Genomic DNA, 109,780 nt, shown 5'->3' with positions numbered 1-109,780 from the left:
CTGAACTGTGTTGCGCTGAACTTATTTCATAATCTGCTGTGAAAAATACACACGAAAGTAGAGAAAGGTTAGTTAGCCAAACATCAAAATCGTGAAAACGGGTGAAAAAAGAATTATGGTAATCCACCGCAATGCCAAATGGAGCCTAAGTCATTGTGTCCTGCCGTAGATGTGCCTTGGGAGCCCCTAGAGCCTGGATGGATCAAACTGAATGTTGATGGAGCCTATGTCTCGGCCACGAGTGAGAAGTACAGATATGGATGTACACTGTAGTGTGGGAAGATTTGTTCTTTACGCCACATGATGAGGGCATCCCTAGCTCTTATCATCTTTGCCTAATGTTGACCTTGTTGTACAAGATAAACCCAATGATGATCTACGTATTGGACCAATTACACGAGCACGTCCCAAGTTATTAGAACAACAGGTGAACCCACTCCTAGATGCACCTAATGTTTATACTGATGAGAATTTTATATTGTTTAAGTCTTTGCATCTTTGTGTGATCAGGTTTGAGGCTGAGACGAGCATGGTGCGTGGAGGAGACGAGGTCAAGTGCGAGGATCATCAAGTGCTGATATCTAACATCAAGATATGCGCGAGGGAGGAGAGGGAGGCAGGCGCACCACAAATAAAGATGGACGATACAATTAGAACAACAACTTGTGTGCAAGGACAGCCAACGGCAAGAATGACATGCCGAGTTGCACCACAAGTTGAGTCCGAGTTGAGGCGCACTAGGACAGCACATGACGAGTTCTACAAGTTTAAGGCGCGTCCGGAGATGCGAGTCCATATTTAAGCCAAGTCATGTTCGGATTGTTTGTATCAGTTTGAGTCGAACCATGTTTGGGTTCAAGTCCGAGTCCACGTAGGGTTGCTGGCCACCTCTCACCTATATATACAAGGGGTGCGTTTAGGGTTAGGATTAGACCATGTTTTAGCTTATTTTGAGACTCCGTTGAATTGTGAGAAACATTCATCTGGAATCCTATACACCATATTCATTTCGATAGGGTGTTTATTATCTACTGAAATTTTGAGTGTTATCTGTCGTTCCGCGGGGAATTGAGAGATAGCGAAACCACTTGTGGTCAACGGACTACTGCGCAAGTGTGTGGTGTTGCGAATTTCCATCGGGTTGCAAGTTCGTCGTGCAACGACAGATGAACAGCCGGAAGATTTGTTGAATCATACAAATTATCCACATTGCTCTCTGAGAAGATCGGGCTGTCCCTTATCATCTTGGTATCAGAGCAAGGTTTACTCGGTGAGCATATTCTTTATCCATAGTTAGAATTACTTTTCGTCCTATCCAGAAAAAGCCATACAAAAGTTTTTATGTTAGGTTTTGCCATAACCGTAGTTGCATCGTTTACTTGTGTTTAGTTGCTGGTGGTCTTCCTTTGGGTAACCTTTCTTTCTGTCTAGTAGATCTTATAGGTTTCTGTTTCCGAGTACTACACTAAGTCGGCGAGTTTCTTTTATCTTCTTGTTCTAGTCGGAGTCTTTGTGTTTCCGATCGTGGCCGAGTGCTACTCCAAGTCGGCTTTCTTTTCTGCGTTTGGATCATTTTCCTATTTCCAATCCGACTCCTATTTGCAGTCGGCGTGATTTGCTGACTCCGAGTAAGTTCAGATTTCTGATTGATAGCCTTCCGATCTTTGTGTAAACTTACATATTTAAGACGGGCATATCTTTTTGCTCACTGGCTGCTCTATTTAGGGTTTTTGACTGCAAATTTTTGTGCCGTGAGAATTTTCGTCCGCGGTGCGACGTTTAAAAGAAAATAAGTTGTGCATTTCAGAAATCGTGCAACTTTAGGTTTAGAGATGTGTAACCAGGCAGTTTGATGACTGAGCGTTAATGGATCTTATTTTAACTTTACTCCCTATCTGTTTCCTAATATAACAAGAGTATTCATTTTGCTATGGTGGCAGGTTGTATGCACTGTCAGATATTCCATCCCATACTAAACTTTTTTTTTCTTTAGTATGGGCTGTCTGAGGGAACAAAGAATGCACAATTCACCGCGCAACAAATATGGTTGGACGTTCGGTTTTATCTAAAATTTTGGATCAGGGAATCTGGGCTTTTGAAATTTCAGACTTGCAGAACCAACATCCAAAATCTGCATAAAAGCCTGACAATCAAGCTCCCGAAATTTCGGATTCAACTTCCGGTATTCCCCTAAATTATTCCTGATTGCAGACATAACCAACAAAAATGCACTTTTGCCCCTTCCACCATTGACCTTTGTGACCTGTTGATCAGTGCCTATTTTTAAATAAATTTCAAACATATTTGGTGCTGATCATACTTGAATTTGAATCATTTGAATTTGAATTTGAATTAATTCTGTCAAAAAGGGCCAAACTTGTCATTTTACAACACCGCGTGTTCCTTTTGCAGAAAAGGTGCGAAAAGGCACAAAAAATACTACTTCCTACTACATCATGAAGAAAAGGTGCAGAGAAGCATGGAGTAGAAAAGCAAAAGCAAAGAAAGGAAAGAGGAGAAGGGGTGATCAAGCTAAAAGCTGGCCAGAAAAGGGATCTTCTTCGGTGTCAAGTTTGCTAAAGCAAGGTGCTGGATGCATAATTCAAAATATGATGTTGACAGCTTAGGAAGAGAAGAGAAGGGAGAGCAAAAAAAGGCAGAAGCTTCTCTGCGTCACTCACACACACAAGGAAGGAGGGAATGGTTGAGATCGAGAAACTGGGGAAAAGAGGAAGAAGGGAGAAGAAGATGGCGAGATCCATGGATGTTCATGAAGATTAAGAAGCTTCATCTGCGAATTCATAGTATAGCTAGGCATAGCAGTCTTTCCCTTGTCCTTAGCACCTCAATTGCAGCAAAAATTCTCCTGTAAACTCTGTCCCTGACCCCCTTTCTCTTCTTGTTCATTGTCTGTTCTTGCTTGATCTTGCTGTTATTGTTGAGATCCTGTAACTTGTTGTTGAATTCACATGCTTAACCTTGTCTACAATTCAATTCTGTCGTAAGAAAAACCTTTATTTTCTTGTGTTTGATCTGTGATCAGTTTTCCCGTCATGTTATGTTCTAGTACTTTAATTAGCTGTTGTTGTTTGATCTAGTAGTGACTTGCTGTGTTATTTCTTCATGATCTGAAACCCTTCCCTTGTCTCGAACCCATTGTTGTCAATCTACTCTAAGTCCTCTCTTATTTTGTTTCCTTTTCCAAAACCCCATGCTTGTTTAAACCCTATCTCTGTCACTGCTAAATCATCTTTGCTAGTATCGTCTTTCTTCAGTTAATATGTCTGTTTCTTCAATTAGTTTAGATTTATGTGCCGGATTTGTTACAGTTAACTGAAAATCCCAAAAACATTATATCTAGTGGTTTCTTTATTACTTTTCAGTCCAAAACTTGTTAATCTGTGAGTCTAGCTTGAGGTTTGGAAATGAATCATTGCATTAATCCCTGTGAAGAACTTCATTTAAAATTACTGCTAAAACCTGTCTCGTTGGACATGGACAGTGGACTGTTTGAGCTGAGGAGCATGAAGACAGAGAAGCTGGGCCAGAGTCATGTGGTCACTGGCCTCTCGTCGCAGACGATTCCGGGGTGGCGGCCGGTGGCTCAAGGTAGCAGACATAGATGCGTACAAAGTAAACACACAACACAATGGATGGCGCGATATAGATGCGTGCATCATCGATCCAATATTTGGACTACTCCTTCTGATTCTAAATTCTTGACTCAAATTTGTCCAAATATGAATGTATCTATTCTTAAAAAACGTTTAGATACATTAATATTTCGACGATCGGAGGGTTTACATGTCATCCTGAGGTACGGAGTCGGAGCAGCTGTTTTTCCTTAGCTCGTGCCGCTGTGCATCAGTGGACGACGCCGTCGGCAGTGACCGTGATGAGGCAATTAGCAGCCAGATCAAGAGATCATCATCGCTTTGTCCGTTTGTGGTGTCGCATCCGTCTGCTTTCCTCTCTCCTGGTCCTGCGTCTTCTTTTCCACTTCATGAAAAGAAAGTAGCACCTGGAGCGATACGTGGGGCCGCAATGATCGGAGCACGGTTACCAGTCCAACGGTCGAGAATCCACACAGGGACAAATGAAAAAGATCCGAAAAGGAACGGCTTTAAGTTATGTTCATGATTAATTTCCTTCCCGTGTCAGTGTGTCACCGGTCAGCAAAGAGCCAAAGATACCTGAGCTAACTGTGGACTCCAGCGAAGATACTGGGTCAGTCCTCTCTGCATCTTGCCTGAGCAGAGCAGTAGGCAGTAGCAGCAAACGGAGGAGCAGATCGACTTGCCTGGATGGAAGGAGACGGCCCGCGCGGGCAACAGTGCCGTGACGACGCAGAAAGGCGTCGGCTAGCTAGCTCGATCGGGGTACACGTGGAAACGGCGGCGGTCCAAGATCACGTGCGCGAGTCCTTGTCCGGCCGTCGTCGCCATGTCTTGTTCGTTCCCTTGCTTGTCGTTGCTTGCAACCGCTGCTGCTACTACTGTAAACGTCAGGACAGGTTGCATGATCGGTTGCTAGCTGCGTGCATGTACACCACGTGCTGCTTTGACTGCCTTGCACAGCACCACCCAGGAAACTGGATTAATTAAGCAGCAGCAGAAGACGAACGCCGATAGGCGGCTAAGGTAGCTTGGTCGCCGTGTGATCCATCCACGGACCATGCTGGGTGGAATGCACCTGACAAATTCTTATTGCTGGAGTACATATGTTTCGGTTTTGCTATTTTCTCAACGGCTTGACAAATTCTTATTGCTGACCGTCTGATTTCCGTGCTACTAGGCCCGTGTCGTGTGTGCCTCTTATGTATTCCTAGTGGGCTGTTCTGCTTTTGTCGACGGCCCGACCGATCCAAGAAGGTGCGAAAAATTGAAATATCTCCACATGGGCCACCAAACAGTGGGTGATCGTGACCAAACCAAGCCATGGGTTTAGTTGTGTTCATGTCATAGTTTTTTTTTCTTTTTTTTTCATTGCCCCCCATTTCCTTGTTATTGTGTTGTTTTCCATTCTTCACCAATTAATATGGCAAGAAAAACAATAGGCGTCAAGTTCAAGATCAGCCAAACACACTATTAGGCATTGATCGAAATATATTAAACATCTTCTCCATTAGCTCGAATTTCTGGATAAGCTGATCAGGTACATCAACTAAAATCAACTAAAGTCAGAAGATGACAAAATCGTACATGAGTTAAAATCAAAAGAAGACAAAATTGCACCCCGTGTTGGTTTTCTCAATGGAAATCGGCACGATTGTATTTTGTTGCCCGATTAACGAAATATCTTTAAATCGCGAAAAGAAAGAAAGGAAAAAAACATGAATGGAATGATTCGACACATTGGTATCTTAGATTGAAAATGAAATAAAATGAATTAAAAAGAGAAAGAAAACTCAAAAGGAGGCTCGAACCAACCAACGAACTAAGGGCATCTCTAAGGGAAATCCAAAATCCTTCTCATATGTTCAAATCTGTTCATATGGGGGTTCATGAGCAAAATACACGACCCAATGAGACCCCCATTTGTCCAAAAGTGGTCCACAACCCTTATTTCTTCCCAAATTTGGGAAGAGTATGGAGAATCTCATTTATACAAAACTCATCCAAATCTTGTCCACTTGTCTTCTTAACCCACATGTCAAAGACTAATGAAAAGATAAATGAGATGTTACCATTGAACAAATTAATATTTTTCTTACCCCCATTTATCCAAAAGCTTTTCAAATGGACAAATGAAGAGAACAAATGGGACTCACCCTCGGAGATGACACGCTTAAACTGCAAGAACAAACGGCAGATCACGGCCGGGCCACTCGGGCGGAGCGGGAGCACAGACATTGGTGTGGGTTCAGACGTTCAGTATAGTAGCTCCTTGATGATTCCGGATCAACAGAACAACAACTTTTTTTTTACAATAACGTAACAACAACTACGGTGTCATTTTGGGAACAGCGTAATACTGCTGCTCCCTATCATTTTCTTCGGCCCAGCTGCCCAGCCCAAGTCTCTCTGTCGATCAGCCCAAGTGTGCTCAGTTCTCCTCTAAAAAAAGTGTGCTCAGTTCTCCTCAAAGAAAAAAGAGTGCGGAGATATCCTACAAATAACATAATGGCAAGTAACCTGGGCTAGATGTCCATTGGAGAATCATGCTAAGAAAAGAATGGAAATTGATCACCTTCTACATATGTTTCTTCTATTTCCTGAAAAGCTGTTCATTTCGATTGTCGTTACTTTTTCTATGTCCAGAATGTAGGATAGTTTACGTTTCTACTTTTGAAAAGGCTATATGTTTATGTTTTTGTCCGGAACAGACCGGAATGATTTATTTTATTTATGCTTGTAGCCAACCATGTGAGATCAGTAAAAACAACTACACCATATTACCACGTGTAGTTACTCACGCATCACATATATTACCACATGATAATATAGTACATACTATTTTTAATCATTTTTAATATACTCATACATTATTTTTAAAATACTTCAGAGCGAACTATCTATAAAAACTAGATGATGTCCCGCACGTTGTTGCCGAAATTTTTAGTTAACATGGAGTATTCAAAATTCAAAACATATAATAAAATTGTACATTTTTCATTTAGTGGGGATAGCTCGATGGAAGTAACATGCATGCATGCATGCATGTGTAAAAGTACGAGTTTTCCACTAAATAGGTATGAACAGATTAATTATGTGATGATGTGACATGCTTCCATGTTTAGAGAAATCAAGTAGTGGGTTGCTTCTACTTAGATATAGAAGATTGCAACTTGATACGTTCATTAGTATATTTTAAAAAAACACAATAGCGAATATTAAAAACTATACACACTGTCTACAAGGTAGTATATATACTTAGGAGGGACTAATTGGTGGAGGCGCACTGCGCGGTCGAGTTCTGACCGGTGTGAACACGGCCGGTCCGACCAGGCGAATCATGACTGGAAGGAGGAGAACCATTGCCCCGCAACCCTCCGATCGGTCCTAGCACAATGGGCGGTCTCGTGGCCACCTTGCCTTGCCCCAGCCACCGACACCGCCGGTACGCCTTCGCCCTAGCCATCCTGTAAGCTTGGAAACCAACAATCTCATCCCACACCGATCACCCCTAACTCTAAGTTGGCTCACCGAGGGCTTACCTCACCTATGTCGTCATCGTCGCGGCTAGCTGCTGGCTCCCAATGACGAGGGGCTACCTCGGCAGTGCCCAAACTAAAGGGCTTTTGACTTGGGAGAGCACGGGGTGCAACCGCAATCTCGTCGACTAACAATGACCTAGGGGACACGAAGCGCAGATGGGATCTGACGAGTAGGATGAGAATGGCGTGTCCTTCTCGATTTCCCCTTCTAGCCTTATATATGGGGGGCTAGGTCTCGAACGTGATAATCGGATCGGTTACAATTAGATCGATACATTTTGGTATACCTAGATTACATTCCTTAGCTTGAGCCGCAGTTTCAGGTACTCAGGCTTCGTATGCCTCATGGGCTTTCGTATGGGCTTCATGCTGGGCTGTAGCAGGTATACGAAGGATGAGGACCTGAAGGCTCATTCCCTCGTCACCCGGCTCGCTCTTTGCGCCGCTCGCTTCGGTTGTCGTGAGGGGATGAGACACAAAGGGAGGCTGAGAGAGGAAAGAGATATAAGACATGGGAGGTAGGGCCCACAAGGGGATGTGTCAGGCAATTCGAACGTGCTACGCAGACCTCCACCGAAGAGGATTCCGTATTCTATATACCCCAATTATGTTATACTACCACCTCCGTTCCTTAAATTAGGGCGTATATTGTTTTCTTTAACCGAACCTTTGACCAATGATTACTCCATCGACGTGTGACTTATGTGATACAAATCACAACTATAAACAAGTACTTTTGAATACTAATACAATGACATCAATGTTATCTCGCAAAAGTTATGTATTAATAGACTATTTTTTTAATCGTTAATAGACTAATTCTTGGTAAAAGGCTCGGTTAAAAGAAACAATATATGTCTTAATTTAAAAAACGAAGGGAGTATAGTACTAACTATTTTATTCTATTTGACATCAACACATTAAAAAGTCTCCCTGAACTGTATACAACGGAACAACGGAGTACATTGGATTGCACTAAAAAGTCTCTCTGAGTACAAACAGTTAATAAGTTTCAAAGCATTGTACTAAAAAGTCTCCCTGAGTACAAACCGTTAATAAGTTTCAAAGCATTAAAAACCAAGATGATCCAATCATAAAAAAGTGTGGAGAAGAACCACAAAGAGCCATAAGCAACGGCCAATGATCACCTGCCGGCCCAAGACCAAGAACACCACAAACGCACCCAAAACCACGAAAAAAATCATCCAGAAAGAAAGGCAAAATAAGAAAGAAAACACATCAACACAGTATAGACTCACTCTACACTCCAACCCAAACCAACCAAAGCGAAAGCGAACAAAACAACGCCCACACACACACTCCAACACCAACACCAACGCTTTTTCTCTCTTTCTTCACTCCTCCCTCGCTTCTCCATCTCCGCCTCCCTCCCCTGTCTGTCCCTCGCACCAAATTTCCTCCCTTTTACCTCGATACCAATCCTTAACATCCCCTGTCCCTCGCCTGCTGCTAGTACCTCAGCCCAATCCGGGCTACTTGTTGGATGGACTCGGGGCTCTACTAGCTAGGCCCAGCCTCGGCGCCAGGGGCGCGGTAAGGCTGCTAGGGTTCTTGGCCCGGGCTTCTCCAATGGTGCTGCGCCGCTTCGCGTGGCCTTACGGCGGCCAGCGCGCCTCCTTCTGTGGCAGCTTCACCGGGTAAGCCGTAGAGATCGATCTTGGTGGCCGAGAGGCGGGATCTTTTTGTGGTGGTAATGCTGATTTTCCCCACCTTCTTCTTGTGTGCGCGCGCGCAGGTGGAGGGAGTGCCCCATGGGGCTCGTCGGGACCGAGTTCCAGGTGGTGTTCGATCTTCCCCCGGGGGTTTATCAGGTGGGATATGCTCGAATTGCGCTCGTTTCTTCCCTACGATTATGTATTTGTGTGCTGTTGCACTGTTTTACGGGTGTCGGGGTGTGCTAGGCTTGTTACTTATAGTTTGGGATGCTTGTTGGGGCTATTGGTTATTTTTTAGAACACCGGCGTGATCGAATTGTCGTTGGGGAGGGCTGATCAGGTTTTTCTGATCAGGTTGGTTTTATTTCTTGCCCTGGTGTCAGTTGGTAGTTGTGGTGGTGGATGACCTTCTAGAAGTGCTGGCGCAATGCATTCGATCATATATCCACGGAAGAACTAGTGAAGCCGTGGTTGTTGATACACAAGTGAGGATGTGGCCGGTTCTTGGGATGAGCTATTTCATGCACAGCAGCTGTACCCATTTCTCCGGCAGTGCGGCAGGTAGATAACTCACAGACTTATACAACTAGTGAAGTTTGAACTACTGATTTACGTGAAATGCACACAGAGATTATAAAATCTGCATAATGATCATGGGTTGTAGTATACTAATGTCAGGCACTTCTAACTGTCGAGTCTTAATCTGACATTTCGACTGCTTTTAGTGACTGTCTTGCATTGTAGCAAGCAGCACCCAGATGAAAAATCGCTGGTTAGACATCATCAGAAGGACTAGGTCTGGAATCATGTATTATGGTATAACATGCTTGATGTCTTGTTTGACTATAACATCTTAGACTTAAGTGCCAGATGGATATATGACATCTTTTTAGTTTATACCACAAAATTCTGGTAGCTAACAAATGTGTGATAGTACTGCCACTCATTATAGGGTATATAATACCAAAAAGAAAACATAGTTCGCCTTTTGTGGGACAGAAAGGAAATTGGTGCTGTTGTTTCAGCTGCATCATTCATTAGCTTTGGCCTAGTCTTTAGTTCTACCAGTTTCATAGCCATCGATATATTGTGAACTTAGTCCACACAGAAACACTAAATTTTAAGGCTCAAAAGTTCAAAACAAAATCATGTACTCAGTATAATTGTCTTAGGTTTTAGGTTGGAGATGGATATATGCTGTATATGTGAGGGTTTTTATCACAAAACTCTGGTACTTGAATTTTTTTTGATAGTGTTTCCACTCATTTAAAGAGTAGAATACAAAAGGAAAAAAAAATCTTTTTATGGTCAGAAAGAAAGTTGGTTCCGTTGTTTCAGTTGCACCATTCATTAGCTTTTGACCTAGTTTTACACTTTTGCTTGTACAGAGGTTATACGAATTCAAGTTGCCTTATTCATTGTCTGTAGTCCTACCAGTTCCATAGACATGCATTTAATACTGTGAACTTAGTCCATAAAGAAATACTAATCGTTAAAGGCTTACAACAGTGTATAATACTGCAATTAGGGGCATACTTAGCAGTTTGAATAGTGGGACCAAGCTCACTGTTCTCCTATCTCCATAGCTCCAGACAAGAAGCTGCAGGTGTTACATGATGTCTTTGATTATACAGTTGCAGCATCAATGTCGTCCTCTAATGCCATTTATAACGTACAGTGTTTAGTGGCACTTAAGTTGCACATAATAGATTTAGTCTTTCAGGTTTCTGTATTTCCCATTTATTTCACATTTTCTAGTTTTTCTTATTGTCCCTCTTTTTCGCTGGATGCTATTCACATGTGAATTTATACCAAATTTGTCCTCAACTTTCCATGCATTGACTGCCATAACAGTAATTTTTTGTTTAGCATTCCGTAAGATCTTTTGAATCGTCACTTAGCACACCTAGCAATCAATATAACTATCTTTGCATAATAATACTATATTTTGCATTTTGATGTTTTGCTTTAAGATTGGTAGACATATTCTGGGAAGTACGGCCAAGCAAGATGCACCTCTATATCACTACCCTTTGATATTCACTAAAATTATAAAATTGCCGCTATTCTTTCACAACATACTTTAGGTGTGGTTGTTTGAACAATTGCATTCTTGCAGTGGATTCACTCACTTGTTATTGGATATACTACCACTTCTTGCTGGTCATTATGTGGTTGTGTCGTTTGATTCTTAGGGCAAGGTATTCGAACATGATTCTCAGTAGTGAATAATTTGCAAATAGTATATTTCTTCTATGCTTTCTGTACTAGTGCCTTGCTATTTTCGTATCATATTCTCCTGCTTTTGTGCTTTTTTTTTGCTTACATTGATGTGGTATTTTGGTGTAATTCAGTACCGATTTTTGGTTGATGGTGTCTGGAGATGTGATGACACAAAACCTGTCGTACATGATGAATATGGACTGATCAGCAATGAAGTTCTTGTCACACTTGTGGAAAATAACACACACCTGGCAGTGCAGCAAGAGCTATCTTCCCCCAGAAGAATGAATATGGACGAGGGTATTATTTTGACAACAGTACGTGCCAAAGTTCCACATTTTATTTTCTGTCTTACATAATTAGCAGAATTTTCCTAGATACTAATGCTCAATTATGTATGAATGCCATAAACCTCCAAACAGATGCCACCAGAACCATCACCTCAAAACTCTGGCGTACAGATCGCAATTTTCCGCCATCGAGTGTCTGAAATATTATTACATAGTACCATATATGATGTTGTTCCTGTTTCTAGCAAGGTCAGTTCCTTCTTTTGTGGTCAAGACCTTGTTTTAGATATACAAATAATCAATTTTCATAAGCATTTCAGATAGCAATTTTGGATGGCCGGCTTCCTGTCAAGCAAGCATTTAACATTATGCATGATGAGGTATGCTTTTGCAAGAATTGTCAGTGTGCTTTTATATCTTTTTCTTTAAATTCTGGTTTACTCCCATTTGAACTTTCCTGTATTGGATCATCATGACTATTGGCATCATTGTTAGGTGCAATTCCTTTTTTTCCTTGTACGTTTTACGGGTGCATGAACTCTTCGTCTAGAAGCAGAAATTTCTTTTATCTTGACCTTGAATAAAGGAATTATTATCGTCACTTGCCTCCATTCTAGAAAGTCAGATGAGAAAAAATATCAGTAGTTCCATTTTAGGTTTTATTTATCTGACAAATTCTTCTTTGTCCTTGATGTGTTCATGTATCATGTGGTCCACTGACCAACACGTGATTCCTCTTTCAACTAAATGTCACAAGACTAGTAAACAATTTAACTTTTCTTGTTTTAGGGCCTTGCTTTGGTTCCTCTCTGGGATGATGGTCAGGGAACCATAACAGGCATGCTAACTGCATCTGACTTTGTATTAATTTTGAGAAAGGTGAGATCGAAATTACTGTATTTCTCCCTTTTCAGGCACTTCATGTTTTACTAAGCCTTCGTTTTGCAGTTGCAGAGAAACATTCGAGTTCTTGGCCATGAAGAGCTTGAAATGCATTCAGTTTCTGCTTGGAAAGAAGCAAAACTGCAGTATTATGGGGGGGCTGATGTTGCAGCCATGCAGAGAAGGCCATTAGTTCATGTATTGCCCCTTGCATTTTCCAGACTTCTCTCATTTGATTTGTTGTGTAAAAAGTTGTCAAAATCAGCATAGTCAAAGTAGGAAAAGAATTATATGCTCAGGAAATACAATTCTAAGCTTAATGCCATCTTTGGACAGAAGATGTACAAGGTCATGGATATCTTGAAAATTGGATAAATGGACACTAGGAAATGCTGCCACCATTTGTTCAAAAACCTGTCAAAGTATGTGTAGAAAAATGTAGAAGCCAATGATGAATGAACTGCTGTTGTGGATAAGGGACAAGGGTTGCGTGGCTAACCGTCTTCTACTTTTGGAATGTGATAGCATTATGATTATTAGCTGATCTATAATTCCTTATATGGGCCTTGGCTATTCCAAGCCCATCATGCCTTTATGTTAATTCTAAGATTGATGTGAAATAATAATTTTCTTCCTTATAATCCTACATGTCTTTCTTTCTTCAGGTTAAGGATTCAGATAATTTGAGGGAGGTGGCACTAACTATAATACAAAATGAAATATCTTCAGTTCCTATCTTCAAGTCCTCGACAGATACATCAGGGATGCCTTTACTCAATCTGGCAAGCCTTCCAGGGATTTTGAAATGTACGGCATTGTTTATGATACCATGATCATTCTCATAGTTAATTTTACCTGCATCCGAACTTGGGCTCACTTCTATCTTGATGATGTATTTAGTTGTTTGCTCAAAGCTCCAAGAATGGCATGAAGGTTTCCCCATTTTGCAAAATCAGATTGGCAGTATTCCCATTGGTACATGGTCACCACATACTGGCAGGACAAGTAATAGACAGCTTAGAACCTCGCGACTGAGTGCTCCTCTAATTTCCTGCCTGGATTTCCTGCTTGAAGGTAGTACTATATAATTGGCATCTCAAATGTGGCTGTTTATGTTATTTTCCCCACTTGATCCATAAGAACATATTGCCGTGATTGTTGGCTACAGAATCAAATTAACTATGTGGTTAGTTCCTCCTGGAACAATGCAAATAAACAATTTCATTCAACAGGCATGGTCTGAAATAAATGTACGTTGTGACTTGTACAAAAAGGCTCCGAACTTGTAACATCATAGGTTGTAGGTAGGGTCGTGCAGACATCACATTAGTATTCATCTTTTACAGCAAACATTGAATACTTGAAAGCTGCCTTAAGAAACTCCAATTTGGCCTCTCTCTTTCGTGGTGCTAATTCCAATTCCTCGCTGGCTATACCATTTGGTTTTTCCTAACATGTAATCTGATCCCTTTTCTAATTATTCCCTCCGATCCATAATAAGTGTCTTAGAGATCTAGTACAACTTTGTACTAAGTTAGTACAAAATCTGAGACACTTATTATGGATCGGAGGGAGTTATATATAGAGAAATATTATACTCCCTCCGATCCTAAATTGTTGTCGAAATATTACATGTATCTAGACGCCCTTTAAGAGTAGATACATCCATATTTGGGCAAATTTGAGACAAGAATTTAGGATCGGAGGGAGTACTTGTTAGGTGAAAACGTGCCATTAGATTGGGATCCTCGAAACTATTCTAATTGTATAACGATTTTGGATTTTTCTTTTACTAAGATATTTGTATAGACAGTAACGGTCAAAAAGTTGCATACTGAGAATGTGCCCCTGTCTGTGACATCTATTTATGGACAGGGGGGGTACCAAGTACTTTTGAAACACTGAACTTACAGTATTTATGAAATATAATCATGAGATTTTAGCTGTTGGATTCCAGGAAACATTGTCGTGGAGATACAATACTGGCATATGAAGAAATAACCACAAAATTGTACTTGCAAGAACACATATACGCAGTCTTCATTTCCTTACACACGATATGTAAATCCTAAATTTTCTTCTCTAATGCTGAAACATGATACGAAACTGTGGATATCTAACCTGCATCTGCAGATTTGGATATTGTGATAAACTACATAATACTGGCTTTTGTACAGTCTGAGTTAAACATGGAAAACATTGGTCTGGGTGTCAACCCCTGGAGTCGACAATACTAATCAATAACATCGTCTGCATATTTGGATATGTGATTGTTATGTTAGGGAAGTTTGTTGAAATATAAAACTGGTGGTAGCAATATAATACATTGATGTTAGCGACAATTCATGTACTTTCAATGTTATGCTGTTGCATGGCATTTGCAAATTGTAGCACCACAGAAGTTCTAAAAGATTTAAGACTTTATGAGTGAACCTGTCAAAAGGAAAAAGGCAAGGTTTTGAATTGCTGCACTATAGCGTTTTTGGAGTCTAAGCTATATCACCTTTACCGTCATTCTAGCTTTACCTTCGTGCAAAGTTTCCTATGGCGCCTCACATTGGAGAATGTTGCGAGGACTAACACATTTCTGGTTCCTATATAATTTTTTTTGTACTAGCTAAATATGCCCTTGTGGCCTTGTGTTGCTACGGGTAAAATAAATTTGATTGGTTGCTGAAGATAAATTAGATTAAAAACACTATTATATAAGCAATATTATCTCAATTTTGGTTCCAAACATCATTATTAACTTAATCCTTTAATACATTTTATTGTCTGTATCAAGGAGGTGAGAAGTTTTTTACAATAGAAGGATGTACGGTGGTGATGGATCACCGCTACCAATTGGCTCTTTTGTAGGAGTAAAGATACCATGTCTGCTCTACCCGGTTGAAGAATTTAGCGAGGTGGTAACATTTGATATTTGATGGTTATTGTCAACTCTAGGGGTTCACACATAAAACTTAACACTACAAAACTGTGATGTGACCTCACTCGAGTGCATTTGAAATGCTTAAAATACAAAATTGAGGATTATCCCTGTTAGTGAGATAGTTGGATTGTAGTAGGACCTTTGCTATTATTTCCTTTTGTATTCAGATTCCTAACTTATCTCCTCTTCTGTACATAAACCAAACCTCCAATCGGTTGTTCCCTCCTTGTATCGATCTCTCCTCTCCGTGATGCAATGCAGGCCTTTGCCATCCATATTCTGCCGCTGTAGCTGCTTGCCTGCTTCTAACCTGCTGTCCGCTGTTGCCATCTTCTTCCTGGTGGCTGCCGGCTGCTTCCGCCATTGCATCCTCTTCCTTGTGGTTGCCGGCTGAAAGCCAGTTTTCCCACTCTTCCACAGGGTTGCAGCTGCCACGCCCCCTGAGCTTACCTCCGCTGGACCATTGATTCAAGCCGGAGCGAACCCCTCAGGGTTTTCTGCTCCGCTTGACTGCTTCCGGTGACTCGCCTGTCCACTGCCCAGCCACCTCTGGGACCTCCCCTCTGGTCTCTCCCGCTACCTCGTTCTGTTCCGTGCGCCTGTCTGTTCTGTTTCTCCCTAGAGTTGTTTAGGTAGTTAAAAATAATGGGTGCAATGTCCTCATCTTCTGGTTCTTCACCGGGCACTGTCTCTGTTCCTCACTGCCCACTGATCATCGATGGTATCAACAACCACGACTATGTCATACACATACACCTTCAAATGTGTGGTCAGCATCTTTGGGACCGGTGAGGTGCTGTGCCTGCCTCGCTCTGGCTTTTTGAGATGCTTAATGAGGATTAAGTTATCTTTTGAATTTGAGGTTCTCCTTTAAGCCTGATCCTTTTTGAACCATTTCTGCTACTTCTGGACTTGCTGATGTAATAGAATACTATTTTTCATCCTTACAAAGCAATAGGTACTGAATTAACCATTACCTTGTTATATTTTTTGTCCTCCAGATAGAGTAAGCTCAATTCCTATAGTTGATGATAATGGATCCCTTCTTGATGTCTACTCACTCAGGTTTGGATACTCTACATTCTCTTCGTCATGTTGCTATACTGCTATGCTCCTTTGTATTGATATGCTTGAACAGTCTGTTAACCTTTGTAGCATGACATAATGCACCCTAAAATAAGCCTTTCCTCCCCCAAAAGGTCAACACTGCCAAGATCTTTTTGCATATGATAAGATATAATCATTACCTGCTACTTATTTTAATGGGAAGCTAGCTATTCCTTGTTATATTCGTATTTGAGAAATTGTGATGCGACTTGAGAAAAACATAAAAAAGTTTGTGATTTTGTAAAGCTCAGTCTGTGAAATCCTAAAGATCACCCTTTATAGCTATTATTAGTAATGCCTGCGTATTACTATTAACTATTACTGCCTTTTTCATCTTATTCGTGTATCTATTCACTTTCCCACAATATAGACATGACCTACTTACCCATTTTCAGTGGTACTCAGATTATAAAAAGTTGACTTGTGACTTCATATCTCTGGTTAGGTTGGCTCGGTATCTTGTTAGCATTATCAGTTTTTAGAATTTTAGTTGTTAGACTTAGACATATCTTACCAGCACTGCTTCCTGTTTTCTGATCATCATCCTAAGCTGCTAAAGGATAAGGGGCACACTAGTTTTACCATTGTAATGGCCATCTTCTCTGGCTGCTAAATGTGAAGTGCTTTCCTTGTCATCTGCACATCAGTTGTGTGGGTCTCTTTACTAAGATAGAACAACAGTATGGATGTACTGTGGCCGTGTCTTGAAAGTTGAAACATCCTTTAAACTTTTTGATCCATTTTGAAGTCTTGGTTTATTTCTGGTAAATTTGGTGTAACCAAAGAATCTTCGCCTTTCGTGTCCATCTGCTAATTTGTCTCCTTATTTTTCTCATTTGATCCTTGTAATGTTTTCGATATGATGCTCCAGAAAAACTTGGGTTGATGTAAGAGAACAGATTAAGAATTTAAGATAGCTGATGCAATTACGTTGCAACTGAAATATTTGCTGTTCACTTGGAACAATTAAATTTCCAATGTTAACCTGTTTCTACAGTGATATCATGGCTCTGGCAAAAAATGATGTTTACACTCGCATTGAACTTGAGCAGGTGACCGTGGAGCATGTATGTTCCTCCCTCTTTCTTTTGAACTGTAACAATCACCCTTTCCTTGACATGTATACATTATGGGCACCTGCATTATGATGACGTGCATTGTATTAGATAAACAGATGACACATATCTTTCTGTTATGATGTTCAATTCAGAACTGTGAAAAAGATAATAAATAAAACAAGAAAGTTAACTGTCCAGGCTGGTCTCCAATCGCTCATTTAAATATAACATATGTTTCATTAATAATTTAATCAGTGAGGTCAACAGCCTGCTTGGCATGTTGGTACACATCATCAATCATTTGCCCGGTAAACTTCAAACTTTACTGTGGTAGTTGCTAATATGTTCATGCATTGCTTTATTATATACCATATTTGTTCTCATAATTGTATATTCTACTCATCTTTAGGCTTTGGAGCTGCAATATCAGGTGAATGGGCGGAGAGATTGTCATACCTGTTTGAGCACAAGTACCTTGCTTGAGGTGTTGGAGCAATTGTCTGTTCCAGGTATTAGTTTGTGAAATAATGTGCATGGTCATGTAGGGAGCAAGTGAGAATTGCATTTTACATGAGATCAGTCTACAAATTCACAATTTTACAGAAATTGAGCATATTGGTTTAAATTTCTGACTCTAAATATGCCTTATCAGGGGTGCGGCGGCTTGTCGTTATTGAACCAATGACTAGATTTGTGCAAGGGATTATCTCATCTCGAGACGCAATGAAATTTCTCCTTGGATAACATTTGTGTAGAACTGTAGCCATTTTATACATGAAAGCCTGTTGTATTTGATTGGGACAAAATAAAAAAGAAATGTTATTTCAGCAGATGTGTGAGTTCTCCGTATCTTTCCTTTTAACTTTAAAACTCTTAATATCATAAATTATGCACAACTGAATCTTCTTGGAAAGAACAGAGAATGCTTTGGTGACTTGGGAATATGAAGACCGGACGACTGCTGCAACCTTTTTCTCCATGGATGGATGTCGTTGTTGAGAACAGTTGAGTGATAGCTATCCTGGAATTTTGGTACATGATGACTCCTGTTTTGCCTCATAGGAAGGGTACGCTTCGAGGTATCATGAAACTTGATTGTTGTAAAGAACAAAAGGAAACTTGATTGAGATTTGGGAGTTACAGAATCGGTTTGAAGATTGGGGTGGATGAGAATCATGTCGCAGGTTCATTTTTTTTCAGTTCTCGTTGGCATTCAAGAGTTTTGGACTAAGATCTAGCAACTGAACATAGAATCTGAGAATATGCGATATTAATCAGATGCAAACCCAAATCTTCTTTCATATGAAAATCAACCATTGTTCCCTCCGAACGAGCAGGCTGCCTACTCATCCACCTTGTCTGCTCCCCCTGTCTTCTTTCACTCCGGCTTCTCCCCAGGTGCAGAGCAGCTGATCACTCCCGTGGTAGAAACACCTCCAGATCTTGGTAGCTCGAGTCTGGTGACCTTCATCGGCAATTCCCCAGGTGCAAGGCAGCAGCTCACTCCCCGTGTGGCCGTGTTAGCAACACCTCCAGATCTTGGCAGCTCGAGTCTGGTGACTTTCATCGGCAACTCCCCAGGTGCAGAGCAGCTGCTCGCTCCGCGTGAACCTTAAAGGTCTCACTCATCTATCTTACAGGTTCTTGGCTTCTTGCTTGGCTGGGTTTTTTCTCGAATGATAGACACTCAAAACAGTAGTACCTGGTTTACTTGTTGAGATAAAAGAAACTTGGTGTTCAGTTTAATGTAGTCTTGATCGTCAATCTGTTTGTTGCACCATACCTATTCGATCAGATCAGATGGTAACACTCAAAACACGAAACATATTTCCATTATGCTTGTAATTTGGTAGTAGTGCCGGCTCCCTCCTTGGAGTAATGAAATGATCATCGCCGAGATTGGTAAACAGTGTGGGGAAACAGGGCACTGGGCATAAATGAGCTGTCGTTTTGGTGCATTGCAAGCAGCCAAGGCATCAGCAAATTCCCGCACGGTTACAGCCTCAATGTACGGTGTGCCCATTGAACAAACCAGGCAATCTCATCTGCGGTCCCAGATTACAGCACCGGGGCCCAATCTACTCCAAAGCTTAAAATGGAGCTGCATCGACATTAATGAGCAACTTGCCAGTCGGCGGCGGGCATTGAGCAACTGAAGAATCAGACTCACGCCTAGTAACTCAACTAGGTTGGGAACAATGCAGTAGACCATAACAGTGATATTCGCTGTGGACAGTGCTGAATCTTTGAACTGTAAAGAGACACAGAGCAAGAAGCCAACAAATGATTTTTCGTCTCAGCTGGATTACAGAATGCTTGCTTGCTTCCATTACATCCTGTAGATCGATTGATGGTGCGGCAACACCCATAGATCACCTGAACTATAAAAATACCACACCATGAGTATATGTTGTTGTGTCAAATAAAAAACAAATAACACAGAAATGCATGAACTGTAAGCTGCATCAGACTGCCAGCCTTCCTTGCCCTGAAAACACGGTAGGCTGCACCAGCTAGCCATGAGAAAAATGTACCTCCAATGTGGTCTCATTATCGTCCCTCTTCAATAGATTATAGATGTTCCTGCTTTGCCAGCATAAGCACGAGCATTTGTCAGTTGACATGACAAGAAAATCTACTTCCACAGAAGTCCATGAATATGTAATATCATCAAATTCTGCCTAGAACTGCAACATGGATCCTATCACAGTTGACAATTCATCAGTTACTGTTAACACGAGCACTTCGCAACGTACGAAGGTTGAGTCCTGCAGAATAGGGTGCGATTGTTAGCGGTCACAACTCAAAAGGAGTTCAAATCATGTGCGAAATAAATTGAGTTACTGAAATTCTACCACTGAAAAGCCAAGATCTTGTCATTGTCAGTCTTGGCACTGCAACTCCATAGTGGCAGTCCTCTCTTCCTGAGTCAATTTCTACTTCACAGTGATGACCTTCCAGGTAGAATCTACACTCAGACAGTACGACGCCCTGATCACATCAGCAATCAAACAGTCTTAGTGGTCCGTGGTAATAGAACTGCAACCAACATTCCTTGCACCAACCCTTTCATCCATTAATTTCCTAACCCTCGCAACATCCTCCCACCTACCAGCATCTGCATAGATGCCGGTCATGACAGAGTATACCCCACCATCTTCAGGGTTCAGCTCCAGCAAATGTCTTGCTGCCACCTCCGCTTCTTCCACATTCCCATGCTTTCTACAACCAGCCAGTATACCTCCCCAGACGTAAGTATCCCCTTCCATTGGCATCTTCTTCACCATCTCCATTGCTTCCTCAATAAGCCCAGCTCGACCAAGCAGGTCAGCCATGCATCCGTAATGCTTAAGTTCCCGAGACACACCGTACTTCATCTCCATCTCAAAAAATATCCTCTTTGCCATGTCGATAAGGCCGGCATGGCTGCAACCAATCAACACCCCCAAGAAAGTGACCCCATCAGGCCGAAACCCCTCAGCCAGCATCCTGTCGAAGTATTTCAGTGTCACTGTGCCATGACCATGCATTGCCAGACCAACGATGAGTGCATTCCAGGTGAATACGTTCCTCTCAGGACACGTGTCGAACACCTCCCTGGCGATCTCAACACACCCACATTTAGCATAGAGATCAACAAGCCCTGTACACAAGAAGACATTCGGACGGGGTCTGCTTTGCCTTACATACTCATGGACCTCCCGCCCCTTCTCTAGCGCCCCAAGCTGCGCACAGCATGACAGCACGGCAGCCAACACAATGTCATCCGGCCTAAACCCCTCCCACCTCATCCTGTCAAAGAGCAGCACAGCCTCCTCCCACCGCCCAGCCTTCGCACACCCCGCGACAACCGTGCCCCAGGACACGGCGTCCCGCTGCGGCATCCGCATGAACTCCTTCGTCGCCAACCCCAGCCGCCCGGCCTTGATGTACCCGTCCATCAGAGCATTGTACGAGACGACATCCGGGGCGGGCATTTCGTCGAACACCCTGCACGCGGAGTCCGGGAGGGCGTTCTTGGCGTACAGGGAGACGAGGGCGTTGCCGACGTGCGCGAAAGGGAGGAGGTTGCGGGTCACCGCGACGGCGTGGAGGGATAGCGCGAGCGGGAGGTGGAGGCGGGATGAGGCGGCGGCGGAGACGGCGAGAGGGAGGGAGCGGCAGGAAGGGGGCACGGATACGCGGAGAGAGGAGCGGAAGAGGAGGAGGAGGGTGTGGCGAGCGCGGGGGCACGCGAGGCGGGAGTAGGCGAGGAGGAGGAGTGCGTGAGTGTGGGGATCCGGGAGGGATAGGTGGCCGGCGACGGCGGCGAGCGCGTGCGCCGAGAGGAGGCGGCGGATGGGAAGGCGGGATCGGAGGTGGGGGAGGAAGAGTAGATTGGGGATAGAGCGGCAGGGCGGAGTATAGGACGGAGGGAGGGTGGGAGGCGGTGGCGCCATTATTGTTTTCGGAGAGAACGGCGGTGTGCATTTGAATATGATACTGTACCTCTTAACTTAAAAAAACTCGTTTGAATAGGAGTGACTTTTCCAGGTTTCAAATCAAATAGGAGTATCTCTGTGTGTCTGTTACACAGCAATTCTTTTTGAAAGAAAATAATGTTACCCAGATTAATTCCACCACGAGAAAAATGAGCCCATGCAGCAACCTCAAAATGAGCCTGTGCAGCAAAACTCAGATAAAAACGCCATCAGTGGGGAGGTCCTGAGGTAAAATCGAAAAAAAAAAGTCTTTAGGCAAGAGAAATTGATATGGGTCGGGGTGGCCCGATTTTTCGATGAGATTGGTAACTCTCGCTTTGGGTAGGAGGTGACGTTGACGATCCGACTAGGAGGCATCGCCTTAGCAATCGATATACCAACTCTAAAGGGTTATTGATCACGCGGGGGCACGATCAACCTGACCACGAAGGTCTTTGTTCCTGCAAGCAATCGAAAAACAAGAAAAAATAAGATAAATAACGGATGCAATATGAAATTGCGAATATACTGTATCAAACCAATGTCTCAACGAGAAGATAAGTTGGGGTTCCGAAATCGATAAATCAGGTGGTCTAACCGACACACACGATTACACGAAGTAGTAGCAATGGCTAACTCTTAACTAAACAAAACCAAGTCTCCATAGGGGGGCTCATGGGGTATATAAAGGAGGAGGGAGAGAAATTTTCGTCCACTTTGAGTAAGGAGGCCGAAATCCAACTCTATCTCTAATTTTCCTAACAAACTACAACTCTTTAGGAAACTGAAAAACAGATCCGTCAGCTTGTTTTGTCCGCCACAGTCATCATGCGTAGAATCTCCTTGTGGGGCCGGATCCGTTGGAAAGATCTTGTAATTACCTTTCCAACAAGTACTTGTTTGCTTGATTTGGACTCCGGACGCGGCCTGGTTGATTAAAACAAATTCGGCTCACCTGACAGTTCGGACCCGAATTGGATTCAACTTTACTTCGTGATATGTTTCTCTAGCAAGCTCCGAATCATGTGCCGTTTGATTTGTTGGAAAGTAGACTTGATAGGCTTCACCTTGCGTCACCCGCTGCATGCTATTGCACCTCATCTTCACTTTGGACTTGTAGAGTTCAATAAGATGCCTGCATAATAAGATCATACAAAATAGTAGCTCTGCCTCTTTGCAAGTAATATATTGAACAAATTTAAGAATTGATTTCACCTTATTATAATTGTTATTGAATACTCCAACAATTAAGATTCTAATGGTCGTATCCTTGGTGGCCATGTCCATATCATCAATAGAGGTTGGAATACATCTATCTCTTCTGAGCAACCTCTTTTGGATTATGCATACTTCTTCTGGGTTATCTATGGCATACTGTATTCTCGTAAGATGATACACGCTAGCTAAAGATCCACCGGGTGCTACATCATAAGCACATTGGGAGCGTACATAATTGTAACCATATACAAGGACATTACTAAATCATTTACAATTCTTCACTTTTGTTTATTTAGGGTTCCCGGACAAATAGTAAAGCAATCCAAATATGGACACCAAATCCTGCCAATTTGTCCAAAACTATAAACACATTCTATTTTTTCACCAAATTTCACCGTAGAGTCACCTTTTGTCTCCACGTGTCTCATTTTATTGCCCCACCCTTTTCACTCCATTTCTTTTATCTCGCTCTTTCTTTTTTCCCCATCGATATTTACATTAAAATATTAATGGCACTACTACAGAAAAACCCATCCGTGATCCCTCTCCAGTGACGGTTAAAACGGACCAAAACACACACCGCCACTGGAGGCCTCTCGAGGTATCCACGAGCGCCACCAGTGGCGGTGAATAGTCCCGAAACAAGTCACCGCCACTGGCGTTGCCCATGGAAACCCTAACAGCTACCAATGGTGGGCGTCCAAAAGAACCGCCACATACATTGCATCATAGGTGATCACAATATCCAGTCGTCAGTATATTCCGTCAACCGCTGCAGCTCCAATGGAACGGGAAGACACTGACGACTTGGTATCAACGATCAATAAGAGGTGCAGCTGAAGCCTTTTTATGCTGGGAAGGCCGTACGTAAAGAACCGAGGTGGGATTAAACCTCAAAATTACATACCGCAAGAGCACCAGTGGCGGGCGAACAAAAGAACCGCCACTGGTAGACCACCCGATACATGATGGTACTACTAAGTCTCAGTGACCTTCCCTGAACCCCTTAAGCACCGCCAGATCATTAGTTTAGTACTCAACCGCAATGGGGAACGCACTGAGCACTGAGTAGTAACCACCGGTAAGTGGGGTGGCGGAATCCTTTTTATGTTGGTCGGAACTCATGTAAACTAGCGAGGTGGGACTAAAGCGGGAAACAGGTGGGCGATCTCCAGTGGCGGGTCTCAAGTTACCAGCCACTGCTGAGGCCTCCAGTAGCGGTTTATTTTTCCGCCCGCCGCTGGAGATCACCAGTGACGGTTTATCCTAACACCCGCCACTGGTGACCTTCCTATATATAACTACTGTGTGCGAGCCCCAGCTGGTCGAGCTCACGCGTCTGTTTGGACCAGCCGCGGCTCTCTCCACACTGGCGCTGGCGAAGCCCTGCCAAAATTGATGACGGCGGCCGGCAGGTAGCTCTCCCCCGCTTATCCTCCCTCTTCCTCTCCCTTCTTCCTCCTCCTATTCTTCTCCAATTTGGCAAAATCGCCATTAATGGCGCCGTGGCTGCCGACAAGAAAATTCGGCCCCAATCTCTCTATAGCGTCTCCCCCGATCTGCCCCCGCTCTATCCGTGGCTCCCCCGCAGCATAGCTCTGCCCTCCCGCCCCCGCCCCCCCAGATTGCTCTCTCTATGGCTTTAATTTGCTCCCATGAGCTCTCTCTCTCTCTAGCTCTCTCTCTCTCTGTGGAGTCCATGGCCGTTGCTGCTTATGGGGGAGCTTAGCCCCTGGGGGTTAGCCCTAGGGTTAAGCTTAACCTCGGGACCGGTGTACGTGCATGTTTCAAGCATATTAAATGTGTGTTGACACCGGCCTTCGTGTCGTGTATTTCTTATGTGATGTGATGCCGACCGTCGTGCCGATGTGGGTGGGGGTAATTTGTTTTGATGCAGGCATCGAATTTCGTAGTGCAAAATGCTATTTTTTAGCAAAGGTCATGCCGAAAATTTCCATTTTTGTCGATCAAGCTGATTTGTTTATTTTATTTTAATTGTGTTGTAGCTCGATGGGCCGTGCTTGGATGTACGAGGACAGGTTACGTGTTGAGTGGATAGAGTGGCTGAACTTTTGTCGATGCCGGCGTGGAAGATATGCATAGGAAAATGGGTGATAAGATGTGTTGTCCCTGTGTGAGATGTCAGAACAGCAAGCTGTACGAGCTTGGTTATTCAGCATTTGTCGAGATGCACTTGCTCATGTGGGGATTTGTGCCCGGTTATTCATAGTGGACTTCTGACGGGGAGGATGGCATTGAAGTCGATGCCGGCATTGAGATGGAAAACATGGAGTCTGACGACCAGCCTGGTGAAGAAGCATTCTGTGGCGAGGATCCACAGGACGTTCCAACCAGTAGGATGGTTGAAATGCTGGATGATCAGCATCTGTAGAATCAGTTGGATGACCCCGAGGATGAGAGGGTGTCCCGTAAGTTCGAGAAGCTGAGGGAGGATGCTGAGACACCTTATATGAAAATGCCGGCGTGGATAACAGTGTGCTAGAAGTAACACTTGAGCTTTTGCGTATAAAGGCAAAATACAACATCGTGGACTCAGGATTCACAGAGATTCTGAGTTACCTACGTACGGTACTTCCTCCGGGTAACAAGTTGCCTAAGAGCACGTACGAGGTGAAGAAAGTTACATGCCCCCTCGGGTTAGAGGTCATCAGATACCATGCTTGTCCGCTGGACTGCATCATATATAAGGGCGACTACAAAGACATGCCCACCTGTCCAGTATGCAAAACATCCCGATACAGGAAGAAAGACCCCAATCCTGACGGCGGCGAGGAGGAAGAAGTGAAGCGTGGTTCGGCGGCCAAGACGGTCTGGTATCTCCCGTGTGGCACCAGGCTGGAGCGTTGGTTCCAGAACGAGAAGGAGGCCAGGTGGTTCATCTACCACGACGCGACTCAGGCGGATATCGATCCCGAGGGCGTGTACCGCAGCGATGATGGAGTCCTCAGACACCCCGCAGATGCGGCTCAATGGAGGACTCTGGACGACGAATTCCCCGAGTTCGGCACAGAGCCCAGGAACATCAGGTTCGGGATGAGTACGGATGGGATCAATCCGTTCGGAAACTTGAGCAGCAAACACAGCACATGACCGGTGATCCTGTTCATATACAACCTCCCCCCGTGGCTTGTCATGAAGAGGAAGTACATCCAACTATCAATGCTCATACAAGGCCCTAAGCAGCTTGGAGCTGATCTGAACGTGTATCTGGAGCTGCTGAAGGATGAGCTCAAGGAGCTTTGGGAGAAGGGTCGAAAGGTTTGGGACGCTCATAAGAAGGAGAAGTTCACCCTTCAAGCAGCTCTCCTGACATGTGTGCATGACTACCCGGCAAACGGGAACTCATCGTGCCAGTCAACACATGGGTACAAAGCGTGGGACGAGATAGAAGGGATGTTTCTGCTAGAATCAAAAAAGATTGTGTACATGGGACACCGTAAGTGGCTGGAGATGAAGGACCCGTGGAGGGATGATAAGAAAAACTTCAACGGGAGGGAAGAGAGGCGGCACAAACCGAGGGAACAGACTGAACATGAAGTATACGAAATTGTCAGGGACCTCGAAGTCGTGGCCGGGAAAGCACAGCCGGCTGCTGGTCCAGATGGCGGCCTTACGTACAAGAGGAGGTCCGTGTTCTGGGACCTGCCTTACTAGAGGTTCTTACAGAGCCATCACACCATAGACGTCATGCATGTCGAGAAAAATGTGTGCGACAGCCTGTTGGGCTTGATGATGCACCACGCGGACAAGTCAAAAGATGGACCAAAGGCACGGAAGGACCTGCAGTGGATGGGGATAAGGGAGAAGCTGTGGCCGATAGAGGAAGAGGCGCCGCAAGAAAACAAGAATGGTGAACGCACGATATATACGCGATGCATACCTGCGTGTTACAGTCGGAGCAAAGCCGAGCTGCATAGAATGTGCGAGTATCTCCATGGCATCAAAGTTCCATCGAACTACTCATCCAGCATTAAGAAACTCGTTGACATGAAGAGCCACAAGCTGGATGGCATGAAGTCTCATGACTGCCACGTGATTCTCACGCAGTTACTTCCGGTTGCAATAAGAGGCTGCATGGAGCCATGGGTGAGAGAGACGGTCATGAAGCTCTGTGACTTCTTTGACATGATCGGCCAGAAGTCGATCAAGGTGGACCGTTGCATGCAACTGAGGGACGCAATGATACAGATATTGTGCGAATGTGAGATGGTCTTTCCCCCAACGTCCTTCGACATTATGGTCCATCTGATGGTCCACGTCGCCGATGAGATCTTGTTGTTAGGGCCATCGTTCCTGCACAACATGTTTGGGCCCGAACGATACAACGGGGAGCTGAAGCGATATGTTCGTAACAGAGGGCGTCTCAAAGGAAGCATCATGGAAGGCTATCATGCAGAAGAGTGCGTTGAGTTCTGCACTGATTGGTTGGCGGACCGCAAACCCATAGGGGTCCCCGAATCACTACATAAGGGGAAGCTAGAAGTTGAAGGTGGGCGTGGCCGGAAGGATCTTGATGTGCATGCCTGCCAAAGAATGGACGACTTTATAAGAGCACACACAATGGTGCTGCAACTCACGCCAGAGGTCGAGACGTTCATCGACATGCACATCGAAGAACTTCGAAACCTCAACCCTAACAGGAATGATGAATGGATCCAGCGAAAACACAATTCTACATTCGCCATGTGGCTCAAGGATCTTTGGTATCCGAGGGCTGCGGCAAATGAAGATGAGAAGATTGTCCAAAAGTTGTCACGGCTTCCCGACCGCAACGTCGTGACCTACAAGTCGTACACAATGAATGGGTATACGTACTACACCAAGCCTCAAGACCGTAAGAGTACGTACCAAAACAGCGGTATAGTGCTCGTTGCTGAGAAGGCGACCGACAGCGAAGGCCAGACAGAAGCGTACTAGGACGTGGTCGAAGAGATTTGGGAGCTTGACTACACCTTCACCACCATCGCCATGTTTCGCATCAGATGGGCACGCGATGTGAGGCATGAAGATCATAGGTTCACAACAATGGTTCTGCCAAAAGAGGTTCCCCGTCATCAGGTGAACGTCAAAAGAATCTCGGCATTGCTTGAACCATGGCAGTTTCTTTCCAAATGCAAACAAGTCCTCTTCATAGAACACCCGATAGCGAAAAACCGCGTAGTCGTGAGGAGAGGCAAAAGGAGCATTGTTGGGGTCGACGGAGTAACTTCACAACAAGACTATGAGGTTTCCCCGATCCCACGACCAGGCAAGAAGAAGAGGTGGCAAGACGGACGATCCAGACAACAAAGAAGTCAAAATTACCCACACAAGACGGGGCCTACGCCAGAATAAGCCACGATGAGGTCCAAACGTATAAGAGGAAAGAGAAGACAACAAAGAAAAAAGACAAGATTGTCCAATAGTTCACTATTTGTGTAATTTTGATAAATTATGCTCGAATCATGATTTTCATTGTAATTTGAATTCTAATGAGGTTCGAATTTTAACTTCTTCAAATTTGAAAACAAATGTCATAAATTTGTTCGGAATATTTTTCTAGTCAGAATGCATATTTTATTTGCTTTGTTTTGATTTCGGAAACAATTAAGAGATATGGATTTTTTTTAAACTTATTACATGTTATTTTCATTATAAAGGAGGAAAAAAAATGTTTTTAAGCCCGGCCGGGTCAACTGAGCGTTTCGGGTTCTGTCGGAGCACGGGTCTCTAGCACCGGAGATGTCAAGCACCCCTTTTTGGTTCGGTGGAGGGCGAGGCGATCGCTCCGGCGATCGCTGGCGTGACGATAGGCACGAAGTGTGGACGCGTGAATTTACCCAGGTTCGGGCCACCCGGAGGTGTAACACACTACGTCCTGCTTTTTGTTATATTCAAGATTATGTATGTGGCTTACAAGGTGTCCCAGGAGTTCCCGGGGAGCTCTTGGTGATGGCTCTAACTAGGGCTAGAACTAAGACTGATCGGAACCCTTTGACCGGTGGCATCGGTCCTACTTTTATAGACAAGGGGATACCACAGGTGCCAATGCATGCAGCGTGACACGTCTCCTAGACGTGTGTCACAGCCACATGAAATACACTCCCGCTGATCCATGTTGGATGCCATGCAGCGTCCGGTACACTGTACAAGGTAGAAAAAATGGTTTGTAGAGTAGACGCCCTAGCCTTGCTAAGCAAGTCTAGGCCTGCTGATAAGACTCCTGTCGGTGCATTAAATGCACTGTGCCCGCCATCTTGTCCTGTCTTCACTGTTCTGCGGGCTCGGCCCCGCCTGCATGCCCGAGCGTGGGTTGCTGGGTGCCCCTTCCCGGCTAGCGCACCCGGCCAGCTGCCGGGGAGGCGTTTCTTCCACTACCCGGGACCGGGGTTCCCGATAGCTTCTTCTATTCCGGCCCTTAGCTTCGCCTTCACCAAGGACCGTCTCCTTGAGGCAGGCTTCCCGGACTCATCGCTTCCCGGGAGGCCTTCCTGACAGGGCTTCGTCACTAGCGACCCACACGTCCCGTATCAGTGGGACCCCGTGGGCCACTGGTACGACAAGTTCGGGCCCAGCCAGGTGAACCCGGGAGCAGCCTACTACCTACTAGGCCAGAGCAGACCCGGGCCCATGGGGCTGTAATCCGAGCCCACCAGTGCACACATAGGGTACCGGGCCCACAGGTCGGGCGAACGGGAGTGGATGAGAGAGCGGCATTTGATTTTATTCAGAATGTAAAATGGGAGGCGGAGGAAGCTATTTATGTTGGTCGACACGCTTGTAAACTAGCGAGGTGGGACTAAACTCTCACCTCGCCTCGTGCGGCAGCCCGTAGAAGGCCACCAGTGGCGTTGACGTCACAGGAACCCGCCACACCAGTGGCGGTGATTACAGGTAAACCCGCCACCGGAAGGTGGCACCAGTGGTGATTTTACCGAAAACCGCCACTGGTGAGTGTTACAAGGCTCAGGGATTTGCCAAATCTTGTCCCACTCACCAGTGGCGGTGATTTGTGTGAAACCCGCCACTGGTAATGATTTCAGAATGCGCTATTATATTCCTATCATATTCTCTGCGTTTCCAAAAAATATAACAGTTGTACTTTTGGGTGTATAATAATACTGTTTGTCCCCAATACTACTTTTAGACATTAGTTCATAGTATTTCATACAAATTTCTGTGATTATGTGTGGCTTTTCTGCTAATTTAATTCCATAAAATTCAATTTCATCGAAATGAGCTGAAACTTTGCATGGAAACACCTCTCAATCTAATGAAGCCACATGGAAAATATCAAGCTCAAAGTTGTTTAAATGTTACAATTTGGATGTTGGCTTAGAAGGTATCAGAGATATCTATCTAGATGATCCCAAAATAGTATTCTTGCTGGCTTCATTTGGAATTTTGACACCAAACTTCATATGGAGGCATATTGTTGTGTGAGAAGCTTCCATGCGAAATATCAGACCATTCTGAGCAATTTTGTAATTTATAACAATTTTTAACCACGATAAACACAACAAAAGCATACATATTTCATTTTCAGCAATGTATTTAGCATTGAAAACTTTAGTGAGATAAGAAATAATTATTATACACTTGAAAGTACAGGTGCTATAATTTTCAGAGAGACACAAAATATAATAAGAATATAATACTAGAACCAAAATATTAACCAGTGGCGGGGATATACAATATCACCGCCACTAGTGCATGGAACAGGGGTGTGGTGAACCCTCACTCTTGTTCCAATTACCAGTGGTGGGTTTTCATATACCCGCCACTCGTGGGTCACCAATGGCAGGTATCCAGAAATCCCCGTCATCTGTGGTCTCCTATAGCAAAAACGCTAGGAGGGGTCACTAGTGGCGGGTATCCACTAAATACCCCATTGGTGATGTCCCTATATATATATATATATATATATATATATATATGATACCACAAATATGCAATATTAATTAATATTAGATACTAAATATTCAGGTTATATCGACTAATATTAAATTATATGTAATATTAGATACTAAATATTCAGGTTATATCGACTAATATTAAATTATATGTTTGATTAATATTTAATTATTATGATTATCTTTTACAGGATCTTTTAAGGCTGGTGAGGCCGACGGAGCTACCGACGGTTCGTGCTGTGGTGTAAAAATCCTACTCAGTACTCACCGTATTTTTCACTATATTGCTTCAAGAGTAGCTAAGTTTATTTCCCTAGGTGTTCTTAAACAAGTTTATATGAGTGATTTCTTATCGTCTTCCCAGGCAGTTCCACCCGAAGGGAACACTTCTCTACGGTTACAAGGTTCTCATTCAAACGCCATACAAGAGGCTTAACTGAGAACTACACGCAGAGGTTTCTCTTATAGGATCCCTAGCATAAGCACCCACCCGTATAAACACATTTAACAAGACCAAGGGAAATACTAAACTATTTCATTCCACAATATAGCTTACATACGGTTTTCCCTTTCGGGAACCCCCGAAGGGTTTACACAAAGATAAGGTGATTACCTTATTACCTTCCCGTCCTTATGTTACACTGCCTTGATTATATTGGCTTTATTACAGTGGGAAGATAGTTTGCTCGCTAGCTGCTCACTCTCTCTGCTACTGAAGGCTTGTGTTCTCAGCGATGTTGTGTGTCCTCCATCGCAGCAAGAAGGCTCCTTTTATAGGCAAGATATGGCTGGCTTTAATAGTGCTCCCATGCATTATTTACCTCTCCTTTCTTCTTGGTCATGATGCCTCTTCTTTATAGGTCCTAGGCCTTCTTTATAGCCTCTTGAGTGCATGCATGCATGAAGAAGATGAGGTTTTTTGGCTGCCACTTCACTCTTTGGTTGCATACGAATGTGGCTTCCTTCATCCTGAGAGTAGTCTTGTGCTTTAATGATAGTGTTCACGACACACTGCGGCCTTATTGTCTACTTCCTTGGCTATTCTTCGTCTGCACACCATAAATCATAGAATCTCATGCATTTGTGATCTTGGATGCTGATGATGGGTCTTATATGCCTAATACATGCTAACAATGGATCTTAAGATTTAATATTTTTCATAAATTTATTTATTTTTAATATTATTTATGTATTTTTTTTTCAGTTTTCAATCATATTCAAATTATATTCTATCAACTATTCGGGTATAGGTGTATATGTTCGGAGGTGGTGTATATGTCCTCCCCGCCCGAATAATTGATAGTAATATCAATTAAAATTCTGCTTTCTGCCCATGGCCTGCAATATCCATGTGATCATCATCTGAAAGATTGAATTCATATTTTGAAAGAGTCAGGTCATATTTTAGGTCATACTCTTTCTTTATTTCTTCGAATTTTTGCGTAAATTCAAGTCGTAATTCTTTTTAAATTTCTTCTTTTAACTCTTCTTTCCATAACTTTGAAGTGTCTTCTAATGTTTCGTTTATCTTCATGTCTATATATTCATAATCCAGAGGATCCACTCCTTTTACTAAGCAGTCTTTGTATGTGCTATATTTAGGAGATTCTTCTTCCTTTGCTTTTTTTAAAATTAATATTTCTTCCTTTATATTCTTTATATTTGACGAAGAAGGAATATCCTTATCTACTCCTTTGAACTTTTGGATATATTCTTTGGCTTTTGGTTCTATGTAGTAATTTTCTCCTATCATACTTCTTGCTCTATTCAAGGCTTCATTGACATCTAAATATTTCTTCCACGTAATATCCTCTTTCCTTTTCCTTGCGTCTAGCTTTTCTTTTATTATTTCTTCAAAAGTCATATATATTTCAGGTTTGATTCCATCAAATAGTACATATAATGACTTATATTCTTGTACTGCAATATTTGCTGATATTGGTAACTTCTTGTTCATCATATTGAAATATTCAGCTAGACTATTCAGAATTGATAGCATATAGCCTTTTTCTTCTCTTTTATTATTATATTGAAACCATAAATTGTCAAGTATGCATTCTTGAATTTCATTGAGGGCAATATGTCCCTTAGGTTTGAATTTAAATATATTCGGGGGAAATATTTTTAGTGTGTTTTCATTTCCAAAGGTAAATACTTCCACCCCATTGGGAAGCTACCCACGCTTCATTCCTGTAAGATTGGTGAATGGGAGAATATGTCAGGTAAACAATTATCTTTTCCCTTAATATGCTCAAAAACAACTTTATATCCATTTCCAGTTATGATATCTTCAAATAAAACCCATCTTCTAGTAGAACTTTTCTTACTATTGATTTGATTATAGTATCTACATATTGCTTCACAATCAGTGCGTACTGTAAATTCTTTAAATCCCAAGTATAGTCTAAACGCGTTTATTGCATGGACTACCGCAAGGATTTCTCTATCAATATTATTTACTGTTTTTAATTTATAACTTCCTGAGGCATACCTACATATCTTTTCTTCTGCCTTTGGAGAGTACTTATTAGGTTTTTGCTTTAATATAGCACCCCAACCTACTTTACATGCATCTGTTTCGATTATAAAGTAATAATCTTGTAATGGCAATTCTAAAGGTTTCAAATTTTTGACCTTTTCTTTTATGGCCTTGGCTAACTTTATGTCTTCAGAATTAAAATAACTTTGGCCATTCTATCTTAATTTAGCATATAAAGGTCCAGCTAGTTTTGCTAGATTATCTACATAATTTCTTGCATAGTTTACAATCCCTAGGAATTGTTGTAGAACCTTTTTATCATTCATAGAATCAGGAAATTGTAAAATTTTCTTTGCAATATGCTCTTGCAGATGTATTTTTCCTTCTCCTATTTCGTGCCCAAGAAAATTGATTTTCTCTTTACAAATCTCCATTTTCTTTTTAGATAATATTAGCCCATTTTGTTCTACCTTCCTAAAAGACTTCAAGGTGAGCAATATGCTCCTTGTAAGATTTTGAGAAAACCAGTAAATCATCTACATAAACTAATATAAACGATTGATTTTTATTAAAAATATTTTGCATCTTTCTTTGAAATAAAGCGGGAGCATTTTTTAATCCTAAAGGCATAACTAGCCATTCATAATGACCCTGAGGACATGTAAAAGCTGTCCAAGGAATAGATTCCTCGGCCAGTTTTACTTGCCAAAACCCAGCCTTTAGGTTAAACTTAGAAAAACATTTGCTTCCTTGTATTCTATTAATCCATTCTTGCTTATTTGGAATATTGAATGCATCATCTACCGTATTATCATTAAGTCTTTTGTAATTTATAACCATTCTAGATTTTCCGCTGACTTCTTCAGCATGATTTCTAACTATAAAGGCGGCAGATCGATGAGGACTTCTGCTTTCCCTAATAGCTTTTAATTTTAATAACTCTTCGATATGCATTTTAAACTCTTCTACATCCTTAGGAGTAGCTTCTATTGGTCCTAACTTGATTATGTAATTAGGGTTGATAATATTTATCTTGCAGACTATAGAGTTCTTATCCCAATGTTTCATTGGTATTTCTCCAATGATTTGTATGTCTTCTAATTTTTGCACTATTTTGTCTATATCTTTCTTGGTTTTTATATCTCTATACCAATTTGGTGAGAATGATTGTAAACCTATACATTCTGTACATGTATTTTCTATATGGTATTCTTCTATGGCATTACTAAGCTCTTCTTCTTTGCAGATTTCAAGAGAGTCTTCATTGGCACTATATTCTTCATTTATATTAGATATTTCTACATTTTGTATGGATTTTCTCTGTCTTATAATCTCAGATATGTATGGAACGTTATCTTGATATGGGATGAATGTAACTCCTTCATGTATAATAGTGGTTTGTAAGGATTGTTGTATAATAGTGGCCAATTGATTGTGAATCTTTTGTATTCCTGACATGTCTGTGGAGACTTCAGCTTTATCGTTGTCTATAGTTTTAACTATTTCAGGGCATCTCGCAAAATACTTGTCATGAATGATGTTCTTTGTGCACCCTGTGTCTAACAGTGCTAATATTTTATAGGAAATATTTGGTTTTAATATTAGTTTGACTGGAATTCTTATTCCTAACACTTCCTTAAATGGTAAACGTACTATGTATTTGTTTCCAAAGCTAGTAGTAGCATCTTTTAGCTGGATTAACCTGTCCCCTTTTCTTTCTTTTACTGTGATCATTTGGTCTTTTAATTCTGTATTTTTGATAATGTTATCTTCTTGATCTTGATTATTAATAATATTTTTATTTTCTAAATTATATTTTATTTCTTCTAGTTCTGCTTCTAGTTTATTTATTCTGTTCTCTAAGTTTCTAACTCTACTAGATAATATTCGTTCTTCTGGTTCACATTCTATTTCCTGTCTCCAACTTTGATTTCTAGCCTTTAAACAAGATGCACACGCTTGTCTTAAGCATAAGCTGCATGTGCACCTATTTTCTTGGCTTGGATAATATATACAAAAGGCACATTTCATGTTATAATCACCTTTACCTCTAATCCAATCATGTTCACAATCTACTTGATTCATCATTTCAATTTTTAATCCTGCTAAATCGTCTATTAGGTCTAATTCATCTTCGCTCGATTCATCTTCTAAAGTCTCATTTTCTACTTCATCTGTTTCTATGATTGAATATATCGACTCATCATCTTTTATTTTCTTATCACATACTAGGATATTCTCGTTAACGCTATCTATAATTAACACTCTTTTTTGCTCTTCATATTTACTAGAGTACCTTTTCTGATCTTTATTAGGACATGTTTTACTTAGATGATCTGATCTGGTGAATTACATATAAAACATCTACATGTCTTATCATAAGATTTTCTAGGATCGTATCTTCTTACATTTCTCTTATGTAGATAAGGAGCTCTATTATCAGACCTTCTTAAGAAATATCTTTTCTTTGTCCTAAAGTTCCTATTATCTCTCCTCTGTGGTTTGTAATATTTTTTATTCCTATGCCTATTTTCTCCATATGTTAGCGGTATTTGAACAATATTATTGCAGAAATTGTAGTCTGATTTTTTCATAGATCTTTGAGTTTGTATATTCGTACATACCTTTCGTAGTTGTTTAAATACAAATGTTATGGCCTGAGATATATTTGCAACATTTCCATTTGATTCTTTCTTATACTCTTCAAATATTATAGATCCTAAAGGATCAGGTAATTTATTGAAGTATCTTTCAACTACCCCTTTATTATATCATTGCTTAGCAGTGGTAGCATTGTATAAATAATGCTGAGAGAATTCTTTTATACCTTTCCAACTAGTTAGCGTTAATTTTTCTATTTCTTTCAATCTCTCATTCTGCAATGTGGTATGTCCCATAACTGGATCTTCTGCTATGATTATGCTATAATATTGGCAAAATTATGGGGATTACTTCCAGCCCTTTTTAATTCTTCATATTGATTAGGATATGGCTCTACCCATTGTTCCCATAAAACCTTTGCAGATTCTCCTAGAAAAGTTTCAAGGTATGTTATCATATCTTCCACCTTATTACCTATATTATGCAGATTTTGTATATATTTCTAAACTATTAAACCTTTTCATATGCTAATTATATTAGGCCAATCTACCGGGTCATGGGCTGCTAGATTTAATATTGCCCCATCATTCCTAGAATTTTGAAATTGTACGGGCTTTTCAAAATCTCTTCTCCTAGATCCCATATATTTGTATTGTCCGGAAATATAAGTTGGTTGGAAGTCATCTTCTTTTGGGGGCCATTTACCAGCTGCCCTGGTAGGTCTCTCTCTTGCTCCTTCACTCTTTACTGAACTATCACCACATGCTCTTCTTCTTTTACTAGTCATTTCTACTTCCATAGCTTCCATTGAATTTTCTAAATTATGTAAACCCACCTCATCTATGGAGTTTATAAAATCACTATATTCCTCGGACCCATCAAAATTTTCATCTTCTTGAAGCAATTCTTTCATTAATTCTTCTTCTTCTTCTTCATAACTTTCTGTTAATAACTTTTTATTTATGTCCCACTGCTCCTCTTCATCTACATCTTTATTTTTGTTGCTCTGGACCGTATTATTGTTCTTACTATTTCCAACCTTATTTACTTGTGTCGTTATATTGTTATTTAATACGATTGAACTACGATTGAATTCATATTTTGAAAGAGTCAGGTCATATTTTAGGTCATACTCTTTCTTTATTTCTTCGAATTTTTGCGTAAATTCAAGTCGTAATTCTTTTTAAATTTCTTCTTTTAACTCTTCTTTCCATAACTTTGAAGTGTCTTCTAATGTTTCGTTTATCTTCATGTCTATATATTCATAATCCAGAGGATCCACTCCTTTTACTAAGCAGTCTTTGTATGTGCTATATTTAGGAGATTCTTCTTCCTTTGCTTTTTTTAAAATTAATATTTCTTCCTTTATATTCTTTATATTTGACGAAGAAGGAATATCCTTATCTACTCCTTTGAACTTTTGGATATATTCTTTGGCTTTTGGTTCTATGTAGTAATTTTCTCCTATCATACTTCTTGCTCTATTCAAGGCTTCATTGACATCTAAATATTTCTTCCACGTAATATCCTCTTTCCTTTTCCTTGCGTCTAGCTTTTCTTTTATTATTTCTTCAAAAGTCATATATATTTCAGGTTTGATTCCATCAAATAGTACATATAATGACTTATATTCTTGTACTGCAATATTTGCTGATATTGGTAACTTCTTGTTCATCATATTGAAATATTCAGCTAGACTATTCAGAATTGATAGCATATAGCCTTTTTCTTCTCTTTTATTATTATATTGAAACCATAAATTGTCAAGTATGCATTCTTGAATTTCATTGAGGGCAATATGTCCCTTAGGTTTGAATTTAAATATATTCGGGGGAAATATTTTTAGTGTGTTTTCATTTCCAAAGGTAAATACTTCCACCCCATTGGGAAGCTACCCACGCTTCATTCCTGTAAGATTGGTGAATGGGAGAATATGTCAGGTAAACAATTATCTTTTCCCTTAATATGCTCAAAAACAACTTTATATCCATTTCCAGTTATGATATCTTCAAATAAAACCCATCTTCTAGTAGAACTTTTCTTACTATTGATTTGATTATAGTATCTACATATTGCTTCACAATCAGTGCGTACTGTAAATTCTTTAAATCCCAAGTATAGTCTAAACGCGTTTATTGCATGGACTACCGCAAGGATTTCTCTATCAATATTATTTACTGTTTTTAATTTATAACTTCCTGAGGCATACCTACATATCTTTTCTTCTGCCTTTGGAGAGTACTTATTAGGTTTTTGCTTTAATATAGCACCCCAACCTACTTTACATGCATCTGTTTCGATTATAAAGTAATAATCTTGTAATGGCAATTCTAAAGGTTTCAAATTTTTGACCTTTTCTTTTATGGCCTTGGCTAACTTTATGTCTTCAGAATTAAAATAACTTTGGCCATTCTATCTTAATTTAGCATATAAAGGTCCAGCTAGTTTTGCTAGATTATCTACATAATTTCTTGCATAGTTTACAATCCCTAGGAATTGTTGTAGAACCTTTTTATCATTCATAGAATCAGGAAATTGTAAAATTTTCTTTGCAATATGCTCTTGCAGATGTATTTTTCCTTCTCCTATTTCGTGCCCAAGAAAATTGATTTTCTCTTTACAAATCTCCATTTTCTTTTTAGATAATATTAGCCCATTTTGTTCTACCTTCCTAAAAGACTTCAAGGTGAGCAATATGCTCCTTGTAAGATTTTGAGAAAACCAGTAAATCATCTACATAAACTAATATAAACGATTGATTTTTATTAAAAATATTTTGCATCTTTCTTTGAAATAAAGCGGGAGCATTTTTTAATCCTAAAGGCATAACTAGCCATTCATAATGACCCTGAGGACATGTAAAAGCTGTCCAAGGAATAGATTCCTCGGCCAGTTTTACTTGCCAAAACCCAGCCTTTAGGTTAAACTTAGAAAAACATTTGCTTCCTTGTATTCTATTAATCCATTCTTGCTTATTTGGAATATTGAATGCATCATCTACCGTATTATCATTAAGTCTTTTGTAATTTATAACCATTCTAGATTTTCCGCTGACTTCTTCAGCATGATTTCTAACTATAAAGGCGGCAGATCGATGAGGACTTCTGCTTTCCCTAATAGCTTTTAATTTTAATAACTCTTCGATATGCATTTTAAACTCTTCTACATCCTTAGGAGTAGCTTCTATTGGTCCTAACTTGATTATGTAATTAGGGTTGATAATATTTATCTTGCAGACTATAGAGTTCTTATCCCAATGTTTCATTGGTATTTCTCCAATGATTTGTATGTCTTCTAATTTTTGCACTATTTTGTCTATATCTTTCTTGGTTTTTATATCTCTATACCAATTTGGTGAGAATGATTGTAAACCTATACATTCTGTACATGTATTTTCTATATGGTATTCTTCTATGGCATTACTAAGCTCTTCTTCTTTGCAGATTTCAAGAGAGTCTTCATTGGCACTATATTCTTCATTTATATTAGATATTTCTACATTTTGTATGGATTTTCTCTGTCTTATAATCTCAGATATGTATGGAACGTTATCTTGATATGGGATGAATGTAACTCCTTCATGTATAATAGTGGTTTGTAAGGATTGTTGTATAATAGTGGCCAATTGATTGTGAATCTTTTGTATTCCTGACATGTCTGTGGAGACTTCAGCTTTATCGTTGTCTATAGTTTTAACTATTTCAGGGCATCTCGCAAAATACTTGTCATGAATGATGTTCTTTGTGCACCCTGTGTCTAACAGTGCTAATATTTTATAGGAAATATTTGGTTTTAATATTAGTTTGACTGGAATTCTTATTCCTAACACTTCCTTAAATGGTAAACGTACTATGTATTTGTTTCCAAAGCTAGTAATAGCATCTTTTAGCTGGATTAACCTGTCCCCTTTTCTTTCTTTTACTGTGATCATTTGCTCTTTTAATTCTGTATTTTTGATAATGTTATCTTCTTGATCTTGATTATTAATAATATTTTTATTTTCTAAATTATATTTTATTTCTTCTAGTTCTGCTTCTAGTTTATTTATTCTGTTCTCTAAGTTTCTAACTCTACTAGATAATATTCGTTCTTCTGGTTCACATTCTATTTCCTGTCTCCAACTTTGATTTCTAGCCTTTAAACAAGATGCACACGCTTGTCTTAAGCATAAGCTGCATGTGCACCTATTTTCTTGGCTTGGATAATATATACAAAAGGCACATTTCATGTTATAATCACCTTTACCTCTAATCCAATCATGTTCACAATCTACTTGATTCATCATTTCAATTTTTAATCCTGCTAAATCGTCTATTAGGTCTAATTCATCTTCGCTCGATTCATCTTCTAAAGTCTCATTTTCTACTTCATCTGTTTCTATGATTGAATATATCGACTCATCATCTTTTATTTTCTTATCACATACTAGGATATTCTCGTTAACGCTATCTATAATTAACACTCTTTTTTGCTCTTCATATTTACTAGAGTACCTTTTCTGATCTTTATTAGGACATGTTTTACTTAGATGATCTGATCTGGTGAATTACATATAAAACATCTACATGTCTTATCATAAGATTTTCTAGGATCGTATCTTCTTACATTTCTCTTATGTAGATAAGGAGCTCTATTATCAGACCTTCTTAAGAAATATCTTTTCTTTGTCCTAAAGTTCCTATTATCTCTCCTCTGTGGTTTGTAATATTTTTTATTCCTATGCCTATTTTCTCCATATGTTAGCGGTATTTGAACAATATTATTGCAGAAATTGTAGTCTGATTTTTTCATAGATCTTTGAGTTTGTATATTCGTACATACCTTTCGTAGTTGTTTAAATACAAATGTTATGGCCTGAGATATATTTGCAACATTTCCATTTGATTCTTTCTTATACTCTTCAAATATTATAGATCCTAAAGGATCAGGTAATTTATTGAAGTATCTTTCAACTACCCCTTTATTATATCATTGCTTAGCAGTGGTAGCATTGTATAAATAATGCTGAGAGAATTCTTTTATACCTTTCCAACTAGTTAGCGTTAATTTTTCTATTTCTTTCAATCTCTCATTCTGCAATGTGGTATGTCCCATAACTGGATCTTCTGCTATGATTATGCTATAATATTGGCAAAATTATGGGGATTACTTCCAGCCCTTTTTAATTCTTCATATTGATTAGGATATGGCTCTACCCATTGTTCCCATAAAACCTTTGCAGATTCTCCTAGAAAAGTTTCAAGGTATGTTATCATATCTTCCACCTTATTACCTATATTATGCAGATTTTGTATATATTTCTAAACTATTAAACCTTTTCATATGCTAATTATATTAGGCCAATCTACCGGGTCATGGGCTGCTAGATTTAATATTGCCCCATCATTCCTAGAATTTTGAAATTGTACGGGCTTTTCAAAATCTCTTCTCCTAGATCCCATATATTTGTATTGTCCGGAAATATAAGTTGGTTGGAAGTCATCTTCTTTTGGGGGCCATTTACCAGCTGCCCTGGTAGGTCTCTCTCTTGCTCCTTCACTCTTTACTGAACTATCACCACATGCTCTTCTTCTTTTACTAGTCATTTCTACTTCCATAGCTTCCATTGAATTTTCTAAATTATGTAAACCCACCTCATCTATGGAGTTTATAAAATCACTATATTCCTCGGACCCATCAAAATTTTCATCTTCTTGAAGCAATTCTTTCATTAATTCTTCTTCTTCTTCTTCATAACTTTCTGTTAATAACTTTTTATTTATGTCCCACTGCTCCTCTTCATCTACATCTTTATTTTTGTTGCTCTGGACCGTATTATTGTTCTTACTATTTCCAACCTTATTTACTTGTGTCGTTATATTGTTATTTAATACGATTGAACTACTAATGGCATGCTTTTTCTCAATTTTTAATCTTTTAAGTCTTGCAATCTCTCTAATGAAAAACAATTCCTTTTCTCTTATCTTAGGCCAATCTTTTGTCATAGAATTATTATATTCCCATTCTATATGTTTCAATTTTCCTTCATAATGAATTATTTCATCGTCTAAATCTGCCTCTTCCATGTATTCAGATGCACCGCTATTTTTATTTTCACTAAACTCTGATTCAGAAACAAAAGATTCAGTATCATCCATGGTTGCGGTTTTATAATTTGTGTGTCTAATGCTACTAGTTCCTTCACAATTTTGATAGCTTATGTAGTTATTAGGTTGCTTTAATTCTTTCTTCTCTATTAGCTCACTTATTTTCCATTCTTCTCCTGCTCTTTCTTCAGAGCTTATTTTAAGAGGACTCATGAATTTTATACCTTTTGATTGCATGCTTTCAATTACATCATCTACATTTACTCTATATTTAGAGCTGCTTTTGTTAGTTAGTCTTCCTATAAATTCCATACTTACTAATAAATTTGTACTTTTAAATTCTTCATATCCTTTAGTCTGGAACCCAAAACTCATTTTATCAATAAATTCCTTCACGGGCATCATTAAATCTGGGGCTATATAGGTTTTAATTTATTTTCATTCATGTCTCCTTCCATGAAGCCTAATGAAGCTTTATCTACTGATCCCCATCTTTTGTCTAATAGTGTTATTAATACCTTCGCTCCTAATTTCTTTCTTGTCATTCCTTTGACTCATATGATATACATACCTTGATGAATATATTTATACCCACAATATTTTAGTTCATTTTCAATATTCTTGCTCACAATTTTTAATTCAACTGGATGTGTTAACACACTTAACTCTACTTCTCTGGATATTCTATACAATCCACTTCTTCCTTCAAACAATCCCATGTGGTATACCTGTTGTGGCTTTATTTTTCTCAGTGTATCCTTTTGATACCTTTCCAAATCTCTTTCTAAGTCTATAACTTCTTCTAAACTTTCAATGTCGTCAGCCTTGCTGCATGACATTCTATGCATCATTGTTAGAGGCCTTAAATCTTGCCTTATTAACTGGAGGTTTCTGTCTCTTCTAATGAGGCTTTTAGATAAGTCCATCTTTCTGAATTAATATTCCTTGGTGATGCAATTATTCCAGATGATGCTAACACAATATCTTTGTTACTTTGTTCGCTGTTTATTTTATCTAAAATCTGGATTAATAACTGAAGGATTGTATTATTTTGTCTTATTATTATTTTTGAGTCTTCCTTTGGAGAATCATGGTCAGAAAAGCCAACTGGCGGCGTTAAATATTTTGCTACTTCTTCTAATGCTTCGCTATATTCGTTCATGCAAACTACGAGAGGATCAAGGTTTTTATTTCTTGAACTAGTCTTTTAATTTCAGTTATCTCTTGTTTTGTTTCAGCGCTTGATTTATTTTTATTTAAACAGTGCCCTATACTTTTTCCAATGGACAACACTTCTTCTTTAATGTAATCGTTATTCTTACAAACTATATTTTGTTTTGGTTTGGCTTCTTCTAGCTTATGTAGAGCTATATCAATTTTATTATTCAAACTAAAGTATTTTTCTGCAAGTTTTTGGTATTCTTTAAGTATGCTATCAAATTTTTGGTCTAAATTATTTTGCCTTTTTCCCCAAGATATAAAGAAGTTATATATCAGATCAACAATTGTATTTAACTGACTATAAGTCGTATGCCAAATATGTTCTTCGAATGGATTTATTCTGCACCTTATGTCAATATTTTCTTTAGTATTTATAATTTTACCTGCACTAACTTCTAAGTCTAGATACTTTAATCTTTCAATGATTAACCACTATCTCTGATACCACAAATATGCAATATTAATTAATATTAGATACTAAATATTCAGTTATATCGACTAATATTAAATTATATGTAATATTAGATACTAAGTATTCAGGTTATATCAACTAATATTAAATTATATGTTTGATTAATATTTAATTATTATGATTATCTTTTACAGGATCTTTTAAGGCTGGTGAGGCCAACGGAGCTACCCCGCCCCCACCGCCGACCCCGCCTCCACCACCGCACCCGCCGCGGCCGCCGCCGCCGCCATTGCCACTGCCGAGGTAAGTTTAATTTGAATCTTAGGGTTAATCTTAGGTTTAATTTGAATCATAGGGTTAATCTTAGGGTTTGAATCTTAGGTTTAATTTGCTGTTTAGGGTTGTTGTTTAGTATATAACTTATAAGGGTTAATTTGATGTTTAGGGTTGCTGTTAGTTTAGTTAATTTTATGTTTAGGGTTGTTGTTTAGTATATAACTTATAAGGGTTAATTTGATTAATCTTAGGCAAAACAGAAATTTTTTGTTGTTTAGGGTTGCTGTTAGTTTAGTTAAATGATTAATTTGTTGTTATATAACTTATAAGTGCTTATTTCCGTTCACTTATTAGTATATGTTCCTGCTAGTTAGGTTAACTTGCTGGTGCTTAAGATAATTTGATGCTTATTTGATAAATATGTTGTTGTTGGTGCCGTTATTGGTGCATGTGATTCCGACCATCGTGTCGGTTGATATGAGCAATGTGGGCCCGGCCATCGTGCCGGGTCGTTGAGAAGGGTCCGGCCATCGTGCCGAGGGGGTATATGTGGGTGGGAATTTTTTTATGCAGGTATACAATTCTGGCAGACTCATTTGTCGTTTTACAGCAATGGTCATGCCGAAATTTTCTTGTTTTACAGCATAGGTCATGCCGAATTTTTCCTTTTTTTAAATTACTTTTATAAGTGTTGGGTAGGAACCTCACGCTCGCGTTGAAGAGGTGCATGAGCAGCCACCGGTTGTGGAGGGAGAAGTCCAAGAAGAAGCGGGAGTATTTTCCTCGGGCTCGGAAATTGCCATGAGCAATGGCTTCGAGCACGGCGAAGAAGGAGCCGAGGAGCAGCTGCTCCTTGAAGGAGCAGCTAACGAGGAAGAAGCCCAGGGTGCGATGTCTCAGGCTATGGCGTCAACTACTTAGTCGAAGTCCAAGCGGGGGTGGGGGGGGGGGGGTGGGGGCGAACAAGGTGCCGTCGGAGTCGTGGGTCGTCACCAAGCTCAATAAAGAAAGCTACCCGCTGGAACCGGTGGAGGCTGCAGAAAAATTCGCCAACACATGCAACGCCAACGTACGGGGACGCGCTCGGGTCTATCAAAGATGGAGCGACGTCCCTAAAGCTGTGAAGCAGGACTGTTACAAGGCGGCATGGAAGCGGTTCGTGCCTGCCAATGATGAGATCCGCGTACGGTTGGAGTGGCGGATGCACCAAGTCATGAGGAAGGGCTAGAGCACGTGGCAATATAACTGCAGGAAGCTCATCGGCAAAGACTGGAAGATTGTGGTTAACAAGCATTGGAAGGGGATCTCGGAGGAGAACTGGGAGAGGTTCAAGGTGTGGGTCAGGTCCCCCGAATTCAAGGCCAGCCAAAAATGGTACAAGGAGTTTCGTGAGAAAAGGCCCTTCGACCACCGCCTCGGCAGTCGTGGATGCCCCGGAAAGGAGAAGGTGTGGGTGAAGGAGGACGCCGCATTGGGCAAAGTCAGGATACAGCCGAGGGTTCCAACTTTGCTTCGCTGTGAGCGCTCCAGCAAATGGTTGTGGTCGTCCATGACCGCACATCAGTGGGCGGGCCATGAGCCTATGTCAGAGAAGCAAGAGGCTGCACTCGTAAGTCCTCGTCCTGACATCTTCTTTTATCGGTTGGGCTTCTTATACTCACATATAAGATTAACACCGAGCATGTTGTTTTTTGTATACATGGTGCAATGGCAGAGTGGGAGTCGGATGGCTCCCACTCGTCTATCAACCAATAGTGGGATGATGCCATCAGCTACGGTCTGCAACGAAATGAGCACGGGGGCCATATGCGAGGTGTTGGTTCCGGGCCCTTTCGCAGGCAGATGGCGAAAGAGCATGGTTCTCGAAAACGCAGAAGGGCGGCCAGCAAAGAACAGAGCTTAGAGGAATTAGATGAGAAGATCCGGGTGTTGGCGAGGGAGGGGCTTAGGTAGCTCATGCGGCATGCGAGGGACCAGCGTGGCGTCGACAACTTCATTGATCACGGTGTTTTCCTGCCGACGCCCATCCAACCAACCCCACCCACACCGGATCCGTCCCTGCTGGGGAATAAGAGCACCTCATGCTCCGGCACCGAGTTCCAGCTTGACCCACTTGGGCCACCAGACGAGAACCTCAGGGTAAGCGTCTTCGCGCGGTACGAAAAATAGTGAAATACCACTATCATGCTCCAATCTATTAATGATGTTGCCATGTTTGTCATGCGTAGAAGGGCGTCAAATGCCGGTTACACATGCCGACGGTGGAGAATCCTCTGGGCACGCGCAGGTTGCTGATGCCGCGTACGGCCGTGGTGCACGACGTGACCCTGCGAGACCACATGGTCAGGGTGCAGGTGGACTCTGTGCTCAAGGGCTTTGAGGACGAACAGGTCCCTTATCCTCTGCACGAAGAGGCGACGACCCTAAGGGATTGCATCAACTCCTACGTCATCTGGCCTAGGAGGTTGGTGGTCCTCGCTACGGAGCCTTCTCCGTCTCCATCTCCGTCGCCCCGCCTCGGTCCATCTCCACCCGCCCGGTGCCTACGTCTCCGTCACCGCTTGGCGCCTCACCCGGTCCTCTAGACTACGAGCCTGCAGAACGAGACTTCTCACCTGCGGCGGAGTGTAGCGATGACAATGCATGCCAAAATCCACCGTCGCCGCCCAGCCCCGAAGCCATCCATACCAAGACCCGTCCCTTGGAGAGCCGCAGCAGCATCGGCCCCGTTGGAGCCCCGTCCAAGTGCCCCATCTGGGATGCAGGTCCCCCATAAACCGGACAATTCCGATTTCCTGAGACGCAGGAAAAACAAGAGGGGGACAGGCGGCAAGGCAAGCAAGGGCTCCTCCAAGGAGTGGGAAGAGTCGTCTTCTACGAGAAGAAAACCAAACACCGTGCCGCAGATAGAAGGGATTTGGGTAGAGCGACCAGACATTCTGAAGATGCCCACCCACCCCCGTGTTGGAGACATATTGCCTGATGGATCTTATTTCGTGGACAGACGATTCTCCCAATTTTTGTTGTTCCACCCCGGACAACCGATAGTGTCCCATGATGACCTGTATCGCCTGCCACGGGAGATGCAAGAGCTTCATGAAAAATACATGAATGTGGCATCATCACGTGCAGACCTAACAAATCTGGAAATTAGGGTTCGAGTGCCAAAGCATTATGGCTTCTGCGACTCCAATACGGGGGAAATCCAGAGGGAAAACGACATTACCTTCGGCATTGACTTCCTCGACTTGTTTCACCTCTTCAACTGCAAGTGCCTCGACAACGCCATATTAAGACTGTGGTGTGTACACTACACGAGGGAGGCCTATAGGGTGAAGCAACATGGGATGGCCGTCGCCGACCCCCTTCTCTTCAATGCCACTTTGCTTGGTCCAGACCCATTGTTGGCCGAAAGTAGAAGGTTGGCGGTTGAATACCTCACTCAATTCATGTTGAAGCACCAAGACCACCGTTTTATATTGATATTGTACCATCTACAGTAAGTTGTTTTCAATTCGCATGAATACATACATCTTTTTCCGTCGGAAGACTTGCTTGTTATATTATTTGGCTAATACAATGTGCGTCCTTTTGTAAAACAGCGGCCATTGGGTGATAATCTCCATCTGCCTCGATTTTGGAGGGGTCACATATTTTGATCCACTACGACGAAAGGAGAATGAACCACAACATGACTTTGACCCGATAAAAAATGTCATCGACTCAGCCTATCGTGACACGGTGAAATGGTAGGCAATCCTGACGCTCCCCTCAGGCACACTTTCAGGTTCCCCTACGAGCAACAGCCTGAAGGATCCGTCTACTATGGTTACTACTGCACGCACACTATTCAGCAGTTCATCAATGACTTCCAGTCGAAGGGAAAGAAGACCTTCAAAGAAGTGAGGAATTTTTTTCTGGCCCGCATAACTCAGAAATTCTAGTGTACGAGATCCAGAAGGACATCGGCGAAATCCTCAACAAGGAGGTCCTCAAAACGAGCGGGGATTACTACGGCGGCGGGATTGTCGCCAAAAGTGGTTAATTTGTGTGGAACACTTTTATTTGTGGCTCATTATTTCAAACACTTTGTATACATGCATGTGACTTGAATGTTTAACTCATGTGGAACTTTGTAATATATTTGCTGCAATTCTGTTTCTTTGATGCTGTTGTATTCCTGCTATTTTCTGTGCTGTGCTGTATTCCTGCTATTTCTGTGCTACAGAAATATTTATTTTTATACATAATTCATTTGTTTATTTTCGGGAAAAAATAGTACCAGTGGCGGTTATAAACCACCGCCACTAAACATATACCTGTGGCGGTTAGACTCCACCGCCACTGGAAACGGTTCTAGTGGTGGTGGCCAGAGACCGTTGAGGAAGATGTAACTTTGACAATGTCCATATTGATGGACTTGTACCAAGGAAATATTTCGAGTGTGTGTTGGCGAACTTGTCAGCTAACAAGGACACAGGGGACACGATTTACCCAGGTTCAGGGCCCTCGATGAGGTAATACATCTACGTCCTGCTTGTCGGATCTATATTGATGAGTCGATTACAATGGAGTGCCGCAGAGTCTAGATGCACCGAGTCGTCGAGTGCGTCTAGGGGACTTGTATCTAAGTTGGGCGTGTCCTCTTGGCTGCCCCTCCTGGTCCTTTATATATGCAGGAACTCAGGTCTCAGGTAGAGTCCAAGTCGGTTACAATGAGGAGATATACTCTAATTAATCTTCCTTGTCTTGAGTCGCAAGATTTGGCATGTAGACTCTTGAAGTCGAAGTAGGCTTCCTTGTGGGCCCCCAGCTGGGCTGTACCGGGCATACTCGACTCGAGTACGTGGTTATGACTAACCACGTCAGTAGCCCCCAAGTGCCTGGTTGAGTCGAAGACTCGACTAGGGACTTCTCCCATGAAGAATGAGCTTATTCTGCTGTTGAGCCAGTTGCACAATGCTGCAAACTTGGAGTTTCATCGATTTGTACTTCGAATTAGAAGTATTTTCGACTCAAAGAGTGTCTGAGCCGATGCTTTAGTGTTTTGATTGTTAAATGACAGTTTCACAATATGATCTGATAGTGGATGGATATATGCTTAATGCGCCCAGATACTCGACAGGTCGAGTCCAGTTAATCGCTCTAGGGCGAAAACAACATTAGCTTTCATTAGCATTCGAGTCCCCGGGCTCGAACCTGGCGACTGGCGAATTTGACTTAGCCTGCTGGGGTCTTATATAGTCAAATTCTAGTTTTTGAAGTACTTGACTCGTTCGTCAAGATTACTTGTATTGGAAATACACAGCTGGTACGTTTCCAGGTCCTATAGGAAGCCTGCGGGTCTTATATTCATGTAATGAACATGGTTGCAGGGAGCGACCCTTAAGTGAGAATTGTTACTGGAGTGGTGCAGCCGACGCATATCCAGGCCTAATTTTTAGGACTTACCTTCATACAATGAGTATGGATTTGACTGGAAATAACGTAGCCGGTACGATCCCATGCCCGTAAGAGAACTTTCGGGTCTTATCTTCATGCAATGTGCATGGATTTACTGAAATACGCAGCGGGTACGATTTCAGGCTCTATGGAAAGATCCATGAGGCTTATCTTCATGCAATGAGCATGGGTTTTACTAGAGCAACGCAGCTGGTGCGACTCCAGGCTCTTTGGACGAAACCCAAGAGGCTTACTGTTATGCGAATGAGCATAAGCACCTGAGGTGTCGTAGCTGGTGCGACTCAATTGAGTCGATTATATGAAATCAACTTGTCTTGTGTCAGGGCCATTACCCTGTTTTTACTGTTGTAAGTAAAGAATAAACAATAGTCGACTGTATGAAGTCTTTAGTATAAAGCAACAACTGATTAATTCGCGACTCGAATGAGAGTCTTAGTGTTCACAGTCGAGACTCAAGACGAGTTTTCAACATTTAAGATAAACTCCGTCATCCTGTACGAAAGATAATTTCGAGTCATGGTATTTGAGTCAGACTTCGTCATTGAAGAGCCGTTTTGGTCAGCCAATGTGACTGGATGTACAACCTTGCCTGACAGCTAGGCACGCTGTAGGCATGCGTCAGTGGAGAAACGATCACACTTCGCGCAGTAAACAAGACACAATGATGACCTCATTGGTTCTTGCACCCATGAAGTAAGTAGTTACTTTCATCCTCGCTGTTTCGTATTCCGATTGATGCGGAACACGTGGCCACGACCAAGATCGTGCGTCCCGGATTTTCTGCCAGGGCAAGGATAAAAATGGAGGTGGGGTAAATTTAGTTTTAACCCTTCTTCCTCCTAGCACCCATAGCTCAGGCGCCCAAGACTTTAGCTTCCATAGCCAAAAACCCTTTGTATTCCCTGATAATCACGTCCTTCGACCCAGCGAGATGGGGAAGAACAAGAAAAGCGTGGGAGCTTGGCCGCTGTCCTCCGTGGATCGCGAGAGGGTGGCCGGCATGCCAGAGGAAGGGTTGCTGTCCCCACGGCCTGGGCATGTGTGTTTTCCCAGCGATGAGGTAATCCCTCGCCCCATGCGTGGAGAGCGAGTGGTGCATTATGATTTCATCACTCGTGGGTTAGCATTCACAGTCCACAATTTCCTTCATAGCTTGCTTTTGGCTTACGGGCTCCAACTTCATAATCTTCTCCAAACTCCTACCTCCACATCGTGTGCTTCGTGACGCTGTGTGAATGCTTTCTTCGAATAAATCCCCATATGATTCTCTGGAAGAGAATGTTCACCATTGCGCGCCAGGGCAAAGACGCGATTGGATGTGTGGATATTCAAACCTAGGCAGACGCCAAATTCTTCAACCTCCGAGAGAGGTTATCATCTTCTCGATGGAAACCGAGGTGGTTCTATGTCATGGATGTGCCGGGCGAAGGGCGTGGCTTCAGTCTTCCTGAATTCTCCGCGACTGCCTGGAGCCATAAGCTGGGAGGAATAGAGGGCGAAGAAGCCGAGACTCTATTGGCTTGAGTCCTGTCTCTCATGGAGACTCCTCAGTTGAAGGTGACTGGAATTCACCTCATCGCCGCTTTTATCCGGAGAAGAATTCAGCCTTTGCAGGCTCGTGCTCATCCCATGTGGGCATATCGGGGGGTTCGTGACCCGACCCGAATTAGTATCGAGGAATTTCGCTTGACTGAAGTGTGTCGACGAGTTCGGCGGCTTACTGACTTTGGCGAGTCAGAGCCATGCAAGATTGATCCTCTTGTGGCTCCCTATGGACCCGACAGGCCCCAAGAAAAGGTGATCATCGAAGCATCTGACAAACCCTGCCCTTTTTAGCATGAATTATTTCTGACCTGGGCTTTGATTTCAGGGACCTGATAATGATCTAAGCAACGCTTCTCCACCGGCAAAGAAGCGCGGCAGAGATGATAATGACCTGCCGGTACAGATCCAAACAACAGGCTCGAGGGACCCGAATGTCAAGCCGTTGGTGTCTGTACCCGCGTTCAAGAGGACCAAGTCCGACGGGCCAGTCGCGGCTCGTCGCTTTGGCCTTTTTGCATGAAGTGAAATTTGCCAATCTTATTTCATCATCCTAGAGATTTTAACTATCTCTAAAAACTTCTTGCTTAGACATACTGGTGGCTCAGTCGAGGTAAAAAGAGCTCCCGAGACTCAATCGACTGGTCAGGACTCGAAAGGGTCGGACCAGCCGACTAAAGAAAAAGCAGCTCACACCGAAGAGGCCTCAGCGGCCAATCTGAGCGGAAGAAGTCAACCAGATGAGTCGAGCATTCCTCAGGCGACGGCTCCTGCTTCGAGTCAACACGTGAGCAAATTTGTCTTTTGCTATTATTTTGCCTCCCGGTGGGAGTGATGCTCAAGAAATAACTTGAGATTGCTCTTTGTTTTTAGCCGATCATCCGCTCCATGACAACTCTTATTGAAAAGTTTGAGGAGACGAAGGCAGATCGGGAGCGACTTCGAGCAGAGCTGAGTCAATGTCGCCAAGAGCTGTAGGAAGTAGCCGCCGAAAAGAGTCGTCTTCAGCAACGTATAGACTCCCGTACTTCCGCAGAGAAAGAGCGGGAAAAGGTTTGGATCGAGCGACTCGAAAGTGCTGCTCGCTCTGTTGCTGGTGACCGTTTGAATCTGTTACCCAAGTGGCTTTTCCTTCTCGTGTAAAACTTGACCGTTTCTCTGTCCTTTTGCGGGAGTCCTTAATGCTTCTACTGAGGTCCAATTCAAAGAGAGAAGCCAGGGCTTCAATGATGCTCTAGAAAATGTCGAAGTCATCAACGCTGAAGCCAAGGGAAAGCTCCGGCAAGTGACGAAGATTCTGACTACCGTAATCAGGAAGATCTCTCCTGATGGGTCAGTGCCGGAGTCGTTGAATGGCCTCATTGACTTCTTTGCTGCAAGTCAAGACCCGGTAGAGGAGTACTGCCAGCATCGGTCGAAAGACCGATGCTGAGTTATTCTTCACGCTTGCTCTTGCGCATGGCGTTGAGGAAGACACTCTCCGTCGAGTAGCCTCTCCATCGACTCGATCGAGAGCAGGTGACATGGTCCGCTTAGGGCCCCTTATGGGAAAGGGCAAAGAACTGGCTGAGATCTCGTTGCGGCAACCTTGTAGATCAATCGAGGAGATGAACCTAGCTTCATCCGACGGCCCAGAGGTGGGCGATCTTTCACTAGATATATTTCATTCTCTTTCTCCTTTGTGAATCTTCTTCTTCTGTTCTTTTATCTTTGTAAAGAACTGCTATAGCCGAGCCTTTTTTGGAAAGAAATCAAAAGATCTTTATTTCCACCCCTCAAGGGGTTCTTTAGGATAAATGCTGAGGTAACTTGAGTCTTTTCCACGCAGAGGGAAAAGGACAGTCAAGTCACTCGGTTCCAGCTGCAGAGGCAGCCTCTCGCAACGATGCTCCAGCCAATCCTAGCAGAAAGGGTCAGGCCGAGACTACTCTGTCCCTAGAGCAGTTACGAGAAGTTGAGGCTCGACTCGCTAAACTGAAGCGTGACATGCTGCCGTGACGCTCAAAGTAGCAAGTCTAGCCTGAAAGCTGCGACCAACCGGGAAGAGTTTGTCTTTGGAGAGCTTCGCAACCTGAGCGGCCAAATCCAAGGTAAGGATCGCAAAGTAATCTTGTGTTTGTCTGCAAAGTAATCTTGTCGTCTTTTGTGCAGCTGTTCGCTTTGACCCTGACGATAAAAAGGCCAGAGTGAACGCTGCCATTCAAGCTCGCCGAGTGCATGATCCGTCACCCTTTTGGCTAGATCAGTCGAGGAGCTACGACTTGATGCTGTTCATCGAGCGGATCAAGCAAGTCAAAAGGTACTTCACCTCCTGCCGTGACATGCTAGCTTCGACTCATCGGGCCTTATGGCCGCAGGAGAAGGTGCCTCGTAAACTGGGCAGCCTGATGGTGAAGTTTTACGGCGAGGAGAAGATGAAGGAACTGGTTCGACTCCAGCTGGTGAAGGGTGCCCAGATTGCCCTCGCATTTGTTCGAGTCAACTGCCCAGAATTAGATTTCTGGCGAATTGCTACACTGCCAGCTACTCTCACCCAGGGTATAAAGTCGTTCCTAGAGGCTGGGCAGGCGGCGGCGCTGCAGATGATTCGGCAATGGGAAGCAGCCGAGGAGGAGACCATACCTCATCGTAGATAGTCATGTAGTTCTTTTTTTTAACGAATATTCTACCGGGTGCGCGGTCAGCGCTCCCGATGGGAGTAGCCCCCGAGTTCGGTTGTGACTGTGTGTAGTGGCGACCGCACTCAAGGTTGTAATTTGATATCCTTGAACTTCTTGGCGAAGTTGCTCCCATTCTTTTTTGGAAATGGAACGCCCTATCTTGTCAATCAGCGCCGAGTCGAATTCCGCCTTGTGGAAGTGGAATTTGAGTCGGATTTCAAGTACTCCCGGTGGGAGTGCCTCGCAGTCGAATATAAATAACCGAGTGCCGACTCGAACATACTAGCCAGCGCAAGGGATTTGTCTTGCTGATTAGCACTTGGGTCTTGCGGGAAGAGATTGGTTCCTCCGACGCACTCGATGTTATGCATATCTGTTTGGGACATGTTGAATACCAACTTGCGCAAGCACGGGAGGAGATCTCCTTGCTCAAGTCGGAGAATTGGGCCACGTCAGGCCGAGAAGATTTCCTCCTTGGGGAAATCATGAAGCTGAGTTCAGATTTGTGAGGTAACGGCATGAAGCTGAGTTCAGATTTGTGAGGTAACGGCTGAGTCCTCTGGTTGAAATTGTTGGGTTAACTGAATTTCGACCAACTTGGACGCACCATATTTTGCAGATATGATGCCAGAACCATACGTTGAAGATGAACGTGTAAAAAGCCGTCTTGATGCTTTAGCACGATCTGGTTCAGAGACCCCATCCTTCTGGTCGAACCGCGACAAGGGTTATGCCCTTGCACTACTGCAGGATCGAGTTGCAAGAGCAGTGGTCTGCCTGAAGTCCTGCAGTCACTGTTTGACTGAGGTGCACCATAACTTGTTTCCGGAGCTTTCTATTCCTGTTGACCTGAAGGGATTGATCGAGAGATTTTGGGAAGGAGCAGTAGTGAGGGGGGCTACTCACGAACAATTGGTGGAGGGGGTTGTTCTAGCCCTCTCGTTTGTTCGTCTTCGCTACCCCTCATTGAATCTGGACTCCCTGCATTTGACTCCCTCCTATGTTCCAGACGATGCTCAGCTTGGACCAGTTTATGACATGATGGAGAACACGGCACGTCAGCTGGTGACTCTTATGGCCTTGGAGTAGAGTAGACTTTGATATTCGTTAAGGATTTAGGCGTAGTTGCCTGAGTAGTATTTTTACCGGGTGCGCGACCAGCGCTCCCGGTGGGAGTAGCCCCCGGGTCTGTGCATGACTGGTTTGCAGTCATGTGGAGACCCAAATACTTTGAAATCTTTTGTAACTGAAAGCTGCTAGCATATTTGAAGAAGTCGCACCTTCTTGTTCTGTAACTTCTTTGATTTTGTATGAGAAAACATCTTGATCCCAATTTTGCGTAATTGGAAACTGCCGACCGTTGAATGATTTTGCTGATGTTTGTTACGCGATAACTCGTAAATGTCGGGTGCGTACAACGAGAGGTTTTAGAGTCGATTGGACGCAGCCCCCGAGCGTCTGGTGCGTACAACGAGAGGTTTTAGAGTCGATTGGACGCAGCCCCCGAGTGTCGGGTGCGTCCAATGACAAGTTTGGGGTCGATTGGACGCAGCCCCCGAGTGTCGGGTGCGTCCAATGACAAGTGTTGGGTCGAGTGGACGCAGCCTCCGAGTGTCGGGTGCGTCCAATGACAATTTTGGGTCGATTGGACGCAGCTCCCGAGTGTCGGGTGCGTCCAATGACAAGTTTGGATCGATTGGACGCAGCCCCCGAGTGTCGGGTGCGTCCAATGACAAGTTTGGGGTCGATTGGACGCAGCCCCCAAGTGTCGGGTGCGTCCAATGATAGTTTTGGGTCGATTGGACGCAGCCCCCGAGTGTCGGGTGCGTCCAATGACAATTTTGGGGTCGATTGGACGCAGCCCCCGAGTGTTGGTGCGTCCAATGACAAGTTTGGGATCGATCTCTCAGTTCTGAGTGTGATGCGACCGCAACAAGGTAAGTAAAAGGAAAAGACTCTGAGTAGAGGAGCATAAATATATTTATTACGTACCGATGGTACAAGAAGGTACTTAAAAATGCAGAGAAAGATGACAAATAGATGAGAAACTAAAAAAGAAATCAAGTAAAAAATCCCGCAGTCGAGTTGGCTGAATAGCCATGTCGAGGCGTGGATGAGATCGCAGATATGTGTTTGAACTGACTCACTCTTCGGTAGGCGTCTTCTGAGCTACACTGCATGGGCTGCGAAGCCGGCTTGGTGTGCTCGTTGTTTTAGTGCGCCTGCTAGAGGGGGCTCCCGTTGTTGCGATTGGGGGAGCCCTGCGAGCCAGTACCCCTTAGTTGATAGGGCTGCTGGCTGAGCCAACGTTGGCCTCTTTTGATGAAGAGGCATGTGCTTCCTCCGTCTTCAAGTCTACACCGCCTGTGGCCTCAATGGCTCTTTTCTTAAGGACGGAATTTTGGTCGTCGTCTGTTAAGAAGTAGGCCTGGCCAGCTTGGTCCTTCGCGGCAAGTGACTCGGAAATTTTATGGAATTCACGGTTGAAGTGATCGGACCGCAGGAAGTCTCAAGAGATAGTTATCACGCCGTTGGGTCTAGGCATTTTGAGCTTAAGGTAAGCGTAATGCGGGACTGCCATAAAGCGTGCTAGCGTGACGCGACTCAAGACCACGTGGTACTGGGATGGCCAGTCGACCACTTCGAAGTCGAGTCTTTCGCGTCTGAAGTTGTCGGGTGTGCCGAACACCACGTCAAGGCTAACTTTGCCCAGTGGAGGGGTTGCTTTTCCTGGGATGATCCCATGGAAGGTTGTCTCTGTGGGAGCCAGCTTTGTTGTTGAGCGGTTCATATTTCGTAGGGTGTCGGCGTAGATAATGTTTAGTCCACTACCACCGTCGATGAACATTTTGTTCAACATGTAGCCCCCGATCTGTGCGTCGAGCACCAGTGCTGCGTTTCTCGGTTGTGGGATGCAGGGTGGGTGATCTTCTCTGGAGAACATGATCTCTACTTCCGACCAGTCGAGGTACTCCGTTGAAGAGGGAGGTGACTTCACGGCCATATGGACCTGCCGAGTAATAGACTTTTGGACCCGATTCGTGGGTTTCCCTTTTTGAATCATGCAGATGTGACCGACCGGAGTCAGATATGAACTGGCCACTGTTGTCGGCGCTTCTAGTGACGGTGCAAGTGCAATTGGGTGCACTGCGCCAGCAAAACTGGTTGGGCGCGGAGGCGGAGGAGGAGCACCGATGGCTAGAGCTCCTGGTCTGGGAGGCGGCAAAGGTGCATTGACTCCTTCGTTAGGGTATAGAAGCATCCTAGGTAATTGTGAGAAGCCAGCACTGGTTGCCGACTGCTGTGTCCCGGCAAACTCAGCCTGTAGTTCCTTGAAACGCTGGCACTCGGCTAGAGCGTGACTTGGCTTGATGTTTCCTTGCTCATCCCTGTAGACGTGAAACGGGCAAGGGGAAGATAGTTGTTGAGAAAGGATGGGTTGGTTCCCTTTTCTCTACCATTGTTGCTTGCGCTTGTCACCACCACGAAAACCTCAACCGCGATTTCCGTTCTCCCGAGAGCCAAAATCTGACGGAGAGGCTGTTGCGATGAATTCAGGTGGGTGCGATTCTTTGAAGGCTCGGTTTTTGCGCTTCCTCCTTCGATTGTGACCACGATCACCCTCTTCCTCTGGAGATCGGTAGCGTTCATTGCGAACGGAGTCTTCACCGTCAGCCCATCGATTGGCGATTTCCATCAGATAGCTGATGGTTGTGGGCCACACAAGACCCAATTCTTCCTTGAGTTCGACTCGTCGGAGTCCTCGTTTGAAGGTGTCGATGGCGCTTTCATCGGAGACTTCCTTAGAAGCGTGTTTGGTGTTGGTCCAGCGCTGGATGTACGAACTGATGGATTGTCCCTCCTTTTGAATGCAAGCTCGGAGTTGCTCGAGGGAGACGGTTCGTTTGCACGTGGACCTGAAGTTGCGGGTGAAAGCTTGGACGAGCTCTTCCCACGAGTCAATGTCAGTCTCGTGGTTAGCCAGTTAGCCACGTGCGTGCAGGGCCTTTGAGTTGCAGCTACAGGCACTGCATGGCGGTGGTACCAGAACCGCCTTGGCAGCGAATGCCGGTGAGGTAGTCTTCCAGCCAACTCTTGGGCTCTTGAGTGCCGTCATACTTGGCTAGATCGATCGGCGGTTTGAAATTTCTGGGCATCCTAGATTGACGGATGCGACGGCTGAAGCATGACGCTCCGCATGTCTCAGCCTCGTGATCGGAGTCCGGAGAGCGGTCGCGATATCTGTCTCGCCGATCGCAGTTTGCGACCCGGGGAGACCCCAGTGTTTCCCTCGGGTGCGAGTCACGCTCCCTGCGACCTCGTGGAGGCGGGTCGAGGTCATGCTGGATTTCTCCTTCGCGGCGGGATGGCGTCCTGTCCCGCGGCTGCCTTCGGTTGTTGAAGTCTTGGCTGATACAAGAAGTCCCCGCTTTATTCAATCCTTCCAGAATCTGTTTGTGAAGCCGCGAGCGCAGGTCACTGTCTGGTGGCTGGATTGTTTGTAGGTAGGTATTGGCTGCAAGCAAGGCAGCCTTCGAGGTTTCCGGTATCATATCGTTGTGGTCGTCAACCGACATGAAGCTTGGAGCCAGGTTTCGGGTCGTGTGATCACGACGCGAGATGTTTCATCTGGGGACATCTCTGGGAGGTGTGGCTCCATCAGAGTCGCTGAGTGAACCCGGGCGAGTTATTTTGTGTGCCTGGATATCTTCATCTAGTTTCTTCAGCCTCTCCGCTTCAAGCTTTTGCTTCTTGACGAAATCCTCCTTCTCTTTGTTCAAGTCACGCTGAGCCCTGGCAAGTGAGTTGGCATATAATTGCAACTCAGCGATAGTGGGATCCTTCATGAGGACTCCTGACTCAAGTGCTGCCTGGACTCGAGCTTTCTCTGCCGCAGAATATCCAGCTGGTAGACCTGCGGATGCACTCGCGGCCGGAGGAGTCTGCTTTGGGGCAGCGGAATTTGTCATGAAGACTTGAGCGATGGCGCACTCGGGCGCAAGATCGTTGCTGCTATGGGAGCCTTCCCGCTCTGAGGAGTTGCCGGCGTCGCCTGGGACGGGGCTTTCTGTAGACTGGGGTGGATTGCTGCCAGAGTCGGAGTAGGTTCCTAGGGAAACCTGTTCTGTTTCGTCGGGTGAACCCGGCGAGGTGAGGTTGTCATGGCAACTCCCTTGTTCTGAGTGGTCGCCAGCGTCGCTAGGGACGGGGCTGTCCGCACGTGAGGATGGATCGTCTTTAAAATCAGAGCAGGTCCAAGAGGGGACTCGCTCTGCCTCCTTGAGCAGCTCCGACGAGATTGTCGGCGGGTCTTTCTCTGAAGGAGAAAGGAGAAGCAATTCTTCCGGAGTCAAAGGAGTCAGACACGGTAACCGAAGGATACCGGATCGGACGTGGAACTCGCCGAATATGAGATCCAAGTGGTCATCAAGTTTGTCCAAGACTGCGGGATGGACTGAAGGCGAGCGGCAGAAGACTAGAGGATCGTCAACTCCGCCTGAGTCAATGATGGTTCTGCTGGATCTGGAATAGTCGAGGTCGTGTTTCCAACACACGTTGTTCCCACAAACGGCGCCAATGACGAAGATGTAACTTCGACAATGTCCATATTGATGGACTTGTATCAAGGAAAGATTTCGAGTGTGTGTTGGCGAACTCGTCGGCTAACAAGGACAGAGGAGACACGATTTACCCAGGTTCAGGGCCCTCGATGAGGTAATACCCCTATGTCCTGCTTGTCGGATCTGTATTGATGAGTCGATTACAATGGGGTGCCGTAGAGTCTCGATGCACCGAGTCGTCGAGTGCGTCTAGGCGACTTGTATCTAAGTTGGGGGTGTCCTCTTGGCTCCCCCTCCTGGTCCTTTATGTATGCAGGAACTCAGGTCTCAAGTAGAGTCCAAGTCGGTTACAATGAGAAGATATACTTTAATTAATCTTCCTTGTCTTGAGTCGCAAGGTTTGGCATGTAGACTCCTGGAGTCGAAGTGTAGGCTTCCTTGTGGGCCCCCAGCTGGGCTGTACCGGGTATAATCGAGTCGAGTACGTGGTTAGTCATAACCACGTCAACCGCCACTGGAAATATCCAGTGGCGGGTACTGCACCCGTCACTGCTGTACTCCACGCACTTTTCGGGTGGTGCCGGAGGGATTTACAATGGCAGTTTGTAGATCTTCGGTAGCGGGTAGTTTACCCGCCATTGGTGATCTCCGAGCAGGAGTGGCGGGTATTTTACCCGCCACCGGTGCTAAAACCTCCAGTGACGCAGAGTTGGTGGCGGGCGTGATCACCGCCACCAACCCCATTTTTTGACCGCCACTAGAGGGGTTTTCTGGAGTAGTGTGGTGTTTAAATCATATATGTATGTGCAAGATAGAATAAAAAATAGTGAGATGGATAGATGGGTGCTTCATCGACTACCATGGTACATAGTAACTACTATATTCCCATTTGTCAGGTCAACCCCAAATAGACAAATGGGATCTCCCTTGGAGATGCCCTAATCCTAATCTCCCTTTTCGTCTATTTTTTGTGCACCAACTAATCATATGTCGACAACCACAATAAATCAGGCAGTTTTCGTGCCGACTTAACCGTATCTTATAAGACACTACCAATACAAACATAAACGCTTCCCATCAATTCTTCTTCCTAGCCCTATCTCTTTTCTTGGCGCAAACTGCCCCCCTCCCTCCCCCTCACACCCAGCTTCAGGCCGCATAGGGGAGCTGCAGACCGTGTCACAACCTCTTCTACAACTGCGCATAAGGAGTTTGTGTCGTCCATGGGCAGCCACATCATGTGCCTCATTCCCAATATTAGCCCCAACATCATCTCATCTGACCCACTAGGAGATGCAGAGCCGCGTCTTTGTCATCCTTCAAGGGTCATTTCCGTGTGCCACCTCCATTTGATGTAGCGGTAGCCAATGCTGCGGAACTGGAGTGGCGTCATTACAATTTTAGAGGAGGTAAGGGAGAGGAAAGTGAATTTTAGATCTGGGCATAAATCTGTGATAGAGCGCCGCATATATTGGGAAGGTGCAGACCGTGTCGCGGCCTCTTCTACTACCGTGCATAAGGAGTTTCTGTCGTCCGTGGGCAGCCACATCACGCGCCTCATTCCCAAGATCGATTAGCCCCAACATCGTCTCATCTGATGCCCATCAGAAGATGCAGAGCCGCCTCTTTGAAGTCCTTCAAGGTCATTCCCGTGCGCCGCCTCCATTTGGTCGATTGCCAATGCTGCGGAACTGGAGTGACGTCATTTCAATTTTAGAGGAGGTAGGGGAGAGGAAAGTGAATTTTAGGGTAGAAGAAATCAGAGGCTATGGTGAGGGAGTAAGAGCTCCAAAAACACGACATGTGAGTCAAGATGGTAATGGACACTCATTATCCATGTACCCGGTGGGTGAAAACCCCATTAGACTACGGGTTTGGGCCAAATTTCAACCCATGAGTATGTAATCGAGAATCATCTTATACATGTGGGTGCCATCTTGGCATGAATGTTGAAGTATAAGTGGATTGCCTAGCCCCTTTCATAAGATTGGTATTTTGGTTGCGTTGGCTAGCGCATGAAGCTCTTCATGGTGTCAGAGCCAAGAGGTCTCGAGTTCGAGACCCGGTTGCTGCAATTAAATTGTGACGCACTTTCGATCCACGTTTAGCCCTGAGGAAGCCACACGTGAGGGGGAGTGTTGAAGTATAAGTGAATTGTCTGGCTCTTTCCATCAGATCGGTCTTTTGGTTGCGTTGGCTAGCGCATGAAGCTCTTCGACGAGAAACCTCAGCCGCGGAGTGGTTACTCCTTTGAGTCCCTCCCTCCATCCTTACACGTCGTGGTTTCAGGACCGCAGCGCTAGAAGTCCTAAATCAGATGTGATCCGGCACCCAATACAGGCACTAGGTTTCAGAAACGGCATTGAATACTCGATCCGTGCCGACGTGATCCCGGCACCAAATCCAAATGAATATGTCGGGTCTGGCGCTGTGGTAAATATAAAACCTGCCTTCTTCCACATGCGACTCCACTTTGTTGTGTTCCTCTCCTGCCTAATGTTCCCGCAACTACGTCAGCCTTCAGGACTGCAAAGCAAAGGCAAGCTCAAGTTTCCATCTCTTTGATTTCTTCTGGTTCTGTTGCGCGCGCCCCTTCAGATTAAAAGCTAGCAAGAGGAACATAATGCACATTGATCTTGCATCTACATTCATGGTGTATCTGCTGTTACATATGATATGTGCAGATAGATCATAGATGCCGACGTTGATCGTGACGGTGGACATGGATTGCTGCCGCTGCAGCGCCAAGATCCACAAGGTCTTGTCCTCCATCCAGGACCGAGGCAAGTTCCCCATCGAGAAGATCGTCTACGGGGAGGAGAAGGTGCTCGTTTCAGGGCCGTTCGACGCCGACGAGCTCAGCTGCAAGCTCCGGTGCAAGGCCGGCAAGGTCATCAGGAACATCGAGGTCGCCAAGCCGCCGGCCTCCAAGCCCAAGCCCAAGATCGACGAGAAGCCCACTGAGCCCGAGCCCAAGCCGGTACCGTACGCATACCCGTACCCATGCCCATTCCCCTCGACGTGGCCGTGCGCGCCCTACTGCGAGTGCCACTCCAAGCCGCCGGTGCCGGCGCCCACGTGCCAGTGCCCGCCGTACCAGATGCCGATGCCCATGCAGTGCGCGCCTATGGTCTTCTGCGAGGAGACCCCGCCCTACGGCGCCTGCGCCGTCATGTAACTGCAAACCCGAACAATTAAGCCCCCGCCGCTGCAACGGTACGTAAGCACGTAGATATACGTGCTCCACGTTGTAGCTAATGCCGTATCTTCGGAGCACATGTATCTGTACCTGTACAAAGACTCATTCCGCGGTGACGATAAATCGCCTACAAAGTTACGACCAGTGGACATGAATAATTTGATTTGAAATCGCAAAAACTGCTTCACTTTAAACGTGTGAGATGATAGCGGTCATGAATGATTTGATTTGAAATCCTTCGAGCAGCTTGGAGCATGTTCGAAACTATTCCTCCGATTCTAAATTCTTGTCGTGGATTTAGTTACGACAAGAATTTAGAAACGGAGGAAGTACTACACATGCAATGCTTTGGTGTCCGAAGCTGGTACGAAGATTGATCTAATGAATGGCTTGATCTGTTGTGTCGTATGAAGTTTGGACAAAATATAACATACGAATAGCATCACTCGAGCATGTTTTATTGCAGAATAATTGAGTGTTATGCATGCAGGAAAATACAGGCGAAAACCATATTGATTGTGGTAAAAGTTGCTGAAAATCGTGATTAAAAAGTTCTCACATATTTCAGACGAAAATAAGCTTAATTATGGTGAAAACAGGTACTATAAGGCCCACATGGAATTTATGCCAAATTTTGGCAAAAATTACATTGGTAATGTGAGCTTACTTTGGAACAAAAGTTGGTATCATTGGATTCGTGTTGAAAAACTCTTTCTAGTGCTATAACTTTTATATGCATATGTTAAATATAATTTGTGTAATTGTTAGACAAAATTTGACACAAAATTCAATACAAGCCTTATAAACCCAAACGGAGGAGTATAAATGAAGCTAGGAGATCTGAAGCTACAAGATCTGAAATAAATCTAGATAGTATAATGATTAAAAGTACGTTTTTGGATATTCCAAAAGCAAGTATAACCGCGAACATGAAAAACATGGCAAGACAACACTAACACGTGGGAGAGATGCTAAACCGGGGCCACAACCAGCGTCACAATACTCCCAGAGAGGACATGACGGCAGCAGTGGACTAGCAATGCATAATGAGAAGCCGCACCAATCGCAAATTGAATCTTTTCCTCAATCGCAAATTGATTTTTTTGAGGGGACTAATAGCAAATGAATGCATAAGGCATGAAGCACAAGGGCCCAAGAAGCAGCCAGGGAAGAAATGCCCAACAGCAACAGAAGAGTGGCATCATCATTGCTACAAAACCACTCTTCTATCGAATCCTACCAACAACTAGTACTTGTGATTTCCAATATTTTATTTATCTATCAAATTAATTTCTTTTATTTATTTATTTGAATTTCCTATTTTTTGTTCTTCAAAAATGATTTTCCTTTTTTTATTTTCTAAAAATTATCTCGTCTTTTCAATTTTCTAAGCTCTCTTTTTGCTAACTTTGTTTTTGTTGTTTTCCCCAAGTTCGTGCTATGAGGACATGGGTGCATTATTCGCATAGGAGGCTCCAAATCAGCCAAACTGACATGTCAGCGCTGTTGGAGCTCAGGACCAATCCTCTCTCGCGCAAGCAACAGCAAGCAGCACGCACGTCGAATACTTTCCGACGGGCCGATAAATTCCGGCGAGACGCACACGTACAGACCTCACAGCAAAGCTGATCGATTGCTAGCTAGCTCTCGTACTCACGTCACGCACACAACACGTAGCTAGGAAAATCAATTGATGGCCACAAGCACGTGCCTGCTGTTTTTTTTTTCTATTTTCTGGGATTAAGGATTACAAGGCACCGGTATGCACGTATTTATATACGGTAACATGCAGTCCGACTCAAACTACAAAACTGAATACGAAACCTACTAGTAGACCAACTCTAAACCGACTAGAACTAGGATTGAACCAGAACAAGACTCTAATTTGATCTTAAGTTTGCAGAAGCCAATTGAGAGGTGTACAATGAATTGTTTTTCTTGTTCAAATTGTTTTTTGTTCGAAAAAGAGGTTGAAACCTCCGGCCTCTGCATCATACACAGCTAATTTTTATTAATTTATTCAGAAAGCCTAACAAACTAAATACATCGATTGAACAACCCAAAGCCACCATGCTTACCTACAAGCCTAATGAAAGGGGTGCCATTATTAAGGCTGTATGTCATGATCGCACGACACCACCCAACATCTAAATCCGAAGACCACGAAGGTGCAACTGGTCAAGGCGCACGCTCCAGAATCAGCTTCCAACGTTTTCCACGAACCCTTCTTCGGGAAAGCGATCGAAGCATTTAACTTGCCAGACCTGACACCGACGACGCCAACGAGCCACCTACTCAAGATTCCACCCAGTTGATGTATATTCATCAACCCCCAAAATAGTTTTTTTTTTTACAGTTTAGAATTGAAAATTGGACTTTACTAATGTTGGCTTGAACAATTTAGTAGTACTAACTTACGTACAATTGGTGGGTCGAGGGAATCTCGAAACAATTCCGGATTACCATTGATTATCCCCCGGAAGGAAGAGGGCGATACACAGCCACACAGCATATGTCGAAGTGTGCAAGTTCGATATCTCTTCTTCGTATAATCATATCATGTGTAAAGCGAATTAACAAAGCTAACTCTGAATTAAGGAGGAGATGAGAGGACGATCTAGGAGAAATGCATGAAAACGAGAGGGGCTATCTGAAAACGACCAAATCGTCCTTTATATGGGAGACGCGATCCGGCGACTTGCGAGTAGGCGATGCCATCATTTTTTTTGGCATTTGCTTGGGCATATCCCAATTATAAGGAACGCATGGTTCACCTCTGCTCTGCCTCATCACCTCCATTATTTCTCCTCTGATCCTCTTCCGCTCATCAGCAAGGCAACTTCTAGAGTCGACAGGTGAGCTTAATCGTCGAATCCTCCTGGTTCGTTAATTTCTTCTGCTCTAATTGTTGCTCGACTAGTTGCACTAATCCTTGTTCGCTTAGTATTTTCTTTGATTTAAATCTGATTACTTGGTCACTGGGCAGCTTCAAGTTTCAGAAACTTCTTGGGTAGGACCGGTCAGGTTTGTTCATCTTCATGCATGCTTCTTAATTTTTGCAGATGAGTATACTGGTGATCACCGTAGACTTGGATTGCTGCCGCTGCAAGAAGAAGATCGAGAAAGTCTTGGAGTGCCTCAAAGGTAAAATAAATAAATTGGGAATGGTATCTTGAAGCAAAGCCGGGAAATTAACTACGTATTCAAGTTTTGCATGGTGCTCATACATTATTCGCGTAAACAAATTAGGAAATTTTTCTTATGCGTACGTGTAACGCAGAGGATTACTGCATCGAGAAGATCGAGTACGAGGACAAGAACAACAAGGTGATCGTCCGCGGCAAGTTCGACGCCGAGAAGCTCCGCAAGAAGATCTGCTCCAAGGCCTGCAAGGTCGTCACGGAGATCATCATCGTCCCCGAATGGCCGCCAAAAAAACCAGCCGAACCTGAGAAGAAACCTGATCCCAGACCATGCAAATGCTGCTGCAAATGCGAACCTGAGAAGAAGCCTGAACCCAAACCATGCAAATGCAGCTGCAAATGCGAGCCCGAGAAGAAACCTGAACCCAAACCATGCAAATGCAGCTGCAAGTGCGAGCCTGAGAAGAAACCTGTTCCCAAACCATGCAAATGCTGCTGCAAGTGCGAACCTGAGAAGAAGCCTGATCCGCCGAAACCAATATACAAGGCCGTGCCTTACCCGTACCCTGTCCCGTACCCAATGCAGTGCCAGAACACGCCGTGGTGGAGCTGCCCGCCGCAGCAGCCATGTCACTGCTGCCCCAAGCCACCGGCGCCGACCCCAACTCCGCCAACGGAGCCGCCGCCACCGCCGCCGCCGCCGTGCAGCTGCAATAATAAACCGCCCACCTGGCCGCCGTGCAACTGCAGGCCGCCGATCTGGCCGCCGCCGATATGTTTCGAGGACAACCAGCCGGCCGAAGCATGCTCCATCATGTGATGATCGATCTATAATATGAACAACACCCCGGTTGCTTCGGATTACACAAATGTGGGTGGTGAATGGTGACACGTACTTCAGCTACCGTGCCAGAAACCGGAATAATGGGAGACTTGTTATTTGTCTATCTATGTGTACTGTGGTTACAGCTTGTGGTGTTCCAATTTATGTAAGCAAGATGTGTGCGTAATATTTATCCTTGTTGTAATATGTAATCGTTCATTGGTTAATTAATGTTGTTTCGTTTACTCACTTACGGCGCGCATTCACAGTGTGTGGAATTGTAAAATAAACTGTGGCAACGTCTGTAACCATTGTCAGCGGAAGTTTGGGTCGTGTGCATCTTGGCCGAATAAAGAGGCCGGGGAGATATTCTGTACATTACTGTATCTGTCTATTCTATATATGCTTGATGTCTTGCTCAACACGTGGGTAGCAACAAATTTGTTATCCAGTCAGACACGTTCAGGTTATTCAGAGATGATGGGTTTTCTAAAAAGGCGCAACAAACTTCTACTCCTGCTCCCTCCGTTTCTTGCACTAAAATCACGACAAGTATTTAAAAACAGAGTGAATATTTTTTATGATTGTACTCCCTCCATCTCTATTGTTATACAAATTCATGTCACTTATTTTGGAACGTATAATTTTGCTTCTGGTTTCAGGAAGGTGTCATTTGAGTAGTATCCTTGGAGAGTCATTTGAATAGTTTTCTCTCAAATTTAACATGCATCTCAGACGATGATCCGGCCCATGCATCGGCTCGGGTCGAACGCTGGCAAAACTGAAACAGGCAGCCCGACCACGTGACATATAACATGCGGGTCTCATCTGCAAGAAATGTTAGCAACCACTCTAAAATGGAAGATTTGGATTATTTTATTTCTGAGAAGATTACCTTTTTTCGCGCAAATTCTGAGAAGTAGTTCTCTGAAAATGTCTGGCTTTATGAAGTATACCCAAAAGTGCAAACACCTTGGCTTCCTAATTTTTTTGAACTTTAACTGGTTTGGTTTTCTCAGGCTTAAGGCAGAGACTGCAAACCGCTTTCGAACCAAACTGTCATGCATAAAGCCTTAGGCCCTATTTGTTTGGGTTTCTGCTTTAACTTTTGGTGCTTTTAACAATTTCAAAAGCACTTCTCTTGTTTACACATGAAGCTGAAAAGCACCTTCGGACGTGTTTTTGGTGCTTCTAGCTGAGAAGCACGTCTGGAGGTGCTTCTCAGTTTCATGTGTAAAAGGAGATGTGCTTTTGAGATTGCTAGAAGTATCAAAAGCTGAAGCTGAAACCCAAACAAACAGGGCCTTAGTACCCCGACCTGAACTTATCGATCACGAGTCTAATCAAGATAGATGGATAGATAGATTGCGTAGGTCAGTGGCCAACAACACGGAAAGCCCCACAACATAATTAGAGGACAGAAATATAGGTAGCAAAGGAACACACATGTCCTACATGGTGTCGATTATGTACTTAATTTTCTGAGGTACAAATCATACATATGCATCCAAATATACACACACATCACGTATGGTCAGTGGCTCATTTCATAAACTTGAGCGAGACACCTGAGTGGTTTTAACCGCGCTATGCATCTCGCTAGATAATTGATGCTACCTCCGTAATATAACATGCATATGGTCTAAATTTGTCCTAAGTCAAATTTGTTGTAGTTTGACTAAGTTTGTACAAAAATATACTATATCTATAATATAAAACAAGTATACAAATGAAAATATATATAAGGATAGATTTAATAAAACTAATTTAGAGTTTTAAATTTTGGTAGGGTCTCTTTTAATAAATTTAATCAAACTTTTTAAAAATTATAACAAAGCTAGAATGCCCTTATGTTTGGGAGCGAAGAGAATATCACGAGATAAAATGAACTCTTGATTACTATAGTTTCATGTCAAGAAGGGCCAGATAATTAACCCCGTGGCCGGCATGTTTTTACTTGTTTCTTGTTTGGGGTCCTAGGTATGGGCTCCCTGTCGAGTCTAGCACAGGCGACAAGTCAAGGCGGTTCCTGACAGTCGTTTCGTCTTCGCTTGGGTATCTATCGGATTTGGACTCGCCACCAACTCCAGCGACTCACGGCACGCCTGGCTCCGATATATATCGACGTCCGGCTGGCAAGAGGGATCGAGTGCGGGGCACCACCAGTAGTACAATGGCGATTGCTCGATTCCACCTCCTTGTCCGTATACACATGCGTCAATTCGCACGGCACGCGTGCACGCGTGTGAAATACGGAGTAAGAGTGATCGGAAGTATAGTGAAACAGGAGTTAAACACAGCGAAAGATGGCAATTGTACTACTCCTTCCGTTCAACAAAAGATGTCTCAAATTTGTCAAAATTTAAATGTATCTAGACATGACTTAGTGTACAGATGCATTCAAATTTAATCAAAATTGAGACATGTTTGTGGACGAGGGAGCAGAGGAACCACGCAGTGGCGTATTTTGTTTTATTTCTAGATTCATGTTAGACAGGTCGCGTGATCGTTCCTCAACTGGCCCTTCTGGTGCGTGGTGTCACAGTACTACTGTAAATGCCATATGTGCCACGGTAGTAATTCAATATATACCCAATTCGTTGTCCTGTCTTCAGTCTTCACTTGTGCAACTGTAGCCTCAATATCCGTTTCGGACCATATGGACATAGCCACATATATAGGGTCATTGGTCCGGAGATCTCAAAGAGTGCACAGCTTGCGATAAGTCCCGCGCCGGACCACGGGACCAGAGTATGGAACGTGTGCTCGTCTTCGTTTCCGCAGATAATGCACAAGCCTATCACAATTCACAATCACTAAAATAAGGGAATCTTCCTAAAAGTTCCTAAAAGTTAGATCAAGATCGTTCTATATTGGACCAGTGACTCGTTCGGATCGCTCGGTCGATGGTAGGAGTAGGCTGGTCGACATGGTAGGCTGGTCGACATGGTAGGAGTAGGCTGGTCGACATGGTAGGCTTCCGATTGTGGGGTGACTCGTTCGGATCGCTCGGTCGACATGGTAGGCTTCCCCACTCGGTCGACATGGTAGGCTGGTCGACATGGTAGGCTTCCAGAGTGTAGGCTTCCCCAAAAAGTAACGTGGGAGGACTGTTTTTGTGAGGAGATGTCAGTGGTTTTTGCGGGGGCACGGTTTCATATCACAAGTACGGAAAGGCTTATCAGTAACGGTCGAAAAACAGCAACAGCAACGGTCGGGAACACCGTTACTAACTTCGTCTTACTGATGATACCCATTATCAGTAACGGTCGCCGCGACCGTTACTGATGTACCATCGTCAGTAACGGTTGCCGTGACCGCCACTGATGTATATATACATCAGTGGCGGTCGCTCCTATCCGATCGTTACTGATGTATATATCATCAGTAACGGTCGCTTTTCCACAACAGTGGCGGTCGAGCGACCGACACTGATACATTTTCGGTATTTAAAAAAAATTAAAACCACAGAAAATACACAGGAGAATAATATATACAGCACAGAAAAATGTATCTCATCACAGAAAAATACATATAAAGCCGCATCACATCACAACACATCACATCGCATCATTTAAAGCATACAAATGTATATAAGCCACATCATTTAAAGCATATAAAGAATACAGATGTATCTCACTTCACGACATTGATTATAAAGTGTCAAAATTTCATAGAAGCATAATTACAAAGTGTCAAAATTTCACGAAAACATATAAAGAATACAAATGTATCTCATTTCAAGCTTGAATCTATTGTCGTGGGTGAACCCTAAACACGACTTGTTTCACGCGTTCGAAGAAGTCCCCACTAGGCTTGATGACCTCATTGTTTATGAGATGGGCGAACTCCCTTTGAATGTTATAGACGACCCATTTAGGTCGGTGTCTTGTCATTCGGGACCGCCAGTACTCTTCCATCGCCGCGACTGACCCCTTTCACTCAGGCTTGAACATGCTGGCATTCTCCATAAGGATGTGACAGCAGTAGTAGCCACATAACACACTGCCGGGCGGCTGTTGCTGGCAAGGGAACCTGTGGTTGTGGTGAGGCTCGTCTTTATAGCCTTTACCAGCTAGTTTTCCTTGTTTGCCACTTTCCAGGCAATGTTAATGAGTGATTTGATGGGTTTCCAGAACCTACCTCGAACACCCTTCTTCGGAAGTAGTGAATCAAAGTAGTACACTGCGGACAAAGGCAAACAAATGAGTATTGTCACCCAATGGTCTCTGTTTTCAAAAGAAACAAACTTTAATATCTAAGGGTGTATAAGAAAACTGAATTAGAAAAAACAAACGGTTCCATATATAAAATTGAACTTACTCCAAATTAAGGAAGAAGAGGATGAAGTCGTCATCCGCGTATTTCTCGAGACATGCCACCAAGTATTTAGATGTCATGGTTCTTGAGGCATCCTTTTCTGACTCAAGACCGATGGCACCGTAGTTGAACATCGCGGGGTCTAGAATGGCTACTTTTTTGACCTCCAATCGCCGCAGTTCTCTTATTTGGTAGGCAGACCACAGCCTTAAGAGGTTGATATCAAGCTTTTGGCGGTTGAAGAGGTGGAACAGTTCGTTGAACTCCACACCAAAGGTGATAGGACGTTTCTGAATCTTCCCGGTTTCTTGGTCAAAAAAGCCATAGTCTTTTGGGATTCTAACATTGATCTGTTTGACATGCTGTTGAGAACCAGCTGATGCTTGCATGTAGAACTGATGAAGCTCTTGCATCTCTCTGGACACGGCACGCAGGGAATCTTCGGTGACCATCAGTCTCCAGGATAGTAAAGAAGCACCCGGTCGAACTTCTTAGCCACGAAATAGGATCCGTCTTCGAATCTCTGGCCTTGATATGGGTTCTTGATGAGAATGTCAGGCCTATTGTCCTCCCAGACTCCAGTTATGTCAGGAACATGGTGCATCTCATCTTGAGTGACATTGGAGGACTCCTTGATGGTCTTGCCGCCACGCCCCCTCTTTTTATGCCTCCTCTTACTGTTCCATGCCTTCTGCTCCTCTGCCTTATACTTGTCATCGATCTTGCGGCCACCCATGGACTCAGCGGCACCCAAGAGAGAGAAAGTGGGAGGGATGCTTCCAGCCTGTGTCGACCCTGTGGTCTGCCTATCTTTGAGCTGTGCAGGCATCGACATTGCCCACTCTTCATCTCCGCCGGCATCGATAGGAGGAAGTATCCTAGGGGAAGGCCGAGCGGTGAATGAGAAGTACCTTTGTGGGCGGAGGGAGATGGAGTCATAGAGGGCCGGCGCTGGTTGTAGAGAGATACCAAGCTCCTAGGCCACATAACCTGGTAGTTTGGACAACCGCCTAGGATTTTCACGCCTTCCTCCGGAGGTAGCGGGATAGCATAATCCCGATGCTCCTCGACGACAGAGTCCACCATCACACTCACTTGTGCGTCGTTCATGAGAATGTCGTGCACCAGTGGCGGTGATTGTCTGGGCATCAGGCGGCCAATGGCGCCTACAGGCTTCCCAGGCTTGTCAACATGGATACGACACTTCACCGGTGCCTGCGCGTAACAAGAAGAAGGCATATGTGTGTAAGATCTTTATTCATGAAAGTAAGGAGTGAAAAAGAGTTTGAAAAGATTGCTTACAAGGATGTTGTCGCTTGGACCCGGATCGTTATCCCGGATGCCCTCGCTTGGGGAAGGTTGGCTAGCGGGGGGTTGTCCATGCTAGGAGCCGGGCTGTAACCTGGGGTGTAGGTGTCTTCGTCCTCCATACGTGTGTCGGAGGCGGCGCTGCTCTTCAGCTGGGTGCTCTTTCGTGGGGGAAGAGGAGGAAGAGGAGGAAGAGGAGGAAGGAGGTTCCTCAAACCTTCCACTCCTCCCCCGAGTATGGCGCTAGGGGCAGGGTGGTCTTTGGCCAATGCCGACACCAAATGATGGATGGCTTGCACTGCATATTCCCGCAACACCTCTTGAGACACGATAGATGCCTGCTCTCGCGACTCCGCCTTAGCTTGTTCTATTATCTCAGAAGAAGCGGGAAGCTTTTTTTGGACCCTGCTTTGCTTCGGAGCAGGCGGGAAATAATCATCCCAACAGGCCCCTTCGCCTTCTCCTAGAACACAGCCCGTGTGCTCCACCTTTTGCAAGCCGGCGGTCACAGCCGACTCCCACCTCTTGCTCTGCACGGAGTTGTCGGAGGTTTCTGACCTCTTGCTCTCCTCCCATTTGTGGGCATTTTCCTGTTATCATATAAGACAGGACGTGATTCTATATGGATCAGAAGTGTCATAATTAACGCCGAAAACAACTAAATGCACGTGAACCCTTACCGTAAAATTTTTAGGAGGTGACTGCATTGGCTCAATGCCCGCCCACTCCTCGGGTGTCATGTGCTGACGTGCATATTATCTAGCATGTTGGTCCTCCAGCATGTCATGCACTGGAGGCACCTTGCCTGCCGCCTCGAGAATTCGGTCCTGCTTGCGCTAGACCTTCTTCTTCCCCTCTTTTCCTGCACTCCCTAGCATGTGGTTCAAGGGCTTCCTCGCGCGCAATGCCCTCATGCGTTCACTCTTCGCAATGAAGGCAAGGTCAGACGATTCCTTCTTGAACTTTTCCCATTCGGCCTCATCAGTTACCGACGGCCATTTCTTCTTGATGATCTCGTAGGGTTTGTCCATCCACTTTCTAGCGGTGGTTTTCCAATTAGCAAGTCCATTGCGGACTGCTACGTTGACGGCCGCTAGGAATCGCTCACGCCACTCGTCGGTGACTTGGAATCTCCTTGCAACGTCCGTGATGCACGTGTCTCTAACGACTTGTGAGATGTCACTCCACTCGTCGGTGATCTTGCAATACTTGCGTGCAACGGCTCCACAGGTCATTGCGAAGGCCTTCTGTGCCCTCTCAGGCGACTCCGGGTGGCCTCTCTCAGAGTGTGGGTGACCACGTAACAGAACTCCTTCAAGTTGTGGCTCCCCCTTGGCGTCTTCTTCCTTGGCTTCTTAGCGGGAGTTTCAAAAGGCTGCGGGTTACTCTCTTCCATCCGTCGCTCGTTGTCGCACTCTTCTGAACGAGAGCTACCTAAGCCAGAGCTGGCAATTTGCTCTCCGGATGAAGACTCTTCATCGACACGATCTACCTCCTCCCGATCAAGAACTGGTTTCTGGCTACTCTTGCCCATTTCGTACCTATGCCATCAAAACCATCAAATATATATCGGCCGAAAATTTCGGCATGACCTATGCTAAAAAACTAGCAAATTTTCTCTACTAGGAGCTCGAAACCTGCATAAAAAACCCACCCGCATATGTACCCCCTCGGCACGATGGCCGGCCCCTTCTCCAATGACCCGACACGATGGTCGGGCCCACAATTCACATAAATGAAGCACGTATATAAATCATATATAGCATGTATATAGAATAAGTAAACAGCATGTATATAAATCCTAAATTACTCTAAAATATAAGTAACAGCATGTACATAGCTAAAATCATATACTTGCCTCAGTACTTGGTCTTCTGTTAATTTGGTACAATTACTAATATTTCTGTGCATACTTAATAGTAGCTCCAAAAGCAGTACTACCAAACCGAGCTGATGATTGAATCTTTTAACATGCTCCTAGCTACTGAGAAATAACAACCAAACCGAGCTGATGATTGAAGATTGCAATAAAATAACAGCAGTAGAATATATGCAAGAATAAACATGCTCCTAGCTACTGAGAAATAACAGCAGTAGAATATATGCAAGAATAAACATGTGTTATAAACAGATCTGATAAATTTAATAGGCAGATCACAAATTTTGCTAGTAAGTGTTGTTGATGTCTATATAAACAGCACAACTAGCAAACGGTGTCTAATATATGTCAGTCTTAATGTGCTTCATCAGTTTGAATTGTAAAGAGAGTAACAATCAGACCCATCATTGTCAGGCTTGATCTCTAACCTTTATTATTGAACCCATTAACTCAGTTAAGGAGGAAAATAAACTATTCTGACAGTCAGCATGGCATTATCTTGGAAGAAAAGGCTACTAACAGTTTACATTAACATACCAAGTGAGAGAGTTGCAGGCTGCTACTACATATCCAAACATTTATTTGCAAAATGTTTGAAAGAGAAGAAACGTTTGAAAAGCTCAAATCTTCTGCATATGAATCTAACTAGAAGCTGGGGTCACACCTTCTTGAGATGGGGAAATCAAATCAGCAAGCTAATTCTCTACAGACCAAGCCTAGGGTTCGTCGGCGGCAGGCTAGGGTTCGGCGGCGGCGGGCTAGAGAGACATAGAGACATGGAGAGAGAGGGAGAGAGAGAGAGAGAGAGAGAGAGAGAGATGTAAACCTAGGGTTCGATGGCGAAGGAGGAAGACGGCGTGGAAGCGTCGGGCTCGGCGGCGCATGGTCGAGGCGGGGGCGTCGGGCTCGGTGGCGGCGGGCTCCGGGCACGATGGCGGCGCTCGGGGCGAGGACGACGAGGCGCGGGCTCGGGGCAGAGGAGTAAGACGACGTGGGGGCGTCGGGCTTGGTGGCGGCGGCGGCCGGAGGGCGTCGGGTCGGGGGCGAGGACGAGGCCGTCGGCGGCGGGCTCGGGGCAGCGCGCGGGGTCGACAGCGGCGGCGGCGCAAAAATCCGGCAGCGCTTTCGCTAGGGTTAGGAAGCGCCCACTGCTAGTCTCTCAGGTTAGGGAGGACGTGTAGGCGAGAATGATTCTAACTGTTTCGGCCGGTTCCCTTATATACCCCATAGACATCAGTAACGGGCGGGTAAGGAACGCGATCGTTACTGATGTTCCTTCAATCATCAGTAACGGGCATGGAACAAAACGACCGCCACTATTGTGCTCAAGTGAGCAATGCTCAACAAAACATCAGTAACGGTCGCCTTGCTACCCGACCGTTACTGATGTGTGCATACACTCATCAGTAACAGGCGAGTAACCAGGCGACCGTTACTGATGTGTTGAGATAGATGAAGTTGAAGTTTGATGAATAAATTCATGCATTTTGTCTAGTTTTTTTGCTAAATTTGGATTGAATTTTTGGGAGTGACAAAGCCATGTACTAACATGCATACACAAAAGTACATCGATCACACATTTCTCTAGTATTTGAACATCATGGAATTCATGTATTTAAAGTTTGATGAATAAATCCATGCATTTCTCTAGTATTTGTGCTAAATTAAACTCAAAAAATTCATGACATGCATACACAAAAGTACATGGATCACACATAATTTCACTTAGTACAAAGTTTGCATTAAGATTCAGTACGAGTACATTTTACAATGTGACTACTAGTGCTTCTCCTTCCTTCCGTAAGTCATAACTTGACTCCTCACAGAACTGCTTCTGAGATAGGGTTTTTGGGATATTTTCTCGCTCTCGCTCCCATCACTTCTTCTTTTCCCTCTCCTTTTCCTCGTTAATATCGTGCGTTCCGCTTCTTCGTCATCTGCGGCGGTCGTCGGATCATGAAAACCTTCGTAGTCTTCTTGTGTCCACTCCAACAATGCTTCTTTTCCCTCTTCTTACTACGACGCGGCCTTTATTTGCCGGGTCGTCTATGTAGAAAACCTGCTTGCGTTGTTTAGCAAAGACCCATGGTTCCTCTCTTGCCAGGATTTTTCTCACGTCAACTTGTTCACGAGAGATCTCAGGAGATAGCACCATCGTCGTGAACCTGTGACTTTCTTCTTTGTCACCTTTGGTCCATCTTACACGGAACATTGGGATCTTTGTGATCGAGTACTCCAAATCCCAGATCTCCTCGATAACGCCGAAGAAGGTTTTGGTTTTGTTGTTGTCGTCAGTCGCGGTCTCAGAAGTCATGACTACACCACTATTTTGATACGTGCTTTTACGGTCCTGAGACGCAGTGTAGAAGTTATAACCGTTGATCGCATATGATTGCCAAGTAGAGACGTGGTAAGCAGGTTCCCGTGACAAACATGCAACCGTCTCTTCTGATACATTGGTCGTCTCCCTGCCGTACCAATAATTCTTCAGCCATGCTGCGAATGTTTTATTGTGCTCCCAGTGGATCCAGACTTCTCCTCTTTTAGGGTTTTCATTTCGCAGTTGTTCCATGTGCATTTCCTGATAAGGCCGGCAACAATCGACAGTTTGCAACACAACCAAATGTGCTCTTTCAAAGTCAGCTTCCCTTTCTCTACCATAGACATTAAGGGATATATGTCCAATGCCACCTTTGCCATCGAGCTTGCCCTTGTGCCGTGATTCGGGAACACTTATTGATTTCTGATCGGCCAACCAATCCGTGCAGAACTCGATGCACTCTTCTGCCCTAAAACTTTCCACGATGCTACCTTCCGGACGCAATCTGTTACGAACGTACTGCTTCAGAACCCCGTTGTATTGTTTAAGGCCATACATGTTATGCAGGAACGAGGGCCCTAGGGACAAGATCTCATCGCATATGTGGATCATTAGATGGACCATGATATCGAAGAATGATGGAGGGAAGAACATCTCGAGCTCGCACAGAATCTGTATCATATTATCCTTCAGTATCTGGCATCGTCTAACGATGATTGACTTCTGCGAGATGATGTCAAAGAAGTCAGAAAGCTCCATGATTGTCTCCCTTACGTGCGGCTCCATGATACCTCTGATTGCGACTAGAAGTAACTGAGTGAGTATGACATGGTTGTCGTGAGACTTCATGTCAGATAGCTTGTGACTCTTCATGTCAACTAGATGCTTGATGCTCGACGAGTAGTTCGATGGGACTTTAACGCCCTGCAGGCACTGGCACATCCTATGCAACTCGTCTTTGTACAGGTTGTAACATGCAAGACGACACCGCGTGGTCACCGTCACGAGACCATTCTTGTCGGCTGCCGACACTTGATCTTTGCCCCACAACTCTTTCCTGATAAACATGAATTCCAGGTCCTTCCGTGCATTGGGTCCATCTTTCGTCTTCTCTGAAATGTTCATCAGCAACCCCAGCACGTTGTCGCATACATTTTTCTCCATGTGCATGACATCTATGCTGTGGCGGCATTCTAAATGTGCCCAGTACTCCAGGTGCCAGAATACGGACCTCCTTTTCCACACGACGCCTTCAGGTTCCTTATATTTCTTCGCAGCAATCTTTCCTGGGACAACCTCAAGATCGTTCACAATTTCGAGGATTTGCATACCAGACTTCTCCTTCGGCGCTGTCCCGTGCTCCGTCTTCCCATTGAACCTTTCCTTGTCATCCCTCCAAGAGTCTTTAGCATCCAACCACTTTCGGTGGCCCATGTAATCAATTTTGGATGAAGCGGGCAACTTCTCCGATGTCATGTTTTCCCCGCACTTTGTACAGGCCTTGTACCCATGTGTCATCTGGCATGAAGTATTTTCATTCGCGGGGTAGTCATGCACGCAGGTCAGAAGCGCTGCTCTCATCGTGAAGTACTCCCTCCTGTTTGCATCCCAAACCACTCTGCCAGGGTTCCAAAGCTGCTTCAGCTCATCCTTCACTAGCTACAGATACACATTTAGGTCAGCTCCCGGCTGCTTTGGACCGTGTATGAGCATGCACATGTGGATGTACTTTCTCTTCATGATTAACCATGGAGGAAGGTTGTAGACAAACAAGATCACCGGCCATGTGCTGTGCTTGTTGTTCATGTTTCCGAAAGGATTTATCCTGTCAGTGCTGAGACCGAGCCTCAGGTTTCTGGGCTCTGCCCCGAAATCTGGAAATGCCGTGTCGAAGTTCCTCCACTGAGTCCCAGTGGCAGGGTGTCTTACGACCCCAACTTCCTCCACACGGTAGTGCCCGTCAGGATCGAATGCAGCCTGCGCCGGATCATGATAGACGAGATACCTCGCATCCTTAACGTTCTGCATCCAACGCTCAACCGGCCGCCTGCCCTTCATCACTTCTTCCCCATCGTCTTTGCCAGCTCTGGCATTTTTCTTCTTGTATCTCGATGCACCGCATATGTGGCAGCTCTCATGGTTCTCGTACTCTCCAATGTATACCATGCAGTCGTTTGGACATGAATGATGTTTCACGCAGTCTAATCCGAGCGGGCATGTAATCTTCTTCGCCTCGTATGTGCTTTTGGGTAACTTGTTTGGCTGTGGAAAAATCGAAGCAAAGTAACTCAACAAGTTCGTGAAGCCCTTGTCTGACCAGCATGATGCTGCCTTCAGCCTCAAAAATTCGAGCGTCACTTCGAGCACGTTGTTTTCTTCGCCAGCTCCATCATACAAGGGTGTGTTTGCGTCCTCCAACAATTTTTTGAACTGATCTGACTCTGCCTCATCTTCGGAGTCCTCCAGCTGGTCCCGTAGGTACGGGTCATCTAGCATTTCGCAATCCTTCCACGTGGAGCTCCTTCACCTTCCACATTAGCCTCCTCATCGACCCTTGTTTCTTCCTCGGAATCATTCGCCAGATCATACCGCAGGACATCATCTACCGACATCAACCGCATCCTCCACGTGACAAGTCCAGCGAGAATAACCTTCCACAAAACCCGATGCCAGCACGTGCATCTGAACATCTTCAGGCTTCATCATGCATGTGTTTCCACATTTGCGACATGGACAACGCATCATCAAAAGTCCTTTTCGTTCCATATCACCTTTCGCGACTCCAAAAAAGACCGTCCATTCGGTTACCCATCGAGCATTGATTCTTTCCTTGGCGTACATCAAAGAACGGTCCTTCGATCTACGACACAATACCCAAGAAAACAAACAAAACAAAATAGTTAGCCTAATCATTGACAAGGGGATTAAGGTGTTAATTAACCGAAGCTAACTAAAAATTTGAAATTAGAGACATTCGGAGAGAAATTGGAGGCCGGCGAGAAAGATCGGGAGGGAGACAGAGCTCGCAAGTGAGAGGGAAGTTCCGGGCGACAACGAGAAGGCCGGCGGAGCTCAAAAATTTGAAATTGGGGAACTTCGGAGAGAAATTGGAGGCCGGCGAGAGAGATCGGGAGGGAGAGGGAAGCTTCGGGGTCGAGAATTGGAGCTCGCCGGCCGCCGGAGCTCCAAAAATGGAGCTCGGCCGCCATGGCCGGCGGGCAGCGCCGCCGGCGCGGGGGGTTGGAGAGAGGAGGAAGGGGGAGGGAGGAGGGGCTACCTGGGGGGCTCGCCAGCGGCCATGGCACCGGCGGGAAGCACCTCGCCATCGCCGGAGAAGAAGGGGCCGCAGCTGGTCCATTACGACGCGGCGCGTGACCAGCTGCGGCTCTGCCTAGCGTATTTAAACCACGACGATTATCAATGTCGGTCAGGGTTCGGGCGACCGTTACTGATAATCGTGGGCACATCAGTAATGGTCGCGCTATGATGACCGTTACTGATGAATGGTTCATCAGTGGCGGTCGCCTCTTAACCGACCGCCACTGATGTAACTCGCGAGCTATGATTGTTCATCAGTGGCGTCGCCTCGCGCGACCGCCACTGATGTATGGCTGGGCGGGGACGGGCAAAGCCCGCTCTGTTCATCAGTAACGGTCGCGGCCGCGACCGACACTGATGTTGTTCATCAGTAACGGTCGCGCCGGACCCGTTACTGATGTGCCGTTGCATATAGACCATTTTGTAGTAGTGTATGTGTTTTTTTTAATTAATTCTAGGAAACAAAAATACAAAATGTATAATAACTTTTGAACCTAATGGCCAAATTATAAATCGTATGGCAATCATGTTTATTTTTATTAGAATACATCTATTTGAACACAGTTTGATAGTTGACTTCTGTTAGACAAAATGAACTTTTTTTGTCATATTTCTAAAATTCAGTTTAGTACTCCCTGCAATACATAAAAAGTGTCATCCAATTTGTACTAAGTTAGTACAAATTTTGTACTAAGTGAACGACACTTTTTATGGATCAGATGGAGTACATTTTTGAACTTTAACTTTGTATATTTCCGAACTTCTGTTTGTTTTAATTCTAAACTGCTAATGCATGTCTTTTTGCACATGTCAACAATTACACTTGATTCATGAACTTCAGTTTGTGTAAAAAAAACACTTTGGTTTATTATATTTCTAGACCTGAACTTTGTCATCTTCTTGAACTTCAGTTTATATATTTTTGAACATTAGTTAAGTGTATTTGGGTTTGTTTGTTGTATTTCTGAACCTTTTTGTCATAATTTTGAACTTCGGCTAAGTATATTTTTGAACTTATGTTTTTTGTATTTCTGAACTTCCCTTTTGTCATATTTTCTTATTAAGAATATCATATTTTGAACTTCAGTTTAGTATATATTTCGTCAAAGTGAGAAAGAAAAACAACGGCACTTCAGAAGCTGTAAGGAGAAAAACAGTGTTAAAATTGCAAAGAAAAAAACATGCTACGCATAAACGTGTCATCTCTGGCAGTCCGAGAAAGAAAACTAGACATAACCAGCGAAAATTGAAAAAATAGACTAAAGCTGAGTTTGGCACTGAGGTGGATTATGATAAAACAGTTTTTCCAACCATATTTTTGCTTATTTTTCTGTTTGACTAACCAGTTTTTTTATGTGTATGTGTATATATTTTTACAGCAGATTTTTTAAAACATTTTTGCAACAGATTATAAAATAAGTTGCAACCTCAGACTGAGCCTAACTCGAGCAACCAAACACAAAGAGAAAAATCGGAAACGGCCACTCCGCACATGACTCGTGTCGGCCCAGTAACGTGTCTTTAGGTGGGCCTTCAAAAGTTCACCCTTCTGTCAGTTCCTTCGCAAGCCTACATACCGGAGTTTGAGATTGTTGATCTGTACTTACGCTATAGAGGTCCATCACAACCAGGAGGTCTGAGGCCCAGCTCGGTACAAGGAGGTCACTGATGGCCCATTATTTGACAACAGTTGAGATACTAGTGTGTCACATTTAGTTTCAGACAAAAAAATGGCTCGAGTGTCTCATTCTGCACAAGAAGGCATGCATGCAACAAAAGCACGTGAGGTTCCATCTGTCCGGTCTCAACTCTTTTACAGCCAAGATGAGCAATTCAATCCCAGAAACAAAAAATGAGTGAATACATCGTAAGAACAGGGATAAATAAGATTACACTGAAGCGCCAGCAACACACAGGTGTATGCCGACTGATCATATTTGTACATACAAATAAGCCCAAAGAAATAAAAGTAAAATTCGAAACACAGGGACGGCCCAAAAGAACAGGCTCGTGGATCTCCAGAACGGAAGATTCAGGCCCAGGATAGATGTAAACAAAAAAAAATCAGACTCAAGGACGCATTATCACCACGACACGTAATAATAATAAACATCAAAAGGTAAGTAAACTGCTAAGCGCACCCAGCAAACTCACCACGCCGCAGCGAAAAACGGCGGGCGCACGCAGAGGTAGACGCCGATCGAGGGCGCGGTCGGTCGGTCGACACGGCACCGACGCCCACGTGACGCATCCATCAATCGTACGATCCATCAGTAGTAGTATGAAGACGCCGAGCCGCCGAGCTGGAACCCGTCGGCGCCGGCGTCGTCCGCCGCCGGCATCGGCGAGAAGAGCGGGCTGTGCACGTACCCTTCCTCGAAGTACACCCCATGGCCGCCGCCTCCAGACGCCGCCGAGGCAGAGTACCCCACAAACTCAGACGCCTCGCACCACCCGCCGCCACCACCATTATTACCTCCTCCGTACATGGAGGAGGAGAAATCCATGCTGTCGACGGGCAGATCATCAGGCATGGCGATGTCGTCCATGAGTGCCGACATGTCAGGAGCGCCACCATACAAGTACTCGTTGCCGATGTCGGCAGCCGCGGGCGCGCTCTGGCCGTGCGTCGGCTTCAGCGCGGCGCTCGGGTCGGCGTAGAACGGCTGCAGGAGGTCGTGGACGGAGCCGTTGTCCGCGGCCGTGAGGTCCGGGGAGAGGTAGGGGGTGACGGAGGAGCCCGGGGGAAGGTCCGGGTATGCGAAGTTGGTGCGGGCGCGGACGCCGCGGAGGGAGCGGGCCGCGCGGTCGTAGGCCACGGCGGCTTCTTCCGCGGTGTCGAAGGTGCCCAGCCAGTGCCGGTCCTTGGTCGCCGGGTCGCGGATCTCCGCCGCGTACCGGCCCCAGGGCCGGCGCCGGACGCCCAGGTAGCGTGTCGGGTTTGCGTCCGGCTGCTGCTGCTGCTGACGGCGCTTGGAGGAGGATGAGGACTTCTTTTCTGATGAGGAGGAAGAGGAGGAGGACGAGGAGAAGAAGTAGGACGAGAAATTCATCTTAATTTGCTGTGATCGAATCAAATTCGAAACAGAGGTTGAGCTAGCGGGATGGTAGTGTGTGTGTTGCGTGTATACGACAGAGTGTGAGAGATGGATGTAGTGTTAATTGGTCGTTGACAAGGTGAGGGAGGGGAGACTTGAGATGGGAGGTCAGAGGTGGTTGAAATGGTGGTTGAATGGATGGATGGATGCTGCATGGGACGGTGTTGCATGGGAGTATATATAAGCGCGGGAAAGCGAAAAGGGGTTTGTTAAGTAAGTGGGGTGGAGGTTGGCCATGAGCGCCAGGCCATGGCATGCTACTGTACGACTGAAGACGATAATAATTAACAAGGGGTGATCCGTCGTTATATGCAACTGCTAGCTCCTTTTCTTAATCAAATCCACCATCTTAGGAAATTATTAGTTGGAATTCATATATATGTGGAGATGTGGCGCATATCATGCATGATCGATCGATGCATCTGTGTGGGGAGGCGAGGCGATCGTAAGCTAGGCATGCAGCAGGGCAAAGGTCGCTTTGGGTTTGATTCTCTGTGGGGACGACCAAAGGTGGTCAACCCAATGATTTGGACTGGTGGGTGCAACTAGGGCACATGATAGGAGTAATGACTTCAATCATATACATGTACTAGTATATAACAACAAGTAGAAAGAAAGGGTTAAATCTTGAGGACAGTATTCCGCTATTAATTCGATCGCCCTTGCATATACACTTAGACCTATACTATGTTTTCCCCTTTGCATGGTTGGGTTCGTCTACAAGCAAAACGTACTAAAAGATCTTTGTACAGCGATGGAAAACAAATAAAACTCATGTTCTTTATTTAATTTGTACTGCCGATCACACAAGAATATGTTTAGTCAAATTAAGCTGAAAGCGCGCTTGGGCACTCTTTTACTACACGTACGGCCGGATCGATCGAGCTTTTGGTCCTACCCATGATATGGTACCGACCGCCCAAATGTGGCATAACCGTCGTGCATGTGGCCCGGGTTTCCGTTGCTCGACTAGGCTGCAGCCCACAACGTCCGTCCCCATGCAGGCGCCCGCTTGCCACAACGCGAGGAAACGCGCTACACCGACCAGACACGCCCAGCATGCCTTCGTGCATGCAGGCGCTAGCTTTTCCGGTGTCCCAAGTCTGAACGCCTGCATGCATGCATGCATGGCCGGCCACCAGAACGTACGTATACGACGTCGCCAAAAAGCAGATCGATCAGCTAGTCAGCAGCCCTGGCCAGGTCTCTCCCTTCTCGAATCGCCGCCCGGCCCATCGGACGGTCGATATCTCTCCTGGATATATGGCCGGTCGATCGATCTCCGGTGGGTCCTTGGCCTTGGCCGCCCCTGTCCAAGAAGATCTTCCATGCACGGTGTCCAAGCGACAATGCCATCTGAAGCATTCCACATGTAGTTTGACCGAATGCATGCTATTTTAAAGGAGAAGGCCTGCGCACCTCCTGTCGATCGTTATGAAGACCCCACATATATACTTATTGGAAGAAATGCCATCGTAAAAGGTATCAAATATGTTTGAAGTTAAGAATATATCCGTATCTGGAGTTAAGAATTTCGTGGTGAAAACTAGCATGCATGCAGGAGAACAAATGCAGCAAGTGGCTACGCTTTCGTTGTAGAAACAGGGCAAGATGCCTGGTCAGGGGAGGTCGAGACAAGACATGCCTAGCTAGTCTGCAAGGGCCGGGTCCATGGCGACCATAATTAACTGCAAACGCCACAATTAATTCTCGTTACATGGTGCATGTATTTCTGTTGGGAATCAGCACTGTAGTAGGATCGAGAGATATCGTTTTTCGGTACTCTACTACATGCATGGAAGAGCTTTTAATTTTTCTAGTTGCATCTGCCGGCAGGTACATGATCGATCAACCGCCATGCATGCCGGACACTGGATCGATCGATCGATCGATCGAGAGCTTGTGTCTGTGGGCGCCACGCTACTGCAAATTGTACAAATGCCATGTTGTCTTGTCACTCTTCGATCTCTGCTCCTCTCGAGCGATCTCGATCTTCATTTTGATTTTGATTTCAGATTTTTTTTTTCCAGACATATATGCAACTGCCATAACTGCTCTCTGATACTCCGGTCATTTTAATTAAGTCAGAAACATGATACACATACACCATAGTTTCTTTCCAGAGTTCTGATCGAGCTGCTAAAAATGATCCTACAACTAATTTGCTCCCGTTTTGAAGAAAAAAAACAATATTTTGCTCCCATTTTATATTTCCATATTACATTATGCCTGTTAAATTTAGTTAATCAAATGATCAGTCCGATCTTTGACTGATTAAGCTAGCAAGCTTCTCTGCGGGACACATTTATTATGTGGTGCGGCCACCAGGGGCACCATAACGTGGGACGTCGTACGCACAAGGAGCCCCAGACCGACCAAGTCGTGGTCCTCCCAGTCCCATATGCAGCATTTGCTCATCTCAACCTCAGCTTGCTGCCACTTGATGGATCGATCTCTCGGTCAAGGTCAAACGGACGGCACTGCACTCTCGCTGCTGGTTCACATGCCGTCTTAATTACAACTACTTTTGGATCAGTGATCCCGATATACAATTAACAAGTTGTGCATAGTGGTGCGTTCCGGAGGGCCATATGGATCTTCTGGTGTAGGACATATGCTGATATTGTTGACCGCAACGTATCGGGATCATGAGTTTAAATTCTTCTATTATATGTATATAATAGATGCGTTTTTTATGAGCATTCCTGTAAAATTTAGACCGTGCATGCACTTTTCGGGGCTCAACTATTGGAAAAGTTTGCATTTCAATTTAGGACGAAATGTTTTTGCTACTTATTCAACTCATGACACAATGGTTTCGCTTCAACTCGGAGTGTCCGAGCTAGCCTTCAAATTGTTGCTCCATCAAGTTTTCAAATGTGTTTGAAAAATCAGGGTTTGTCGTGTATAGCTTGACTTGTCAAACTACGCATAGTGATGCCAAGTTGTCGCTTGAAGAAACTCAGAATAAGTCAGGAGTACCGAGTTTGCTTCAGATTTGGAATCCAGTGTCCAAAGCTCTTAATGAATAGTTTTACGAGCCAGGCTATATAATTTCTAGCGATTAAAAAAGATTTCTGAAGAACGCTTTAGAAATGAGTTGAGCTTGAAGTAATGAAATTTCCCACTTAGCCGTACGTTCAAGACTTGTTACTCTTGGTGATTGACGTCATCTAGCAAGATAGGAGTCTTTTGAAAAGCATCCAAGTTGTGCATTTGTCTCAACAAATTTGTGAAGGGCGGATTGCCTCGGAAGGGGAATAGGGTCATTAGTACTTTGTGTCCGATGTTCTTGTGTGACCTAGCCCCTTCAACGAACTCCACCCTTTGCACTCATTTTGTTTTGTTTCAGCCTTCATTTGCTTACCAACTATTATGTTCCTCATTATTGTAACACCCAGGCCAGGAGACCAACGGTCGTCCCTCAATCGTGCGCTCCCCAGAGAACTTCCCAGAGGTCACCCACTCAAAATTGCTCACGCTTAACCCAGAGGTTCTTTAGTGGTCATCTATCAAAAAAAGATGCCTCATATTGGTATGATTAGTCTACCAATCCTATTAAGCCATAGGCCAGTATGCCACAATTATATTTCTACCCTATGAATGCTTCACTCTGTTTACTATGTATGCCTTGGAATTGTTATCATTCCGTTGTACTATTGGTTCATCATGTCTAGTTTACATTCTGTTTGAAGCATTTAAAGCATTTGGGCTGTTGAAAGTTTTTGTAATCTTCCGCCCCCACCCCCCAAGAAGATATACTCGGCCCTTTCAAGAACCTTCACCCCATAATATAAAATTTCTTCTTTGGAAGCGACTGCGAGCAAGGTGTGGGCAGAAACTGTGATTCCAACCAAATGCGGACCCAACCATGTGTTTGGGTGTGGCCTTTGAATTTTTCTTATTACTAGAAATTATGAAAAAAGAGAGGAAAAAACAGGAATCTCAGTGTATTTGACCCACTCAATTTTTTTTAAAATAACCCACTAAATAGTGAAAATGCAGTGATTGTACCACCCGATACTGAAAACCTGGGTCCACCACTGATTCCAACTTGGTCCAGATTGCATCTGGTGACCTCTCGTCCATCTCATTGTACGGGAGGACACACCTTACATGAAAGTACATGGATTGCAATATCCAGGGAGTAAAGCAGTTTTTCTTTTTTTGCTTACACTTAAATTAAATATTTTTCTAATTAAATTAAGGTACTACACATTAAGCCTTTATTGTGGCTAACAATATCGAAATAAACCGAGAGATCTCAAAGATATTCCTAGTTTACACTAATTAGTTATTTGCATCACCGGCGCTCACGGCAGTTGCCAATAGTTAATTAAGCAACGGCTTTTGTCTCAAAATATTGCCACAAAATCCAAGCTCGAGCTCTTCGATCGATTCTTCAGAGAGTGCATGCGCCCGTTCGTCGTCTAAAGGCCAGATGAGTGGATGCATCATGCATGGCAAATCACTTTAGGGCCTCTAATGATTGCTCTCTGATGCAAATGAGCTTTCTAATGATGAGGGGAAGAGATGTTTTAGTTAAATGAGATGAGGAAAAAATAGCATATATATATTTTCCTCTCAATAAAAAAACACATTCTTATGCATGGGACCAAAGGAACAAGTGAACTCACATGATTAGTTGGGCTCAGATAAATGATTAGCATGTGCGGCCTTCCCTTTCTTTTAGATGCTCTTCCTCTCTTTAGTTTTGACATTTTTTAATCAAAAAGTTATATTTTGATTCATTGTACCTCTCTAAAGGCTCATACTAAAATATGATATTTCAGTACTACCCATTGGTGGTAACTCTCCTTTTCTGTTCGCACCCTGGTTCTCTAATTGACAATCAGAGCTTTGCATATATGGAAGCATCTTGCTTAAAAGGACATTAATAGTATGTTAAGGAATTAGGTACTGTGACTTTTGCAGCAATTGGTACCATACTACCAAGCACCCTCTGTATGCGTGACACTTGGAAAAGCAGACACTTCGCCCATGTTAGCTCTGAACAAAAACTATGACCAGCTTCTAAATTCGGATTTAACTTTGGACTTCTTAGACATCCTCAAGGAGTCCAGTCAAGATAAAGATGACCAAAGTCATGGAAAAACGGAGGTCTGCTAATTTCTTGAAGTGCTTCTTAAGTCATTGATGTACTCAGTGGTGGTTATAGCTGTTACTTTGAATATATGCAGCAGATCTGATCAGTCAGACAGAATCTCTGATTTCCCAGTACCGAAAGCCATGTGAAGAGAACCGACACATTAGATCCAAGTAGACTACCTGAAAGAAATTGGCAAGAATTAAGCCATACTAGCTAGCTAGTAGATTTCTGAAAGATGCATGCCACATTGTTTATATCATGAGGATACTAATGACAAAAAACTTGTAAAAATTAAGCCAAGATGATCTAGCTAACTATTGTTGGGGTATCATTAGAGCCATATCATCAAAAGGGAGGTGCATGACACCAGTTATGATGCACATGAGTGGTACCTCAGCCTGCAGGAAGGGTACTGCTGTGTCGCTTTTGTTTTGCTTATGGACCATCAGAGATCAGACTAATTTTTCTGATACTCTGCATTTCACGGTGTGGCTAGACGCTAGAGTTTGATCTTTATTTTTGTTTTGTTGCTCACCGATTTTTCTGGCTTAACAATTGCGTTAGAATCTCTGTAGTAAGTTGCATATTGTCTCTGCTTTCTCAGATGCAGAGATGGGAAGATTTTCTTCCATTATCTATTTGTTTTCAAAGAAACTGAAAGTTGCTTGCCGACATCAATTGTTTAACGAATACCTAAGTTGAGAAGCTGTGTGTACTTGAATTGTGATACCTTATTAGCGCTTTAAGACCATCCTATCATGCTACTAATCATGCAGGTTACTAGTTTTTTTTTCTAGTTTGACATCATAAGGAAATGATCATTCCCCCTTTTTTTCCATATGCATGTGCCTTGCAATCTCAGTCAAATTAATCATCGGCCACTAGTTCCATGAGCAACCATCACCTTAAAGGCCCCATGGCAACACTTTTGATCCAAGCTCACTAATACATGCCATGGAAGAGGCTAGCTTTATTAGCCGAAGCTCACCTTCTCTCTCCTCCATATGCATTGATGTAAGGAGGGCAAGAGGCTACCAATGCGTTGGTCCAAACTAGTTATGGGCAACATGTGAGGTAAGACTCTTGGCTGAGTTTTCTATGGGTAATGAACTAATTAAACAATTAATAGATTAGTAGCCAGTGGGTACTGCATGCAAGCTTCTGATAGCAAACTCTTAGTTTAAGCCTGACGTGATATCCTCCACTTGGCTGGATTGTCAGTCTCTAATCTTGCATGGGAAGGCAATGGAACGGGCTTAGTAAGGTGCTTCCTCTCTCTCATAATATTTGTGTATGTGTGTGTTATCTTCTAGAAAATCTTCTGACACAAGCAATCTTTGCCCAATCCAAGTTGCATGATAGATGAAGGGTATAATCTTTGCCAGATCTGAGACCAATTTACTATTATCATTGCAGCAGGATCAATGACCAGGATCAATGAACCTTATTATTTTCATGTGTAATTTATATCCATTTGTTGTTCCAACTTAATTACCATAGTGAACTGATCTGATGGTCCTCTATTGCTGAAATGAGATGAGATGTATACTTGACTGTTGAGTTTGAGAATTTTACTGAAAATCATTTCTGTATGGCTGTATCGAATTAGAATATGTTTTACCGAAAAGAGTTAGAATAAAATTACAGCGCAATATTCAGGATTCAGCAGCCACTGCTTATGCGAACACCGAGATCTTTGTGTATAGCCGTACAATATTAAGCGTACGGAAATCGAACACCGGGTGGAATCTAACAACAAAAATCTGTTACATCCATCTGTTAAGTATATCGAATCTTTTCTTCCTATCAGATCGGTCTTTTGGGATAGATGGCTACATGAGATATCTTAACATGGTATCAAAGCCAAAGGTCTTGAGTTCGAGTCTCAATCCCCTTGCATTTTCCTATCATTATTCATCTTTCCACGTCTAGATGGGGTATCTTAACACCAGGTCAAGTCAATAAAATCCAGAACCCTGACTCCGAGTGAGTCTCATGATTCGAAAGAATAGTACCATGTCTGAAGTGGCATGGCATTTTGCATAGTAAATTTCATAGAACCACACTTTTCGTGGCACCCGTCTCACAAAACCACAATTGTTTTTAATAGTCTCACAAAACCACAATTTTTGGGACAGCTGGTCTCAGAAAACCCTAATCTTAATAATTAAGTTGGTTGATTGTGTTTCCACCAACCCGGGGCCAACAGTCAAATGCCACGTCATCTTTCCCGACCCATTTTCGACGCCACGTCATGGCATCGAAAACGGGCGCCGAAAATGGGTCGGGAAAGATGACGTGGCATTTGACTGGTGGCCCCGGGTTGTCAGAAACACCATCAACCAACTTAATTATCGAGATTAGGGTTTTCTGAGACCAGCTGTCTCAAAAGTTGTGGTTTTGTGAGACTATTAAAAACAACCGTGGTTTTCTTAGACAGCTGCCACAAAAAGTGTGGTTCTGTGAAATTTACATCACAACTCCGTCTGGTATAGAACAATTTGACGAACCTGGCAGTTGTACTGCCTTTTCAATTTCTGGTATAGAACAATTAACAGGGGCTATGTTATGTCTTCAGGAGCAGTAATCCTGGTAAGATAAAACAAGTAGGATTTGTAGCAACAAATTCATGGAATAATGGCAATGTTTTTGACACATTCTTGAAAGCTAGCAAATTCAGTTTATTCTCGACTGCTCTGTTATCTGACCTTTTTGCAAACGCTCCCATGTAACGAACGGCCAAGCACCTTGTTTTCGCATGCCCTTTCGCGAAAGATATATGGAGGCGGATCGCTTTGGTCGTTGGTAAACTAGCTAGCTGAGCCCGGGGAGCTGGGCTTAGACCGGTGCGTCGCGGCCTGCGGGCCTGGAAGCCGGAGTTGGCGTGGACAGCAAAGACAAAAGGAAATGCAGTGAAATCATGATCATCTGAACCATGTGTTCCTGGGAGATTTGGAACGAAAGAAACCGCATGTTTTCCAAGCAAAAATGCACCCGCAGCCGGAACATCTTCGCATTAAATCGGATTGAAGCCTCTCTTTTGGGCGAACGCGGGAGCTCCAGGCCTTGTTTGGACGGCCTAGCTCCATGACTTTGTAAACCTGTGAGACTGGACTTCTGTTGTTATTTTTTTTCACCAGTTATCCTCGAAACTTCCGTGATGCTTCCTTGGTTCAAAAAGCAAAGAGATAACAAACAGAATGGAACAAGACTTCTGAACACATCCTCACAGTAACAGACACGAACCTAGGAGGAATAAAATCATGTGCTTGATGAGGAAAAGAGTGGGGGGAACTACCGTAACCGGTTCTTAATAAACCATTATTCTCTGAAGAAGCTAGGTGCCAAGCATGCTCTTGGTCTAGCTTGCACAAGGTGCAGCACGAATGCATGCACAGTACTGAGGATACTTAAGTACAAAACTGATAGCTGCTACAGCCTGCAATTTAGATGTATCATAATAAGAGACATGCTTGGCTTCTATAGAGTTACGTTGCCTTCCTACTAGGGATGTAAACTGGCAGCCGTTTAAGGCCCGTTTGAGCCCGTTTACCCCTAATAAAGGCCAAAGAAACTGAGGTATAGAAAAAAATTGTGCTAGGAAAGGGTGTTTGACAGGCCTGGCGGCGCCAGTAAGAGCGCCTTTTACATGCTGACTTCCTGCCATATGATCTCTTATCCACACCCTTTTTCTGTGTGAGTTTGGTGGGACGTTGGATAGTTCAAGACAGAACCTACCACGGTATGAACCTAGTCTCTTGTAAATGCATGGAAATGGCCTTGCATTGCCTTTAGTTAGCAAACATGGGCGATGGCAACTTGCACCTTTCATCAATGCCAACAAGCTAAAAATGTTTCACCTAGATATTTTGTGGGGCACCATGCAACCTAGCTATCGTGTGTAGTTAAATGAATTTTTGGTTCCATTCCATGGTTTTGAGCTTATCAATTAGAGACTTTCGTTTGAGATTGTAGTGCTAGCGCAGTGACCAGGTCAGCGGTTGGGAGCGGTGGAGCCTAGTTTGCCGGCGCAGGGCCCCTAGTTCATCGGCTAGATTTTAAGATGGTGATGCCCTTCGACTCCGCGTTGCTTATGAGGACGATGGCGGTATGGGACACCACCTCCTTGGACCACAGAGCTCCCGAGGCTTTCGATGGTGCGGGATACCTCCTCCACCTCCAGATCGGATTCCTTCCGGCTCGGCAAGTGATACACGAGGTCTCTCATGCTCTCATGCGGAGTCTATTTGCCAAATCTGTTGACGTCCCTTTGTCACCACAGGATCGGAAGTGGACCGAGATGGTGAGGCAGTGAATGAAAGCGGGACGTATGGCGTTTCCTGCGCTTCCAGCATCTCCTCCAATGGCGTATGACGTATGATCGCACCATCTGCGATGAATTCTATTTGAAGGATTTGTCTAAGAGTTGTGTACTTTTCATTTGATCCGGTCACTAGGATTTGTGGTAGGTTGGTGGAGTTAATGTCGCGAGGCAGATGGCATCGTTTTTTTTTCTTTTTTTATTTGTCTACATTACTGCCTAGTTTTAACTGACACTTTTGGTTCACAGATATATATAATTGTGTGTGTCACAGATGAAAAGATCAGGGTCTTCCCCCAGTTTTCGAAAATAAAACTAGAGGCTTATGGTAATCTTTTTGATTGGGATTTAGGGCCATTAGACCAATAGCACCTCGGGTCCGCAGAAGTCAGAACGGTAGCAATTCCATAGGCATATCCACTAGCTCTACTAGCCAGAACAACATAACAAACATAGCCCCCACATGTAACCTACCAGCTACTGTTAATTAAGCTAGCAGCTAACAGAGCTAGTAGTAAGTAGCTAGGGGTTCATGAGTTCATGACCAAAAGTAAGAGTTCAATTCCATGGGGCCAGCCAGCCATGTGGAGGTGCCCGGTGATCCAATTGGGGGCGAAGTTTTGTTGGCATGATGAACTTCCTTGAAGGCAAGTCAATATTTTGTCCCTCTAGATGGTTACAATTGTCCATGCTTTCCTGAAAATTAAGAGCAAAGATGAAACTTTCCAACCCCATCTTGCAGAAAGAACAGCAACAGACAAAAGCTTCAGTTTTTATAGCATGCAGAAAGTCTGGAGGCTGCAGCAAGCTGCAGGCTATATTCCATGGGTGATCCAATGGCGAGTCTGCACAAATTTGTCGGCTGGCATGTGCTAAGGCTATACATCAGCCTATCTCTGAAGCTCTGGATGACCATGTCAATGACCACCTGCGGTGGAATCCAAACAAAATGAGCGAAGTATAGCAGCCCGGTTGGTATACGCCTTTTCTGAATTTGAATGTGTTAGCGCACACGCCTAACTCTCTGAAATTAAAAAGTATGTGTAGGACAAATCTTTTGGTTCCGTGGTTGCTGTTCTTAGTATTTTTTATACGAGGAGAGTAAAAGTTTTCTTGTTCATCTTATAAGAAAGAAATGCAGCTACAGACTACCCTAGTTAGTCTAGGATAGTTGGGGGCACCTTTGCTGTATTCATATTCCCTGAGAAGACTGAAATCTAGGAGAAATCCACAGAAACAAAATGATCATGGCAAGTCATTCAGGTGAAGCATATACAAGCTTTTGCAGCAGACATTGGACCATAGTAACAAGTTGACAATGAGCATTGATGAAATCTCAACTTGCTGATGCCATTCCTAATGTCAGTACCTTAATAAGTACGTACTCGCTTATCTAGATTCAGGGCATTGGATGGATTGAATTTTTCAGTTTGAAATGGTGAAGGTTTTGTGGCTGCTTGATAGACCATGTCAAACAAGCAATGATAGCGGATACCAAGTTGCCATCCTTATTTTCGGTTGTTTCTGTATTGGAGCACAAGTCAATTTGGACGGCCCAGCCCACCAGCAAACTCAAGAACCAGGAGGCAAATTGAATCATTCCTTTCTTCCTTCTTTATTTACCTCCTCCTTTTGTTTAAGCTTATTATGCCCTTTTTGTAGCAAAATAACTTATTGTACTCTTTTTGTTCTACAAAAAACTTATTATCGTCTTTTTGACAATGCAAAGTTAGAGGCTAGAGTTGGTTTGTAAATTGGCTGAGTTCTGCCGTTCAAAACTGTGTACTTAATAAATTTTGGGTTGTGTGTCTACAGTGTAGAGAACGGGGAGGTCTCTTGTTGGTTGGCTGTATCACCTTGATACAGAGGCAGGTAGGGAGCAACAAATTCTCTAGAAATAACTAAAACGTAAGGCTAAAGTTGGTGATAGAATATTGTGTATTGAAAAAAGAGAGATTAAATTGAGGATACATGAAACATTCAAGAGTCAGCACACAGGAAACAAAAACTCAAGGATGATCAGCAGTTCTACACATTTGCACCAGCAGGTACAAGAAGACATTTTTAGTGATGAACTGCAAAGATTAATAAAACTGTGTTGACACTTGACAGTTATTCATTCTCCTCATGACATTTACAGGACAGTAACAGATCACATTACAGAGTACAGAACACCCAGTGTACCGGTGCCAGCCACTAGATTGATCATACAAATTGACAAGCATTGGCTCTCAGTCAGCAGAGGCTAGGGATGTTAGTGCTGAAATCATTTGCGGATGCACTAAGAAGAGAACACATTAATTAAATTACAAAAGTAAACGATATGCAGGAAAAATATCATCAGATGATTTCTGACAGCCGGGTCTAGCTGTCTGCTGTCAGACAGCGGCAGCTAATTACTTGCACTGCTCTGCTCGATCATCTGTCATCAGTCTATCATCATCCACATTATTAGGCAAAAGATCAGCACAGCGCCACAGCTCGATCTGCAGTGGCCGTCGGTTTCATCAGCGTCATGTTCATGCACGTGCCAGCGTGCTCGTTCAGCTCCGACGCCGGAGCCGGGATCGCCGACGCCGACGACATAGAACAGCGGTCCAGCAACGCCGTCAGCGCCTCGCGCATCCAGTCGTACCGGCAAAGCCCGTAGGCGTCCGCAGGGGAGACCCAGCGCCTGCCATGTGTGTCCTGCTCCGGCCATTGCTCGAGCTCCTCGGTGACCTCCAGCGCGAAGACTTGGCCCTTGCAGGCGCCCCTGGGGCTGTCGCCGCTCTCGCTCTGGCTGCTCTTGCTCCTGAACACCCAAAGCCCCAGCGAGTTTCTCTGAATAAAAAACATGGTGATAACTCATCAGCAACAGCAACTGCTAATTCATCAACCAAATACTCCGTACTAGATAATTAACATAACCATGTCACCAACAGAAGAAGATTGTTTGAATTGGTGTTGGGCAAACAAGAGACAGTCCACGTGCATAGTATTCAGACCTACGAAATATTGTTGTATATTTTGATTCATGTCTGAAAATTCCTTCCTAGGGACAAGTCTTCTGACGATCCACAAGCAAGCTAAAGACGAACAGAAGGGGCAATGAACCAAGGGCTTAACTAACTTATTCTTCTAGAGCTTTACCAAGTCAACGGCCATGTCATTTTCCTGTCCCCTGTTGGGTATGTGTGATCCACCAAATGCTCCCGGCAGGTTTTTTCAACAGATAAATTTCCCCGGTCACTTTCCCCAATCCAACGTCGTCGTGTACGCCGCTACCGGCAGGTTATTTTAGCATATCCCCTTTGATCTATCGATCTCTGGAGCTCAATCAATGAGCTAATTACCTAGAGGCAGGCGTGATATTAAGCTTGCACCATTAATTGCCTAACAAAGGAAGGAAGGATGAATGGGAGAGTAGTTACATTGATGTTGCCCCTAACGCCGGCTTCCTCCAGCGCCTCTCGGCACGCTGCTTCGTGGACGTCCTCGTCGTCCTCCCAGCCGCCCTGGCAAACGAAACCGATCAAATCCATCAGGTCATGCATGCTAGATAGCTACAGGTACTACCAATCTTGATTCATGGCGTTTGGTTACCTTTGGGAAGACGAGACCGTCCCTGTTGGTGCTGGAGACCATGAGAACCTGGAGCTGCCCATCTTTTCCCAGGCGGTACGGCACGCACCCTGCGACGAGGCGATGCCCGTTGTCGTAGCGCTGCCTCAGCCTGCCCTTCCTGGCCACCAGCTTCTCCGACGCCATTGCTAAAGCTAGAGGCAGGAATAAGGAGGTGCTGGCTGCTGAAGAGCAGAAACAGAAGAGAGCAAGAAGCAGAGAGCCCAGATGAGACTCAACCGAGGCAGGGAACTGGATGGACTCTTCCCTATATGCGGCTCTCAACACGGACGCTTCTTCCCGCGCAATTTAAAGGCGCGAGAAGGAGAAGGAGAAGGAGGAGGTCAACCGCCATTAACGCACCAGCGCCGGCCAACCGAAGGGAACAACTAGCTAGCCTAGGATCGATTCTTCGAAGCAGGGAAGGAAAGATGTGCTACTACTAAATGATTTGGGCGGGAATACTAGAAGTAAACAAAGGGGAGAGGTCCGTTGAATCGCGCGGCACCTCGAGCCGGCCTATGATTGGAGATGGGGGGAGGCAATTAAGAGGGGGCTGATGTGGGTGCTCTGGTCTACTCTTTGCTTGCCGTATATAAGAGCCAGTCTTTGCTGAGGTGGAGAGTGAGAAAAGACAGTACAATTGTCTATAGTTTTACAGATAATTTAATAGACAACTTATAAATAGATTATTTACCATTGTATGCATGTTGTCTACATAATTTTAGTAGAGATTCTTTTAGACACCTTACAGACGGACAACTGTATATACTATCTTTAAGATTGTAAATCACATTCAAAACATTAGATGACTGGGTGTCTGTATCTTTGTACAAGCGACGAGCAACGAATTGTATATAGGGACTTACCATGTAAAAACCTCTGTATTTTTCATTGGATCCTTAAAGCTAGAGTTGGTATTAACTTTCCATGTCACCTAGGGTCACAACGAAATAACATATTCAAGATGTTGTGTCTTAAGACTTACTTAAATGATTTGTTGTCATTAATTGTGATGATATACAATGATAAATAGATATAGTTGACTCTTAAATCTGCCTCCTATTCTCTTTCCTTCACATAAACGCAGATGCACTCACGGAAGGTAAAAACATTGAAACATTTACCCAAAGGCTAACTAGTGCAGCTGCACTTTTAGCATCTCATGAGCGCACACCCGAAAAAGAAAACAAACCACGCACTCAACACGTGCACCCGCGGTGGTCCATGTGCAGTGAAAATTAAGCATGGTCATCGCGTAGTAAACGGATATACGCCGTGCCTCACATGCATGCACGTGAATTTTCTCTATGCTACCTCCACTAATGTGTGAAGTACACTTAATTTTGTTTCTTAAATATTTCAAAACACAATAACTTTTGAACCAGGCATCGGAATTACGAACCGTTTTCACCGTTGGATCTCTCGCGACGAGATCTTCAAAACTGAAAGTTAGAGCCAACATGAGTATGTGAGGCAAAATTAATTGCTAATATGAGTTAGAGCCAACATTGCAAATCCAAAACTGAAAGTTACTAGTATGCGAGTGAAAGTTGCTGGTACATGAGTGGAAGTTGCTTGTATGGAGGGAAAGTTGTTGGTAGGGAGAGAAAGTTGTCAGCATAAGAGTAAAAGTTGTCAGTATGTGAAGCAAAATTGCTAGTACGAGACCAACGTTGCAAATACAGAAGTGAAAGTTACTAGTATGCGAGTGAAATCTGCTGGTACGTGTGAGCGAATGTTGCCCGTATGTAGGGAAAGTTGCTGGTAGGAAGAGAAAGTTGTCAGTATGAGAGTCAAAGTTGCTGATATGTGAGTCAAAGTTGCTGGTATGGGACGGAAAGTTGCTGGTATGGGAGCCAACATTGCAAATACAAAAATAAAAGTTACTAGTATGCGAGTGAAAGTTGATGGTATACAAGTAAAAGTTGGTGGTATGGGAGAAAAAGTTGCGGGTATGGGAGGAAAAGTTGTCAGTATGAAAGTCAAAGTTGTTGGTATGTGAGTGAAACTTGCTGGTATACGAGTGAAATTTGTTGGTATACGAGTGAAAGTTTTTGGTACGTGAGTGAAAGTTGCTTCTATGGGAGGAAAAGTTACGGATATGGGAGGAAATGTATGAGAGTCAAAGTTGTTGGTATGTGAATGAAAATTGCTGTTATGGGATGGAAAGTCGTTGCCATGGGAGGCAAAGTTGCTGATATAAGAGGGTTGGTTATCCGTATGATTGTCAAAGTTGCTAATATGTGAGTCAAATTGCTAGCATGCATTTCGAACTTGTCAATATGAGAGTGAAATTACAAATATAGAAGTGAAAATTACTACTATGTGAGTCAAAATTGTAAATATGCATGCCAAAGTTGTCAGTATGCAGCCAACAACTTTGTCACTTGTATGAAAGCCAAAGTTGCCAACACAATAAGCACAATTATCGACACATCAGACAAAGTTGCCAACACATTAACAAATGTTGTCATCAGGTACACAAAACTTACAGCGTAGGAACCAATGTTGCTAAATTAGACCAAAACATGATACGTTGGCGGTATAAGAGTTAAAGTTTCATTGTTTATCACAAAAATTACTTTTTTAAAAAATATTGGTCAAAATATACTCGGTATGGATCTAGTTTTGAAGATCTCATCGCGATAGATCCAACGGTGAAAACGGATTATAATTTTGACATTCAGTTTGAAAGTTACGAAGTTTTGAAAAATCAAAAGGGAACAAAACACGTGTGCATGTAGCCAGCCGAACAGGAAAGCGAATTGACTGAAGGAAGCAGCTGAACATAGGGACAGACGAAATCGCTTTCCTAACAAAGAGTATCTCAATTAAGCTAATTGAAAACTTGCCTAATCAGGCTGTTGGCTCGCTGGCCTAAGCCGGCCAACGGCCACTCGGTAGACGCGCCCAAACATTTAAGTAGAACTTTCAATGTAAAACCTCCTGGTACAACGGGCACTCAGTAGACGCGTCCAAACATTTAAATAGAACTTTCAATGTAAAACCTCTTGGTACACGTATATTTGACCCTAAACCTCCAACACATAATACCTTGTGGCCAGATGAAACAATAACAATAAACTGGCTGCGTTTGGTTGAGGTGGATTATTATGTTCCAGTTTTTCTAACCAACCAACTTTTAGGCCATTTTTCATTAGTTCAACAATGTCAAACTAATGTTAAACTGAGCCAGAATCCTGTGAGGCCATATCTTAGGGAACTTGTGGAGAGTACAAAAAAGAGAAGCTGCTGGCGACAAGGAATTGAATTCAAATGGATAAAAACAGACGATTTGTTTACATCTTTTTAAGAACCCTTATGAAACATAATTGAATATTAGACAAATTCTGAGTTAAGAACTTTTGATTCAACAAAATAAGAATCAGCTCAGTATATATACAGTCTAACCACGCACAACCTTGACTTCTCCAAGTATGGCATATTATAGATGAGAAAATACTTTGATACCAATCAACAAAGAACACATCAACATGGTCCAAGCACAGCATTCAACAGCCACAGAAGACAAAGGGCAAGCAACATCATAACGAAAGATTCATCAAACCATATGGTTCAGTACAGCTAGTCTGATCTCACAAAATTCAAACGGATCAAAGTACCAGTTTCATAGCATTACTACAGCGCAATAATAAATTACCAAAGATGGGTTGACTTTGCCGACATTGCAAAATTTTCAGACTACATCCTGGAAAAACAAAAACTTAATGGTGCCTTGGTTTTGATACACTTAGTCGCCCTTGCGACGGAAGGAGCATCCCTCAGTTAGCCTGGCCTTTCCACCCGTTGGCTGGCAGAGCACGGTTTGACAACCTGGGCAGACCACAACAGTCTGAGAGTGACTGAACACGGTAGTGCTGCAAACAGAGAAAGAGGAGTTATCAACCATAAAAATCATGTAACCAAGGGCACAACTTAGGATAAAGCAACAAGGCAGCATAGTGATAGCTTAGTAATTAATGGTCAAACTAAACCAATGGAGTGTATATAACAAGATGATAAATTAGCTGATATGTGATGCGGTACACAGAAAGTACTTAACAATAACACTGTAATTCAGGCAAAAAATATTTGTGAACCATTATATTGTAATAATAGAAAAGCCATAAATGACAAGGGTGTATATATATAACTAGGGTCAATATGTAGTTAAGTACAGTTACACGACCAAACTGCACAGATGTTTCAGACATGTATCTATCCAGCACGAGCAGTAACATAATGGAGTTTTAAAACATAGAGTGCAGTAAGCTATGCACATACTGAGACAGACATCATTTAACAACTACCTGAAAATAGACACAACCAGTTTACACTCCCTCCATTCCATAATTCTTGTCATGAACAAGAATTATGAAACGGAGGGGTTAGACTGCATGACAGGGTGATACAGGGAACATGGAAAAGCTAATTAGTACAAAAATGCAGACATCTACTTTCAAAGAAAAATAGTCAAAATAAGAAGTATTACATGTTGAAGCAGCCCTGGCACTTGACGTCCTGCAACAATTAGCACAGAACCATTAGAATCATTATACGATCTTCAGAGAGTAACAAAATCATTGCAAATTTAGCATAAACAATGCAGCGTTGAAACTATAATAGGCATAGCCTAATCACAAAGTGGCTTCCCTAAACAGTAACGTGGCACTAAGTTACACTGCAATGTTGTCAGAGATATGATTTGATGGACACACAGAAACGACTCCAATGGATCCACAAATTCACTCTTTTGCGACACAAAATTCATACTAGCCACATAAATTTTCCAGTTCATAACGATAATATCACAACGCAGGTGCCATAGATTTGTACTAGCATAAAAGACACACGGAGGAGCTAAGGCCTGCTTCAAGATTAATCACGGTCGGAATCACGACAGGCGGCCCTAATTACCCTCAGTAAAAGTATAAATCAGAAGGCAGCCGAACGGTTCATGCTTTGTACGCCATGCCTCGGGACGTACCGCGGCGAGCATGATGCCGACAAAGAAACATGCACATAGAGGGGATTACCATGAAGAAGGAGTTGGGGGACTGGACGAGACGCTTCTTCTTGTGCTTGAGCTTCTCGAGCTCCGCCGGCGGGTTCAGCAGGTCGATGTCGTTCTGGAGAACCTGCACAACCCAACAAAATCACAGAGCTCAGAACCGTAAATCGAAGAAATTTCGAACAAGAAAACACAGTGAGAGATCGATCGCCATACCATGGTGGGAGGCTAGGGTTTGTTCGGGCACCGCGCTCTCTGATCTCCGGAAGGCACTATCCGAAGAGGCGGCGTCTAGGGGGGCACAGAAACTGGACGAAGTTAGGGTTGGGTGGTGTTTATATCGGGACCGTGAGGGAATCTGCACCGTCAGATGGGTGATACCCAGGTCTAGCTTGGGCCTTTTCTCTATTGGGCCTATGTGCTAGTGGTCTAGCTTGGGCCTTCCTCTATGCGTTCACTGTGACTAAGGTATCGAAGGCCCATGTGCCATTCTGGGTGTAACTCTGTTTCAAACTAGATGATTCCCCGAACACCTGGAGACACTTAGTTATAGGGAAATGTTATTACACAGCTAAATGATTATATTAGTATACTTAGCATCTTATGTAATTTTACGATAATTTGCCGAGTATGCCTTGGTTGAAAGATGATCTGAAATAAAAATGCGCACCTTACAACAATTTGGATGTTTGTACCTATAAAAAGGCTAAAACCGGATTCGAATATCGTGAGAAATCGGTGCAGTTAGTTCAGGAAAATTGCATAAATGTTATGATCATCTACCAATAGGCTAGAGTAACTTAAATGGATGAAGACCGATGGCACAATCCCGAAGAGGTACTCCCATTAAGCTAATCAATAGGTCCTTAGGTGACCGAGGCCCATGGCTCATGCATGACGTTGCAATGCAGATTAGATTCACTTTATTAAAAGAAAATTGGGGGAGAGAAACCACATTTACACATGGACATGAAAATTGGATAGAGACATACGGAGTACCTCGCCATGATCTCATGGACCTAGCCATCCAGGCCATGACGCTGACGCCACCTGTATACGGCAAGCAACCGTCCACCCACAAGCAAGAACCACTTGAATCTTTCCTCATTCACCGTGGGTACGAAGCCACATCCCAGTCGATGGTTGCCGAGAGAATGCTTGGACGTTTGAAGCACCATCAAAATGATATGCAGATGAAAGGGTGGGAATGAAAACACACAGGAGGGGAAGCAAAACAGACGTTCTAGACTCGTGATACAAAGAGACGGCTCGACTCCTGGTATGCCTGCGGCCATTTAAGAGTCTTAATTATCCCTGATGACACAATTATGTTAATGGTTTGTATCCTGACCTGCACATAAGTCTCCTCCCCAACCAGCCCACCCCGACCTGCACGTCTCCTCCCCAGCCAGCCCTTCCCATGCACGCCTACACCAATAAATTGAACGTGAGCCACTAGGCTTAGCCTATGTGCACCGGAAGCGAGGGATCGAGAGCGTCAATCGATCAGGGAAAAAAGGTGACTTGGAGGCATGAGGAAGCAGTAAAATCGGTAGTGGGGTTGAAGATGATGACGTGGATAGGCTGCATGTGCAGCTTACTAAATTTATTGTATTTAGTGAGCTTCAACTTTATAGAGATTAAAGATGTGCTACTAGTTTGTTCAAGGAATCTTGATGTAACTTACAATTTCATTAGGGATCTTCCTTGTCTGTTTTTTTTCCAGTTTTCTCAATACTTTGTATTTTGTTTATTAAATCAGTAAAACTAGATGTTTCTAAAAAAACTAGTGGTCGTAGCCAGGAGAGGGCGCTCGTGAACCGAGAAAGGGGACATGCCTCTTACTACCAGATGTTTTCATCCGCACGTGGTCGACTGGGCGGACAAAAGCCAAAGAGGCAAACTGGATTGAGACGCACGAAAAATTAATACTTCCTCCTGTCGGAATTTTTGTTGAAATATTACATGTATGTAGACGCTTTTTACACATAGATACATCCGTATTTTGACAAATTTGAGACAAATAATACCGGCGTGTAAACATCACATCATGTTGTATAATATTGGCTGTTTGGATCATGCCCGAGCGAGCCTCGCCAAAATTGGCATGACAACTATTTGGTGGAGGATTTTGCCGCCGCCATCTCGGTTAACACGATGGAAACATCTACGCCGCTGCCAATACATCTACGAGATCCCAAATTATACAATAAGATCTACGGTTTTTTGTCCCGCTGGAATCTGCTGGTCAACAGGATGGGTGAAAAAAAATACAAACGGTGATGAACGGGGCAAGAGCTAACAAAAAGCCTGCGATGGACGCACAAATGCTCCCCACGACAATCGCGGCAACACGCTGCGCTCGGCTCATCGGCACTTCGTCTTTGAGTGCGAGGACAAGCATGGAGACTACGGAAATTAGGACGCCGATCACAACCAAGAACCATAAAAAGATTTCTCTGCGACAATGATCGACTGGCTCCGCTACCGCGACGTTATCGCCATTGCCAACATGGTCAGCTTGTCGGTGATCTCTCCAGAAAACTGCGACGAGCCTTTCGTGCCATGCCCAGAACGCATGCCGGCTTGCTTCCGGCGCCGTCGCGACGCACACATTATTGATGGTGTTTGTCGACGTCTCGGTGTCACCCATCGTGTGATTGCCTCTCGACGCCCACATTATTGCTTTTCGAGGCTGCTAACTGAGAGCGCGTGTCCTCCACCCCTTGCACGTACGTACGTATTTATAGCGGTATGTATATGGGTGGGGAACCTAATTCGATTAAAGATCGATCTCCCGATCCATGGGACATCTGCGGCACCTCTCTCTCGTGAATCGGCCGAACACAACAAGAATATCACACCTATCCGGCTCAATCTCATCCCCTTTTCTAGCAACCTACTCCGTATATACCTTCCTTTACGTCTGATCCACGACACTTACGCGCACCACCAGTTCAAACTCGGTTCGCCGCCGTCGATCGGAACCGCACCGCTGCCCTTAGGTGAGCCCTACCACCCAATCCCTGCCACTCATGTAATCCCTGTTAGGCTGCTACCATGCGATCGTTTGGTTAATCCCTGCCATCAAACTCAACAACACAATGACATCGCAATCAGTTTAGACTTGACCACACAATCAGCTTAATGTATGAAGATAGTCAGCTGGAAGTTGCAGCAGTTGGGGCGAATACCAAGATGAAAATTCTAGTGGTTTCCATAGGATGTCATAATCAGTTTATAAAATATAAATGAATCAGAAATTTCATTTGATCTCACTGCAACACAAGTACATTCTTCTACACTAGCCAAGAGTTGTATCTTTTGTAAGAGTATGCCATCTAACTAAACTAGCCAAGAGTTTTTTGCTGATCTTTATAAGAAAAGCACAGTTGAAATACTCCCTCCGTCCAACAAAAGATGTCTCAAATTTGTCAAATTTGGATGTATCTAAACATGACTTAGTGCGTACGTAGATGGCATTTAAATTTAATCAAAATTGAGACATCCTTTGTTGGACGGAGGAAGTAAGAGATTTGGATTCGCAAAAAAGAAAAAAAAATATTCCCTCCGTTCCATAAAGATTAGCTAGTTCAAAGCAGCGCCAATCTTTATGGAACAGAGGGAGTACGAGATTTGTGCCTTCAGAACTTACAATATATATATGTGAGCATGGAAATTCAGAACTTACAGCTTTTGCTGCTGCTACAACTTCTGCAGATTGACAGCTTCTGCTGCTTCTGCAACTTATGTGTCAGTTCTTTTTTTTCCCCACTAACAGAGTTGCTGCAGAATTGCATAGGGGAGTGAGTGGGACAGAATTGTTCCAAAATGGGTTGCAGGGTTTGGTTGCATCAGGCTAATCAAGTTCCTTCCCACATCCAAACCAAGAAATTGAGGGACGAGGAGAGGTCAAGGAATAGGAGGGACTTACAGGACAGGAGGTCACTGGAGATAGATTTTCTGCGCGGAGATGGAGAAGGTCACCGTCGAGCTCGCGGCTTCATCTCTGGGTCGCGCGAGAGCAGGTGTGCCACCGCTGTTCACTTCTGTGTCGGACGTGACAGGTCTCGCCGGCCAGCTTGCTCCGCGCGTGCCGCTCCAGCTCCCTCACGCATTGCCAGAATCAATTCAAGCATTACAAGAACAGGAGCCAGAGAGAAGAATCAGTTCTGAACTTAACTGAACTGACAAACACTGAACTGAACTAACGAATCGATTCGAGCACTGACCTGAATTGAATCTACTGAAGAGCGCTGATCAGAACTGAAGAGTGAACCGAACAGAGAAGAACTGAAGCTCCCAGAGAGAAGAACTGAAGTTGTAGCAGACGACAGCAAGTACAGATTCCACTGAACACAACAACAATTATAACAGAACTAAAGGAGCAATTGTGCTGTAGCAAATAGTAGTCACTGAAGGAGTAATTATAGGAGCAAGACCTGAATACTGAACACAACAACAAGTACATACAGTATACAACAGCAAGACTTGAATACCGGATACAACAAGTACTGAACTATGGTGCTCCCAGACCTCAATAGCACTCCACCGGAAGATGATGTACATGCACCTGGAGGAGAGGAAGATGATGTACATGTACCTGGAGGAGAGGAAGATGTACATGCACCTGGAGGAGAGGAAGATATTCATATACAGATATACCTGGAGGAAAAGATGCAGGTACATTCAGTTGCAAGGCATTTGGATCATTTCAAATCCACTGAAAATTAAAAACAAAACAAGCACCGTCAGTTAGCAGTTCAATGTGCTCTTATTGATGTGTCAACTCTGGCATAAACAGGAGTAGCATCAAACAACTTGCTTTTGGAAATTGAGACAAAGTATTAGCACGCCAGTCTTTTTGGTCAGAGCTACAGCAGCACCCACACACACCAGCAGTACAGGGTCATCTCAAAATTATTTCTTCAGTTTGAAATGAACTACTAATGGCACAGCACCCAAATACCATCAAATCAACACCCACACACACCAGCAGCTCTCTCTTTTCAACTCTCTTTTAGGTGCATATGTTTGGCCACATGCCACCTCCATAACCATCCTTTATGCTCCATTGTGCATAACACATAATTCTAGAGGAAGCATACACGTTATTTCAAAGTGTCAAGCATACTTGGTGTTCAACAAGCTATTCATATATGTGCTGCATATATATTGAGCAAGCTTAAATAAGAATATGCAGAACTTATCTTTTTGGTCTTTTTTCTCCATAACCATCCTTTATGCTCCATATATCTAGCTAGCTTTTCATAATTCCACCCTAGTTTAAAAAGTCAGCTACCTAACAATATTACTAAAAATATATTGCAAGCCCATTAATAATGGACTCAGCCTTTGAATGTCCAACAATTCGTCAGATGGCACCCTTTTACATTTTTTAATTCAAAAATTTCACAAACCGTAAATGTGAAATTAGATGCCAGTTTATATATATTTGAAGGATCATGAAGATGGTAAATTCATGATAATTGTTCACTGCAAGTATACCGTCCTTCGGATCTAAGAGATGGATGAGATGTATTAGAAGACAAGCTATTCATCATATCAAATAAAATTAGAAGCAAGCTGGCATCACTATCATAAGTATCTCTAGAAATTGACGTTCCTAATCACAAGCATGATAGGAATTGGCAGATCTGGAGTCTATACACGTACACTTGTCACAAGTCCTGCACTGCATTAGCCTGATTTGAAGTTGGCACTGGATACCCTGTTTGCAAAAGATTATATGAAGTAGTAAAATTGATGCCTGTCAGACCGACCTAGATACGAAGCATAACTCACGGGATGCAGCAGATCGCTAAGTGCTCTTCCTTTGATGGCGTCATTGTCACTGCTGGTGTAGATACCAACCAAGGACCTATCGAATATCGATATCCTTCTTCCCACAGGGTATTTCTGTTTCCAGGCAAAATACAATAAGGTCAGGATATGTAGATAAATAAGTATAAGAGCACCAAGAGACATAATAACACAAAAGTTGTAAGGTGTAACGCTCGTAAAAGTAAGGCATCTCATCCAACAATTTACATGCATATATTTTAGTTCTCCAGTTTAAGTGCAGTGAAACAAATCACAAGGGTAAATGATAAAAGTACAAAATACCAATATGATATATGCTGGTGTTGTTAGGTTAGACTTGTCTTGTCTAAATTATAAGTTAAAAAACTCAATTCCTTCAGTGTCAAATTTCACCTCTACCTCTCTCGAAAATGAAACACTTATTATTGTTCCACTGGCTCTAAGCCCCAATAGAATAAACAGGAGACATATATCTAAGCAGAACATAAGTGTGTAGGAAAAGAAAGCTCACCAGAACACAAGTATTGTGCAGGACTTCGTTGATGCTTTTATTTGGGTTAAAATAGACTCTGATATCTCACATTAGTTCTAAAATTCTTACATTACTTCAATTTCTAATAATCCTCACATCACCCAGGAGAAAATAAAGTCTTGCTTTTGTAGGATAAAAATACAGTGAAGACTTCAGTATAATTTGCCATATAAACATTAATCATACCCATCCAGATCAATGACTACAACGTAGTGTACCAAGATAATTAAATCAGCAAAAGAAAATGGAAGAAAAACAAAGCACATGTTACAACCAATTTGGCATGGCCATCCAGATCGATTGGTACCCAGATGAATAAATTGAGAATAATAATTGGCTAGTACCCAGATGGAGAAGCAATTTACCTTGCGCTGATAAGAACTGGGATCGAGGGGATCGAGGGGATGGTGCAGGGTGGGTCATCGATAGCCTGTGGGAGTCGGGGAAGACATGCCATGCCGGTTTTGTAGAGAGGAGGCGTCGATGGGGGAAGATGGGGGAGGTGAGGCGGAGCATGGTGGCGGGGACGAGGCCGGCGCGGTGTTGCTTTGTGGCAGGGCGAGGTGGGGGATCTCCAACGGGAGCGATGCAGCGGAGGGCCATCCGTGGATCTTGGCGAGCGGAGGCGCCGGCGCGGAGAGGGAGGATTGAGGCGGTGCGGTGCGGTGCTGCGCGTGCTGACCTCCATCAGCACGCGCAGAGGGAGGAGGGGGCAGGCAGTGGCGGAACCAGGAATGGAGCAAGCGGGGTGCTAACTTAGGACGTGTGCGAAAAATATTATAGTATGCAATAAAGGCACAAAAAATTGCAGCTTATCTAGTTAAATACCATGCCATATTGAGATGTCTCCGTGAAGTATTGACAATTTGGCACCAAAAGTCATCTAATTCACTTGAGAATTCGAGCTGCATATACATCAAAACACATATATATCATATATCGGCATGGGAAATGAGAATTAAGGTAAAAAAAAACTCTTAAATACAAAACATACCACTAACTCGCTAAATCCTATGGATGGCTCTGGGTAATTGGCATCTGCGATCATTGTAACCTTAGAAACGCCACATAATCTTGTCATCTTCAATTTTTGCAAACATGCCTTGTTCAATGTAACATAGCATAAGCTGCCTGATTTTTCACACTGTACTCTAGCCAATCAAATCTATCAAATCATGTTTTTACAAAAATCCTCCATCGATCCCCTTGCCATTTCTTCTCAAAATTATGGCCACGTGGTTGACATGGACCAATAGACAAATATGCTCTCTTAGCTTCATCTCTGATATCAGGATCAAACTCATCAATTGGTTTTCGAAGCCCCGAATCAGCAACAATATCATCCATATCAAGTTCTGCGTGCTTTTTTGTGTGTCACTGAACTTTTGGTGAAGACATCTATTGGAAAATATCTCTCCATATCTACCAAACTGAAATCAAGTAACAATTTGACACAAGTAATTAGAGTTAACATCAAGCAACCAGAAAGAAATAGACAAGAAATTTACACACCTCAATGGGGAATTGGGGCGAGATCAACTGAGAGGCGAGGCCGGAGGCGGGTGGAGATCGCGCGCTGCCTTCATGTACCTTGGAGACTCGTGCTTGCGAAACATGGTTCGTGATCGACTGGTCGTGGGATTATTTTTCGGAGGAGCCGAGGAGACGCCTAGAGACTCGTGGAGACGAAGCGGCAGAACCGCAGAAGACCTCTCTGTGCCCGCCAGAGTCGCACGATCGAGAGGAAATCGATCGAGTGCCTGTTGCGGCTTGGGCTTGGCGTTCCAGCAGGTAGTGGGCTGGGTTGTGTTGCAGTGGGCCGGGTGGTGCTGCATTGGGCCGAGTGGTGCTAATGCCTAGCTTATACTGGTTTGGGCTTTTTTTTTTATTTCCGCTCCTTTGTGGACATTTGCTGGACCGGTGCTACAGCCCGGTAGCACCAGGCCCAGCTCCGCCCCTGGGGGCAGGTGCGGCGCGGCGGCGATTGTGGTTTTGTTCCTCTCTTTTTTTCTCGTGCAGGGCGTGCGGAATCGAGGGCGATATTCCTTCTTCCGCGCGGGCAGCGGGAGGGCAGCGGTACGGCTGGGCAGAGGGGGGGGGGAGGGCAGCGGGCAGCGTCGGGGTGCGACGCAGTTGGGCAGCGGGATTGATTCAGGGGACAGAAGGATTTCGCTTCGTGCGGGAGAAACGGCGGATTGGATCAACGGTCACTTCTGCTCCTCCCTCCGTTCCTAGTTAATCAGCGCCAGCCATTTTGAAAAAAAAAATCTCTATTTCATCTGGCCGGAATTACTTGTCGAAATATTACGTGTATCTTTATGATTTTAACACACAAATACATCCGTATTTGGGCAAATTTGAGACAATTAATACTGATCGGAGGGAGTATTAATTTACGAAATCAACCTGTGGTACACATCTTCAACTGAACGTGAACTGCGCATTGATATCGAAAAACTACAGGTTTTTTTTGCAAAAGTTATGGTGGTACGGGGACTACAGGTCGATTTCGGAAAATAGCAAGGGTTTTTATGAAATTTCTGTCGTCAATTAATTAGGAACATAGGGAGTAATTAATTGTTAAACGCACACAGTTATACAAATAGTAGCCTAATGTTTCTGTTTTGGGATCGATAGTAGCCTAATGTTAGTTGTTAGGTTTTGTTTCACATTCCCCAAAGCTATCACAAATGTTCGTTTGGGGGATATGAACATTTTGGGCTGTTTGGTTTGTGCCCCTTTTTGCCCCATCA

General features: G+C 43.9%; 7 protein-coding genes and 1 long non-coding RNA gene across 19 annotated transcripts; 3 read left to right on the top strand and 5 right to left on the bottom strand.

Annotated features, from left to right (window-relative positions):
• The first annotated feature begins 8,448 nt into the window (after positions 1 to 8,448).
• LOC100844830 (sucrose nonfermenting 4-like protein) lies at positions 8,449 to 18,494 on the top strand. Of its 4 annotated transcripts, XR_732984.3 has the most exons (14): positions 8,452 to 8,814; positions 8,913 to 8,988; positions 11,187 to 11,372; positions 11,478 to 11,594; positions 11,666 to 11,725; positions 12,135 to 12,224; positions 12,294 to 12,425; positions 12,893 to 13,034; positions 13,128 to 13,301; positions 16,161 to 16,224; positions 17,264 to 17,333; positions 17,734 to 17,833; positions 17,977 to 18,159; positions 18,244 to 18,469. XR_732984.3 is itself a non-coding variant. In XM_003579593.4 (13 exons), exons 1-13 carry the CDS (start codon positions 8,747 to 8,749, stop codon positions 18,066 to 18,068), a joined length of 1,371 nt encoding a protein of 456 aa, XP_003579641.1. In that variant the 5' UTR covers positions 8,452 to 8,746; the 3' UTR covers positions 18,069 to 18,466. The 4 variants fall into 4 exon arrangements, 2 of the variants coding, with proteins under 2 accessions (XP_024311537.1, XP_003579641.1); XM_003579593.4 differs by having other exon boundaries at positions 17,977 to 18,466; XR_001404796.2 differs by lacking the exon at positions 17,264 to 17,333 and having other exon boundaries at positions 8,450 to 8,814; positions 17,977 to 18,494.
• Positions 18,495 to 19,128: 634 nt separating this feature from the next.
• LOC104585315 (pentatricopeptide repeat-containing protein At5g61800) lies at positions 19,129 to 21,799 on the bottom strand. 2 transcript variants are annotated; one of them, XM_014895963.2, is made up of 3 exons: positions 20,180 to 21,799; positions 19,859 to 20,092; positions 19,129 to 19,705 (listed from the first exon to the last, which is right to left on the bottom strand). In XM_014895963.2, exon 1 carries the CDS (start codon positions 21,761 to 21,763, stop codon positions 20,342 to 20,344), a length of 1,422 nt encoding a protein of 473 aa, XP_014751449.1. In that variant the 5' UTR covers positions 21,764 to 21,799; the 3' UTR covers positions 19,129 to 19,705; positions 19,859 to 20,092; positions 20,180 to 20,341. The 2 variants fall into 2 exon arrangements, with proteins under 2 accessions (XP_014751449.1, XP_014751448.1); XM_014895962.2 differs by having other exon boundaries at positions 19,129 to 19,700.
• A 39,802-nt stretch (positions 21,800 to 61,601) lies between these two features.
• LOC100844519 (protein PYRICULARIA ORYZAE RESISTANCE 21) lies at positions 61,602 to 62,649 on the top strand. Its single transcript, XM_003579592.4, has 2 exons — positions 61,602 to 61,755; positions 61,901 to 62,649. Exon 2 carries the CDS (start codon positions 61,912 to 61,914, stop codon positions 62,392 to 62,394), a length of 483 nt encoding a protein of 160 aa, XP_003579640.1. The 5' UTR covers positions 61,602 to 61,755; positions 61,901 to 61,911; the 3' UTR covers positions 62,395 to 62,649.
• A 2,460-nt stretch (positions 62,650 to 65,109) lies between these two features.
• Positions 65,110 to 66,634, top strand: LOC100831612 (protein PYRICULARIA ORYZAE RESISTANCE 21). Its single transcript, XM_003581108.4, has 3 exons — positions 65,110 to 65,270; positions 65,478 to 65,559; positions 65,696 to 66,634. Exons 2-3 carry the CDS (start codon positions 65,478 to 65,480, stop codon positions 66,376 to 66,378), a joined length of 765 nt encoding a protein of 254 aa, XP_003581156.1. The 5' UTR covers positions 65,110 to 65,270; the 3' UTR covers positions 66,379 to 66,634.
• Positions 66,635 to 81,294: 14,660 nt separating this feature from the next.
• Positions 81,295 to 82,761, bottom strand: LOC100844221 (ethylene-responsive transcription factor LEP). Its single transcript, XM_003579591.2, has one exon. It carries the CDS (start codon positions 82,577 to 82,579, stop codon positions 81,797 to 81,799), a length of 783 nt encoding a protein of 260 aa, XP_003579639.1. The 5' UTR covers positions 82,580 to 82,761; the 3' UTR covers positions 81,295 to 81,796.
• An 11,378-nt stretch (positions 82,762 to 94,139) lies between these two features.
• Positions 94,140 to 96,245, bottom strand: LOC100831310 (nudix hydrolase 13, mitochondrial). Its single transcript, XM_010241514.3, has 3 exons — positions 95,641 to 96,245; positions 95,469 to 95,552; positions 94,140 to 94,878 (listed from the first exon to the last, which is right to left on the bottom strand). Exons 1-3 carry the CDS (start codon positions 95,803 to 95,805, stop codon positions 94,519 to 94,521), a joined length of 609 nt encoding a protein of 202 aa, XP_010239816.1. The 5' UTR covers positions 95,806 to 96,245; the 3' UTR covers positions 94,140 to 94,518.
• Positions 96,246 to 99,192: 2,947 nt separating this feature from the next.
• LOC100843921 (40S ribosomal protein S27) lies at positions 99,193 to 101,050 on the bottom strand. The gene is made up of 4 exons (XM_003579590.4): positions 100,889 to 101,050; positions 100,698 to 100,799; positions 100,154 to 100,182; positions 99,193 to 99,539 (listed from the first exon to the last, which is right to left on the bottom strand). Exons 1-4 carry the CDS (start codon positions 100,889 to 100,891, stop codon positions 99,413 to 99,415), a joined length of 261 nt encoding a protein of 86 aa, XP_003579638.1. The 5' UTR covers positions 100,892 to 101,050; the 3' UTR covers positions 99,193 to 99,412.
• A 165-nt stretch (positions 101,051 to 101,215) lies between these two features.
• Positions 101,216 to 107,784, bottom strand: LOC104585314. 8 transcript variants are annotated; one of them, XR_002960950.1, is made up of 7 exons: positions 107,393 to 107,784; positions 106,478 to 106,591; positions 106,349 to 106,403; positions 104,607 to 105,337; positions 104,364 to 104,458; positions 102,024 to 102,100; positions 101,216 to 101,957 (listed from the first exon to the last, which is right to left on the bottom strand). It is a non-coding gene; the product is annotated as an uncharacterized LOC104585314 (long non-coding RNA). The 8 variants fall into 8 exon arrangements; XR_002960951.1 differs by lacking the exons at positions 101,216 to 101,957; positions 102,024 to 102,100 and adding an exon at positions 102,704 to 103,764 and having other exon boundaries at positions 104,607 to 105,024; positions 105,146 to 105,337; positions 107,393 to 107,783; XR_001404793.2 differs by having other exon boundaries at positions 101,216 to 102,100; positions 107,393 to 107,783.
• Positions 107,785 to 109,780: the final 1,996 nt, after the last annotated feature.

Source organism: Brachypodium distachyon, chromosome 5 (genome assembly GCF_000005505.3).
Source record: "Brachypodium distachyon strain Bd21 chromosome 5, Brachypodium_distachyon_v3.0, whole genome shotgun sequence".
Taxonomy (NCBI): domain Eukaryota; kingdom Viridiplantae; phylum Streptophyta; class Magnoliopsida; order Poales; family Poaceae; genus Brachypodium; species Brachypodium distachyon.
The sequence above is the reverse complement of the archived record's forward strand: the minus strand, read 5'-3'. Positions and strand labels throughout refer to the sequence as shown.

Excerpts from the sequence above, each read along its gene's own strand:
- LOC100844830 (XM_003579593.4), top strand. The coding sequence starts at position 8,747 with ATGGTGCTGCGCCGCTTCGCGTGGCCTTACGGCGGCCAGCGCGCCTCC. Across the intron at positions 8,989-11,186 it reads TTCCCCCGGGGGTTTATCAG|TACCGATTTTTGGTTGATGG; the intron begins GTGGGATATGCT and ends GGTGTAATTCAG. Across the intron at positions 13,035-13,127 it reads CCTTCCAGGGATTTTGAAAT|TTGTTTGCTCAAAGCTCCAA; the intron begins GTACGGCATTGT and ends TGATGTATTTAG.
- LOC104585315 (XM_014895963.2), bottom strand. The coding sequence starts at position 21,763 with ATGGCGCCACCGCCTCCCACCCTCCCTCCGTCCTATACTCCGCCCTGC.
- LOC100844519 (XM_003579592.4), top strand. The coding sequence starts at position 61,912 with ATGCCGACGTTGATCGTGACGGTGGACATGGATTGCTGCCGCTGCAGC.
- LOC100831612 (XM_003581108.4), top strand. The coding sequence starts at position 65,478 with ATGAGTATACTGGTGATCACCGTAGACTTGGATTGCTGCCGCTGCAAG. Across the intron at positions 65,560-65,695 it reads AGTCTTGGAGTGCCTCAAAG|AGGATTACTGCATCGAGAAG; the intron begins GTAAAATAAATA and ends CGTGTAACGCAG.
- LOC100844221 (XM_003579591.2), bottom strand. The coding sequence starts at position 82,579 with ATGAATTTCTCGTCCTACTTCTTCTCCTCGTCCTCCTCCTCTTCCTCC.
- LOC100831310 (XM_010241514.3), bottom strand. The coding sequence starts at position 95,805 with ATGGCGTCGGAGAAGCTGGTGGCCAGGAAGGGCAGGCTGAGGCAGCGC. Across the intron at positions 95,553-95,640 it reads ACGGTCTCGTCTTCCCAAAG|GGCGGCTGGGAGGACGACGA; the intron begins GTAACCAAACGC and ends TTCGTTTGCCAG. Across the intron at positions 94,879-95,468 it reads GCGTTAGGGGCAACATCAAT|AGAAACTCGCTGGGGCTTTG; the intron begins GTAACTACTCTC and ends TTTTTTATTCAG.
- LOC100843921 (XM_003579590.4), bottom strand. Across the intron at positions 100,183-100,697 it reads CCCCCAACTCCTTCTTCATG|GACGTCAAGTGCCAGGGCTG; the intron begins GTAATCCCCTCT and ends TAATTGTTGCAG. Across the intron at positions 99,540-100,153 it reads TGCCAGGGCTGCTTCAACAT|CACTACCGTGTTCAGTCACT; the intron begins GTAATACTTCTT and ends CTCTGTTTGCAG.